Source organism: Bos indicus x Bos taurus, chromosome 8, assembly GCF_003369695.1.
Source record: "Bos indicus x Bos taurus breed Angus x Brahman F1 hybrid chromosome 8, Bos_hybrid_MaternalHap_v2.0, whole genome shotgun sequence".
Lineage (NCBI taxonomy): Eukaryota > Metazoa > Chordata > Mammalia > Artiodactyla > Bovidae > Bos > Bos indicus x Bos taurus.
Genome location: NC_040083.1, coordinates 11249521 through 11389597, shown reverse-complemented (window position 1 = coordinate 11389597; position 140077 = coordinate 11249521). Strand labels below are relative to the sequence as shown.

Genomic DNA, 140077 nt, shown 5'->3' with positions numbered 1-140077 from the left:
ATGGACAGAGGAGCCTCGCGGGCTGCAGTCCAAAGGGTCGCAGAGTCAGACACCTCTGAGTGACTGTTACTTTCATGAAATATTGTTTGCTAATTCTTATTTTTAAAAAAGCATATGGGGATTTTGATCAGAACTACATGAAACCTACAGATGAACTTGAGGAGAAATGATATTTTTAACAGTATTGAGCCTTCATGGAGTGGCCATCATGGTCAACAAAAGAGTCCGAAATGCAGTACTTGGATGCAATCTCAAAAACGACAGAATGATCTCTGTTCATTTCCAAGGCAAACCATTCAATATCACGGTAATCCAAGTCTATGCCCCAACCAGTAACGCTGAAGAAGCAGAAGTTGAATGGTTCTATGAAGACCTACAAGATCTTTTAGAACTAACACCCAAAAAGATTTCCTTTTCATTATAGGGGACTGGAATGCAAAAGTATGAAGTCAAGAAACACCTGGAGTAACAGGCAAATTTGGCCTTGGAATACGGAATGAAGCAGGGCAAAGACTAATAGAGTTTTGCCAAGAAAATGCACTGGTCATAACAAACACCCTCTTCCAACAACACAAGAGAAGACTCTATACATGGACATCACCAGATGGTCAACACCAAAATCAGATTGATTATATTCTTTGCAGCCAAAAATGGAGAAGCCCTACACAGTCAGCAAAAACAAGACCAGGAGCTGACTGGCTCAGATCATGAACTCCTTATTGCCAAATTCAGACTTAAATTGAAGAAAGTAGGGAAAACCACTAGACCATTCAGGTATGACCTAAATCAAATCCCTTATGATTATACAGTGGAAGTGAGAAATAGATTTAAGGGCCTAGATCTGATAGATAGAGTGCCTGATGAACTATGGAATGAGGTTCGTGACATTGTACAGGAGACAGGGATCGAGACCAACCCCGTGGAAAAGAAATGCAAAAAGGCAAAATGGCTGTCTGGGGAGGCCTTACAAATAGCTGTGAAAAGAAGAGAAGCAAAAAGCAAAGGAGAAAAGGAAGGATATAAACATCTGAATTCAGAGTTCCAAAGAATAGCAAGAAAAGATAAGAAAGCCTTCTTCAGCTGTCAATGCAAAGAAATAGAGGAAAACAAGAGAATAGGAAAGACTAGAGACCTCGTCAAGAAAATCAGAGATGCCAAGGGAACATTTCATGCAAAGATGGGCTCGATAAAGGACAGAAATGGTATGGACCTAACAGGAGCAGAGGATATTAAGAAGAGATGGCAAGAATACACAGAAGAACTGTACAAAAAATATCTTCACAACCCAGATAATCACAATGGTGTGATCACTGACCTAGAGCCAGACATCCTGGAATGTGAAGTCAAGTGGGCCTTAGAAAGCATCACTACGAACAAAGCTAGTGGAGGTGATAGAACTCCAGTGAAGCTATTTCAAATCCTGAAAGATGCTGCTGTGAAAGTGCTACACTCAATATGCCAGCAAATTTGGAAAACTTAGCAGTGGCCACAGGACTGGAAAAGGTCAGTTTTCATTCCAATCCCAAAGAAAGGCAATGCCAAAGAATGCTCAAACTACCACACAATTGCACTCCTCTCACACGCTAGTAAAGTAATGCTCAAAATTCTCCAAGCCAGGCTTCAGCTGAACTGTGAACTTTCTGATGTTCAAGCCGGTTTTAGAAAAGGCAGAGGAACCAGAGATCAAATTGCCAACATCCGCTGGATCATGGAAAAAGCAAGAGAGTTCCAGAAAAACATCTATTTCTGCTTTATTGACTATGCCAAAGCCTTTGACTGTGTGGATCACAATAAACTGTGGAAAATTCTGAAAGAGATGGGAATACCAGACCACCTGATCTGCCTCTTGAGAAATTTGTATGCAGGTCAGGAAGCAACAGTTAGAACTGGACATGGAACAACAGACTGGTTCCAAATAGGAAAAGGAATACATCAAGGCTATATATTGTCACCCTGTATATTTAACTTATATACAGAGTACATCATGAGAAACGCTGGACTGGAAGAAGCACAAGCTGGAATCAGGATTGCCGGGGGAAATATCAATAACCTCACATATGCAGATGACACCACCCTTATGGCAGAAAGTGAAGAGGAACTAAAAAGCCTCTTGATGAAAGTGAAAGTGGAGAGTGAAAAAGTGAGCTTAAAGCTCAACATTCAGAAAATGAAGATCATGGCATCTGGTCCCATCACTTCATGGGAAATAGATGGGGAAACAGTGGAAACAGTGTCAGACTGTATTTTTTTGGGCTCCAAAATCACTACAGATGGTGACTGCAGCCATGAAATTAAAAGACGCTTACTCCTTGGAAGGAAAGTTATGACCAACCTAGATAGCATATTGAAAAGCAGAGATATTACTTTGCCAACAAAGGTCCGTCTAGTCAAGGCTATGGTTTTTCCTGTGGTCATGTATGGATGTGAGAGTTGGACTGCGAAGAAGGCTGAGTGCCGAAGAGTTGATGCTTTTGAACTGTGGTGTTGGAGAAGACTCTTGAGAGTCCCTTGGACTGCAAGGAGATACAACTAGTCCATTCTGAAGGAGATCAGCCCTGGGATTTCTTTGGAAGGAATGATGCTAAAGCTGAAACTCCAGTACTTTGGCCACCTCATGTGAAGAGTTGACTCATTGGAAAAGACTCTGATGCTGGGAGGGATTGGGGGCAGGAGGAGAAGGGGACAGTAGAAGATGAGATGGCTGGATGGCATCACTGACTCGATGGACGTGAGTCTGGGTGAACTCCAGGAATTGGTGATGGACAGGGAGGCCTGGCGTGCTGCAATTCATGGGGTCGCAAAGAGCCGGACACAACTGAGCGACTGAACTGAACTGAATTGAGCCTTCAAATCCATGAACGTAAGTTTTCATTTATCTGGGTCTTTAATTGCCCTCAGCATTATTTTATAGTTTTACAAGTATAGATCTTCTAAATATCTATTAAACTTATTCTTAACTATTACATTCTTTGATGCTTCTGTAAATTGAATTGCTTTTCAAGTGTCATTTTAAATTTTTTGTTGCTGGTATATAGAATTTACTAATTCGCTTGTATTATGCAATTCACTAATTCACTTATTAGCTCTAGAGTTAATGTTCTGTAGAGTTCTTAAAAATTTCTATGTAAACAGTATGCCATTTGGGAATACAGGGTTTTATTTCTTTCCAATCTTTATACCTTTTATTTTGCTTCTTTCCCATATGGCACCTACTAAGACAATGGCACCCCACTCCAGTGTTCTTGCCTGGAGAATCCCAGGGACGGGGGAGCCTGGTGGGCTGCCGTCTATGGGGTCCCACAGAGTCGGACACAACTGAAGCGACTTAGCAGCAGCAGCAGCACGGCTTCAAAGGAAAGCTGAATAAAACTAGTGAGTTGACACCCTTGCTGCTGCTGCTGCTGCTAAGTCGCTTCAGTTGTGTCTGACTCTGTGCGACCCCATAGACGACAGCCCACCAGGCTCCCCCGTCCCTGGGATTCTCCAGGCAAGAACACTGGAGTGGGTTGCCATTTCCTTCTCCAATGCCTGAAAGGGAAAAGTGCAAGTGAAGTCGCTCAGTCGTGTCCGACTCTTAGCGACCCCAAGGACTGCAGCCTACCAGGTTCCTCCGTCCATGGGATTTTCCAGGCAAGAGTACTGGAATGGGGTGCCATTGCCTTCTCCTACCTTATTACTAATCTCAGCAGGGAAACAATCAATGTTCACTTTAATTACAAACTCTAACAGAGAAGAACAAACCTGATTCCATACTGAATCCATTCCTTTAGCTCTAACTTGTGTGGTCTGTCGCCTGTGCTTAGTCATACTGACTCTGCACCAAGGGCTCCTCAAACTCAAAAGAATGCTGCCTTGAGCCTGAAATATACAGGATAGTCCATTCTCAAGACTCCGATCTTTAGAGGTGTAACACCTTTCTATTCATAGAGAGATAAAAATTTGAAAGCAGAGCATAATATTTGTCTTGTCGGAGGTTTGTGGGAACATTATGCCAGACCTAGGTCAACAGCAGTAAGAACAAAGGATTCCAATGCCATGAAGTTTGCAACCACCAGCCACACCCCTTCCCCTTTTAATATAGAAGAAGTGAAGTGAAGTTGCTCAGTTGTGTCTGACTCTTTGCGACCCCATGGACTCTAGCCTACCATGCTCCTCTGTCCATGGGATTTTCCAGGCAAGAGTATTAGAGTGGGTTGCCATTTCCTTCTCCAGGGGATCTTCCTGACCCAGGGATCGAACCTGGGTCTCCTGCATTGTAGGCAGATGCTTTACCATCTGCACCACCAGGGAAGTCATAATATAAAAGAAGGCTTAGTTTTAACATTTGAAAGATGGTTCCCTAGGACACTAGTTCACCATCTTCTTGGTCTGTTGGCTTTCCAAACAAAGTCATTATTCCCTGCCCCAGCAACTTGTCTCTGAATTTATTGGCCAGTCATACAGAGAGTGGTACAAGCTTGGATTCAGTAAACAGGTTGGCTATTGGTTTTTCCTAGATGCCTTTTATCAGATTGATGTTTTCTTCATTTCTGCTTTGCTCAGTTATTTTTTTTAAGTCATGAATAGGTGTCAAATTTCTCAACTTTTTAATATCTATTGAGGTGATCATATATTGTTAATATGCTGAATTTCATTTATTGATTTTTTAATATTAAATCAACCTAGAACTCTCAGGATAAATCACATTTGATCATGAAGTAGCACCCTTTTAAAAATATATTTCTGGATTCAGTTTGCTAATATTTTGTATCTATGGTTATATATTTGTATCTATGGTCATACATTTTCTTATAATTTTAGGCTTATGCTGACCTTATAAAACAAGTTTGTATAAGACAGGTATTGTTCCTTCCTTAAATATTTAACAGAATACACCAGTGAAGCCACTTGGGGTTGGAGTTTTGTTTGAAGATTCTTTTATTATTAATTTATTTTCACTGAAGGATAATTGCTTTACAGAATTTTGTTGTTTTCTGTTAAACCTCAACATGAATCACCCATAGGTACACATATATTCCCTCCCTTTTGAACCTCTCTCCCATCTCCCACCCCTCTAGATTGATACATGAAGATTCTTCATAACAGTTCAATTTCTTTACTGGATATAAGGCCATTCTAATTTTTTGTTGTTGTTGTTGTTGTTTAGTTGTTAAGTTGTGTCTGACTCTTTTGTGACCCCACGGACAGAAGTCCCCCAGGCTCTTCTGTCTATGGGATTTTCCAGGCAAGAATACTATAGTGGGTTGCCATTTTCTTCTCCATGGGATCTTCCAGACCCAGGGATTGAAAACTCATCTCCTGCTTTGGCAGGCGGATTCTTAACCACTGAGCCACCTGAGAAGCCCTAATTTTTTACCTAACATCAAATCAGTTTTGGTTAAGTTGTGCTTATTAAGGAATTTGGCCATTTCCTCTAAATCATTAAATTTGTTGGTATAAAGCTATTCATGATATTCTTTATTATCTTTTTACCTTAAAAAAATCAGTCTTCTAGAATCTAAAATATGACACTAATGACTTATCTGCAAAACAGAAAGAGATTCACAGACATAGAGAACAGACTTGTGGTTGCCAAGGAGGAGCAGGGTGGCGGAGAGATGAACTGAGAGTTTGGGGGCAGCAGATGCAAACTATTATACATATGATGAATAAACAAGGTCCTACTGTATAGCACTGGGAATTATATTCAATATCCTGTAATAAACATAAAGGAAAGGAATGTAAAAAAGAATATATATATGTATAACTGAATCACTTTGCTGTATAGCAGAAATTAACACATTGTGAATCAAATATACATCATTTAAAAAAATCAGTCTTGCCAGGAATTTACCAACTCTGTTTTTTCAAAAACCAACTTTGGCTTTGATAGCTTCATTGTTATTCTATTTTCTGTTTCATTGATTTCTGCTCTAATCATTATTTTCTCCTACATCCACTGGGTTTAATTTGCTCTTCTTTTACTAGTTTGGTAAGTTAGAAGTTTAAATCACAATTTTATACATTTTTCTTTCCTAATAAAAGACATTTAAGGCTATAAATTTTCCTTTCCTCAGCTGAGAAGTTTTAAAATCCCATCAGTTTGATAGATTTTATTTTCAACATCATTCCATTTGAAACAGTTTCTAATATCCCTGTGATTTCTTCTTTAACCTATGAGTTAACTAGAAGTATGCTGTTTATTTTTCAAATATTGGGAATTTCCCAAATAGCTTGATGTTATTGACTTCCGATTTTAAACTGTTGTGATCCAAAAGCATATGTTGTACGATTTCAATCTTTTGGAATTTATTGGAATTTGCTTCATGACCCAGCATATAGACTATCTTGATATACCTTTCAGATATACTTAAGAAGAATGTGTATTCTATAGTTCTTGAGTATAAGATTTGACAAATTTCAATTATGTCAGGTTGGTTTATGAGTGTGGTCTAGTCTCCTGTATCCTTACTATTCATAGTTTTGTTGACTTGTTGTATCAAGTACTGAGAGGGGGTGTTAAAATCTCCAGTTATGATCACTAGTTTGTCCACGTGTCCCTTTTGTTCTATCAGTTTTTACTCCATAAATTTTGTAGCTCTGTTACTAGATGCATACACATTTAGGATTGTTGTTTTCCTGATAAATTTTGTCTTTATGAAATGTCTTTTTGTCTGTATTGATACTTGTTATATCAAAGTCTACTTCATGTGTTATTACAGAACCTGTAACAGCTTTCTTATGCTTACTGTTTGCATGGTATATCATTTTCCATCCTATTATTCTCAACTTCTCTGTTAATATATAGAGGGTACCTTTAGTATACAGTTTATAGTTAGGTGCTCCTTTTTTATCCAGTCTGACAATCTCTGCCTTTTAATTGGAACATTAAATCTATTTATATTTAGTCATTTTATGGGTTTAAAACTGCAATTTTGCTGTTGCATCTGATTTTGTTAGCTATGAATTGTTTTCTTTTTAGTTTTGTCCCTGTGTGTGTTTGTGTGTGTGTGTATATATATGTATGAGCAACCATATACAGTGGTTGCTCTTATTGATTACAATGTGCATATTTAACTGATATCAGTCTACTTATAATTAATATTATACCATATCAAGTAAAAATATAAGATCCTTGCAACCATCCATCCCAGCCCATCATTTTATTGTCCTAATTTTTACTTTTTTATGCATTATAAACCACATAATACAATGCTATAAGCTTTATTGTAAAAAGTCAGTTGTCTTTTAAATAAAATAAGAAAATTATTTTCTTTTCTATTTTCCCATTTACAATTTCTAGTGTTATGCATTCCCATTTGTAGATAATGGTTTTTTCCCATCTGATATCATTTCTTTTGGTTCCTCCAATATGTTGTTTAGACTTCCAATGAGTTTATCATTTTTAATATTGTTTTGAAGAGTTCTAAGATTTCCACTGTTTTTTTCTTCTTTCAGTTTCTCAGCTGAGAAACTCTATGTTCATCACTATAGCTGTCTTTTAAGTTCATGTATATATTTCTAATTATATCTTTAGAGTCTTTGCTAATTCCACCATGTGGATTATCTCACAGTATGTGGTTGGGTTTTTTCTTTCTTTTTACTTTTTTGGCTATGCTACACAGCATGCAGGATCTTAGTTCCTTGGTCAGGGGTCAAACCTGAACACCTGCATTGGAAGCACCGAGTCTTAACAACTGGACCATAGGGAGGTGCCACACTATGGTTTTGTAACTTTTTTCTCTTGACTCTGAATTCCCTCACACATTTAATAATCTTTTATTTCACACTGGACATCACAGATATGCTGTAGAATCTCTGGATTCTGTTATTTTACTTTGGGGAGTGTTGCTTTTTGTCTAATATACTAACTTACCAGCTATTAATTTTGAAATTATAGAGGCCTTGTTTCACAGTTCTGGTGGGTTTCACACATCTGTTAAAGGTTTGCCTTTATGCAAGGTGATTCCCTTATTTGAGGATACAGTCTTTTCTGTTAAGGTGCGGTCCTGAGGGGTTTCAGTGAAAAGCCCTACATGTTTCCACTGCCTTTCCAAGTTGGTGAAACTCAGACTCCAAATTCTGCCTTCCCTTTCCAGCTATCTTGTTGAGCTTTTCCAGCCTTCCAGCCGTTGCTTACCTGGGCCCTTGGATTCTCCCCTCCATGGAAGGATTTGAGTGAATGTTATATACAAATTCTAGGGGTACCTCTGTTTCCTTTCAGAAATTTCCCCCTCAGTATCATCACTGTGGCAGCCCCAGGGTTCAGCTTCTAATTCAATGACTGCTTGTCATTGAATTCAGTGACTCTCTGCTTGTGTTCAAACTGAAGATGGACTAGTGAGAACCCTCAGAAGAAAAGTCAAATGCAGTTCTCATGCAGTACAGTTCCTGTCTTTCAGTATTCTACTTCCCTCTAGTTTCTGCTTTTTTTCCAATGCCTTCAAGTACTTGTTCTTTATATTTTGTCCATTTTTATCAGTTTTCTCATACAAGCTATTCTGCCACTAATTGGGTTTAAATTTTTAACTGAGGAAGAAAAATCAGATCTAAAATTCCTTAAAAAAAGAAAGTCATGCCTCCTTTTATGCTACAGAGCTTTGAATAACAATGAATTAATTAAACATCAACAATTACAGTGTAGAATCTGAAAGAACTGAAGTTCCATAGACAGAGTCATTTGAGAGGTCAGAGAAGAAGCGGAAGAAGGAAAGCATCACAGAACGATGAGAAGAAAGGATTTGGATTCGGCAGAACTGCTAGCTCACCTGGGCATTAATTTTAACCAGAACATTTGCAGAGTATTTACTATATCAGGGGTATTGTGAAAAGAACTGGGTATGTGGAGATAAGTGAAAAAAGTTTCCCTCAGGTGGAAAATCATAAATAAGAAATTGATCAATGTGAAATAATGCAAAGAAAGCAAGTAAAGTCATGAGTCAGAAAATAATGGACATTGGGAAAAAACTTTTAATACAATTGTAAGGGTATATTTTTCTGAATAGGCCACATTTCATTCAGCTGGATCTTTAAGAATGAGAAGGAATCACTATTCACAAAAAGCTGGGGCAGTGGATTTCATGCAGGGGGACAGAAAACAGAAACAGGTCAACAAGTAAAAAACACTGGTAGCTGGAACTTCAAGAACAAGGGGTAAATAGTAGGCAGTGCTGCTAAAGAGGCAAGCAGGGCCTTGTAATGCAAGGAATGAAGGGCAGTGGTTAACACACCGCAAGGTTTTAAGCAAAACAACATAATCTGATAACATTTTTAAAAGAACTCTCTGGTTCCTATGCAGAACTAGTAGTTCAGTTGGGAGATGACTCAAGTAAGATATATGAAGGCTTAGATAAGGACTGTGGCAGTGGAGAGTAGAAGAAGAGATATATTTTAGAGACAGGATTGCGTCAATAGCAGAAAAGAAGAGAGAAAAGAATCCAGCCTACAGTTCAGGTATCTGGTCTGAATGACTGAAAATGGTTGCACTGTGACTAAAATGGAGAAGGTACATTTAGACCTTACGACATTCTAGTGTGGGAGGCGGACAAGCAACTAGATGTCAGGTAAGAGCAGTGAGCAGAATAAAGCAGGATAAGGGAATAAAGAGTAAATGGGGGCTGCTTATGCTACACGAATTGATCAGGGAAGATTCATATCAAGTGAGAACACGCCAGCTGGGTGAAGAGCATTCTACTCAAAAGGAAGAGAAACTGCAAAGTCTGGAAGGTGGTAATAAACTGAGTCTGCAGGAAAAAAAAAAAAAAAAGGTAAGCAGGGCTGTGGGAGTGGGATGGACTGGGAAAAGAGAGGGGAGAGAGAGGTGGCCAAGGCAGTTCACATAAGGCCTGAAAGAAGACAAGGACGATTTCAATCCTTAGTACACTAGGCAACTAATGCAGGATTTTGAGTGGGAGAACAGAAAACAAACTGCAAGGGGGAAGGTGGGAGCAGCGGCCTGGTAAGAAGCGACAGCACTGGTCCCAGTGAGAGAGAATGGAGTCTTGAACTAGGGTCAAAGCAGTAGCAGTGCTGAAGTTGCTGGATGTGTAACCTTAAAACCCCCATGACAATTTGCTGACGGACTGGATGAAGGATACGTGGAGTCAAGGAGAATGCCCGTTGGTTTCCCCTGAGCAGCTGCAAGAGTCGGGGTGCCATCTGCTAACATGGACGCTGGAAGAGAGGCGAGCTTGGAGGAGGAGATCAAGAACAGGCTCGCTCATTTGCTGACGAGGACAACCCACAGGTGGTGCTTCTCAAACATCAATGTGTGCACGAATCATCCTGACAAAAGTACAGATTCTAATCCAGTGTACCTGAGACTCTGCATTCCTAATAAGCTCCCGGGTGATGCTGACGTTGGTGGGCCACAGACCTCAGTCTAGATAGCAAAATCAGAGATAAGGGAAAAGGAGGAGAACTGCAAAATCAAAGTTGTTATTAAAGTGAACGGAAGTGAAACCCAGAGCACACAGGGAGGGATGAGCCTCAATTAGTGGTTCTCAAACTGGTGTGCAGGCCAGTAGCAGCGGAACCACCCAGAGACTCATGAGAAAAACACATTTCTTGGCATCCCAGACCTTCTGAATCATAAACTGTGTGGGTGGAGCCCAGCAATCTATGTTTTAACAAACTCTCCCAGTGATTCTGATGCATGTGAAAGTCTGAGAACAGAGGCCAAGAGAAAGAGGACTTACTTCACTGAGGGCAAAGATGAGTGCTGTCACAGGTTGATAGCAAAGATCCCAAGTCACTTTTCTCAGTATTTACAACCTGCACCCCAGTGTTCTTGCCAGGAGAATCCCAGGGACAGCGGAGCCTGGTGGGCTGCCATCTATGGGGTCGCACAGAGTCGGACACGACTGAAGCGACTTAACTGCAGCAGCAGCAGCAGCAGGTAACTGCAGTTCCCCTCATCAACAATAGAGTCACTTTTTCAGCCCCTTAAGTCTGCTTGGAATTACGACTTTGAATGAGGAAATGACAGTGTGTCAATACTGAGTCGGGTTTCAAGCTTCCGCTCTCTCTTGGAGCCCTGTGACCATGATATGAACAAGCTCAGGCTAATGTGCTACAAGATAAATGACCACCTGGAAAGTACCCTGTAATCCTAGCTGAGGCCAGCCTAGGTCAGCAGACCCACCAGTTAACTGGACACATGAGAAAGCCAGTCAAGACCAAGTAGGCAGGCAGTGTCTCTAATAATGTGCTAGAGGTTATCATTTTTAATACATTTTGATAATAATGTGCTAGAGGTTTTTGTTTTTTTTTTTTTTTTTTGGCCTGAGCTTAGCACTGACCAGAACTGCCCAGTCAATATGGAGTGTTGGGAGAGAAATAGAAGGTTTGAGGAGGAAAAGGTAAGAAATATCCATTGTATCAATGAGGAAGAATAATAAACTTGTCCACTAATGTGTATCATCTGGAAGTTCTTGGTTCATGTACTGTTGGAGCCTGGCTTGGAGAATTTGGAGCATTACTTTGCTAGTGTGTGAGACGAGTGCTACTGTGTGGTAGTTTGAAACTTCTTTGGCATTGCCGTTCTTTGGGAGGCATGCTAGGCTTTCAAATTCTCCGAGCTAGGTTTCAACAATATGTGAACCGAGAACTTTGAGATGTTCAAGATGGTTTTAGAAAAGGCAGAGGAACCGAGATCAAATTGCCATCTGTTGGATCATCAAAAAAGCAAGAGAGTTCCAGAAAAACATCTGCTTCATTGACTACACTAAAGCCTTTGACCATGTGGATAACAACAAACTGTGGTAAATTCTTCAAGAGATGGGAATATCAGACCACCTTACCTGCCTCTTGAGAAATCTGTATGCAGGTCAAGAAGCAACAGTTAGAACCAGACAAGGAATGGACTGGTTGCAAATTGGGAAAGGAGTAAGTCAAGGCTGTATACTGTCACCCTGCTTAAATCAAGATTGCCGGGAGAAGTATCCATAAGCTCAGATATGGAGATGACACCACCCTTATGGTAGAAAACAAAGAGGAACTACAGAGCCTCTTAGTGAAAGTGAAAGAGGAGAGTGAAAAAGCTGGTTTAAAACTCAACATTCAGAAAACTAAGATTATGGCATCCAGTCCCATCACTTCATGGCAAATAGATCGGGACACAATGGAAACAGTGACAGACTTTCTTTTCTTGGGTTGCAAAATCACTGCAGATGATGGTGATTGCAGCCATTAAATTAAAAGATGCTTGCTCCTTGGAAGAAAAGTTATGGCCAACCTAGACAGCATATTAAAAATCAGAAACATTACTTTGCCAACAAGTCTGTCTAGTCAAAGCTATGGTTTTTCCGGTAGTCATGTATGGATGTGAGAGTTGGACTATAAAGAAAGCTGAGTGCCAAAGAATTGATGTTTTCAAACTGTGGTGTTGGAGAAGGCTCTTGAGAGTCCCTTGGACTTCAAGGAGATCAAACCAGTCAATCCTAAAGGAAATCAGTCCTGAATATTCATTGGAAGGACTGACGCTGAAGCTGAAGCTCCAATACTTTGGCCACATGATACAAAGAACAGATTCACTGGAAAAAGACCCTGATGCTGGGAAAGACTGAAGGCGGGAGGAGAAGGAGACAATCAAAGGATGAGATGGTTGGATGGCATCACCAATTCAATGGAAATGAATTTCAGCAAGCTCCGGGAGTTGGTGATGGACAGGGAAGCCTGGCATGCTGCAGTCCATGGAGTAGCAAAGAGTTGGACACGACTGAACAACTGAACTGAACTGAATGTGTATCATACGAAGTTTGGGCTGGTGACTGGTTTTATGTTAACAATCTATAGGGTTATCGATTTCCTTCAGGAACACTTAGCAGGATGTATGTAGGGACAAGTCTAGAGATGGGTTCACCCAGATTGAGATCTTGCTAGATAACAGGTTAATAAGCTATTATTACTTGCAGGACAAATCTAGCATGTGGCTTGGTTTTTACAGGCTGCAAGCTAAAAAATGCTATAACATTTTTAAAGTGCTATAGGAAAAAACTATAGATCATACTATTAAAAACTATACAACAGAGACTACATGTGGCCCCTAAAGCTGAAAATATTTACTCTTTGACCCTTTACAGGAAACAACTGCCAACCCCTAAATGATATGAATGAGGACAGAAAGTTGGAGGGTATTGCAATGAATTGATTTAAGTATAATCCAGAAAATCATAGCTGGGTATGAAGGAAAGTGTAGCAAAGGGTGACTTAGTAAGGTCAAAAGATGGTCACTCCTAGTCCTGAATTCTGTCTAAGTCATATTAGATATCCTCAGAGGCATTCTAACTTGATCTACCCAGAGCAGTAGTATCTGATATAATGATCACATGAAGGTACAGTGAGGTACTCTCAAGAACTTGAAAATAAAAGACACTTCTTGTGTTGTACCGTGTGTAGGACACTGTATTTATTTGTCACAGGGGGTACCAGATAAAATTGGAAACAAAGAAACTATACGAAACTAGAGGAAACACTTCTTAGTCTCTTTGGAAAGCATCTCCTTTTATCAGCCTCCTTTCGGGTGTATTCTCCAATACTTTGGCCACATAATGCAAAGAACTGACTCATTTGAAAAGACCCTGATGCTGGGAAAGATTGAAGGCGGGAGGAGAAGGGGCCTACAGAGGATGAGATGGTTGGATGGCATCACTGACTCAATGGACATGTTTGAGTAAACTCAGGGAGTTGGTGGACAGGGAGGCCTGGTGTGCTTCAGTCCATGGGGTCGCCAAGAGTTGAACATGACTGAGCACCTGAACTGAACTTTAGGTTGTATTCTCTAGATTTCTCACTGATCTCTCTTCTTGCTCTGCCTCTCCTCTCTGGGAGGTCTCATCCATCCCCACAGCCTCATTACTACTCTATTACCAGTGACTCTTCAATCCTGTCTCTAGCCCCAGTTGTTCTTCCAAGATGCACACTCCTACTTCCAGCTACCCACTGGAAATCTTCATCTGCATCAGATCAGATCAGATCAGTCGCTCAGTCGTGTCCGACTCTTTGTGACCCCATGAATCGCAGCACGCCAGGCCTTCCTGTCCATCACCAACTCCCAGAGTTCACTGAGACTACATCCATCAAGTCAGTGATGGCCATCCAGCCATCTCATCCTCTGTCGTCCCCTTCTCCTCCTGCCCCCAATCCCTCCCAGCATCAGGGTCTTTTCCAATGAGTCAACTCTTCACATGAGGTGGCCAAAGTACTGGAGTTTCAGCTTTAGCATCATTCCTTCCAAAGAAATCCCAGGGCTGATCTCCTTCAGAATGGACTGGTTGGATCTTGCAGCCCAAGGGACTCTCAAGAGTCTTCTCCAACACCACAGTTCAAAAGCATCAATTCTTCAGCGCTCAGCCTTCTTCACAGTCCAACTCTCACATCCACACATGACCACAGGAAAAACCATAGCCTTGACTAGATGAACCTTTGTTGGCAAAGTAATATCTCTGCTTTTCAATATGCTATCTAGGTTGGTCATAACTTTCCTTCCAAGGAGTAAGCGTCTTTTAATTTCATGGCTGCAGTCACCATCTGTAGTGATTTTGGAGCCCAGAAAAATAAAGTCTGACACTGTTTACACTGTTTTCCCATCTATTTCCCATGAAGTGGTGGGACCGGATGCCATGATCTTCGTTTTCTGAATGTTGAGCTTTAAACCAACTTTTTCACTCTCCACTTTCACTTTCATCAAGAGGCTTTTGAGTTCCTCCTCACGTTCTGCCATAAGGGTGGTGTCATCTGCATATCTGAGGTTATTGATATTTCTCCCGGCAATCTTGATTCGTTTGTGTTTCTTCCAGTCCAGCGTTTCTCATGATGTACTCTGCATATAAGTTAAATAAACAGGGTAACAATATACAGCCTTGACGAACTCCTTTTCCTATTTGGAACCAGTCTGTTGTTCCATGTCCAGTTCTAACTGTTGCTTCCTGACCTGCATACAAATTTCTCAAGAGGCAGATCAGGTGGTCTGGTATTCCCATCTCTTTCAGAATTTTCCATAGTTTATTGTGATCCACACAGTCAAAGGCTTTGGCATAGTCAATAAAGCAGAAATAGATGTTTTTCTGGAACTCTCTTGCTTTCCCTATGATCCAGCGGATGTTGGTAATTTGATCTCTGGTTCCTCTGCCTTTTCTAAAACCAGCTTGAACATCAGGAAGTTCATGGTTCACATACTGCTGAAGCCTGGCTTGGAGAATTTTGAGCATTACTTTACTAGCGTGTGAGATGAGTGCAATTGTGTGGTAGTTTGAGCATTCTTGGGCATTGCCTTTCTTTGGGATTGGAATGAAAACTGACCTTTTCCAGTCCTGTGGCCACTGCTGTTTTCCAAATTTGCTGACATATTGAGTGCAGCACTTTCACAGCATCATCTTTCAGGATTTGGAATAGCTCCACTGGAATTCCATCACCTCCACTAGCTTTGTTCGTAGTGATGCTTCCTAAGGCCCACTTGACTTCACATTCCAGGATGTCTGGCTCTAGGTCAGTGATCACACCATCGTGATTATCTGGGTCGTGAAGATCTTTTTTGTACAGTTCTTCTGTGTATTCTTGCCATCTCTTCTTAATATCTTCTGCTTCTGTTAGGTCCATACCATTTCTATCCTTTATCAAGCTCATATTTGCATGAAATGTTCCCTTGGTATCTTGATTTTCTTGAAGAGATCTCTAGTCTTTCCCATTCTGTTGTTTTCTATTTCTTTGCATTGATCGCTGAAGAAGGCTTTCTTCATCTGCATAGGTAGCCTCTATTCCATGTTGTGCAAAGAATTTTTGTGGACATGCTTTCTACTTGTACTGGCCAATATGATAGCCTTAAGCCTTGTGTGACTACTAAAGAAAATTCAAAAGTTCTCTAGTTTTTTGACTTATTATTTATTTTTGGCTGCTCTGGGTCTTCGTTGCTGCTCCAGGGTCTTCAAGTGGGCCTTCTCTAGTTTCAGAGAGCGGGGGCCACTCTCTAGCTGTGGTGCCCGGGCTTCTCACTGCGGTGGCTTCTCTTGTTGCAGAGTGCCAAGCATGGGCTTTAGGCGCACGGGTTACAGTAGCTGCAGCACGCATGCCCAGTAGTTGTGGCACACAGGTTTAGTTGCCCTGTGGCATGTGAAATCTTTCTGGACCAGGGATCAAACCTATGTCCCCTCCCTGCACTGGACGACCACCAGGGAAATTCAAAAGTCCCTCAGTTTTACTAATCACATTTCAAGTGGTCAATACCCACATGTAGCCAGTGGTGAGTTTATTGGATAGCATAGCTCTAGGCAACTCAAACATCTCAAACTGAACTCGTTTTTCTCCCACAACTGTCGCTAATTCCTATTTCTTACCTTGAATATTGTCAGTATTCTCTCTCACATGGAAAAAAAAAAAAAAATACCTGGTCCTACCAGACTCTTCCCTATCCCTCACAGCCCAGCCTCATTGAAATGCTGCCCACATCTTGTCTGTTCTACCTCAGAAATCTATTGACTCCAGCCTCTCCTCTGGGTTACTGCTGTCCTACAGGTCCTTTTGATTGAACTGCTGCAAAGAGCTTCTCAAACATTTTTTTTTGGCCACCCCAAGAGACACTGACATTAGTGATGTCCTTGGAGATGGCAGCAGCCTTGATTGATAGCTCAGTTTGAAAAGAAGACATACTGGGCTGGTTTTCCAAATGAGAGGCATGAGGAATCTTAGTTCCCTGACCAAAGATCGAACCACACTCCTTGCATTGGAAGCACGGATTTCCAACCACTGGACCACCAGGGGAGTTCTCAAATTTTTTTTTACTGAGATTCTCCCTACTCTAAACCTTCTTCATTATTTCTAGTTTTTTTTTTTAACAACTTGATTGTTCCATTCCCACTTTCTTTAAAACTCTTGTCTTCCCAACCCAGAGATGGAACCCAGATCCCCCGCATTGCAGGTGGATTCTTTACTGTCTGAGCCACCAGGGAAGCCCGAAATTCTTCTCAGTACCATCTTTTTCATCCTTATTACCCTAGCACTTAGCATAATCTTGGACGAGAGGTACACAGTATCTGATGAAGAAACGAATTTTGCAGATAGGAAAGCAGAGACATAGCCTCCTGCCTAGGAGAGAACTGTTACCTATTTGAAGTACAGACAACCTTGCAGGGAAACAGAAGCCAGCCTACTCCAGGCAAATACTGGAGGCTTTAATTTTGTCCCATGTCCCTTTGAAAGCATACAACTAGCGTTCTAGCAAACATCACAGCCACAGTTTCTACTGGGGTGAATTTGGACTCAGACCTTGGTCTAAGTTGAATTCTCTTTCTCTTACCTCCTGCTTTTCTCAGGTACAGATCCAATGGTACTTCTCATCCCCCAAGTAAAGTAGGAAAAAATTTCCTAATTTCTGTGACGTTATAACACTGAACATTACTGTACTTTTTAAAACACCCATATACCACTTACTGCGACCAGCGCGCTAAGCGCAGGCTGGTGCAACCGGCACGCTAAGCGCAGCCGAGAGGACCTACCCCACGTCCGAGGTCAGGGGCAGAAGCCAGGAGGACCCCATGCCCGAAGGGCGGTGGCCAAGAGGAGTTACCCCACGTCCGAGGTCAGGGGCAGGGGCCGAGTGCCAGACTGCGACGGCGCAGGAACGGCTGAGAGGAGCTACCCCGCGTCCGAGGTTGGGGGGGTGGGGGGGGGGCGGCTAAGAGGAGCTACCCAGCGTCCAAGGTCAGGGGCGGCAACGAGAGGAGTTACCCCACATCCGAGGTCAGGGGCGGCAGCCGGGAGGAGCAACCCCATGTCCGAGGCCAGGGGCGGTGGCCAGGAGGACCAACCCCACGTCCAAGGACCCGTGGCTGCGTGGGCGCAGGAGGGCCTAGAGGAGCTATCCCACGTTGAAGGTCAGGAAGGGCAGCGGTGAGGAGATACCCCTCGTCCAAGGTAAGGAGCAATGGCTGCGCTTTGCTGGAGCAGCCATGAAGAGATACCCCACACCCAAGGTAAGAGAAACCCAAGTAAGACGGTAGGTGTTGCAAGAGGGCATCAGAGGGCAGACACACTGAAACCATACTCACAGAAAACTAGTCAATCTAATCACACTAGGACCACAGCCTTGTCTAACTCAATGAAACTAAGCCATGCCCTTGGGGCAACCCAAGATGGGCAAGTCATGGTGGAGAGATCTGACAGAATGTGGTCCATTGGAGAAGGGAATGGCAAAAAACTTCAGTATTCTTGCCTTGAGAACCCCATGAACAGTATGAAAAGGGAAAATGATAGGATACTGAAAGAGAAACTCCCCAGGTCAGTAGGTGCCCAATATGCTTCTGGAGATCAGTGGAGAAATAATTGCAGAAAGAATGAAGGGATGGAGCCAAAGCAAAAAGAATGCCCAGCTGTGGATGGGACTGGTGATAGAAGCAAGGTCCGATGCTGTAAAGAGCAATATTGCATAGGAACCTGGAATGTCAGGTCCATGAATCAAGGCAAATTGGAAGTGGTCAAACAAGAGATGGCAAGAGTGAATGTCGACATTCTAGGAATCAGTGAACTCAAATGGACTGGAATGGGTGAATTTAACTCAGATGACCATTATATCTACTACTGCGGGCAGGAATCCCTCAGAAGAAATGGAGTGGCCATCATGGTCAACAAAAGAGTCCGAAATGCAGTACTTGGATGCAATCTCAAAAACGACAGAATGATCTTTGTTTGTTTCCAAGGCAAACCATTCAATATCACAGTAATCCAAGTCTATGCCCCAACCAGTAACGCTGAAGAAGCTGAAGTTGAATGGTTCTATGAAGACCTACAAGACCTTTTAGAACTAACACCCAAAAAAGATGTCCTTTTCATTATAGGGGACTGGAATGCAAAAGTATGAAGTCAAGAAACACCTGGAGTAACAGGCAAATTTGGCCTTGGAATATGGAATGAAGCAGGGCAAAGACTAATCGAGTTTTGCCAAGAAAATGCACTGGTCATAACAAACACCCTCTTCCAACAACACAACAGAAGACTCTATACATAGATATCACCAGATGGTCAACACCAAAATCAGACTGATTATATTCTTTGCAGCCAAAGATGGAGAAGCTCTATACAGTCAGCAAAAACAAGACCAGGAGCTGACTGTGGCTCAGATCATGAACTCCTTATTGCCAAATTCAGACTTAAATTGAAGAAAGTAGGGAAAACCACTAGACCATTCAGGTATGACCTAAATCAAATCCCTTATGATTATACAGTGGAAGTGAGAAATAGATTTAAGGGCCTAGATCTGATAGAGTGCCTGATGAACTATGGAATGAGGTTCATGACATTGTACAGGAGACAGGGATCAAGACCATCCCCATGGAAAAGAAGTGCAAAAAAGCAAAATGGCCATCTGGGGAGGCCTTACAAATAGCTGTGAAAAGAAGAGAAGTGAAAAGCAAAGGAGAAAAGCAAAGATATAAACATCTGAATGCAGAGTTCCAAAGAATAGCAAGAAGAGATAAGAAAGCCTTCTTCAGCAATCAATGCAAAGAAATAGAGGAAAACAACAGAATGGGAAAGACTAGAGATCTCTTCAAGAAAATCAGATACCAAAGGAACATTTCATGCAAAGATGGGCTTGATAAAGGACAGAAATGGTATGGACCTAACAGAAGCAGAAGATTAAGAAGAGATGGCAAGAATACACAGAACTGTACAAAAAATATCTTCACGACGCAGATAATCATGATGGTGTGATCACTGACCTAGAGCCAGACATTCTGGAATGTGATGTCAAGTGGGCCTTAGAAAGCATCACTACGAACAAAGCTAGTGGAGGTGATGGAATTCCAGTGCAGCTATTTGAAATCCTGAAAGATGATGCTGTCAAAGTGCTGCACTCAATATGCCAGCACATTTGGAAAACTCAGCAGTGGCCACAGGACTGGAAAAGGGCAGTTTTTGTTCCAATCCCAACGAAAGGCAATGCCAAAGAATGCTCAAACTACCGCACAATTGCACTCATCTCACACGCTAGTAAAGTAATGCTCAAAATTCTCCAAGCCAGGCTTCAGCAGTATGTGAACCGTGAACTTCCTGATGTTCAAGCCGGTTTTAGAAAAGGCAGAGGAACCAGAGATCAAATTACCAACATCCGCTGGATCATAGGGAAAGCAAGAGAGTTCCAGAAAAACATCTATTTCTGCTTTATTGACTATGCCAAAGCCTTTGACTGTGTGGATCACAATAAACTGTGGAAAATTCTGAAAGAGATGGGAATACCAGACCACCTGATCTGCCTCTTGAGAAATTTGTATGCAGGTCAGGAAGCAACAGTTAGAACTGGACATGGAACAACAGACTGGTTCCAAATAGGAAAAGGAGTTCGTCAAGGCTGTATATTGTCACCCTGCTTATTTAACTTCTATGCAGAGTACATCATGAGAAACGCTGGACTGGAAGAAACACAAATTGGAATCAAGATTGCCGGGAGAAATATCAATAACCTCAGATATGCAGATGACACCACCTTTATGGCAGAAAGTGAAGAGGAACTAAAAAGCCTCTTGATGGAAGTGAAAGTGGAGAGTGAAAAAGTTGGCTTAAAGCTCAACATTCAGAAAACGAAGATCATGGCATCTGGTCCCATCACTTCATGGGAAATAGATGGGGAAACAGTGGAAACAGTGTCAGACTGTATTTTTCTGGGCTCCAAAATCACTACAGATGGTGACTGCAGCCATGAAAGTAAGACGCTTACTCCTTGGAAGGAAAGTTATGACCAACCTAGATAGCATATTCAAAAGCAGAGACATTACTTTGCCATCAAAGGTTCGTCTAGTCAAGGCTATGGTTTTTCCTGTGGTCATGTATGGATGTGAGAGTTGGACTGTGAAGAAGGCTGAGCGCCGAAGAATTGATGCTTTTGAACTGTGGTGTTGGAGAAGACTCTTGAGAGTCCCTTGGACTGCAAGGAGATCCAACCAGTCCATTCTGAAGGAGATCAGCCCTGGGATTTCTTTGGAAGGAATGATGCTAAAGCTGAAACTCCAATACTTTGGCCACCTCATGCGAAGAGTTGACTCATTGGAAAAGACTCTGATGCTGGGAGGGATTGGGGGCAGGAGGAGAAGGGGACGACCGAGGATGAGATGGCTGGATGGCATCACTGACTCGATGGACGTGAGTCTCAATAAACTCTGGGAGTTGGTGATGGACAGGGAGGCCTGGCGAGCTGCGATTCATGGGGTCGCAAAGAGTCGGACATGACTGAGCGACTGATCTGATGTGATCTGATACCACTTACTGTTTCCCAACACCTAAAAGATTCAGTTATTGACTGAAAACTCAAAATAAGGAAATTAATCATCTCCCAAGGTTTGGTTACCTCCGGTGCAAGAGTCAGCTGCTGCAGCAGAAATGAGTGTAGTTTAAAGGACAAGATGTAATTAATATCGTTTTCTTCTCCATCCGGTTATATCCCAGCATCACCCAGTGTTCCTCCATGTAGACAATAGCCTCACAGATCACTGTCCTCAAATCCAATCACCTTCACCTCCAGTCACGTTGGTTACTTTAAATCATGGCTAGAATTAGGCATTCTCTAAAACATTTTTCAGTCTTCTGAAAAAGGCATAACCCCACATATACATACTTGAACCTCACTGGAAAATGAATCCCTTGACAATCAATTCTCTAACAGTCATCTCATAGCTTCACTTCCTTCCCTACCCAGCCCAGATGCCAGAATACACAAATTTAACTACACTTATCTCACTCAGCCCCCTAGCCCACCCTTTCTTTTGCTACTTACATTCAGCGATACTTTAACTGTAGATAAATCCATTTGTTCATTTGCTGTATAAACACTGAATGCATACTCCATGTCCAACTTTAATTTCTGCTTCTATTTCCATACTGTTGAATGCTACCAGAGCAAAACCACAAGTTTCAGGGCCCCATAGACATTCCATTATCACCATGCCTCAACATTCACCAGCAATTTGTGGCTAATCCCTTCACACCCCTTAAAAAGCATTTTTCCACTCCTCTCCTGAAGCCCAATCCTATTGACCATCCATCTTTCTCAGAGGATGGCACTGCTTCCTACTTCATGGGGGAAGAGAGGCTTTAGGTAATGAACTACTTCATCATAACCATCTACCCACCAATGTCTCTGTGCATTTTTACTTCCTTCTGCTGCTGCTAGCTCATGTACCTCCGCTCTGCAACCACCCCTCTCCATTTTGCTTCGCCAGCTGTCCCTCTCCTTTATTCTCAACTCTTCCTATTCTAGGAGTATGTGTGCACGTCCCCAGTTGTGTCTTGCCTCTGCGACCCCATGGACTATAAACTGCCAGGCTCCTGTGTCCATAGAATTCTCCAGGCAAGAATACTGGAGTGGGCTGGCATTTCCTTCTGGGAGCTCCTTCCCCAAAATCTTGTCTCCCTCCCATTCAAAATTTTAAAAATTAAGCAAACTCTCCTTTGGTTTTATACCCTCACAAGCTTGCTTCTGAGCACAGAACCAAGAGTAGTTAACTGTGTATCTCAGGCAAGACCCTCATCCTCAACAGGTCTAGCCTTATAAACGGTCTAATGAGTTCTATTTTCCTGAAGAGAAAATGGCTTTAATAGTTAATTTCCTTTATCATTTTTGCCCCCTTTTGGAAAATATTCAAGGCTGTTAACTAATATATTCTCATATGCAGGCAGCCCTGAAGGCCTGGAGGCACTTTTGTTTTGAAATTACTTCATCCTTATATAAAAATTACCAAAAAAAAAGGTACAGAGAATTCCTGTATTTCACCCTCGTTCACCAATTTTTAAATTTTGCCACAATTTATCATTATTCCTCTCCAACTATATTTTTTTTCTGAACCATTTGAGGGTAGGTTACATAATGATTATGATTCAGATGCCCAAGTGGGTTTTCCTAAAGGCACCAATCACCAGACAGACCTATACAAATTCTGGTCTCTGTATTATCATAGTAATTAATCAGTCACCATTTCAGTAGTACAAAGGTCTATTTAGCTTAATGTTAGAAATGGATCCATGCTCTGAATACTGATGAAATCTGTTTTCTGTGAAGAACCCCTTCCCATTTCTCATCCCCTGACATCACTGGTAGGGACAATGGGTGGTGGTGGTTTCCAGCACCCAAAAGCACCTTCTGAAAAAAACTTTCCAAGTTCACAGACACATTACCAGCTAGCTCAAGTGTCCACAGCCTATGCTAGAGGGGACTGAAATTATTCTCCATGATGGAAGAATAATTCCCAATAAGCAGAGGCCATCAAATGGCCTTGTATAAACCCTCTCCCCTTTGTACACACCACCCTTTGTTATTACAGACTAGATGGGTTAGGAAAGCCCTTGGATTACCTTCCCCAAGAGCTAAGGCTGAATTTAACTACTTAGACTAAGAAGCAGTTAAGTTTTCCTGTTTATCAGAGGATAAGTACAAGCACAAATGCTTGCATTTCCTTTACACAAATAAGTCACAAAAACTAAAATCCTGAGGTAAAAGAAAATGACTCATTGACAATAGATTTGGATGAATAAGCTAAGTGAATGTAATGTTTGGTTGAAAGTTTATTATGTAGCTTCATGGAAGCAGGTCTCAGGCAATTTTTAAAATCTCTAGCACCTGTACCTCCACCCAGTAAGGGTTTTAAGCATATCTTATGTGAAAGAGAAGGAATACAGCAGAACACACAGAGTTGCCAAAGAACTTTCAGACTGGTGAGAGAGAAAAAAAGTCAAAGTCACTCAGTCGTGTCTGACTCTCGGCAACCCCATGGACTATACAGTCCGTGGAATTCTCCAAGCCAGAATACTGGAATGGGTAGCCTTTCCCTTCTCCAGGGGTTTTCCCAACCCAGGTATCGAACCCAGGTCTCCTGCACTGCAGGTGGATTCTTTACGAGCTGAGCCACAAGGGAAGCGGTGAGAAAGAGGACATTAGTAACCAATTGCAACCAGTGATGCATGCTCTAAAGGAATCCAGGGTTGTTAAAGAGCAAATGATTGACAGGAATGGAGTGGAAGGGCATATTAACACTAACCTAGTTTAGCTACAGAGTTTAGTTTCCAGTAGAAGAAAAATGCTATGCATGAAGGCTGTGAATTAGTGGGGAGCACCATGCACACAGACCCAAAGCATGTCAGTGAGGCCCAGGCACAAATGAAGTGAGAGAAAAGCTGAAGATGGACTAGAGTCTCTAATTAAGCAGGTGTTTGTAATTCATATTATTTTGGACTTTTGTTTCCTTTTAATAAATATCCTAAGAATAACAGGAAGCTACTGAAGGATTTTAAGTAGAATGAAAGGATAAAAAATGTTTGTAAAGGTCTTTTGAAAGCTATATCAAGAAACGATGGAGGCAAATAGTGGATGCAGGCAGACCCATTATGGTAGCACAAGTGAAGAGATCATGGCTGTCTAGACTGGATGATGGTACAGACACATTAGAAATATTAGAAAAATATCTAATAACCAGGATTTACTGATTGGATGAGAAGGCTGAAGGAGAAAAAAGAATCAAAGACTTGGAAATTTGGGGCTGGAACACTTAGAATGATGTAATGGAGCCATGTATGAAGATGGCTTTTCACTAGTGCTTTGAGCTTTTTCATTAAAATACTATGCCAAAGCAGAATGTGCAATAAAACAGCACTCTTACATTTTTCCGCACTCTTACATACTTCAGAAAAACTAGTCATTTCATAATTTCAAAGTATATTTCTTGATTAACTATAATCATCCCACAACTTCTCAATGTCTGAGCTTACCAAAATTGTCAATATCAACTTTAGATTTTCGTCACTTTAAACCAGTTTCCTACTGCCCGTAGGCTAAACACAGACTACAAAGCTTGGTCCCACACTCTTGTCCCTTAACGAAACCTGACTTTAGTTCCCGGAATATACCAGACTCCTTTTCACCCCTGGATTTCTGTACATCTCCTTTACTAACAACTCTGCTCCTGCTTAATAGCTACTTGTCTCAACCATCACTTCCACCTAAGATTAGGCCCCCACTGTACGCTCTTACAGAAAATTATACTCTCGAGAGAACTTATAGTCTGTAATATTCATAAATACATATACATAAATGTCCCATGAGGACAGGGAACATACCTGCTTTGTTCTGTCACCGAATCTCTAAAAACCTAAAACAGAACGTGCCACACAGCAGGCATTCTAATTTCTGTTGAACAATGAACGAACATTGCAGCCAAAGTGACACCTAAATTTAGACCTAATCCAAGTTCCACTGTTCATTGGCAATCAATCCTACATCAATCAGGCTACCAATATCGAGCAGTTTTTATCACCTCTGAAACAGAAGAACACAAACACAGCCCTCTTTTGTATAAAAGAACTATTTAAGTAAAAGAAGTCAGAGAAGGGTTTTGTTTTTAGTAAGCTGTAACTGCACTTTGCTGAAGACAGAAAACAAGAAAGATACTCTTCATAATCAGATTAAAAAACTAAAATAATCATTAAAACTGTTTGAGGTTAAATGCAGTTCACATTAAAACTGTGAAATTCAGTATTTATAACACAAGGATAGCCTTAACTATTTACAAGATTTTAGCTCCACTAAAATGATTTAAAAAAAATACTGCATAAAAAAATTTATGGATTGTTTTAAAGTGTTACTGTTTTATTTTTTTTCTTTTGTTGAATACACATTTGCTTTACTGGCAGTCCAGATAAACAAGTATATAAAGGAAATATTTAAATTTTTCTTTTGGCAGATGTCAAGATAAGCTGTGCAGATTAAAATGCCTCAATTTAACCTGAAGAAATGGTTTTGAATCATATAAATTTTTAAGAAGAAAAATAAAGACTGTCCAAAGGGATTCTTCTAGCTTATAACACATTTCCAGAATAACTCTCAAAAAGAAATTCAAAAATACTCATTGGCTACTTTAAAAATATGTCAATACCATATGGCTTTACGAAATAACTTCTAAAATTTTTATTTTTTATTTAAAAAGGATCCCAAGTTTTAAATAAACTGCTAGCAATATCATTTTCTTCACTTAAAAGTGCATATCTCTGAGGGTGGAACATACATACTTTTTGAACAAATAATGATTTTTACAAATTTTTAACACCAAAAAAAAAAAAAAATCACAAAATATTTTTAAGGGGGAAAAGAGTTTTCACCAAGTGTCATCTCTAAACAGACTGCAATAGATGACACTGATCTTTTTTCTTCTTTTTATACCATCAGAATTCTCAAAGAGATGCTTTGGCAGTTTTAAGACACATCATGGTCTCTACCAAGAGACACTGACATTAATGATGATGTCCTTGATGGCTCAGTCTGAAAAGAGACAGTACTGGGTTGGTTCTCCAAATCAGAGGCCAGAGTGCTCTCTTCTCTTACATCAAGAGTTTGTCCAATTGAAGCTGCCTGGGGTGATATATTATCCACAGTTTTATTGGCATTATTCAAGTTGTTATTAAGTATGGTAATATCACACTCCTTGCTCAGGACACCAAATTCATCTTCTATTGTAACTACATCTTTAGATTCAAATGGAGCCAAAACTTCACTTTGGAGAGGGCCTTGAGGACCACTAGGGTCACATTCTATATCCTCCTTTACTTCACAGTCTTTATCACTGTCACTGTCAATGGTAATCACAACTGGGGAATGTGAAGCATTATCACCATGGTGTCTCTTATGCTTCCTCTTATGTTTCTTCTTTTTCTTTTTATGGTGTCTGGTTGTATCGGTAGCTTTCCCTTCATAAACTATCTCTACACTCAGGCTGCGGGTCCTCCTTTTTCTCCTCTTGTGCTTTGTCTCTCTGTCTGATGACCGGCTATCTGAAAAGCTATCACTCTCATTTTTGTAGCCTCCATCCAATTTTGATGAAGATTTTGAATAATGACCTTCCTTTACTTTAGAAGCAAATTCATGACATGGTTGAGCAACATCATTAGTACCCTCCAAATGCCGTGTTTTGTATTTTCGTTTCCCACCAGGCTTTTCATTTCTCACCCGGTCAGGCCCTGTAGATGCAGTCTTTGATCTATTACTAGATAGGCTCCTTGATCTATGCCTTTCATAGTAGTAGTACTTCCTTTCACTGTGATTGTTTTTCTTCCGAGCATTTGTTCTTTCAGAAAAGGACTGAATTCTAAGTTCTGGACTTGATGATTGTCTGGAATAGTGAGCTCTGGACAGAGTCCTCCTCCTGTAAGATGACTCGTAGCCATCCCTGTCCTTATTTCTACTATAGTAAGTATATTCCCACTTATACCTGCTGCCATAATTATTTCTCAAGTAGTAACGATCTCGATTTCTGCTCCGTGATCTTCTTTTACCATGATCACTGCTACGAGATCTTGATCTGCTAGAGCTTTCACTACTTAGAGACAGAGTTTGGCTTCTTCTTGACCAACTGCTATCTCTGGTTCTTGATCTCTTTTTATCTCTTCTACCTCTAGGTCTACTACTCTCCCTGCTTCTGGATCGCTTGCCTTTCATTCTTTTCTTCCCATGATGCTTTCTACGATTCTTCTGATCATGCCCACTTCTACTCTGGGAATATGAATCTGAACTTCTCGATCTTCCCCTCTTTCTGTGTCTGCGGGTATATGGCGAATATACTCTGTCTCCTCTGAGGGATGAGCTCAGGTCTCTGAGAGAGGACAATGATATAGATCGTTTCTCTTCCTTCTTTGAGTTGATTTTTGTACCAGAATCACAACGACCTTTATTTATTTGTTCATCTTTTCCAACGACAGAGCGGGGAGACGAACATCTACTAACATCACTATCACCAGAACTGTAAGACTGCTCTTGTTCTTGTGTCTTCATGGTCTCCATTTTCTCATAAGAACCTAACTCTACCTCAGAATCAGAGGACAGTTCAACAAGTTCTGGGGTCCTCTCAGCTAGTGGTTTAACAAATCCAACAATGACACAGTTATCTGAAGAAGAATCACTGTCATTATTTAGGTCCTCATTGGTCTGTACTCCTTGTATCTGAGATGTAGCTCTTGCTGTTACAAGTTCTTCATCTGAACTGTCAGAAGTATTTAAAAGGGAAGACATGGCAGCATGCACCTGCTCTGAGCTTGAGTAAGAAGGTCCTGGAGTCTCATCATCCCATGGTGCTTGACTAACAGTGGCTACATTAACATCCAGCTCTTGGGTCTCAGCTTCATCGGGAGATATTGTTATGACTGAAGAATCAGAATGGCTACCTTCTTCATATGAAGGAGCAGGGCAATCATAATTAGCATGCTGATCAAAGGCTGCCATATTAAATGGAGAGCGAGCAAAACTGATAAATTCATGTATAAAATGCTCAGTCCGATTAAGCAAAAATGGCCTCAAATCAGACACAAATGCCTGACTCTCCAAGTCATAGCGAGTAACATTACTCATGATGATGTGCTGGACGATATTTACTAAAGATCCGTGAGCTCCAAAGAGAACTGTCAGTTCACGTTTTAACCAGGGGACTAATCTGTGAAGGCAAGCTGGATTTCTACGGAAAAATTCAGCTGAAATGTCCCTGTAGCGACCACCATCTTCAATATTTCTAACTCGAGCACCAGCACGATAGAGAGTTCGCCTAAAATTAATGATATCCTGTTCTTGAATTTTCCGCAAAGATCTCTCATCTGTAGTAGTTGGCCTTCTTATTGAAATCTGTCTCATAAATGGAGGAATTTCACCATCTCTAGGTCTTGCCGAAATGCTTAACCCTTCAAATAATACTCCACTGTCTGGTGGAGTTGTTGTTCTTCTATTCACGGTACTACTAGGTGAATGAACAGAAGCACTTCGTTCCCTTGTCATAGTTGTGCGATAGCGGAATCGTCGGACCTCAGGAGTAGCAAAAGAGCCATTGTACGAAGGTCTTAGGACATATTCCTTGAAGTCATCTTCTGCCCTCACAGAATGAAAAATAGAATCAAAGGGCTGCTTACACAGTGGGCATTCAGCTTTGTTTTTTGACCACTCCTGTACACAGCGAAAACAGAACTTATGTAAACAGCGATCTAAGTAAGACACATTATCAAATCTATCCAAGCATATAGGACACTTAGAATCGGGAGATGCATCAGCTGGTACTGTCTGTTGCAATTTGCTAGTGCCAGCTTTAGGTGAAAAGTTGTCCATTTTAAATTCCTTAGCGGCTGATGCCATTATCTGTAAAAGGGAAAAAAATACATCAGTAACCTGATAAAAGTGAAATGACTAAATCTGAAAAAAATGCAAATGACTGAAACATACTTCAGTGAAAAGTAGTACATGTCTGTAACATAAAGGGACAGCGTAGCACAGTAATATAGTACTTAAAGCACAAGCTCTAAAGTCAGATTTCCTGGTTCATATCCTGGTTCCACACTACCAGTGTGATTATAGACTAGTTATTATCCTTATGCTTCAATTTCATCTGATGAGCACTAATACTAGAACCTACCTCACAGGATTTGTGAAGCTGTTTAAAAAAGGAAAAGGTCTTAGAAAAAGTGCCTGGTACATAGTAAGCTCTCAAATATTCTATACTATGCATCATTCCTTTTTAAAAGATAATTTGAGGAAAATTTGATATATACAAAAAAGTGCAAAAGAAAATATACCAAGTAGCCAAATATCCACCACTCAGATTTAGCAACTTACATTTTCTCATGGTTATTTGAGATTTTTTAAACCGTCCCTTTATGTGCCCCTCCCCCAAGCCCATCCTTCTCCAGAAAACAAAAACCCAAAATATCACAATTCTCAGTTATTTCTATGTATGGTTTTATATCTTTCATACATACACCCCAGACAATATGGACTACTTGTTTTGTTTGTGGTATTATGTATGTACCTTTAAAAATAGCTTTAGTGAGAAAATTTGTATACCATAAAGTTCCCCTATTTCAAACAGTTCTGTGGATGATTCTTTTCAAACACAAAAAAGGATATTAGTGAAGATTATTAAATGTAATAACTGTAAAAGCATTCAAGGCCAGTCCCTGGCTTACAGCAACTGCTAAGTAAATGTTAACTAGTTACTCTTATTATTGTTACTATTCAGTTCATCACTGACTCCTTCCAATATCCCTAAGAAGCTTTTCTTCGCCTTCCTGTTTAATCTAGTCACTCACAAAGTATCTTGAAATCATGCTTTCAGCCTCCTCCCCTTATCTATTCTCACTAGGATCACTAGAATCTTAAAAATTCGTTGTTTTCTTGAAATTTATCAGTTTACATTGGCCCATAACTTACTAAATGAATTTTCAAGAGCTGAAATCTAGTTGCATTACATCTGGGCCTTGTTCCCTGTTTAGTTGCTTTCTATCCTAATCATTTTATAAATATTAAATGTTAGTTTCTTCTTCTATGTTTTCCTGGGCCTATTATCCATCTTTCTCCACCTCCTCTATCACAGGAAGTCTCATGACCAGTCAACTGCTATCTAGTCAAATAATAAAACTAATTTTCTAAACAAGAGACTCACTGGCCATATCTAGCTCTAACAAAATACAAATAAAACCCACAACAAAAATCTGTGATTGCAGAATGTAAGTATTTCACCACAGACTTCAAATTAACTTGCTCATCTAGTGCATCTTAGCTTTCTCAGAGCTGTATCTTAATAGGAAATCAGTTAATGCTGAACAAGTTTCTTCAAGGGGGTCCAAATACCTCCAGTCCTCTGTCTTCTACAGTGGGATGCAAAAATTACCACTGTTCTTAACTAGAAGAGAATTATAAATATATTAATACTAGCTGCATTTTTGCAAACGTATTTAAACTCTGAAAACAATATGACATAAATTTCTCAGCATTTCCCCCTACTTCTCATATTTTTAAATTCTCCGACTCAGGGGGGGAAATCTTTTAAAAATAAAAACTGTTAAGAGACTCTGTGGGCATTAGGGAAAACAGTGGAGAGGGCATCAGATCTGGACTAATGACCAGGTTTCACCAAAAACTAACTGTCAACTGGAGAAATCCACATTAACTCTGGACTTTAGTTTGCCTCTCTATTTAAGAAATCACTAGACTTTTAAAACGACTGGAGAATTTCTAGGTAATACAGTTTACCTTAATTTGTTTTTCTGGAATACAGAATTTTGGTGTTTACTAAACATTTCCAGGTCACACACAGATTTATAACCCTGAATGAATTTATTAAAGAGAATTACTAGATAATTTCAAGTTCAAATAAAACAAAATTTCACTAATTATAAATTTTTAAGATGGAATTCTAGTCCTCCTTTCAGCACAAGTGTATAAAGAATGATGAGTAACATTAATGTATAGTAGGTAAAAAGAAAAAATTCTTAGTTCTGTTTCATATTTCCACACAGGAGTTTCTTTAGCTATAAAGAATGGTATTCATGAGAAACATCATACAATGGCAATGAATGTAAATCATAAGGGATTTACTCTTTTGAAATCACCACTAAATACTAAAAATATGTGCTAATTCAAATAAAGTAGAATTACCACATGACCCAGCAATCCACATCTATTTATCCAAAAGAAACAAAACCACATGCCCACACAAAAACTTATAAAAGAATAGCCGTTGTTGCTAAGTTGCTTAAGTTCTGTCTGACTCTCTGTGACCCAAGGGACTGTAGCCTGCCAGGTTCCTCTATCCATGGGATTCTCCAAGCAAGAATACTAGAGTGGGTTGCCGTGCCCTCCTCCAGGGGATCTTCCTGACCCAGGGAAAGAACCCACATCCCTTAAATCTCCAACATTTACCACTAATGCCACTTAGGAAGCTAAAAAGTGTTTTAATAGCTAAAAAGTGTTAAATGCTCATCAACAGATGAATTCTAAAATTTATCATATTTAGAATTGGGGGTGGAAGGGAGGGTGGTAGTGCTGGCAGGTGGAGGCTGCCTCTACCTGTGGTATACTCATACAATGTGGTATATCCATGTAATGGAATATTTGACAATAAAAAGGAACAAAGTTCTGATGTATGCTGCAACATGGACAAATCTTTTCATTATCAATCACAAAATATCACATTATATGCTATTTTATATGAAATGTACAGAACAGGAGAATTGACAGAAATTAGACTAGTGATTCGGAGAAGGCAATGGCACCCCACTCCAGTACTCTTGCCTGGAAAATCCCATGGACGGAGGAGCCTGGTGGGCTGCAGTCCATGGGGTCACTAAGATTCAGACACGACTGGGCACTTTCACTTTCACGCACTGGAGAAGGAAATGGCAACGCACTCCAGTGTTCTTGCCTGGAGAATCTCAGGGACGGTGGAGCCTTGGTGGACTACCGTCTATGGGGTCGCACAGAGTCGGACACGACTGAAGCGACTTAGCAGCAGCAACAGCAGACTAGTGATTGCTGGGTGTGTGTAGGGGAAGCCTGGGTAGGGATTATCAAGGTTTCTTTCTAGGATGATGAAAATGTTCAATTATAACTGCAGAAATATACTCCATAAACACATTAAAAACCACTGTATTATAAATTTTAAAGAAGTGAACTTTATCGATGAAATACAAATTATATCTCAACAAAGCTGTTTCAAAAATACAAATTAAGGCATAAAACAGAGACAGCAAGATGACAGATTTGAAGGTCTGGGGGACTTCTCTGGTGGTCCAGGGGCTAAGACTCTGCGCTCCCAATGAGTCAGGGGCCTGGGTTCAATACCAAACCAGCCAACTATATCCCAAATGCAACTAAGATCCAGCACAGCCAAACAAATATATATTAAAAAAAAAAAAAAAAAAAAGATTTGTTTTGCTGGAAGAATTCTGGGTTAGGCAGCAAAGGCAGACCTGATGACAGATTTAGTGCTTCAGATTCTAGAAGCACCCTATGATAAAAGTTTCTCTATCCTAGTACTCTAGGAATTAGGACTTCAAATTAATTTCCCCATGAAGAGAAGATTAATCAGTTCTTCTGAACCCTTCCCCTTAACTGCCTCCCAAATTCTAAATAAAATGTATCATCTTCAGAATTGAGGGGAGGGGGTGACAGGTGGAGGCTGATAAAAAGAGTCGGGAGGCTGGAAATCTAAATTAGACCTTAGACTGGACATTAAAAAACACCTCACATTTAAAAAATTTGACAGAGTGATGTTTTCATGGAGTGATGTTAATTCTAACGCAAAGTCAGGGCTGAGAATCAAAACACTTATTAGGGGTGTGATCTGCAGAAAAGTCAATTTCTCAAAACCTTACATTTTTCTCAATTCTAAAATGTGTTAAGTAACAGTATCCACCTGAAAAGTGGTTGTGTGAAGAGAGAGATTCCACATAAACCCTTGGCATAGTGCTTGGTGGGGAGTAAGAATTTAATAGGTATCTCATGTTATGTGAAGATAAAATTAATTTCTGTAATTTCCATCACCCATAACTGATTATAAATGCCCAGGAGGATGACAAGCGAATGATCCTCATATTAGTATCATTATCGTATTTATTATATCTAAGAAAAATGGCTAAAAAGGGTTCACAGGTGGATCAACTAAACAGTCCCAACTATTATAAACAATCTGGGCCCTTATCTCTTGTGACCTTAAAGAAACCGTGTCCCTCTCTGCACTGCAATCTAATCAATACCAAGAAATCAAACAGAATTTAAACGATCAATTAACCAGACCCTAAAAAATTTAAACACTGACCAGACCCAGTGAAATTTAATTCCAGTTCCAGCAATAAAAGGAACTGCTTGGGAACCATTACCCTCTAAAGCCGCTCTTTCCAGGTAAGCATGACTGCTTTGGCTGACTGTATAGCTTTCAAAGCCAGAGACTAAAAGCAAACAAAACCCCCAACTCTCACCGTTATTAACTTAAATCTTCGGTAACGCTTTCTGCATTTATCTTCAATTAACTTCAAAATTACCTACCAAAAATTCTATTCACTTTTCCTCGCAAAGCACTATTTGCCTCCTCTCAGTACTGCCCCCTTCCAGTCTAACAAAGTAGCCCGTGAAGAGAGATGCACTGAGTCGACGGATGAAGTCACAGGCTCAAGGGGTGTAACAGACAACTACAAGAGTTACAGAGACAGTCGCTTCCTTTGGTTGAGAACTGCCACCTGCCAGGATCTAAGGTAGGCACCCCGTGCATTACATAATCACAACGAACTCCAACACTGTTACTCCCATTTTACAGACATGCTCAGAGATTAGGGGGCCATCCAAGGTCACAACTCTGGCAGCAGCGATGCCACGACTCAAGACTCGAACGTTTCGTGCTTTGTGTCAGGTTCCCCCCACCAACCCCCCCACCCAGAGACCGAGCGCCTTCCAGTACGCGGCTGGGCTCGCGCTTTCGGGAGCGCCTCTCGGAAAGCAGCTCTCCCCCGCCCACCGGCACGGATCCACAGGTGCTCCGCAGAAGCCGCTCGCCCGGAGCCTGGCCCGCCGGCTGACCGCGGCGCCTCAGGCCCGGACCGCAGCTCTCTCGCCCTTGGGCCTCGCTGCAGGCTGGAGCTCCTGCTCTCCCGGCCCCCTGCCGACCCCCGCGCCCCATTGTTCCCGACCTCACTCACCTCAGAGGATGCCGGCGCAGGCCGGACTGGAGCGCTCGTGGCCAGTTCGCGGCGGCCCAGAAGGCTGGGTCGGTGACGGCAGGATCCACGAAGGCGAACTCTACGACTTCTCCGCCGGCCCTCCGGAGCGGGAGTAGGCCGGGGCGCTTCACCCTCCTCGCGAGACAGCGGAGACCCCGGCGGTTGCTGCGACCCCTGTGACGTAAAGCGCTCATCACCAATGGCAGACAGGGGGCGGGGGCAGAAACCAAAACCCACTTCCCGGCCCCCAGCGCGTCAAAACACAGCACCCGTCCGCGTGACGCATGCGCGGTACAGGACGCCGGCGCTGAGGGCGGGCCTTAGCGCTCTCGGCCTGAGCCCAGCCCTTCCCCCACTTGCCTCCGCTCCCGGAAGCAGAGCGACGTGACCCCCTGAGGACGAAATCGCTAACGTACCGTCAACTCGAATAAATACCAGGGGATTACAAACTATCTTAAAGTTCGCTTCTAACTTACCCGGAAGACACAATAACTAGCTTGGTCTCATTTGAAAGTTAAAGTCACTCAGTCGTGTCGGACTCTGCGAGACCCCATGGACTATACAGTCCAGGGAATTCCTCAGGCCAGAATACTGGAGTGGGCAGCCTTCCCCTTCTCCAGCGGATCTTCCCAACCCAAGGATCGAACCCAGGTCTCCCGCATTGCAGGCGGATTCTTTACCAGCCGAGCCACAAGGGTTGTGGTCTCATTTAAACCTTGCCAAATTCTGCGAGAAGTTCCTCAAACTATCTATGGTGTTCGATAAAGGAACCAAGTTATCCGGAAGGAAATGGACTTCGGCTGATAAGTTAAGAACCACCACCAGGATTCCAATGGAATCCCAAATCAATCTTGAGAGATCAACTCCAGTCCGGATGAACTATCATCTGACGTAAAATCAGTGGGAATTGAAATCTTCCCGAAACAGATAACGTCTTTTCCTTACCCGCTCTCCGAAATATGCATTAAAACCCTGTTTAGGTGATAGCTGAGATTACAGAAACAAAACGTCTGGAGCCTAACGCGGTCCCGTTGTCCCATTCTTCACTTCAAATGTAAGCATCCCGAACATTCTAGAGCTGAACTTGATACAACGGCCCGCGTGCCAAACCCCATCCTTTGGCTTGGTATTTGATCGTGCTACAGTTCTAAGCATACAAATGCTCGATGAGCACTTGCTAATTGGCAGCTACATTATGCCGGGTAATTCGTGCCACGTTATTTCTTCTTAAAAGTAGCTGATATCAAGCCACTGCATTCTCAAAAACTTTTAAGAAAAGCTCCAGTAACAGGGAGTCCCACAACTACTCATCAGTTATAAAAAGCAGGTTGTACTCTAAAAGGTGAATACACGAACTACCTATACCGTGGTAACAGATCCGGTTAGAAACATTCTTTCAGTGCTAGACGTCGGCGTAATACTTAAACCGTGGATTATTTTTCCAAATAAACTTTTAAATGCACATGACGGTACCTTATCTCGCATTAATACTGCTCTACAACTGAAAGACCGGTTGACGAGTCAAGCCTGTCCCTCACAGCGGCAAAATAAACCCATTTCCAACGTTATTTTCTCGTTTCTCTCACTTCCTCCCCTAAAGGCGGGATAGGCCCCCGGACACGTGACACCGCCCCCGCCCCCAACTCCGGGCGGAAGAGGCCGGCCAGGCTGATGGGAAACGCCCGTGGAGGCGAGTGGGCGGGCGCTGGCGCCCGGCTGAAAGATGGCTGCCGCCGCCCGGCAGCCACCGCCCCGGAGGTTACTGTAGGGCCTGCGGCTTCCGCCCGTGCTCGCGGACCACCGCCACCGCCTTACCATGAAGCCAGTGAGTCGCCGCACCCTAGACCGGATTTATTCCGCGGTAGGTCCTGGGCTCGGCGGGCCTCCACGGGCTCTACGCTCGAGGCCCGCGGGTGGAAGATCCCCTATATCTTCAGCGCCCAGAAACTCTAAAATCCATTCTTGAATTAAGCCTTTCACTCCCTAACCTCGACTCCGCCTCTTCCTGGAGGACACGGTCTTCCGCTTCTTACGTAAGGGCTACTGGGTGAACTCGCTTCCGGAACTACATGTATTCGAGTTTGTCACTAAAATCCCCACCTTAGCAACGTGCACGGCAACCTGATGGGGGCCGGGAGGACGTGCCACTCACAGGTTGTTTTTACGCCTACTCTTGCATTTCCTAGTTGCTCCTCGCGGTCGTATTGCTCTCCTGGGGATACGTCATCTATGCATCAACTGTAGCTGCACGACGACAACTAAGCAAGGAATACCCAGACAAAATCTTCGGGATGAACGAAAATTTGTAATTCCTCTGGATTTGACTTCATGCATATACAGTTCTTTACCTCTGTCTGGTACATGTCTCGATTTGAAGTAAAATCTTTAATACAATGATTCCAAATTCACTTTTGTATACCGTCCGTTATAGTAACCATTAATTCTCGATTTTTCATATACCAAGAGGTTTGTCTTTTTTAGGTTTTCATATAACAAAGCACAAGGATCTTAGGTGATGCAGTTGTAAAGAATCTGTCTGCTAATGCATGAGACACCAGTTCCATCCTTGATGATGGAGCAGGAAACGGCAACTCGGTCCAATATAACTTGCCTGGAGAATTCCAGGGACAGAGGAGCCTGGCGAGCTACAGTTCAAAAAGAGTTGAAGGAAAAGAACACGGGGAAGGATAACAAAGCAAAGTAAATCTGACAGTCTTTTGCTCTAGAGTTTCTAAAATACTTCTGAAATGTCTCCAGAAAGCCTTTAAAGCAAAGTGTGCTGTAATTTCTGTACTTATTTTTATTGCAGCATTTCATTCCGTTGTATACTTTCACATCAACTAAAGTACAGTGTAAGAAAAAACTATCATGTGACTAAACAATTTTCTACGTTCTGTTTTCCAGATTAAAAATGGCCAGAAAAAGTAGGTGACTGACCATATTATTATTTAGCCTGTCCAGTTTTTACTTATTGTTAGATAATTCAGTCTCAAATTGTACAGAGAGAATGGCACAGGTTGGGAAGAAACAGACAACACATATGTGAGTAAACTTTATTACTTTTCCAGAAAATACTTTAAATAAGTTGGTAATGTAGCAACAAACTTAGGCCCATACACCTTTGAAATTTTAAAGTAATCTTCAATGATGTTGATCGGGAAATTCTTTCATGGGTGGGATTACTTCTCCAGTCTCCAGAATTGTATCACCCTAGAAAAACAAAGGTGCATTAGTGATAAATCTTGTCAGCAGAGGTAACAGTTCCCCTTCGAGCTCATCTGGAAAACCTAGCTCAGTTCTGGCATTCAAACTTTAAAAATGACATAGGTAAAATAGAAGCTGTCTAAAGATAAGAAACCAGTATCCAAAATCTTAAGGAATAAGGAACAAATAGGGGAAGTTTTACTCGAACCAAACAACCACAAAGAACATGAAAGTTGTGTTTACAAAGTGACAGAAGGATGATCTTTATTTGCTTGGCCCCCCAAAATAGGAGAAGCCCTAGAAAGAAGTTGTGGGAAACAGCTTCACTTCAATACAAGGTGGTATATATTCCCAGCAACTAAATATGGTAGGCAGCTGCCAGTTACTGTTTGGCTCGGAACAGATATTAGAGACAGACCTGCAGACTTTGCCCAGGCAGCTGGTCCAGCTGTCTTTCCAGCTTTCCAAACCTAGATACAGCGTGTGTTGCAGAACAGGAGGGGACTTTAAAGCTAGAACCAAGTAGTGTGAATCTTGGAACCCTCCACTGACAAGCTGTATAATTTTAGGCAAAGTACTTAGTTTTCACTTCAGCTCTCTCTTTAAGACCGCAGATTCCATAAGCCTCACAGTCCATGAATTGACTGAGTAGGGCAGAATTATCCCATCACCACCTGCCATTCCCTGTCCTGGTTGCTCAGGACTATAAACTTGTATTAGTGTAAGCCAGTAAACATTTTGGGGAAAACCTGTTTCCACAGCTAGCTTTACCCTGACACAGAAATTAATAACCTGAACTGGTATGAATGCTGCTGTAATAAAAATTGAACTATATGGCACTGGCTTAGCAAATCTGGCTTCAAGCCACTGGCACTGGAGGCTAAGAGATGGAAACAAAAGGCACTAATCACTTAGAAGCACCAATAACTTAGAGGTTCTAGGAGAAGTACCTGGAAAAAAGTTAGAGTGTGGGTTTAACTACTACACTAATGGCCACCTTAGGAATGTACTTTAAGAAACGTAAGCCCAGGTTAAGAAGTGGCTGATTTGAGAAGAGAAATAAAAATAAGAATCTAAAAATTCAGGACCATGCAATATTAGAAAATCAGATGAATTGTTTCTGAATCTCTAAAGAGTAGGAGCTAACACTGAGAAGATTCTGAGAAGCCCATAAAGCTGAGTAAACACAGGGACCCAGCACCATGCAAAGATCAGACTGAAGCCAAGGTAGCCCTTGAGCCAGAGTATGTCTCAGTGGCTTCCACACAGCTGCCACTGAGTAGACAGCAGCAGGGTGAGGACAATGGAATGAAAGAACTTGGTAACTATGTACAAACCACAGATACTGGCAGGTGGGGCTGACTAGAAGCACAAAGATTAGATTCCTACCAAGTTTTTCTTTCCATGCCTGCCAAATGTGAGAACTAGATGGTCCAAGAACCCAAACATACAGAAACAAAAGCCTGTGATTGTTTTCTCTGGCCCTCAACCTTCTGTGAACCTGAGGTGGACTTTAAAGGCTATACAACCCTAAGAAGGGCATGTTTCACAGTCCTCATTTTAGATGTGGTCTAGATCGATAAAGAAAAACAAAGGATGCGCCCCCGTGATGCTCCCCCCCAGGAGTCAGGAAGAACAATGAACAAAGGTGTTTCCTCCAGAAGCAAAATCAGTCCCATTCAAATAACCTTTGACCAGTGGGGTTTCAGAACCAAGTGACTGCTATGCTGTCCACAGCATAGCATAATAATGGCCGTGGTTGGGGGGACAAGGGATACAGTTCACTTGTCATTGATCCTCAAATCTCTAAGAGAAGAATCTCCAAAATTAACCCTGACAGATATTACTGTGCATCATCTGGCAGTCTAAGGTTGCATTGATGGAATGGGATCTTGGGGTTTCTCCCAAGGAAAAGGTCTTGTGTTACATGTGTGGGAAGAAGGAAGCAGAGAGCCATTTGTTGACTAGAAAGATAGACTGTGGCAGAGACTCCAGGTATGGGAGGCTGGGAAATATAAAAAAGCACAAAGATATCTGGGTCCATAAGAATAAGTCCTGGCCAATAGGACTTGAAGTGATGTAAGCTACATCCAAGCTTAGACCTTAAAATCATCCTCTGAGATATTCAACCCTGTGATCTTGGAGCTGCATATTCTCAATGGCCTAACTATAATTGTCTGATCTATACTAGTCTGTGATATCAACAGGAAATAAACTTTTGGTAAGCCATTGAGATTTGGGGGTTTATTTCTTACTGTCTATCCTATTCCAAGGTATGTACAGATGAGCACTCTTCAGGTCCTCAAAGGAGCAACTTCTCAAATGGGTCAATGGTACAGAAACAGGAAAGAACCACAGTAGCAAAAAATACTGGTCTTCTAAAGAGATCCTCCTCCTTTTCCTTCAAACAGTAATGGCAAAATAAATAACAAACATATAAATGGAAGAATAAATAAATTACCTAACTGGTTGAAACCAGCAAGATAAATGAGGCTAACTGGGCCCTGACAAACACCAATTATACACAAATACAGAAGAAATCTCCTTTTTCCTAAAGCAGAATTCCAACTGGAAGAGTTAGCCAATTTTGGTGGTTCTCCCTAAAATTCCCTTCTGCTGCAGTTGTCAATGGATTATTGTGACTATGTCATTTGATGGAAGCAAGAATCTACAGTTTTGTCTTCTAGAAGTACATAAGTTAGAAATTGATGGTAATTCATTATCTGTGACTAGAAATGGGAAAAGAACATAACATGTATTTGACTCTGCTAAACAATAACCTCATGAACAGCCAGCAAAATACCAACTGACTAATAAGTAACCTTTTAATGGTAAAAAAAAAAAATCATTTTAAATTAGGTTAATAGCCTACATATCCATAGTGTACAATTTAAAGCACACAATAACATTTTAAATTCACATATGGAGAGATTATGGTCAAACTGTCACAGGAAATGATAATAAGTCTGAAAATAATAAAAGAATTCAGTTGCTCTTGTAATGCCCAGGTGTCTGCTCAGGACAGTGCCCTAAATCCTTAACCCACATGAAACAGGGCACCAGTGAAAAACTATTGGGACTTTCAATTCACTTTAGGACTACAAAAGTCACACAAGTTTTACAGCCAGGGTGAAAAGAATGTGCCCATGTCCTAAGTTTAACTCCAGTTGCTACATCACACTATTTCCTCCCTTTTTTTTTTTTTTTAAAGAGTATGCAATAGGTACTTAAAACTTTCAGCAAGAAGAATTTTAGTCTAATGATCATTTGGGAAGGGAGAGAGAAATATAAGCAAAAGAAAAAGTAGATGTTTTAAGACTTACTGGAAATATTCTGGGCTTCTTTTCAACGATGGTATATGGTTTTGTCTGCAATAAAAGTAATTCTGTTAATTATGGTTTTAGAGTTTTTTCTAAAATACATTGATCATATCCCAAATTTTTACTAAGCTTCAGGCTCATATATTCAATTATTTACTCAAGACTACTTGATCAAACAGGCATTGCAAACTTAGCCAGGCCCAACACTTAACATCCCTCAGCCCCAAACTATTCCCAATCTCTGCAACAGCACTTTCATTCTCCTAGTTACAAAGGCCGAAACCCCGGGCTTGGTAGATCCTGCTGACTCCACCTTGAGGATTTATCCTGAATCTCAGTGCTTCTCACCACTTCTAATATACTACTACCCTTGTCCAAGCTGCTCCCATTTTTTCACCTACTAGTCTCTTGACTTCTGCATGTGCCCTCCTACAGTCTATTCTCCACACTGCAGAAAGAGTGATTTTTTTTTTTTTTTATATTTATTTACTTGGCTGCACTGGGTCTTAGTTGCAGCATGCAGGATCTTTAGTTGTGGCATGCGGGCTCTTAGCTGCAGCATATGGGATCTAGCTCCCTGACCAAGGATCGAACCTAGGCCCTCTGAATCGGGAGCTCAGAGTCTTAACCACTGGACCACCACGGAAGTTCCTACAGTGATTAAGATGCATCACTCCTCTGCTCAAAGTTGCATAATTCTTAAGAAAAAATAAAAAAAGCCAACGTCCTTGGCCAACTCTCCGATCTCATACTACCTCCCCCCACCCCACCGCCTGCACTGTAGTCGCAGTGGCTCCTCTGCGTTAGTACAACCTGTAAGGCCTGCCTGTGCCTCAGAACCCTCCCACCTCATGATTCTTCTGCCTGAAGTGCTTTTCTCCATATCCTCAGTTCATTAACGTTTTTCAAAGAGCATTTCCTCAAAGAAGCTTAATTAGAATAGCAGTGCCTGTCATTCTCTAGTCTTTTACCCTTAAGTTTTTCTTCTAGAGACTTAACCACCTCCGGTAACATTATCTTGCAACATTTGCTTATCTATTTACTGCCAGTCTCCAAGACTAGAACAAACATTTCATGAAGACAGGGACTCAATCTGCCTTGTTCAGTGCTGTATCCCTACAGTGTTTAGAACAGTGCCTTGTACACAGGAAGTGCTAAATAAAGGTACTTATTAAGCACACACATCTGTACAAGATACCACACCAGAAATTTAAAAGATTATTGGCATGATGTAAGACTTAGGCAAATTGGAATCAAAAGCAGGAGAGAAGCTCATAAAACAATGTGAGGACATTCAAATGTCTCTAAAAACTGCCACCAGAGGCAAGAAGATAGTGAAATATCTTCACAGAGAATGTTCAATTTAATGCAGCATAAAGGTATTAGCTGAAGTGAACTGGCTATAACAGTACTGAGGATGCAGGCCTACCCAAACCAAGAGAAAGAGTAAGGTAAAGGAGAGGCCTGTGGACATCTACTGACCCCAAACCTGTACTTATGTCCATCTGTCCAGGAAAAATCATCTAGAAGTATGAATTCCTCAGATAAGCCACCATATCAATGGCTCAAATTGTCAACCCAGCAACTGCAGGTAGTTAAAATCTTTTTCTCTGAGGAGATAAGTATTTTTTCCATCCTAGAAATATTCAGTTAAATATAGCTATGACAAGGTAAATTAAGCCAGGGTATAAACAGGTGAATGTCAAATTTAATAAGGATTCTAGTTAAAATGCATTTAAATGTGTGAATTTTAAATTTAAAAAGATTTTCCTTTGAGTCTCAGTGAACTCCGGAAGTTAGTGATGGACAGGGAGGCCTGGCGTGCTGCGATTCATGGGGTCGCAAAGAGTCAGACACGACTGAGCGACTGATCTGATCTGAACTGTTTTTCGCGATTCATGGGGTCGCAAAGAGTCGGACACGACTGAGTGACTGATCTGATCTGATCTGAATGTGTCCTGTAAAATTCAGCAGTCCCCAACATTTTTGGCACCAGGGGTCAGTTTCCTGGAAGATAATCCTTCCATGGGGGTGAGGCAGGGAGTGGTTTCAGGATAATTCAAGCACATTACATTTACTGTCACTTTATTTCTATTATTATTACATCAGCTCCATCTCAGATCATTATTTCTATTATTATTACATCAGCTCCATCTCAGATCATTAGGCATTAGAACCTGGAGGTTGGTCCTGAGGTTGGGACCCCTGTCATAAATACTTAAAGATAAAACTGAATATATAAAATATATAAATGCAGCTTAAAACATTTAAGAGAATTTGATGATGTTTGTAAGTAGAATTGTTTTATGGAAATTCAATTTGAATTATCCAAAGATAATAAGAACAAAGAAAAAAGACTGTTCATATTTTACTAGATGTATTATCTAGTTAACAGAATTTTAAAATTGAATTAAAAAAATCAAAAGTTTTTAAATTTGAAACTAAGAAATTGAATATTAATTTATACTTCAGGTAACTGGAACAGTTATTCCTGCACATAAAAACCACTCTTAGATGTTTAAAACAAATTTCACAGACAGTAACATTTTTTCTTCTCTAGGGTCCTGCATGTTAAGACATTGAAAAAAATAAGAGGTATAACGATACAAGGCTACCCTCATAGCCCAGTCAGTAAAGAATCTGCCTGCAGTGCAGAAGACCCAGGTTTGATTCTTGGGTTGGGAAGATCCCCTGGAGAAGGAAATGGCAACCCACCCCAGTAATCTTGCCTGGAGAATCCCATGGACAGAGGAGCCTGGCGGGCTGCAGTCCATAGTGTCGCAAGAGTTGGACACAACTTAGTGACTAAACCACCACCACCAGGATTCAAAGCCGGCTGTGGACGTGTAGGTGAACATGGATACAAAACTTTGTTTAAGCTTGTCAACGACAGAAATGTAAACCACACTCTGACCCTTAGCCATGCACTGTTCGCCCCCTTTCCATGGCTGAAGAACGATTTTCTGTTGGTTTATAAAATGAAACACTAACCCCCAGTTCTTCATCCCCCTGGCCTCCACTAATCTCATGTTTCTACCATGTGAGACAGCCCACGTCCACTCAGACTTCCACAGAAACTGACCGGGCAGCACACGCGCCTAAGCACATTTACCTCCTCCCCATCTCCAGAAAGCCTTCCTTCACAAAGTCCTACTTATAACTTAAGTTGTGGAGGAAGAAATTTTCCTCTACCTTTCTAGGCTCTTCTGGTTGGTCTAAGAATTAAGTTGACATGAGACAGATTAATAGGAGAAAAGCAAACAAAATTCAGTAACATGTACACATGGGAGAGACCCAGGAGAACCAAGTAACTCCCCAAATGAGTTAAATACCATCTTAGGCTAAAGACAAAAAAGGACGCTGGGAGTAAGTGTTTGGGACTTCATTGGAGAGGGAGGCAATTCACATGGAGATGGAAAAGCAAAAGTTCGGGAAACAAACGTCTGCTGGACCATGAGAGACGATGGAACACAGTAGGGAATTTCAACAGCCTTTGCTAGGTTCCTTCCTGTCTACTACATCTAGAGTTCATATTATAGTTATCTATGGTGATAGTTCCCTTCTTAGAACAGGTCTTCTAATCTACATTATTTTAAGAAGTTAGTGAAAGTGTTAGCGGCTCAGTCTTAACCAATTCTTGTGACCTAATAGACTGTAGCCCGCCAGGCTTCTCTGTCCATGGAATTTCTCCAGACAAGAATACTGGAGTGGGTAGCCATTCCCTTCTCCAGGGGATGGTCCTGACCCAGGGACTAAATCCGGGTCTCTTGCATTGCAGGCAGATTCTTCACCATCTGAACCACCAGGGAAGCTCTATCTCTTGTCTAACACTGACCAATAGAAACATAATGGGAGTGGCTTATGTCATTTTAATCTGCATGCCAAAGAGACATTGTGGAGTGGCAAATTTTGCTACCCTGAACTTTCAAGGCTAAAAATTTTAGAGTCAAAATGACTGTGAAATTTTATTTCATCCCCACCTTGCGTTATTTCTTTAAAAAGTATCTTCTGGCTCACTACTACCTAATCAGATTCTCATCAACTAACATCCAGTAAACTGAAACAGCCTCTGCTGATTTGCTTGACATCAGTACTTTCCTCCCTCCAACTCGCCCTACAGTTCTATGTTTTTATGTTTTCCTAAATAGATGACTTCAGTTCAGTAGCTCAGTTGTGTCCGACTCTTGGCGACCCCATGGACTGCAGCATGCCAGGCTTCCCTGTCCATTACCAACTCCCAAGCTTGCTCAAACTCTTGTCCATTGAGTTGGTGATGCCATCCAACCATCTGATCCTCTGTTATCCCCTTCTCCTCCTGTCTTCAATCTTTCCCAGCATCAGGGTCTTTTCAAATGAATCAGTTCTTTGCATCAGGTGGCCAAAGTACTGGAGCTCAAGATCCAACCAGTCCAGGGGACTCTCAAGAGTCTTCTCCAACACCACAGTTCAGAAGCATCAATTCTTCAGTGCTCAGCTTTCTTTATGGTCCAACTCTCACATCCATACGTGACTACTGAAAAAACCATAGCCTTGACTAGACGGACCTTTGTTGGCAAAGTAATGTCTCTGCTTTTTAATATGCTGTCTAGGTTGGTCACAGCTTTTCTTCCAAGGAGTGTCTTTGACTGCAGCATGGCTGCAGTCAAAATCTGCAGTGATTTTTGATCCCAAGAAAATAAAGTCACTGTTTCCAAAATAGATCAAGCCCCCTAAACACAAACCTTCAAGTTACAAACTTTCAAAGATGTAAATGTGTCTGCATACCCAATCATGTAAGGCCTGAGTGAAATTGCAGCTTGCCCTCCATCTCCTATTGCTGATAATCCTTCAGCTCTATCATCTTCCACCCCCTCTCCCTCCTCCAGTTAGTAACTCTTTTTACTCATTCACCTGATGCCAGCCCCTGTATGTCAGCTGTTGTACTGTACTCCTGTACTTTTCAAGGTACTGTTGTTGTTCACTGTCACTTTTATGTATTATTTGTGTGAAAAATACTATACTGTACTGTTGTACTGTATATTACAGTAGCTCTTTCAAATCCTGAAAGATGATGCTGTGAAAGTGCTGCACTCAATATGCCAGCAAATTTGGAAAACTCAGCAGTGGCCACAGGACTGGAAAAGGTCAGTTTTCATTCCAATCCCAAAGAAAGGCAATGCCAAAGAATGTTCAAACTACCGCACAATTGCACTCATCTCACACGCTAGTAAAGTAATGCTCAAAATTCTCCAAGCCAGGCTTCAGCAATATGTGAACCATGAACTTCCTGATGTTCAAGCTGGTTTTAGAAAAGGCAGAGGAACCAGAGATCAAATTGCCAACATCCGCTGGATCATGGAAAAAGCAAGAGAGTTCCAGAAAAACATCTATTTCTGCTTTATTGACTATGCCAAAGCCTTTGACTGTGTGGATCACAATAAACTGTGGGAAATTCTGACCACCTGACCTGCCTCTTGAGAAATCCATATGCAGGTCAGGAAGCAACAGTTAGAACTGGACATGGAACAATAGACTGGTTCCAAATAGGAAAAGGAGTATGTCAAGGCTGTATATTGTCACCCTGCTTATTTAACTTCTATGCAGAGTACATCATGAGAAATGCTGGGCTGGAAGAAGCACAAGCTGGAATCAAGATTGCCAGGAGAAATATCAATAACCTCAGATATGCAGATGACACCACCCTTATGGCAGAAAATGAGGAGGAACTCAAAAGCCTCTTGATGAAAGTGAAAGAGGAGAGTGAAAAAGTTGGCTTAAAGCTCAACATTCAGAAAATGAAGATCATGGCATCTGGTCCCATCACTTCATGGGAAATAGATGGGGAAACAGTGGAAACAGTGTCAGACTTTATTTTTCTGGGCTCCAAAATCACTACAGATGGTGACTGCAGCCATGAAATTAAAAGACGCTTACTCCTTGGAAGGAAAGTTATGACCAACCTAGATACCATATTCAAAAGCAGAGACATTACTTTGCCAACAAAGGTTCGTCTAGTCAAGGCTATGGTTTTTCCAGTGGTCATGTATGGATGTGAGAGTTGGACTGTGAAGAAGGCTGAGCGCCGAAGAATCGATGCTTTTGAACTGTGGTGTTGGAGAAGACTCTTGAGAGTCCCTTGGACTGCAAGGAGATCCAACCAGTCCATTCTGAAGGAGATCAGCCCTGGGATTTCTTTGGAAGGAATGATGCTAGAGCTGAAACTCCAGTACTTTGGCCACCTCATGTGAAGAGTTGACTCATTGGAAAAGACTCTGATGCTGGGAGGGATTGGGGGCAGGAAGAAAAGGGGATGACAGAGGATGAGATGGCTGGATGGCATCACCGACTCGATGGACGTGAGTTTGAGTGAATTCCGGGAGTTGGTGATGGACAGGGAGGCCTGGCATGCTGTGATTCATGGGGTTGCAAAGAGTCGGACACGACTGAGCAATTGAACTGAACTGAACTGTATATACAGTATTATACAGTATATATAAAACAGTATATAAAACTGCCTATACAGTATTATACTGTATGATACTGTACTATTATGCAGTATATATACTGTATAATACTGTGCTGTTACAGTACAGTACTTCATAGACCACTGTGTTAGTTGGGTACCTAGGCTAACTTGGTTGGACTTAAAAAAACTGGATTTAATGAACGTGCTCTCAGAATGGAATTCATTCATATGTAGGAGACTTACTGTATATCACTTTATCAACTCACTCCCCTATTTAAAAATGGAAAGCTTCTCACTGCCTGCCACACAGAATTCAACATGCATAAAACCAACCTCCTATCATCATCACCACCACACTCCAGTATAAATAACCTCCTCACCTCATTCAGGTTCTGACACTTTACTCTGGCTGGCTTGCTGCAGCTCTCCAAACAGGTACACTCATCAACCCGCCACCCCCCAACCCATTCAGGACTTAACACTCATCACTGGGTACGAGAATATCCTCCTCAGTCTTTGGGTTATAAAACTCCACGCTGGGCAGGCAACTATCACCACTCTTCTTCCATTCCACTCCCTGAAATGTGCTCTTTCCTCACCGTGCCTGGGATCTAACACCCTACACCAAGGTATGCTGGGCTAAGTCGCTTCAGTCGTGTCTGACTCTTTGCAACCCTATGGACTGTAGCCCACACCAGGCTCCTCTGTCCATGGGATTCTCCAGGCAAGAATATTGGAGTGGGCTGCCGTGCCCTCCTCCAGGGGATCCTCCCGACCCAGGGATCAAACCCGTGTCTCATGTCTCCAGCATTGGCAGGCAGGTTCTTTACCACTAGTGCCACCGGGAGAGCCCCCACCAAGGTATCCCAAGCCTTTAAAATAAGGCAACAGGCTGAGTTCCATCATCACATGCAGATGTTCTGGACACACTGAATTCTAAAGAAAGTAAGTTGTGAAAAACCAGATAGAACAAAGGAAAAGGAAATGATGACAAAGACCTTTATCCATTTTGAATTCTATCTTATATCAGATCTGTGCTCAATAAAAAAGGAGCAGAAATTCTGTTCTCTTTTCCAGACTCAGGACCCCAATTCTGCACCAGTATTATTAGATCAACTACATTCCTGATCATTAAAACATCATTTCTACAAGGAAATACGATTCAAGTTGTAACCAACTAATATAAAGATTAAATTTTCTGGGACATTCCTGGTGGCTCTGTGTTAAGTGCATCAGGCTGCCAGTGCAGGAGACATGGCTTCGATCCCAGATCTGCGAAGACCCTACATGCTGCGGGGATGCCCGTGCATCACAAATACTGAAGCATGCGCACCCTCAAGGCTGTGCTCTGCAACAAGAGAAGTCACTGCAGTGAGAAGCCTGCATGCTGCAACTAGAAAAAGCCCCCGCGAGAAAAGTCCGTGTAGCAATGAAGACCCAGCACAGCCAAAAATAATACATAAATAAACTTATTTTTAAAAATTAACTTTCTGAAAAACCATGCATTAGTTAAGTTTCATTAAACCATCTACTGAAAAGGATTCAAAGTAATTCAAGATCAGTTATAAGGTCTTGAACTTATAACTTATAAGTTATAAGATCAGAGGAGGGTAAGGCAAACCCATAGAGGAAATAATTTTGTACAATATTAACAATATATTCTGGGATTTCCCTGGTGGTCCAGTAGTTAAGAATTTGCCTGTCAATGCCGGGGACACAAGTTCCAACCCTGGTCGGGGAAGATCCCACATGCCATGGGGCAACTTAGCCTATGTGCCACAACTACTGAGCCCACTGCCCTAGAGCCTGTCCTTCGCAACAAGAGAAGCCACCACAATGAGAAGCCAGTGCCCTGCAACGTAGAGCGGCTCCCACTCGCTGCACCTAGAGAAAGCCTGCCCACAGCAACAAAGACCCAGCACAGTCAAGTATACTCAAATAAATAAATATTTTTAAAATAAATAAATTCTGGAAAACACATACTTAAAGCATACTTACAGTCACGTGATACTTGAGATAATAATGAATAATCCAGACAGGAATAAGTACATGAGTAAAAGCAAAGATACTGTGTCGATATGTCTTATAGATCTGGAGGAGAAAAAAAATACATGAGATAAATAGATTTCTCACTTTTTTTTTGCCAAACTACAGTAATATATGCATAGATGCATGCCTTTAAAAAGACTTCTAAAAATATCCTTAATATAAATTTATGATAAAATATGGCATTAAAAAATGAGAGTAAGTTTCACTGATTTAACCAGAGTAACCAAAACTATAGAATTTTCAGGTAAACTCATTTCCCTGATTTATCAACGTCAGATACGCACGATCAACACCATTTATCAACGTCAGATACGCACGATCAACACAACACATTCCACATGTAGGGTGGACAACCTTGAGTACACTAATGCTAGAAAAAGAATGTTTTACCTACTGGGATAAGGGTGGCCCAAGCTCACTTTGAGGTGCCTTTACACATGCTGTTTTTAAAAAGAAAGGCAAAGGACAGCTAAAAATGGAGTTTTTCCATGGCAGCCAATTTCAGTGAAAGAGACCTATCCTTTCAGGGAATGGATAACCTAGATTATAAGTGCTATAATAGATATGATTATGGAAGAGAACGTTAACTCTTAAGTAAGGCAAGACAGATTTCAACAAATGATTATTTCCTTAAATCACTGGCTGTCAATTTTCAATCAGTGGCTGCCAGTGAGTAATATCAGAGATACAAACTGGGAGAGGGGAGGAGAGTTGAATTTTACCACCATAAATTAGCATTGAATACGTTCTTTGACAGACTTTGTAGCACAGTAAGAAAGTAGATACACATGGATTTCAAAGTGAACTCCTTCTATTACTAGCCCTGTGACCATGGGTAAATCACTGAATTTTTGTAGGTCTCCATTCCCACACACTTACAATAAGGATGAGGAAAGTTTCTACATTACAGCAGTAAAAACTTAAGTTTTTTATTTATTTTTTAATTTAATTTAATTTTACTTTTTAACTTACAATATTGTATTGGTTTTGGCATATATCAAAATGAACCCGCCACAGGTATACATGTGTTCCCCATCCTGAACACACATAAAAGTGCCAGGCACAAAGTAAGCACCCAAGTGTTATTTATTACCACTATTATTAGCCAAAGTCCCAAGGAATTCTGAGATACAGTATTCATCACCCATAACTGATGTGACTTAACAACGGCTTTAAGAAAATGTGAAGAGACCCCGAAAATAAAGACAACACTTGAATGATCTTCTGCAGAGTAAAGCCCAGGAATGACACCCTTAAACAAAAGAATGCGTTAAATGTACATGGTGGTTAAGGAAGTTCAGTTCAGTTCAGCTCAGTCGTGTCTGACTCTTTGCAACCCTATGGACTGCAGCATGCCAGGCCTCCCTGTCCATCACCGACTCCCAGAGTTTACTCAAACTCATGTCCATCGAATCGGTGATGCCATCCAACCATCTCATCCTCTGTCGTCCCCTTCTCCTCCCGCCTTCAATCTTTCCCAGCATCAGGGTCTCTTCAAATGAGTCAGATCTTCGAATCAGGTGGCCAAAGTATTGGAGTTTCAGCTTCAACATCAGTCCTTCCAATAAACACTCAGGACTGATCTCTTTTAGGATGGACTGGTTGGATCTCCTTGCAGTCCAAGGGACTCTCAAGAGTCTTCTCCAACACCACAGTTTAAAAACATCAATTCTTTGGCACTCAGCTTTCTTTATAGTCCAACTCTCACATCCATACATCACTACCAGAAAAACCGTAGCCTTGACTAGACGGACCTTTGTTGGCAAAGTAATGTCTCTGCTTTTGAATATGTCTGCTGCTGCTGCTGCTGCTGAGTCGCCTCAGTTGTATCCGACTCTATGCGACCCCAGAGACGGCAGCCCACCAGGCTCCCCGGTCCTTCGGATTCTCCAGGCAAGAACACTGGAGTAGGTTGCCATTTCCTTCTCCAATGCATGAAAATGAAAAGTGAAAGTGAAGTCGCTCAGTTGTGTTCGACTCCTAGCGACTCCATGGACTGCAGCCTACCAGGCTCCTCCGTCCATGGGATTCTCCAGGCAAGAATACTGGAGTGCGGTGCCATTGCCCTCTCCATTGAGTATGTCTAGGTTGGTCCTAACTTTCCTTCCAAGGAGTAAGTGTCTTTTAATTTCATGGCTGCAGTCACCATCTGCAGTGATTTTGGAGCCCCAAAAAATAAAGTCTGACACTGTTTCCACTGTTTCCCCATTTATTTCCCATGAAGTGACGGGACCGGATGCCATGATCTTAGTTTTCTGAATGTTGAGCTTTAAGCCAACGTTTTCACTCTCCTCTTTCACTTTCATCAAGAGGCTCTTTAGTTCTTCTTCACTTTCTGCCACATAGGTGGTGTCATCTGCATATCTGAGGTTACTGATATTTCTCCCAGCAATCTCGAATACAGCTTGTGCTTCATCCAGCCCAGCATTTCTCATGATGTACTCTGCATAGAAGTTAAATAAGCAGGGTGACAATATACAGCCTTGATGTACTACTTTCCCGATTTGGAACCAGTCTGTTGTTCCACGCCCAGTTCTAACTGTTGCTTCCTGACCTGCATACAGATTTCTCAAGAAGCAGGTCGGGTGGTCTGGTATTCCCATCTCTTTCAGAATTTCCCACAGTTTATTGTGATCCACACAGTCAAAGGCTTTGGCATAGTCAATAAAGCAGAAGTAGATGATTCTCTGGAACTCTCTTGCTTTTTCGATGATCCAGCGGATGTTGGCAATTTGATCTCTGGTTCTTCTGCCTTTTCTAAAACCAGCTTGAACATCTGGAAGTTCATGGTTCCCGTATTGTTGAAGCCTGGCTTGGAGAATTTTGAGCATTACTTTACTAGCGAGTGAGATGAGTGCAATTGTGCAGTAGTTTGAGTATTCTTTGACATTGCCTTTCTTAGGGACTGGAATGAAAACTGACCTTTTCCAGTCCTGTGGCCACTGCTGAGTTTTCCAAATTTGCTGGCACAGCATCATCTTTTAGGATTCGAAATAGTTCAAATGGAATTCCATCACCTCCACTAGCTTTGTTTGTAGTGATGCTTCCTAAGGCCCACTTGACTTCACATTCTAGGATGTCTGGCTCTAGGTGAATGATCACACCATCGTGATCATCTGGGTCGTGAAGATCCCTTTTGTACAGTTCCTCTGTGTATTCTTGACACCTTTTCTTAATATTTTCTGCTTTTGTTAGGTCTATACTATTTCCGTAGTTTATTGAGCCCATCTTTGCATGAAATGTTCCCTTGGTATCTCTAATTTTCTTGAAGAGCTCTCTAGTCTTTCCCATTCTATTGTTTTCCTCTATTTCTTTGCACAGACCACTGAGGAAGGCTTTCTTATCTCTCCTTGCTATTCTTTGGAACTCTGCATTCAAATGAGTATATCTTTCCTTTTCTACTTTGCTTTTCGCTTCTCTTCTTTTCACAGCTATCAACAGCATATCAACAGAACCTTTTCTTTTACAGTAATTAACATGGAGCTGCATTACCAGCTAGAGGATTATCCTGCTTTCGGGTAGTCGAGTGTAGTGTTGGTCTGTGTAATCTCAACCTCAAAAATCACACAAGTGTCCTTGGATACTAAAATCATTGAATTTTAACTCTAGTGAATCCTTGGCCATCCTTCTGAGGAAAGGTTTCCTCAGTCAAAAGAAAGGCAAACCTGTACGTCCTGTATGACCTAGGCAGAGATTCGCCTCCTTCTTATCACACTTGAGAGCCAAAGGGCAAGACAATCCCAAAGCCATACAAGCTCCGAACTCCTGACTTCCAGTGCATGACTCTTGGGACCAGACGGAGTCCCAGACAAGCCGCAGTCTCGACTGAACCTGACTCTCCCTTGGGGAACTTCCGGGGGCAACGCGGCTATAGCGAACAGGTTGTCTCAGCAGCCAGGCCGTGGACTGCGATGGGACGAGAGTGGGTTGGGGTTGGGAAGGGCGGTCACTCACCACGTTCTTCCAGAGAGCTCCGTCTTGCAAAAATTTATTCCAGAATCGCTCCACAGGCGACACCCTCTGCGGAGGCAGCACGGGTTCCCGGGGGCTCAGCTCCTGATCTTTCAGCCATCGCCTTCTTAGCTCTCGCAGCTGCTGCAGCCGCAGTTTCTCCTCGGGCGTATACCCCGACATGTCGCTGCTGATACCAAGGCAGCAAGAGACGGCGCGCACCCGAACCAGGGTCTTGTCACTTACGCGCGCTCCCGCTCTGCAAAGCGACCTTGCGAGGACGCCTGGGAGCGGCGCGCCGTTATAACGTCACTCTGCTCCTGCCTCCGAGCGACTCCAACCTGCACGTAGTGGCTGGGCATGCGCAAAGCCCCGCACACCTCGCCGGCTGTACTGGTCTAAATTACCAGAAGGGGCGGCGGCGGGGATTCTCATTCTTCCAGTATCCAGCACACCAGTTCTTCCTTAACAGAACCTCTAGTCTTTCGACCTCTCATACTCTTCAGGTAACTAAGCGGCCCCCGCCCCCGCCCTACGGACCTACAGAGTCTGTGGAGACGTTAAGTCTTTTGTCAGTGACTGGAAAAGTGACCCTGAGCAGCTGTCTCAGTCTGTTCCTTCATCTGTTGCTGTTATTGTTTAGTTGCTAAGTCGTGTCTGACTCTTTTGCGACCCCTTGGACTGTAGCCGGCCAGGCTCCTCTGTCCATGGGATTTCCCAGGCAAGAATACTGGAATGAGTTGCCATACCCTTATCCAGGGGAATCTTCCTGACCCAGGGGTCTGCATTGCAGGCGGATTCTTTACAGCTGAGCTACTGGGGGAAGCCCTTCCTTCATCTGTACTGTAGAAGTAAAAAGAATCTCAATATATAGCAGAGTTGTACACATTCACCCTTTGATCCGGTATTCTCACTTCTAGAATTCTATCCTAAAGATATAGTAGTAAAAGTACATGCCATTGTTCACTGAAGCACCATATATATAATAAAATATGGAAATTCCTCAACAAATGGCTAGTTGAATAAATTGTAAACAAACGTAATGAAGTGAGTGCCTGAAAACATAATATTGTTCAGTGAAAAAAAGCTACGTGGAGAGAAGTGTACATACTACCTTTTATCCATAAAAGGGAGGACAGTAGTAATGTTATATATAAATTTGCCTATGAAACGCCCTACGGACTATGGCCAACCCAGTAACCATGAATATCTCTAGCTCCTAGATTGTGATCTCTAAATACCATCTTCAATTAAAAGGAGCCAAGACTCCTTAGAGTAGTTAGTTGTTCTCGAAACATTTTGTTCCCTAAATCTCTTTAAATTCTTAAAATTGTGAGAGGGTCCCAAAGAGTTTGTTGATGTGGGTTATATCTATTGATGTTTAGTGCATTAGAAATTAAAACATGTAAAAACAAAAAAAATCTGTTAACAAAAACTACTTAGAAGAGTGCCATTGTAAATTTTTCTAATGTCTGGCTTAATAAATGACAGCAGAATTCTTAAAACTGCTTCTACATTCAATCATAATATCATACATCATGTAACCTTGGGGAACTCTGTATATATTTATGAGACAAAAAGAGTTTAAAAGAGCAAATAGCATCTTAGTATTTTTATGAAAATAATTGTGACCACGCAAACCCCATGATAGGATTACAGGGATGCCCAGGGGCTCCCCAATCACACTTTGAAAACCATCACTTTGGAGAAACAACTAATTTCACATTGGGGTTGGAAATGTAAAATAAGCCTGGAACATCTTATCTTAGCTGAAGGCAGGGAGGTTTTTAAAGACTAGTAGGGTGGTGTCAAAATGATTGAGGAGACAACTTGAATAGACTTACACTGGTCAAAGATGGAATGATTTGAGCATCAGTGAGTATTGTGACTTCAGTGGGTGAATGAAAAATATCAGATACATTTACATACATGATTTTTAAAATGATTTATGATTTTTAAAAATCATGATTTTTTTTCACTATGATTTAAAAAAAAAAAAAACCTTATTGGTCACTTTTTGATGGTGTTAGGGAAAGTGAAAGTGAAAGTGAAGTCGCTCAGTCGTGTAGGACTCTTTGTGACCCCAGTCCATGGGGTGTTAGGGAACCAACTCATTATTTTGAAAACTAAAAAGCAGAGGGAAAAATCAAGCGTTTTTCTGGCCTCATTATATAAATCATAAAGTAACAAAATAGTTGATAAGGAGAAATTTATTCAAAAAATCTAAAAACCTAATAAGAATAGATGGCATATTTAGAATACTACTATTTCGCAAACATTAGTTTGTTAATGAATCAATGCCCAGATCACGAGGTTGAGATCCTTGACAGAGAGCAACTGCGCCCCCTGGTGGAAGACTACCTCACTGCCTGTGAATAAGCCTTGCTAAACAAAAAACTGAACCTGAATCTGATCAAGTTTCTAGATCTAACCACTCATTTACAGGAAACATAGGAATAACATCAGAATGATATTAATACATTATGAAAAATCTAACTTGTAGAAACTTCAGACAAGCATCTCAGATTCTTTAAAAGAATATATGGAGGCGAGAGAGAGAACCTATAGATTAAGAGAAACAACAATAAGAAAACAAACAACCCAATTTAAAAACTGGCCAAAGATCTTAGCAGACACCTCACCAAAGAAGATATACAGATGGAAAGTAGGCATACGAAAAGATGCTCCACATCATATGTCATCAGGGAAATGCAAATTTAAACAATGCCACTACACACCCATTAGAAGTGCAAAAATTTGGAACACTGACAACATGAAATGCTGTGGGAGAGGGTTGTGGAGTAACAGGAACTCTCATCCAATGCTGGCAGAAATGCAAAATGGTATCACCACTCTGGAAGGCTGGAGGTTTCTTACAAAATGAAAATTTCTCTTACCTTAAAATCCTACAATTTTGTTCTTTGGTATTTACCAAAGGAGTCAGAAACTTACATCCACACAAAAACCTACCCACAAATGTTTACAGTACCTTTATTTATACCTGCCCAAACTTGGAAGCAACCAAGATGTCCTTCAGTAGGTGAATGTTTAAATAAACTGTGGTGCATCCAGACAGGGCTTCCCTAGCGGCTCAGATGGAGAGAATCTGCCTGCAACGTGGGAGACCTGGGATTCAGTTCCTGAGTTGGGAATATCTCCAGGGAGATACTCCTGGAGAAGGAAATGACAACTAACTCCAGTATTATTGCCTGGAGGATTCCATGAACTGAGGGATCTGGTGGGCTACAACCCATGGGGTCACAAAGAAAGAGTCAAACACAACTGAGAGAATTAAGTGTGCAATAGCATTATATCTTTAAAAACAAAAAAGGAAATACGTTAGCTTTAAAATACTTTATTGGGCTTTCCTGGTAGCTCAGCTGCTAAAGAATCCACCTGTAATGCAGGAGACCCTGGTCTGATTCCTAGGTTAGGAAGATGCCCTGGAGAAGGGACAGGCTACCCACTCCAGTATTCTTGGGCTTCCCTGGTGACTCAGACGGTAAAGAATCCACCTGTAATGCAGGAGATCTGGATTGGGAAGGTCCTCTGGAGGAGGGCATGGCAACCCGCTCTAGTATTCTTGCCTGGAGAATCCCCATGGACAGAGGAGCCTGCCGGGCTACAGTCCATGGGATCGCCAAGAGTCGGACACGACTAAGCAACTAAGCACAGTACAGCACATCCAGAAAATGGCATATTATTCTGTGCTGAAAAGAACTGAGCTATCAAGCCGATGAAAATACATGGAGGAATCTTACTGGCATATAGCTAAGGGAAAGAAGCCAAACTGAGAAAGTTACATGCTGTATGATTCCAACTACATGATGTTCTCTAAAAGACAAAACTATGGAGACAATAAAAGATGAGTGGTTGCTGGAGGGGTTGGGGGAGATAAACAGGAAGAGCACAGAGGATTTTAGGGGAGTAAAAATATTCTGCATGATACTATTATAATGATGGATGTGTTATCATACATTTGTCCAAACCCACTGAACTCACACCACCAAGAGAAAACACCATGGACTTTGTGTGATGTGATGTATCCATGTAGGTTCCATGTAGGTTCGTCGTTGGTTTAAAATAAAAGCACTATTCTGGTGAGACATGTTGATAATGGGGGAGGCTACACATGTGTGAGAATAGGCCATATACCTCCGTACTTTTCTCTCAATTTTATTATAAACCTAAAACTTGTCTAAATATTTTTTTAAAAGAGAGATAGTGAGGGAAATTTGGACCCTTTCTCAATCTTTTATGATAATAAGAAATTACTTTTCATTCTATATGTTATGATTTTGTGGTTGTATTTTTAAAGGGGCATTCTTATCTTTTAAATTTAACTTCTGAAATACTTATGAATGAAAGGACAGTAGCCTTCCAGGCCCCTCTGTCCATGGGATTCTCCAAGCAAGAATACTGGAGCGGATTGCCATGCTCTCCTCCAGGGGACCTTCCAGACCCAGGGACCAAATCCAACTCTCTTATGTCCTGCATTGGCAGGCGGGTTCTTTCCCACTAGTGCCCCTGGAAAACCTGCAATTTACTTCTAAATAATGAAAAATTAGTAATGAGTTGGTAATGCTTGAAGCTGACTAATAGGTAAGTGGGGGTTAATTATACTCCTCTCATATACTATTTTGTATATGAAATATTTTAAAAGATTTATGCCTTGAAGTAGTAAGCAAATTGTGTCTTTAAGCTCTTATTAACCCTCATTCTGTCTTATAACAGCTTAGGTGAGAGCTCTCATCTCTCTTATGATGAGATACAATCATTTGATAGTCATATTTGTGTAAGTCCCTGAGTGTTTAACTACCCCCAGAGAGGTTGTATAAAGCATTGATAGCCTAAATAAGTGTTTTCTTTGTGAGTAAAGACAGGGCTTCCCTGGTGATTCAGTGGTAAGGAATCCACCTGCCAAGCAGGAGCTGCAGGAGATGTGGGTTCGATCCCTGGTTTGGGAAGATCCCCTGGAAAATAAAATGGCAACCCACTCCAGTATTCTTGCCTGGGAAATCCCTTGGACAGAGAACCCTGGCTTGTTACAGTCCATGGGGGTCACAAAAGATTTGGACACAACTTAGCAACTAAACAACCAACCAAGAATTAAAGACATCTAGGAGAAGGCAATGGCACCCCACTCCACTACTCTTGCCTGTAAAATCCCATGGGTGGAGGAGCCTGGTGGGCTGCAGTCCATGGGGTCGCAAAGAGTCGAACACGACTAAGCGACTTCACTTTCACCTTTCACTTTCATGCATTGGAGAAGGAAATGGCAATCCACTCCAGTGTTCTTGCCTAGAGAATCCCAGGGACGGGGGAGCCTGGTGGGCTGCCGTCTATGGGGTCGCACAGAGTCGGACACGATTGCAGTGACTTAGCAGCAGCAGTCGTTTCTTGAATAGAGGGTCCTTATTCTGACTTGCTCTGGAAATTTACCACACTTTTCCCCACTTCCCACCACCACCACATTTAAAAAGGGGGGAGAAAAAAGAAATCAGTATTGTTTTGGAAAATATGATCTTATTCCACTGGTTAATGCCTAGCACATTTCCACCCCTTTCCATTTACCTATAGCTGTGAAATCCATCGAGATTAGTTAAATAAAAACAAAGCACAATTAAGGAGCCTGTCCCTCTCAACACACCTGGGAAAGAGATGGTTGAAATTGAGATGGTTGGCCGCACTTGGATAACTACCTGATATTCCCACAAGAGGGCACTCTAAGCTTCTGAAAAATCATAAAATCTAACAAATGGCGTTTTATATAAGGTCTCATTAACAAGCCCATAAGGCTGGGAAAGAGCTAAGGAACAGTGAGCAGGGAAAATAAGGGGTCAGGAGATAAAGTAAGAAGTTGTCTTCTGTTAACAAACTTACCTCTTCAACTTTGAATCCATCTAATAAGGGTCTGTGGGCATCCCAGGTGGTTCTAGTGGTAAAGAACCCATCGGGCTGTGAAGGAGACATAAGAGATGTGGGTTCGATCCCTGGGTTGGGACTATCCCTTGGAGGAGGGCATGGCAACCTGCTCCAGTATTCTTGCCTGGAGAATCCCGTGGCGGGCTACAGTTCATGGGGTTGCCAAGAGCCAGACAGAACTGAAGCAACTTAGCACACAATTATAAGGGTCTGTATTTCCAGCTATGGTTTTAAAACCCAGTTCAGTTTGGCTGCTGCAAGTGCACTAGCTGGGACAGACATGAAATGGAGGCTGTGGATTTTAGATGGTGGGGGACAGAGGCTGAAATGCATGCAGCAAACCACCTCCCCCACAACACCCCTGTGCCTGTCTGAGTCTGCCAGCAGGAACTGAGATGAGAGTTCCCCATCAACGTTCCCTTTCCTTCCTTCAATCAAAATTTTAAAACCTTTGTGTTGTCTTCATTTTAGGTACTGCTTAAGACTACTGTTGAAAAAAATATTTATTTTCCCTGTAAATTCCTTTATATCCTAGTAAGATTCATTCATCTTGTGCTTCCGCTTTAAAGAACATTGTATCATCCTACTATACCAGACATCATTATTTCTAAAAGGGGGAAGGGGAAAATGATGCTTGCTTATGTTGATCAGAAAAATCTGTGAAGGTGCTTAAAAGGGCACAGTTCAGTTCAGTCACTTAGTCGTGTCCAACTCTTTGTGACACCATGGACTTCAGCACACCAGGCTTCCCTGTCCATCACCAACTCCTAGAGCCTACTCAAACTCATGTCCATCGAGGTGGTGATGCCATCCAACCATCTCATCCTCTGTCATCCCCTTCTTCTCCCACCTTCAATCTTTCCTAGCATCAGTGTCTTTTCCAATGAGTCAGTTCTTTGCATCAGGTGGCCAAAGTATTGGAGTTTCAGCTTCAGCGTCAGTCCTCCCAATGAATACTCGGGACTGATTTCCTTTAGGATGAATTGGTTGGATCTCCTTGCAGTTCAAGGGACTCTCAAGAGTCTTCTCCAACACCACAGTTCAAAAGCATCAATTCTTCAGCACTCAGCTTTCTTTACATTTGCCTAAAAATTTCTAACTACTGTTTCAGAGGTGTACAGAAACTAATACAGTGAGCAACTTCATGGGGAAGTTCATTACTAACAGAGGGAGAGGGAGAAGGGTGTGCCAGAAACAGAGCATTGAGCTGAACCATCTATGGAGCCTAGTTGGCATGACTACAGGTGTCTTAATTTCCTTCTGAGATGAGTAGAGCAGACTAAGTTGTATGACATATTAGGCATTTAGTGGTCCTGGACAACAATGTCCAGTAGTAGTAGACAGCAGGGTCCATTGATCAAGTTTTTACATCTGTTTGGATGCCTGCACTTTCAGTGGCAAGTGATGCCAATCAGAAATCAGCCTAGAAAGAGTGATTGATAAAAAACATTATCTCCGTAACACAGAAGGTATCCTCCAAGTCCCTGTAAGAGTTTCTAAATTTTATGTTTTCATTTCAATGATCATTTTAAAAATATAATGTGAGCATACTCTCCATCGCCTCAATGACTACCTTATAACCATATACCCAAATGTGCACGTGTGTTTACAATTGTATGGGAGCCACGTGAAGGCCATGTGATGTTACAGACACTCTTTGTAAACAAGGCTTCACAGTCAGGAGGGGTAGCAAAGTAGAAAATAAAGCCACCTAACAGCATATGGCACCTCATGGTAAAGATCCTATCTTTGTATATTTTGACTAGCAACAGTTTATTCAGTAGATGAGGTAATAGACTAAAGAAAAGGTTGTCATTATGCCTTCTTGTTGTTAGAATATTATGTTATTATTGCAATTTGGTGGATGCTATTGAGCAGATCAGCCCAACAAAACAACAAATTGGTTAAAATTAGTATCATTGTTTAAAAGGAAAAATAAAAAGCAATGCTCAATGATGCAATATTCCAGCATGTTCAAAACCAAGGCAATATGCAATGAAGCAGAAAACGCCAAATACATCTCTCCATTATTCAACCCAGTATCACTGGGTTTTTTTTTTAATTACAACATATCCATTATTTGAATTTTATTAATTTTTGTTATTGTTTAATTTGTAAGTTAATTTATGTTTTATAGTTGAAACACAATATAGACAGGTTTATGTAATTCTTGGTTGTGAATATTTAAGGAAAGTTGTCATGAAAATTACTTTAATCTAGGAATAGGAAATAATGTGCTTTCCCTTCTTTAAAAGGGATTATTACATTACTCACATTTGAAAAACACTATTGTAATACCATATAGGTTTATTTCTTAAAATAATAACTGTGTTATAGGCATATATGAATTAGAAATAACTATATGCTATTAATATATGTAAACTATAAAGTTAATAATGACCAACAGGAAATAAAGTAAGGAGAAAAACACAGTAAGCTTGTAGTCATAAGAGCAGTTGTGTGCTTTTGGGGGACTAGAGTGAAAACTAACTTCTTTTTCCTTTGGCTGTACCTCGTAGGCTGTGGGATCTTAGTTCCCCAACCCGGGATGGAAGCCGGGCCCCCTGCAATGGAAACATGGAGTCTCACCCGCTGGACAGCCAGGGAAGTCCCTGTCTTCACTTTTTACTTAAATAGATCTGATATAGGTCTTTACGTCCCATTAGTAATAAAAAAGGGAAATACTGTTTAAAATTTTAATTAACATTAAAATTCTTCATCATTATACAGCTATATTGTGTTTGAGGTTTTGAAATAACATTTTATTTCTTGGTTTTGCCTGAGTTATCTTTGATCTCCCACACCTGCTCTGGTGTATTCATGGGTTTCTGTAATGAGATGAGTGGTGGGAATAGTCAGATGGCTTCTTTGTTCTCTTTTCTGTACTTGTGCATTTCATAAGCATGAAGATGCAGTGGTCATAATCCCAAAGAGTTATTGCTATTCTCCACACTTTCTCATTCACGCAGCATGGCCCATCAAGCATTTGCTTACTAAACTTTTGCTTTTCCATCTCCGTGTGGACAGCTCTCCTTCCCTTTGAAGTCTCAAATCTTTTTTGTCTTCAGGTAAACATGGTATTTAAGGTGGGCTTCCCTAGTGGTTCAGATGGTAAAGAATCTGCCAGTAAAGAATCTGCCTGCAATGCAAGAGACCCGGGTTCAATCCCTGGGTCAGTATTTAAGGTGAGGTCTTCACTTACATTGGGAGTTATTCAATTTTCCTGGGTCTCTGGCATGCATGCATGTGTGCTAAGTCACTTCAGTCATGTCCAGCTCTGTGTGACACTATGGACTGTAGCCTGCCAGGCTCCTCTGTCCATGGGATTCTCCAGGCAAGAATACTAGAGTGGGTTGCCATGCCCTCCTCCAGGGGATCATCTCGACCCAGGGATCGAACCTGCATCTCTTATGTCTCCTCCATTGGCAGGAGGCACTAACACCACCTGGGAAACCCCTCTCCATGTACACATGTTATTAAATTTTGTTTGCTTTTCTCCTGTTAATCTACTTCATGTCAATTTAATTCTTAGACCAGCCAGAAGAACCTAGAAGAATAGAGAACAATTTCTTCCTTCCCAAAATATGCCAGATACTGAAATGTGCTGAGAATAAATTTGTGAATAAGGAGCCTTACAATCTAATACAGGAAGACAGTTGTGTAGACAAATAAGTGTATGTAATGGCTGCATGTGTGAGTGAAGTCTCCAACCTTGAGGAAACAAATCTTCATACTTTTCATTCATCCATCCATCTGTGCATTTATCATATATTCATCTTGAGCACCCAAGAAATGGCAGGGCTTGCTCTCAGAGTCAGGAATAGAGAGTGAAATGAGACACAGATCCTGCCTTCAAGGAATCCACAGTTAGTTCGGGAGCCAGGTAAGTAATAAAAACATGCAATAAGCAAGAGATAGAATTGATATGGGTTTCCCAGGTGGCTCATTGGTAAAGAACCTGCCTACAATGCAAGAAATATAAGGAACACAGATTGGATCCCTGGGTTAGGAATATCCCCTGGAGGAAGAAATGGCAACCCACTCCAGTATTCTTGCCTGGTAAATCCCATGGACAGAGGAGCCTGGCGGGCTACAGCCTATGGGGTCACAGAGTCAGACATAACTGGGCATGCATGCAGCTAAATAAATAAGAATAAATATTTTAAAAAATGAAGTACTTTACATGCATTTAATCCTCCTCAGAGGTGATTTATATCTGGTACTGTGGCTGCACAAGGGAAGGAGTGATCAGCTTCCTGGACAAAGCTTCAGGCAGGCTTTGCAGGGCAGAAGGTGATAGAATAGGATCTAGAAGGCTGACATGGCATCATCAGGCAGTCGGGGAGAGAGGGTACTCAAGGAAGAAGCACAGTCTAGGACTTCTCATTATCTCTGAGTGTTTAGATTTAGGAGCAGGGTATCTTGTCAGACCCTCTCTCAGTCTGAAATGCTCATGAGTGTGCCTTGGGGAAAACATGAATGATGGCAGACACCAGAACAAATGACTGGGCAAGGACAGTATTTGATTGGCCTGGGACCTCGGGCTCATCCAATCTGGCTTCAAATACAAAACTCAGTGATCGTTTTCAAGGCTCTTAGTCACCTGCCTTCATCTTCTCTTTGCTGCTTAGTTTCACCCTCTTCCTCTACCTCAATCCCATAAGACCCATTGCCTTTCTATTTATTCCTCCGTATTTATTCCTCTCTCTTTTCTGCCACCACGCATGCTTCTCTCCTTCTCTGCCAGCCCACGGTTCAGTTCAGTCCCAGCTCCTCTGCAAAACTTTGACCTCTGGGACTCAGTGGTTTCTATTTCTTTTGCTCACTTAAAAGACTTTTTATGTGTTAAAACTTGTGCCCAGTATTGCTTCCATCAGTGGCTCAGGTGAAGGATTTGGGGGATAACCCACTCTACTTAGCCTGAATGTACCTGGAACGCCGATTACTATATGGAGGCAGGCATAGAACCAAATCTTGCAGGACATCTTGAAAAGAGTTAATTGAAAAGTTTAATTAGCCTGATATGATGCATAATCCCGTAAGAGTCTGGGGGCTAAAGCTGATAAATCTTGCTCCTGCATTTCCCATATTGTAAACACTTCACACTGCAGTCACCGTGTCTCAAGCTGTGGGAAGCATCTTGAGCCCACCTTCATCATTTCCACCCACAGCCTGCCTTCCTGACCTCATCAGCTCTAACCCTACCTGGAGGCATTCTGTGATTCTACGTCCAGCTGATCTGCTAAGTGTTTGCAGAACTCATTGACCATGTGCTTACTCTGAAACCTGGAGAAAAGAGAACGCTCCTCAATGTATCTGAGGGAAATTTGGACCTTATTGTCCTTCCCTCAGTTCATATTCTTTTTTTCCCCTCCATTGTTTTTTTCTCTCCAGTATTTATCAGGGTAAATAATCATCAAGTCTCATTGGCTTAAAATAATGAAAGCATATCCCATGCCCTTGTCTCTGTCGTTATAGGTTGTGGGGATCAGGGGGCAGGGGCAGGCTCCACTGAAAAGGCAGAGGTTGAAAGACTCAACATGATAAAAGCACTCACGTTCTGTGTGGGCAATGACACCCGCCAGATGACGGTGGTGAGGGTGGGGCAGGGGAGACTAAAAGAAAATGGAGGGTGGTGCAAAGTATTTTAAGAGTCAGGCCAGGAAGGGAGGGGTAGGGGTATATGTCTCATGTATCCACATTTAATTTGCCAGAACTATATCAAAGGACTCCACCTGAAGGAAAGCTGCAAAATGTAATTTAGCTAAGTTTCCAGGAAGAGGATAAAATGCATTTGGTGAACAAGCCCTCCATCTCATTTAGAGGGGAGGCCTGTTCTCTTCAAACAGTCCAAGGAAACACTCTCTGACACCTTCTGCAATTTCAACATTGTGTTTGATGGTTCATTTCCAGTCCCACTTGTAGCAAATATTTCTTAATTCTATATCATACCCTGTCTTGTTTAATTCTCAGATTGTCCAACATATACATTTCTTCATTCTTCAGTGACGTTTCATGGTGGAAGGTGTGGCGGTATGAGAGAAGGCAGGCTAGAAGGGACTATTTTTCACAGGAAGGGAAAAAAGTAAACAAATTAGAACTGTCAGAAACTTAACTGAATGTGTTTCCATAGATTATAAGAAATTAATTAGAACAGGGATTTGAGTGGACAGATATTTATTTCTGTCAGATTATTTATATAAAGAACAGTTAATTGGGGTTTAAAGGGACTAAAAGGATTTTTAAATTTTTAAGAGAAAATTTTATTTTTATTTAAAAAACGTGAACGTAAGGTTTTAGAGGATGCATTCACAGTTTCATAGTTCCGCTAGATGGCCCTCTTTCAAAATATTACAAAACTGGAGATGAACGGCTTTCTAATGCATTACAACTCTCATGTCTTTTCAAGCATTTAGGGTGCTTCATTATTGATTGTAGCTGATTTTCCTAAAATACTATTGATGTAGCAAATCTCATCTTGTAGTATGATATAGAAACAGTTTTGGTAAAAGAGTTTAGCCCAGAGTTTTCTTAACAGGGCATATTTTGTTCTGAACAGACCATTTAAAACAAACAACCTGACAACACTGAGATGACAACCTGTCCCCCAAAGTGCAAAATCAGCAACGATGCTGGAGAGTCCAGAAAGCGGCCTGCTCTGTAAGTTTCCCCTGCTCCAAGTAGATTTTAAAACCAACACAGATTCTACTCCTCCTTTTTTCCCAGCTCTATTTTGAGACACAGATTTCAAAATCCCTAAGGTTATTCTGCAAGGTTATGTGGATTCTGACAACCCCAAATAAGTCAAAGCCAACCAATTAAAATATGCTCTGAAACTAAAAATTGGATGGTTATAGTAAAAAGCTGCAAGGCCAGTGTTTAGCAACCAGAAGCTGGTCGTTGCCATTATAAGGCATCTCTGGAATTGCTGACAAGACACAACTAGTGTCTCTCTTTTCTATCTGAGCATCTATTAAACCCAGCATCATTTGTATTAGGAGCCACCTCTCAATGCAAGAAGCGAGTGCATCTGATTAAAAATAAAAAGTCAGGGAAATGGATAGTGGCTTTTGACTTTTTCCTTCCTTCCCCTCCCCAACCTTCAGTCTTGCTCAAAGGACACCATTGATGGGGTCTCCTACCACTTCAGCTCTCATAATCCCTCTAGCGAATCTGGTAATAGCAACATTAGTGTGTTCCCAGAAACAAAGGAAGTGAAGATCAGAGCCTTCTTACTCCACTCCCACCGTTCTTCAGGGTGCTTCTTATACTTTAATGGAGCCATCACACTATGTTCAACATTTCTAAACCATTCTAATATATATTCACAGTTGTAGACAAGAAATCAGAGCAGTAAACTCAGGCTAGAATAATTTCCCACCGGCAGTGTGGTCATCCGAGTTATCTTAAATATTATGTTGAAATCATTTCTGATCCTGGTTCTTCCAAATTTATGGTACCCGTATATATCCTTAATCATTAAATTCTAGACCACAAAAATTACACATTTGTGTGTACAGAGAGTTGAAGGATTAAATTTGGCCAAAATAATGTGTATGTAACCCTACCTGTGGCCATGATGAAGTAACAGGGACTGGATTTACTTTTCTGCCTTAAAAAATTAGAAAATCAGATAACATGTATCAAGTAGCAGTGTCAGACATTGGATGCTAAGCAACCCAAGAGGAAGGAAATAAATGAGACGAGCCCTACAATTGTCCCATTTCCCATTTTTCTGCCTGGAAGTTTCTAGGTTGTAGTATATGCGTGTGTGCTAAGTTGCTTCAGTCATGTCCAACTCTGTGTGACCCTAAGGACCTGACTGTCGCCTGCAAGGGTCCTCTGTCCATGAAATTCTCCAGGCAAGAATACTGGAGCAGTTTGCTCTGCCCTCCTCCAGGGGATCTTCCCGACCCAGGGATGGAACCTGTGTCTCTTATGTCTTCTGCATCGGCAGGTGGGTTCTTTACCACTAGCGCCACCTGGGAAGCCCCAGGTTGTAGTATAGGAAGTGATAACCCAGAGAGCAGCAGTCTCACTGAGCTGAGGACACCGAGGTTAAAGTCTGAGGAGGCCGAGGTAGCTAGTCTCCTCTCCAAGAGGAGGAGACTAACCGAGAGAGAGCTCTGGAGTAATGGAATAATGATCTATGCATGTGTGAGGGAAAACCATCTGAGTCCAGATAAAGAAGTCCAAGGAAGTCATATACCGAGCACTGCCTGCAGTTTACACAGAGTTGGGAATGGTTCATGTTCCTACCAGCGATGGTGAAAACATCTCAAAACACAAAAGACATCAGATGGTGACCTGAGGAGGGTATTGACTTCTTGGTAGTGGGCTACTCTGGATCCTGGCTAATGAGGCTCTTTTTTTAAAAAAAAATTATTTATTTTAATAGAAGGGTGATTGTTTTACAGTATGGTCAGCCTGACAAAGTTTTAAAGCAAGCCTTGAAACAATCAGGAAGAAAGCCAACATTATGTAAGGCATACAACAAAATGCATCATCTAAGAAGGTAAACAACATGATATCCAGGATTCAATTTAAAAAAATACCAAGTATATGAAGGAGAAGAAAAAATAAGATCCATAACCAAAGGGGAAAATTACCTCAAATGACAGAGATAGTGGAATTAGCAGACAAGCATGTTTTTAAAAGCTGTTATAAAAACGCTTCGTATATTAAAGAAGATAGAAGAAATGTAAGAATGAACAGGGGAAAACTGAATGATATATTAAAAAAGAGAACCATGGAACTTCTAGAAAATAAGACTACAATCTCTGAAGTGAAAAATTCAGCAGATGACACTGGCAACAGCTTAAGCATGGTAGAGTAAGAGATCAGTAAACCTGAAACATAGTAATAGAAACTACCATAAATGAGTAACACAGAAAAATATTGAGAGAAATAAACAGAGCACCAGTGTCCTGGGAGACAGTACCAGTGTGTGAAAGTGGAGCCCCGCATATGCTGTAATGGTAGGAACACAAATGCACAGATTAAAAGTAAAAGGGTGGAAAAGACATGCCACGCAAACACCAATATTTTCAGACAAAGCACATTTCAGAACAAGGAGTGTTATCTGGGACAAAGAGAGACACTTGATACTGACATATGTGTATGTATCTAATAACAAAGCTTCAAGTATATGTAGAAAATATTCAGAGAAACAGAAGAAAGACTGCAGCATGCCAGGCCTCCCTGTCCATCACCAGCTCCTGGAGTCTGCTCAAACTGATGTCCATCAAGTCGATGATGCCATCCAACCATCTCATCCCTTCTCCTCTTGCCTTCAATCTTTTCCAGCATCAGGGTCTTTTCCAATGAGTCAGTTCCTTGCATCAGGTGTCTAGCTTGGTCATAGCTTTTCTTCCAAGGAGCAAGCGTCTTTTAATTTCATGGCTGCAGTCTCCATCTGCAATGATTTTGGAACCCCTCAAAATAAAATCTGTCACTGTTTCCACTGTTTCCTCATCTATTTGCCATGAAGTGATGGGACCAAATGCCATGATCTTAGTTTTTTGAATGTTGAGCTTTAAGCCAACTTTTTCACTCTCCTCTTTCACTTTCATCAAGAGGCTCTTTAGTTCTTCTTCACTTTCTGCCATAAGTGTGGTGTCATCTGAATGTTTGAGGTTATTGATATTTCTCCTGGCAATCTTGATTCCAGCTTGTGCTTCATCCAGCCCAGTATTTCTCATGTTGTACTCTGCATGTACTCTGAGAAAAATTACAGAGAGGTCCCAATTCACCAACATGAAATAGAGGACATCACTACAGATCCTGTACACATTAAAATGAAAATAACAGAGTGTTAAATAAGAACTAAAGATACACAATGGAGTGTTACTTAGCCATTAAAAAGAATACATTTGAATCAGTTCTAATGAGGTGGATGAAACTGGAGCCTATTATACAGAGTGAAATAAGCCAGAAAGAAAAACACCAATACAGTATACTAATGCATATATATGGAATTTAGAAAGATGGTAACGATAACCCTGTATGCGAGACAGCAAAAGAGACACAGATGTATAGAACAGTCTTTTGGACTGTGTGGGAGAGGGAGAGGAGGGGATGATTTGGGAGAATGGCATTGAAACATGTATAATATCATATGTGAAATGAATCGCCAGTCCAGGTTCGATGCATGATACTGGTTACTTGGGGCTGGTGCACTGGGGCGAGCCAGTGGGATGGTACAGGAGGGTGGAGGGAGGGGGGGTTCGGGATGCGGAACACGTATATACCTGTGGCGGATTCCTGTTGATGTATGGCAAAACCAGTACAATATTGTAAAGTAATTAACCTCCAATTAAAATAAATAAATTTATATTAAAAAAAAAAGAGGAACTAAAGAGCCTCTTGATGAAGGTGAAAGAGGAGAGTGAAAAAGCAAATAGATGGGGAAACAATGGAAACAGTGACAGACTTTTTTTTCTTGGGCTCCAAAATCACTGCGAATGGTGACTGTGGCCATGAAATTAAAAGATGCTTGCTCCTTGGAAGTAAAGCTCTGACAAACCTCGAGAGCATATTAAGAAGCAGAGATATTACTTTGCCAATAAAAGTCCATGTAATCAAAGCCATGGTTTTTCCAGTAGTCATGTATGAATGTGAGAGTTGGACCATAAGGAAGGCTAAGTGCCGAAGAATTGATGCTTTCAAACTGTGGTGTTGGAGAAGACTCTTGAGGGTCCCTTGGACTGCAACCCTGAACATTCACTGGAAGGACTGATGCTAAAGCTGAAGCTCCAGTACTTTGGCTCCCTGATGTGAAGAGCTGACACATTGGAAAAGACCCTAATGCTGTGAAAAAATTGAAGGAAGGAGAAGAGGACAACAGAGAATGAAATGGTTGGATGGCATCACTGACTCAATGGACATGAGTTTGAGCAAGCTCTGGGAGATGGTGAAGGACAGGGAAGCCTGGTGTGCTGCAATCCATGGGGTTGCAAAGAGTCGGACATGACTGAGCAACAGAGCAACAACAATAAATGCAAAGTCATAGATAGCATGTTTACAGATAAGAAAACTAAATATTTTTTTGATGACAATTCTCTGCTAATTGATCTATGGAGCCAACACAATTCCAGTCCAAATACCAGCAGGTTTTTTTTTAACACACATGGCAACATTTATAACTCAATAATAACAAAAAAAATCTGATTTTAAAACTGAGTAAAATATTTGAAACAGACACTTCACCAAAGAAGACAAATGACAAAATGCTCAACATCATTAGGCATGAGGGAAATGCAAACCAACAAACAACCCAATGACAACTAAACACAGCACAATGCAACTGAAATGAATGACAACGTGGAATGTTGCAAGGATGCCAATCAATCACAACTGTCATATGCTGGGGGTGGAAATGCCTACTGGGATAGCCACTTTGGAAAACAGTTTGGCAGTTTTTTAGAAAGTTAAACTGGCAATCCCACTCCTAGATTTACCCGAAAGAAATCAACATGTGTCCACACAAATATGTATAGCAGCTACATTCATAATAGTCCAGCCTTGAAAACAACCCCAATGAATCAGTTGGTAAATGGATAAGCAAATGGTCCTATGTCCAGTGATGGAATACGACTCAGCATTAAATGAGCAACCTACTGATACAAGCATCAACCAGGATGGCTCTCAGAAGCATTATGCTACGTGAAAGAAGCCAGCCACAAAAAGACCACACGCTGCAGAAGTCCCTTGTCTGAATTTTGACAAAGGTAGAATTACAGGGATAGATAGGAAATCAGTGATTGTCAGGGGCTAAGAGGGGGAGGTGAGGACTGACTGCAGAGATGCATGATGAAATGTTCTGTATCACGACTGTGGTAGCAATTGCAGAGCAGCATGCCTCTGTTAGTACTCAGTAAAGTATACACTTTAAATTGCTGGATTTTACTGTGTATAAGTTATACCTCAATGAAGTTCTTTTTTTTTTAATGTAGAGGTGAGAAATCCACAAGGTCCATTGAGTAAGGACAGTGACAAAAATACACATACATTCTTTGGAATTCCAATGCTGAGCTCCCTAGACAATTGGAATCTTTAATCTGATCTATGCTGTAGCTACCTTTTAATCAAGAAAAGTTAAAGTCAACTAAATAAGTACAAAGGGTACCCTGGTATATGACCTACTTCCAATGCTTGGGATAGGGTGGGGAGGGGAAGAAAGGGATGTGAATTTGGCATGTGACACTAAGATAATCATCTCCCAGCCGTCTGTTCAAAACAGTTAACCTGTGGTTCCCATTTAATCAACACACACACCTGGAACACCTATGTGTCAGGCAGAATCAGTCCCCGGGCAAAACGCGAAGATGAGTAAGACAAAGCCTGTGTCCTTGAAGGCAAAACCAGGATTACAACATAGTCAGTCAGTGCAAAGTGTTCCTGAAATATCGAGAGGAATCTGTTCATGTGAAAATCATTGGCTGAGTCCTAATTATATTCCAGGCATGTGCTGTCGGTCTTTGAATACAATGATGGGCAAAAGAACCAGAGAACACCCTCTTCTGCAGATAAGTCAGTCAGGCATTAATAAAGGAATCACACTGTTACTACTCATCAGGATTCTTGATTATAAAAATGATGCTGACTCTAGTTAAGTAGAAAAAAATAACCTACAAGGGGATCAGATGGCTCATAGAATTGACAGAAATGAGGAAATTCCCTGGCAGTCCAGGGAGCAAGCCCAGGCGTCCAGCAGTGGCCCAAGCCAGCCACACAGTGGCCAAAAACAAAGCAAAGCAAAATAAAACAAACAAAAAAACAATGAAATAGAATTGATAGAAATGTTAAAGAACCAGACTAAGGCAGGAACCATGGGAGTCAAGACTCTGCTACAGAAGCTGGTACCTGACCCCCTAATGACTGTCATCCCTGTCCTCATGACACTGAACTCTCCCTCTGCACAGCCAAGAATAATGTCTAATCAGCCCCGTGCTTTTTGCAACTTTCCCATAAGACTGATGTGCTTGTCCAGGCTTAGATCATGTGCCTGCCTAGAAGTGGGAAAAATGGTTTTTTCTCCTTTGAGTTTTTGTATTAGGAGGCCGTCTTAGTTAATTGAGTGAAAAGGATAGGAAAGAGTGTGTTAACCAAAAAAAAAGAAGTACAACCTAAAAGTTGAAAATTATGTTTCATTTTGTGAACTCTCTGAGGGCTTCAAGCCCAGCAGGCAGCCTCTTAGGAGTCTCTCTGAAGAGGTAAGGGAGGACTCAGAATATATAAGAGTTTTTCAACAAAGACCAGGAATTAATAGTTGGAACATCAAAAGATGGTTGTTTAGTCGTTAGGTTGTGTCCAACACTTTTATGACCCTGTGTACTGCAGCCTGCCAGGCTCCTCTGTCCATGGGATTTCCCAGGCAAGAGTACTGGAGTGGGTTGCCATTTCCTTCTCCAGGGGATCTTTCTGATCCAGGGATTGAACCCACATCTCCTGTGTCTTCTGCAGTGGCCGGCAGATTCTTTACCACTGAGCCACCAGGGAAGCCCATCAAAAGATTACTGTTAATTGAAGAAAACCAGACATCTAAAGTTAATGAATTTAGTGCTTCTCTATGTATGGGAACATGCAAGATTCTGGATTCACTGAAATAGTTCTTTGATGGGCACCTTAGCTATCTAGGACCAGCATCCTTTTCTTTCCCATCCTCAGCCTCCACAGGGTGCACCCCTGGGGGCAGCGGTAGCGGCTGACAGCTGAAATATACTTTGTTTATTGACATGGCAGGGAACATTTCTCATTTGCCAGTGTCTGGAGCGTGTACTGAGGAAACTGTGTGTACTGAGGTCCCACCGTAGGAGGGAGAATGATGCGTATCAAGCACTGAAAGGGTGAGGGACCATGCAGCACTTTGGGGCAGTGTTCAAAGGATTTGACCTTTCCACGAGCAATGAGAAGCCACTGTGGGATGTTAAGCAAGGAAGGAGATCACTGAATTCCTGTGTCTAAAAGGTTACTTTGCACTCTGGAGAACAAAATGGAAGGAACAAAAATGAAAGCAGAGCCACCAGTTACTTGGCTACTCCAACAATGCAGTCCAGAGGCTGACCCACGCAGTGCCAGTAGAAGTGGAGAGATAAGGATAGGCAAGAGCTCTGTAGAAGGTAGAATATAGGACTGGCTGTGATGGTAGCAAGGTGTGGGAAGTGAAAGAGGGGCGAAGCCAGGATGACTCCTGAGTTTCTGACTGGCATAACCAGACTAATGGGGGTACAAATCATTGGAAAAGGGAACACCAGGAGAGGGCCTGCTTGGCAGAGCAAATGATGAATTTTAGTATTCAACCTGTTTACTATGCAATGGCTTGAGACACCTAAAATGCAGTATCAACTAAGTGAGAGAACCTCAATCCAAATGAATTTTAAAAAGGGGGAGAAACCAACAGAGGGTTCATAATGCACAAATTACAAGGTAAAAAAAAATCATGGATGCAGGTCATCAGACAGAACTGGAATCAGAAGTTGAAATAATATTAAGGTGGTTTACTTTCTCTCCTCATTGCTCAGAAAAAGCAGTATTAGTCCCTTTAAATGAAAAACATTTCTTAAAAAAATATACTATGACCTCAAAAATGTCCCAGAATCAAGTAAGAAAGAAAGATGGATGGACCAAATGACCTTCAAAATCCCATCCAACCCTAAGATTCTACTGTATTGTCTAAGTTTTGAATTGTCTAGAGTGTTGCTGTACTGTGTGGAGTCTCTCAGCTGTGTCTGACTCTTTGTGACCCTATGAACTGTAGCCCACCGGGCTCCTCTGCCCATGGGATTCTCCAGGCAAGAATACTGGAGTGGGTCACCATGCCCTCCTCCAGGGGATCTTTCCAACCCAGGGACTGAACCCAGGTCTCCCACATTGCAGGTGGATTCTCTACTGTCTGAGCCACAAGGGAAGCCCAAGAATACTGGACTGGGTAGCCTATTCCTTCTCCAGGGGAACTTCCCGACCCAGGAATTGAACCAAGGTCTCCTGCATTGCAGGCAGATTCTTTACCTGCTGAGCTACCAGGGAAGCCTCTAGAATGCTGATTTATTCCTATTCAAATACGCTGGTTCCATTTCTTAACAGTAATAACTATCATCATCATTATTATTATTTCAAGCAAGCTACCTCCATTCCTCTGATGTAAATTTTAAGAGGCAATAATATGATATATTGAGTAAAAGCATGAAATTTGAGGACAGAGAGTTCTGGGTTTCAATTCCATCAAACATAAATCAGTTATGCAAATATACAGAATGTATTTCACTTTTCTAGTTTTCAAAATGAGAGTAATAATAGTGCTTATGTCATGGTTTTTATGATGATTAAAAGGGTTCTTGAATATTAAAAAAGGCAATGTCACGTAGGTGGTTGGACATATGAGTCTGGAATGCAGAAGAAAATTTGTGTGAGAGATATACTATTAATCTATATTTATATTTAAAGTAGGTTTCTTTTCATGACAAGCCCACAGCTAACATCATACTCAATGGTGAAAAGCTGAAAGCATTCCCTCTAAGATTAGGAACAAGACAAGGATGCCTCACCACTTTTATTCAACATAGTATTGGAAATCCTAACCACAGCAATCAGACAAGACAAAGAAATAAAAAGAATTCAAATTGGAAAGAAAGAAGTGAAACTGTTTGCAGATGAAGTGATACTATACATGGAAAATACTAAAGATGTCACCAGAAAACTACTAGAGTTCATCAATGAATTTGATAAAGTTTCAGGATATAAAATTAATACACAGAAATCTGTTGCATTTCTATACACTTAAGCTATCAGAAAGAGAGATTAAGGAAATAATCCCATTTACTATCATATCAAGAAGGATAAAATACCTAGGAATAAACTTACCTAAAAAGGTAAAAGACCTATACTAGGAAATCTATAAGGCTCTGTTGAAATCAATTGAAGATGGCATGAAGAGACAGACAAGATATACTGTGTTTTTGGACTGAAAGAATTAATATTGTTAAAATGACCATACTACTCAAGGCAATCTATAAATATAATGTGATCCTATTAAAAAAACCTATTTTTCACATTACTAGAACAAATAATTTTAAAATTGGTACAGAAACACAAAAGATCCCAAATAGTCAATACAATCTTAAGAAAGAAGAACAGAGCTGGTGGAATCATTCTCCCTCTTCAGACTATACTACACAGCAACAGTCATCAAAACAGCCACACACAGATCAATGCAACTGAATAGAGAGTCCAGCAATAGAACCATGAACTTAAACAGGCAATCAATGCATGGCGAAGAAAGCAGGAATATACAATGGAGAAAAGACAGTCTCTTTGATAAGTGGTATGGGGAACACCAAACAGCTACATGTAAAAGAATGAAATTAGAACATCTCCTAATGCAAATAAATAAACTCAAAATGGATTAAAGACCTAAATGTAAGGATGGAAACCACAACACTCCTAGAGGAAAACATGGGCAGAACAGTGTTTGACCTAAATCATAGCAATATTTTTTTGGATCTGTCTCCTAAAGCAAAGGAAATAAAAGCAAAAATAAACAAATGGGACCTAATTGAACTTAAAAGCTTTTGAACAGCAAAGAAACCATCAACAAAATAAAAAGCAACTTATTGAATGGGAGAAAATACTTGCAAATATTAAAACTGATAAGGGATTAATATCCAAAATATATAAACAGTTCATACAACTCAACATCAAAAAAAAAACCACACACACAAACACAAACAACAGTTAAAAAGTGAGCAGAAGACCTGAATAGATATTTTTCCACAGAGGACATGCAAATGTCCAACAGGCGCATGAAAAGACACCCAATATAGCTAGTCATCAAGGAAATGCAAATCAAAACCAAAATGAGATGTCACTCCACACTTGTCAGAATGCTGCTGCTAAGTCACTTCAGTCGTGTCCAACTCTGTGGGACCCCATATACGGCAGCCCACCAGGCTCCCCCATCCCTGGGATTCTCCAAGCAAGAACACTGGAGTGGGTTGCCATTTCCTTCTCCAATGCATGAAAGTGAAAAGTGAAAGTGAAGTCGCTCAGTCGTGTCCGACTCTTAGCAACCCCATGGACTGCAGCCCACCAGGCTCCATCCATGGGACTCTCCAGGCAAGAGTACTGGAGTGGGGTGCCATTGCTTGTCAGAATGGCTATCATCAAAAAGAACAAAAATAAATGCCGGTGATAGTGTTCAGAAAAGTGAACCCTTGTACACTGTTGGTGAGAATGTAATTCGGTGCAGCCACTGTGGAAGCAGTATGGAGCTTTCTCAAAAAACTAAAAATAGAACTACCACACAACCCAGCAATTCCACTCCTGGGTATATATCTGGGAAAAAACAAAAACAATAATTCAAAACAACATATGAACCCCAGTGTTCACAGCAGCATTATTTACAATTGCCAAGATTATAACAACAATTGCCAAGATGGAAGTAACCTAAGTGTCCATCAACAGATGAATGGATGAAGAAGATGTGGTATATATACTTATATGCATGTATAAGTATATAAGTATATATACATACACATATATACAATGGAATACTTTTGTTCATGCTCAGTATTCAACTCGTGTCCAACGCTTTGTGACCTTATGGACTGTAGCCCACCAGGATTCTCTGTCTATGGGATTTTCCAGGCAAGAGCACTGGAGTGGATTGCCATTTCCTACTCCAGGGGATCTTCCTGACCCAGGTATTGAACCCACTTCTCCTGTGGCTCTTGCATTGTCAGGCAGATTCTTTACCACTTGAGCCCTAGAATTTGCAATATACATTGACAACTAATCCAAGTCTACTTTCAAGTAACACCATATCTCTTCGTGGGTAGTACAAATACCTACAGTAACACAATATTCTCAATTCTTCCCTCCCACCCCTTATATCATTGCTGTTATTCATTTCACTTATATATAAACTTTAATCACTGAATACATTGCTATTATTTTCCCAAACTGTTATCTACTAGATAAATTAAGGATTAAAAAAATGGAAGCTTTTATTTTACCTTCACTTATTCTTTCTCTAATGCTCTTTCCTTCTTTTTGTAGACACCAGTTTCTGACCTGTTTCATTTTGCTTCTCTCTGAAGAACTTCTTGTAACATTTCTTGCAAGGCAGGTCTACTGGCAGCAAATTATCTCAATTTTTATTCATCTAAGAAAATACTTCTCCATTTTTCAAGGGTAATTTCACAGGATACAGATTTCTAGGTTGGTGTTTGTTTCTTGTTTTTTCTCTTTCTCTCAAAACACTAAATATTTCACTCTATTCTTGATTGCCTGGTTTCTGAGAAGTCAGATGTTCCTCTATGGGAAAGTTGTTTTTTTTTTTTTTCCCCTGTAGATTGATTTGCTGCAGTTTGAAAAAGATATGTTTAGGTGTTGCTTGTGGAGTGGGGCAGCAGGGTGGGGGGGCGGGCATTCATCCTGTTTAATACATTCTGAGTTTCCTGGATCTGTGGTTTTCTGTTGGATGTTAATTTGGGGGAAATTCTTAGTCATTATGGTTTCAAGTATTGCTTCTGTTCTTTTCTCTCTTATCCTCGAGATTTTCTCATTATATATATGAGAGAGGCAAACCAGGACTGAAATCTAGCTCTAATGCCAAAGCCCATGATTTTCTCCAGGCTGATTTGTGAAGAGTTTGCTACCAAATATTTACATTAAGCCATAAATTACTCAACCTGAAAAACTACAGTGGCATAATGGAAAGTGAGCCTGAATGAACAAACACACACCAGCTTTTAGTGCTCTAGAAACAGATCAGGGTGGGAAAGAGACTTCAAGTACTGAGCACTTAGAACAGAGAGGTCCTGTTGGTCTTTATATACCTTTTTTCTCTTACTCCTCTCATTAACCTTGCAAAGCAGAGCTAATTATTTTCATGTTACCCTATGAGGCTTTGAAGCACAGGCAGGGTTAGACTGATGCAAGACCTTAATAAAGACTGACTTTTTATGCTTTCGTTCCTTTTCACCCACTTCCCACTCCCCTATCCCCAACATTCCGATCCTCCTCCTCCTTGATGCCCTGAAATAGGTGAGGTTCCCTTTGAAAACTTAATCCGTGACAACTTCAGAAAAAAGTTGAAAGAAAAATTAGATGATTTGACCTTACCTCTTGACTGGCTTGATTTTATTGTCAAAGAAATGTGTGTGTGTGTGTGTGTGTGTGTGTGTGTGTGCGTGTATTTAAAATGGGCTCTATTTTCCTCATTCTTTCCTTTTTCTTCCCCCGCCCCTTCCTTTAGTTATTTTATTTTATATTTAGAAATGCCTGCCTTTTGGCTTAGTATAACATCACTGGCTCTTACACTGTTTCCTGCAGAAATTGTAGATACTGCTTACCCATCTTCTGTGGAAAAGTAGGGAGCCAGTTTGATCTTTGTGGGCAACTAGCCTTTTCTGCTTGGATGCCTCAGGAAACCTCTCTTATCCCTGAAGTTAAATATCTTAATCAATGTCTATTGTTATACATCAAATAGTCTCTGGGTATATGGTGTACCATTATGATAGCAGATTTCATTCTTTCATTTCAGGGAAATTTTCCTTCATTGTATTTCTGAATAATTTTTATCTCCTATTGTTGAGTATGCTATTTCAGGGACAATAATTATCTTTGTTTTGTATCATCTAGAACTGAACACCTTATTTTGTCCCTAATTGTTTTAGCTTCTTGGTAGTCTTCTGTGTTCATAGTGATGGTTTTAAGGTGTTCTTCAGCACCAGTAACTCTTCTTTGATTTCTAATTTATTTGTTAGATAGTATTATTTTGGTTCTGATGGGTTTCCTTAGCCTTGCAAGTCTCTTTCATTTCTTCATGTTGTTTCAGCACTTCATCTTTGAGTTCTTATTTATTGATAGCATTATTTTAAAGTTTTTCTTTAGCACAAGACAATCTGGTGAGTTTTCTTCTGTTCTTTGGGTTTTGTTTTCTTCCAGGCTGTCTCCTTCATGTTTGGTTTTCTCTCTCTCTCCCCCTCTTTCTAGCGGATTAACACAGTTGACATGACTTTTTTTTTTCTTTACATGCCATTTATTTTTATTTGCTCAAGCTATAATTGGGCAGTTCTGCTTCTCCTCAGTTCCTCTGACCTACTGTAGTTCTCCTTGACCTCCTTTGTACCTTCCCTGGAAACTATCAGACCAGTGGACGGCAACTTGGGGGCTGGATGTCATTTTCTATTTACTTTTCAGCGGCTCGAGTCTTGAGAGAGGAAGAACTCCCCTGGATCTGCCTGCAGCTCTTGCTGGGATCCTAAACCACATTCTCTGAGTTGCAGTGAATGTTTTTTCCCCGGGCAGTCTTCCCAGTGAGGGCCAGGGGTCTCCTAACCCCTGGGCTCTGGTTGGCTCCTCCAACTCAGCGATGACCTTGGAGAACAGCCAGGCCTGTCAGCCCCTCTAGCCTCAGCTGGGATCCACAGTGGTGCGGAGAGCAGCTCCTGTGCTCAGAGCTTCCACACTCACCTTTTTTGGCCACTTCTCTTCAAATCAAGGTGAATTCAGAGTATCAGAATTTTTTTTTGACTCACCTGTTCTCACTTCTCTTTCTGGGGAGTGGGTGTCGTGGTAAGCAAGGTTAAGAGCTACTTTTCAAACTTTATTACATGATGTTTTATCATTTTTCTATTTTGATTGCTGCTGATGAATTTTTGGCCTCCTGAAAAGCAATAATTTTGTTCATTTCCTTAGGTGCTGGGGGACAAACATTCTCTGATCTGATTTCCTTTACTCCAAAGTCTCAGAACAACTTTGCAATAAGCATTCTTGGTGATTCCAAGCAGATGGTTTGAATCAAATTCAGAAAAAAAGCCAAAGCATGAAATTCAGAGTCAAGGTAAAAATAAAACTAAGGATGGGGTGAAAAGCAGAGAGCCTTATTTTGTAATGGCTTTAAACAGTGAGATAGTTCCTAATTTCATATTTACTTTAAAAATATACTTGGGCTTCCCTGGTGGCTCAGATGGTAAAGAATTGCCTGCAATGCAGGAGACCCGGCTTCTATCCCTGGGTTGGGAAGATCCTCTGGAAAAGGGAATAGCAACCCTCTCCAGCATTCTTACCTGGAGAATTCCACAGATAGCAGAGGAGCCTGACAGGCCAGAGTCCATGGGGTCGCAAAGAGTCGGACACAATAGCAACTTTCACTAAAAAATATACTTATACTTCTAAGAGCTTAAAAAAAAAAAAAAAAACAGCCAAGATACTTTGCTTTTCCTTTCCCAATGTTAAAAAGAATGGAAGGTGAATAGGGGCAAGTTAAAAAACCTCACATATTAAATACATGTAAAGAAAAAGAAACCCCAAGCATTTTTGCAATCATAGAAGGTACCAGAGTGGCATTAAAAATATGACCCAAGAATATCCTTCCCCAAGATGTCTCCTTCTAAAAGCAGCTGCGCTGAACACCTCTGACTTTACCATACTCTGCATTTATTTATCTTACAGAGTGTAATGAATTCTTTCGTTACTTTCAGAGATTAATTCTGTGTGCTGACTCCAACAAGACTTGATGCTTCCTTCCATTGTGCTCAGCCGCATTTTAAGCAGCTCCCTGGGAGGTAGTCAGTGCTGTGTACGGGGATTTCACTGCATGGTTCACATTGAGATCAGCAAAAGGGTGGATAAATCCCTAGGTGCGGTTTTAATTTTGTTGCCAGGAAAAAAAAAAAAAAAAACCGCAACCAGTGTTCAGAGTCCATCAGGCTTAGCTTCTCTGATGTACCTCTGCGAAGTGCATCGGGCAAGAAACAGCCCATCCTGGAGCCAGGCCCTCCTTGAATTACAGCTGCCAGCCAGACCCAGGAGGCTGTGTCCTTGGAGCCCAAGGCCCGTGCCGCCCAGTGCTGCCGGTCATCGGCTCTTGAGAGCTGCTTATCCTCTTTTCAGCGTTTGGCAAATGTGCTTCACCATTAGCTCAAGTTCTCAATGTGTTCCTCAAATGATTCACAGTGACTCCTCCACATGTCACCTTAACCCAGTAGGCACATTTTTAAGAGCGGTTTATTCATTTTAAAGTATTCAAATGCCTCCCAGTCACAATGACTGAAGAGGCCAAGCTCTTCAGTGAATACCACTGATTTCCTGAAATGCTTCACAAGTACTAGTTAGGTATAGTGACGGGGCAGGGTGGCAGTGGCTGAGCTCCTGCACTCTGATCCCAGGAGCCTAACTCCTGTCTCCAGCACTTCACTACCTGCATGACAGAGCTAGGTACTTACCCTCATGGGGCTCTTTATATGTGAAATGGGAATAATAATGGAAAGATTTTTAAAAAGCTCATCTACAGGGAATTCAGAGGTAAAGAATCCGCCTGTCAAAGCAGGAGACGCGGGTTCAATCTCTAGGTTGGGAAGACACCCTGGAGAAGGAAATGACAACCCTCTCCAGTATTCTTGCCTGGAAAATCCCATGGACAGAGGAGACTGGCAGGCTACAATCCTTGGGATCACTAAGAGTTGGACACACTAAGCATGCAGGTTTGCAGAGTTTCTATATGGAATTCTTAGCCCTGTGCAAACGACATAGCCACTAAAGATGACTAGCATCTTATTTTATCAGAGAAAGCTAGCACCAAAGATTCAGTTTTATACATCTTAAAGTATTATTGAGTTGCTTTACCAATGGAAATGAATAGAGTGAAATACTCTTGTAACCGGACACTTTTCACTTGCAAGTTTTAATAATTTCTTTTTAACTGTATAAAAATCACCTGATTTTATGGACGAGGACACACACAAAAATATAGAGACCTTCTTGGGGTCACAAAGCTGACTAGAAGTAAAGTCAAGGCTAAACCTCTAGCAACATCATTTTTAAAAATTATCAATTTATTTATCCAGCTATGTCAGGTTTTAGTTGTAGCACACAGGCTCTCTTTTTCAGGTGTGCAGGCTCAGTAGTTGTGGCAGGAGAACTTAGTTGCCCTGCAGCACATGGCATCTTGGTTCTCTGACCAGAGATGGAACCCGCGTCTCCTGCGTTGGAAGGTGGATTCATAATCAATGAACCACCAGGGTCATCCCTAGTCTCACTTTGAGTCCACTGCTCTTTTCCCTACATTACCTTGCCTTTCTTTGTGTGATCATCTTCATCAGCGAAGATGCTCATGTCAGTGACTTCACATTTTAGCTGTTATAACAGAGAGCCTCAAAATAACCCCGGATTAAAGAAGGCATTTAGCTCTCTTGTTAAAGTTTGACTACGTAATCTGGGACTGCTATGGTGGCCCTGTGATGGTCAGAGACCTGGCTTCTGTTCTGATACTCTGCCTGCTTCAGCACATGGTGTCCAAGACGGCACCTCCAGCCTTTGCCATCATTCCTACTTTCCAGTGAAGATGTGGAAAAGGGTGAAAGGCTCACTTCTTTGGTCTCAGAATACACGATATTTTCGCTCACATCCCGTTCACCTAGACTTAGTTATGTTTCTACATCCAGAGCTGCAAAGGAGGAAGGGAAATGTACTTTTTGGTTCTGTCTATCCAATAATTATATTTCTATGTAAAAAGGGAAGAATGGGTGTTGGGGTATAATTAACAGTCTCTGATACACACACACAATAAACTTTAAGTAGAACACTATTATTTACAAAAGTACTAAAATTTCTAGAGTTAAATACAACAGCTGTCAGATACACACAGGTCCTAAGCTCCCACGAAGGGTTCAGTTCAATTCAGTTCAGTCACACAGTCATGTCCGACTTTTTGCAACCCCATGGACTGCAACATGCCAGGCTCCCCTGTCCATCATAAACTCCCAAAGCTTGCTCAAACTCATGCCCATTGAGTCAGTGATGTCATCCAACCATCTCATACTCTGTCATCCCCTTCTCTTCCTGACTTCAATCTTTCCCAGCATCAGGGTAGTTTCAAATTAGTCAGTTCTTCTCATCAAGTGGCCAAAGTATTGGAGTTTCAGCTTCAGCATCAGTCCTTCCAATGAATATTTAGAACTGATTTCCTTTAGGATGAACTGGTTGGATCTCCTTGCTGTCCAAAGGACTCTCAAGAGTCTTCTCCAACACCACAGTTCAAAAGCTTCAATTTTTTGGAGCTCAGCTTTCTTTACAGTCCAACTCTCACATCCATACATGACTACTGGAAAAACCATAGCTTTGACTAGATGGACCTTTGTTTGCAAAGTAATGTCTCTGTTATTTAATATGCTGTCTAGCTTGGTCATAGCTTTTCTTCAAAGGAGTAAGCATTTTTTAATTTCATGGCTACAATCACCATCTGCAGTGATTTTGGAGCCCCAAAAAATAAAGTCTGTCACTGTTTCCATTGTTTCCCCATCTATTTGCCATGAAGTGATGGGACCAGATGCCATTCTCTTAGTTTTCTGAATATTGAGTTTTAAGCTAGCTTTTTCACTCTCTCATTTTCATCAAGAGGCTCTTTAGTTCCTCACTTTCTGCCATAAGTGTGGTGTCATCTGCATATCTGAGGTTATTAATATTTATCCTGGAAATCTTGATTCCAGCTTCATCCAGCCCTGCATCTCACATGATGTACTCTGCATATAAGTATATGTGTATATATAAGTATATAATAGGTAATTAACCTATTTCTAAAAATGTAGTTCAGGACAGCAGCACCCACCTAAGGATCTAGGAAGGTGGTATGGGGTTTCCCCAATGTATTTAAAATATCTAACAAAGCCAATGAATAAAAAGATAAATAATAAGCACTGGTGAGAGTATAAAGAAACTGTAACTCTTGTCCTTTGCTGGTAGGAGTGTAAAATGGTGTAGCCATTCTGTAAAACATTTGGCAGTTTCTTAAAATGTTAAACATAGAGTTACTGGATGAGCCAAGAATTCCACTCCTAGTCAACTGCGCAAGAGAAATGAAAAGCTACGTCCACACAAAGATTTGTATGTGAATGTTCATAGGAGCATTAACATAGGCAGGAATATCCCCAGGTGGAAAAACCCAAATGTCCATGAACTTGCAAATGGACAAACAGAATGTGGTTTATCCATGCAGTGGAGTACTATTCCAGCAATAAATAGCAATCCAGTACTGATATATGCTCCTATACGGATCAATCTCAAAAATGTGGTGTTAAATGAAAGAGGTTATATGAAACACCACATATTGTATGATTCTGTTTACATGAAATACCCAGAATAGGAACATCTGGAAGGACAGGAAGTAGATTAGTGGTTGCCTAGGGCTGGGGGTGGGAGAAGGCAATGGCACCCCACTCCAGTACTCTTGCCTGGAAAATCCCATGGATGGAGGAGCCTGGTAGGCTGCAGTCCATGGGGTCGCTAAGAGTCAGACACGACTGAGCGACTTCACTTTCACTTTCCACTTTCATGCATTGGAGAAGGAAATGGCAACCCACTCCAGTGTTCTTGCTGGAGAATCCCATGGACGGAGAAGCCTGGAAGGCTGCAGTCCATGGGGTCGCACAGAGTCAGACACGACTGAAGCGACTTAGCAGCAGCAGCAGGGCTGGGGGTAGGAAGGGGAGTGGAGGTAGTGCGGTGAGATTGGAGAGTTTTGACTGCAAAGAGGCATGAGGGCTTCTGTACATGTGTGTGATTCTAAAATTTTGATTGCGGTTAACAGTTACACAACTCAGTAAATTTACTTAAAATTATTAAATTGTACAATTTTTAAAGGCCAGTGGAAGCAGCACATGGATCCTTAGCTGGCAGGCAGATGTACAATGCATGTTTACTAGGCCACAAAATGGGCTGTTCTAGTTAGCATAAAGTTTAAGCCAAATCATGTATAAGCCAAAATGATGTCCCCATATCTCAATATATGAACATTTCTTCCTCAGCTTTTTTTCTCATTTACTGTATTTGTAGAAATAATATTTCCGCCTTTTCCTAGTTTCTTTGCTTCTTGTTCTACTGTATTTAACAACATACTGAGAATCACTTCTTTTTTTGGTTTCCTTTAGGAAAATAATAATATGTGTTAATCAAATGACTATGGATCACTTAATCATCTCTAGGCAATAGTTAGTCTTGGAAATAGCTCTTTCAACAAAGTAGTTATTTAGTTTAGTTATTTTAAGGTAATTAGTACACATATACCGTGCAAATAGGAATTCATGGGGAATTCTTTCTGGGAATCTTCTGTTATTTCCACAATCTTGTTTCTCACAATTTTTCTTAATTGCCAAATTCCATTTAAAAATATAAATATCATCCATTAAAGTGGTGTTGCTGCTGCTGCTGCTGCTAAGTCACTTCAGTCTGTGCGACCCCATAGACGGCAGCCCACCAGGCTCCCCCATCCCTGGGATTCTCCAGGCAAGAACACTGGAGTGGGTTGCCATTTCCTTCTCCAATGCATGAAAGTGAAAAGTGAAAGTGAAGTCGCTCAAGTCGTGTCCGACCCTCAGTGACCCCATGGACTGCAGCCTACCAGGCTCCCCCATCCCTGGGATTCTCCAGGCAAGAACACTGAAGTGGGTTGCCATTTCCTTCTCCAATGCATGAAAGTGAAAAGTGAAAGTGAAGTCGCTCAAGTCGTGTCCGACCCTCAGTGACCCCATGGACTGCAGCCTACCAGGGTCCTCCATCCATGGGATTTTCCAGGCAGGAGTACTGGAGTGGGGTGTCATTGCCTTCTCCGAAAGTGGTGTTAATAATCCATAAATAGAATCTATTCTTTCTAAATAGCTCGTGATTTACAAATATGCACATGTAAATTGACTATACATTTGTAAATCATGTTTTATTTCTATGCGTGGGGAATATTGATTTTTAAAATTATATAATTCAGTTAAAAAGTATGTTAGTTCCTAATCTGTAAATTGGAGCACTTCCAGATTCAGTTACGTCATCTTCTAAAGCATGTATATGCATTATTAACGATTATTTGCATGTATCCCACATATAAATATTTTGGGATGGCTAACAATATACGTCGGAGAAAGCAATGGCACCCCACTCCAGTACTTTTGCCTGAAAAATCCCATGGACGGAGGAGCCTGGTAGGCTGCAGTCCATGGGATTGCTAGAGTCGGACACGACTGAGCGACTTCACTTTCACTTTTCACTCTCATGCATTGGAGAAGGAAATGGCAACCCACTCCAGTGTTCTTGCCTGGAGAATCCCAGGGATGGCGGAGCCTGGTGGGCTGGCGTCTCTGGGGTCGCACAGAGTCGGACACGACTGAATCGACTTAGAAGAAGAAGAATATACGTAGAATGAAAGCAATTTCTATTTTAGACTGATAAGCAAGAACTTCTATCTAACTTTATACGTAGTATTCCTCACTTTGTGTATACATTAAAAATGTATTGTTAATAACAGCAAAAATAAGACAAAAAGGTGAATTACATTAAGATTAAAAACTCAGAAGAAGCTTGCCTGGGCTAGGGGACATGCAGTTTGCAGAAAGATGAAACCCAGGGATATGATTAGTGAGGCATGCTGCTTTGTTTTAAAGTGGCATTCTTTTTCTAAAGATAATAAGAACGAACAATTAATAGCAATTGACTGTAGGCTGTTAAAGAGTTTTTAGAATTAATGCCTATTTTTTTTTCCCAGTCACTTAGAATCTAAAATTTTCTTCTGGAATCGCAGAACAATTTGCATATATGGAACCGATCACTGAATGCAAACCAATTTAAAGTATTAGAGAAAGAATAATAGAGACAAAAATTCAGAGAAAGCTCAAACTCCCAAAATAGTTCAAATGATCATACATGAGGCATACAAGACAAGCAACCTCCAAGTCTGAGGAAGCAGGTAAATCAGTGCCCCCTCCCTGACCGGAAGAAGTCTTAGGGGCAGAATGGCAAAATTTCTTTTTTCACTTAATAAAAGAAAATCCTATGCATTTCCAAATGTAATTTTAATCATTTTTTTCAATAACAAAGTGCTTCAGTTCAGTTCAGTTCAGTTGCTCAGTCATGTCCGACTCTGTGACCCCATGAATCACAGCATGCCAGGCCTCTCTGTCCATCACCAACTCCCGGAGTCCACCCAAACTCACATGCATCGAGTCAGTGATGCCATCCACCCATCTCATCCTCTGTAATCCCCTTCTCCTGACCCCAATCCCTCCCAGCATCAGGGTCTTTTCCAATGAGTCAATTATTCACATGAGGTGGCCAAAGTATTGGAGTTTCAGCCTCAGCATCAGTCCTTCCAATGAACACCCAGGACTGGTCTCCTTTCGAATGGACTGGTTGGATCTCCTTGCAGTCCAAGGGACTCTCAAGAGTCTTCTCCAACACCACAGTTCAAAAGCATCAATTCTTCAGTGCTCAGCTTTCTTCACAGTCCAACTCTCACATCCATACATGACCACTGGAAAAATCATAGCCTTGACTAGACGGACTTTTGTTGGCAAAGTAATGTCTCTGTTTTTTAATATGCTATCTAGATTGGTCATAACTTTCCTTCCAAGGAGTAAGCGTCTTTTAATTTCATGGCTGCAATCACCATCTACAGTGATTTTGGAGCCCCAAAAAATAAAGTTTGACACCGTTTCCACTGTTTCCCTATCTATTTCCCATGAAGTGATGGGACCAGATGCCATGATCTTCGTTTTGAGCTTTAAGCCAACTTTTTCACTCTCCTCTTTCATTTTCATCAAGAGGCTTTTTAGTGCCTCTTCACTTTCTGCCATAAGGGTAGTAACATCTGCATAACTGAGGTTATTGATATTTCTCCAGGCAATCTTGATTCCAGCTTGTGCTTCTTCCAGCCCTGTGTTTCTCATGATGTACTCTGCATATAAGTTAAATAAACAGGGTGACAATATACAGCCTTGACGTACTCCTTTTCCTATTTGGAACCAGTCTATTGTTCCATGTCCGGTTCTAACTGTTGCTTCCTGACCTGCATATAGGTTTCTCAAGAGGCAGGTCAGGTGATCTGGTATTCCCATCTCTTTCAGAATTTCCCACAGTTTATTGTGATCCACACAGTCAAAGGCTTTGTCATAGTCAATAAAGCAGAAATAGATGTTTTTCTGGAAATCTCTTGCTTTTTCGATGAACCAGCGGATGTTGGCAATTTGATCTCTGGTTCCTCTGCCTTTTCTAAAACCATGTTGAACATCATTTATCTAGTTGTATGCAGCCTCTTTCTCTCCCACACACTAACATTTTTATTAGCACTGAGATTTCTGCAGGGTCAGATGCATGTGTTGGTTATCTGAGGGCTTGCATTCTTTTCTGGATCATATAAAAAAGTAATTGACCCTGCACGTGGCTCCTTATTGATTGAACTTCTGATACGTTAGTTTCAAACCCAAAAATGTAACCAGTAATAGGGTCACATTTCTTTACTATTCCAAATCTAGATAAATGGAGGGCTTCCCTGGTGGCTCAGTAGTGAAGATGGATGATGGAAGAACCTCTGGCTTACCAGGACCCAATAAAATAAGGAGGACTCAGGCTTGGTCCTTGCAAAGGCCTTGGTGATCATCTGTGCAGTGTTAAGAAAGAGAAATGCAGAGTACTGTGAGGGCAGATAATATGACTGGTGAGCCACTTGAGGGGGACAAGGAAGGCAACCCCAGATAAGTGACGTTTAACCAGCGACACGAACAGGAGTAAGATTTGGCTCTTTGCTCCTCAACCAAAGTTGGATCCCTTTACCCACTTTCAGTAAAGCCAAACTATTCACACCAGGTTGTGGTGAAGAAAAGTGTAGTGTTTACTGTAGAGTGCCAAGCAAGAAGTTCAGGCCTTTTAAACATTAGCTGCCTGAACTCTCTGCTTGGTCTCCTGCAATAAGTGCTACATTTTTCTTCATCGTAACCCAGGGTCCATAGGCTGGCTTTACTGCCAGTGGGTGAAGGGAACCAAGTCTGGTTTGTTAACATAATCACACTGAGGGGGTTGGAGATCTGATTCCTCCTGGGAATGCTTGAGCAGCAGCAGATGGCCAGTAGAAGGCTGGATCCCAGTGACCAAAGGCTTCACTAACAGGAGATCCTCAGAAGACTCACCTCATCTCTGACCCCTGTGGCCTTTTTACTGGCCAAGCCTGTTGCTGGTTTTGCCCTTTCTTTTAGGACTTTTTCCTTCAGGAGGTCCCTAGTGCACCATGTTAACAATCCTCCAGATGGACGTATCAGATGTACCTGAATCCCAGCAATGGACATCTCTTGGGCTCTATCTGGAGCATTTGCTCCATCCCCCTTTTTTCCTACTGTGCCCTCCACAACCACCAGGATCATAGTTGCGATGTATTAATGAACATGCGCTTGTGGAAACTAGAAAATCTGGGGGAGATTTATAACAGAAATGTACAAATGTTTGCTTTCTGTCCTATGACATTGTCTACTCTTTTTTTTTTTTTCAAGTTACAGCAAAATTTATCAAGTCCAAAACATTCTGAAGTGATTCAATCACCACTTAGCATCAATAGAAATGGTTCGTGATTCTATTGTCCATGTGCAAGTCTCTAAACATTATTAGATGTGTCATTTCTGTGGAATCCCAACAATAATTTGATTTTTAAAAAATCAATGTCAGTACCCTAGACTAAACAAAACCACATGATAATCATCAAAACACAAGAAGAAAGAAGTACTTGTGTTCCGGGGAGAGAGAGAGTAGGAGGGTGCAGACAATTTACAGTTAATAATAGACAAGTCACCTGTGTATCTTTAATCTCCTGAATTCAGTTACTGTTTCAGTGAAAACTTGAGATAGCAAAAAACAGGAGAGTCAAACAATAGAATCTTTCCTACTGAGAAAAAGAAATTAAGTGTGGGAAACTTTCTCCCCTCAGGGCAAAGCAGACGCTAAAGAAGCTGATGGTCACAGGCACGGAGGGGAGCGTAGATAAACGATTTGAAGCTATCAGTACACAGGCTCCCCAGGCCCTCCTGGTGCTTCACTCGCACCCTTAACAACCTGCCCGTATTTAGATGCCCCACCATGGAGAGTTACTGTTACTCACAAAAATGAACCAATTCCTTTAAGCTTCCTAGGACAGGAAAGTGAGCCACCAATCACTGTTCCAGGGTATCTGTGCCTAAAAACATCTTCTTCCCTTACAGGAACAAGAAAATGAGAAGAAAAATTAAATTCACTAGGAAACAAAATATGCAAAGGTCAATCTATATTGTTGATACTTTCAATTAATGATTGATTTTTGTTCTTGGATATGTATCCCTTTAACCTAAATAATTCGGCATAGAATCTAGGACATAGTAGGTGTTCAGTAAATATTTGTTGAATTCATAAATAAATGAATATATATTACATAGTTGATATTCTTAAACTGAGGACATCATTTCCAGGTAGCTCAGTGGTAAAGAATGCGCCTACAGTGCAGGAGATGCAAGAGACATGGGTTCAGTCCCTGGATTGGGAAGATCCCCTGGAGAAGGTGATGGCCACCTACTCCAGTATTCTTGCTTAGAGAATCCTCATGGACAGAGGAGCCTGGTGGGCTACAGCCCATGGGTCACAGAGAATCAGACATGACTGAGCAACTAAACACACACCCCTGCCAGAGTAATTTCAACTTGCATTCACTACACTTGAGGATGCTAGGAACCAGTCAGTATCTTTAAAGAAACCAAATCTGGACACAAAGCAAACATATATTGAGCATTCAGCATGTCTAAGACTCTGTGCTTGGCCATGATGGGTCACTACAAATGCACAAACCAAGGTCTTGCCCTCAAGTTACAAGTTTCTTTCTCCTTCCTGCTCCAGGGGATGTGAAATATTGGCCAAATTGTTGAGGCAGCTGAGCCCACAGAAAATGGCCTTGCTGTGAAAACATCCTTGGCTGTTTGGTGGTGTCAGAGGGGACCATGAGCCCAACCCCAGGTGACAGTGGGAAGGACTGAAGGAGCACCGCGTCAGAGGAGAAGGAAGAGAGTCAAGTGGAAGGAAAAACGGGAAGTGAAAGGGCTGCTGCCCTCCCTGAATTAAAGGTTCACCATCCTCCTGCTCTCAAGAGCATCCATATGTTCTGTCACCCGCCCACAGAGGCGACCAAAACATCAGACCAGTGTTGAAAGGGTCAATGTGGCTTTCTACCAAGAAATATTTTAAAAATAATATATAATATTATTTTTAAATAATAGATATTACTAAATATTTTTGAAAAAATATATAGTATTATTAAAATATTTTAAAAATAATATATAATATCACAGGTTAAATATTATGCTTATTTAATAATTTAAAAGTATTAAATAATATATTCAGTAAATATTACTGAGTAACATTCCATTGTATGGTTTTTTTTTTTTTTTTTTTTTCAGTTTATTTTTGGCTGTGTGGGCTTTTCTCTAGGTGCAGCGAGCGGGGGCTTCTCTCTAATTGCGGTGCTCGGGCTTCTCATGTGGCTGCCTCTCCTGTTTCAGATCATGGGCTTTCGGGTGCAAGGCCTTCAGTAGTTGTGGCTCCCGGGCTCTAGAGCACAGGCTCAGCAGTTGTGGTGCATAGGCTTAGCCAAATGGGATCTTCCGGAACCAGGGACTGAACCCATGTCTCCTGCACTGGTATATGGATTCTTAACCTGGAATCAGCTGCAGTCACCCTGGAAGCCCTGTTTTTTGTTTTTTTTAATTAATCTTTATTGGTGTATGGTTTTTATGTTTATAGTTGTTTACTTATCCATTTACCACTGGATAAGCATTTACATATCTTATTTTCTCTTGGGTAAATACCTGCAAGTGGGATGGCTGGGTCATAGGGGAAGTGTACACTGAATTTTTAAATAACCGCCAAATTGTCTTCCAAAGTGGTGGTGCCATTTCATGTTCCTGCCAGGGATGCATGGGAGTTCCAGTTGCTCTGTATCCTCGCCAGCATTCAGTGTTATCAGTGACTTCTTTTTGTCTTATTTGGTGGGTATTGGTATGTTGTTGTGGTTTTAATTTGCATCTCTCTCGTGACTAACGATGCTGAGCATCTTTTCATATGCTGAGTGGCTAGTTGGTTTAGAACTATATTAGTTGCCATTTGTCTTGAACTTTCATTTGCTTTATAGCCTTTAATAGTTTGCTGGACAAATTAAAATAACATTTGGTAATAATTTGAGACCTAGAATGATGTTATTTTCCTCCACAAAATATTTTCCTTTTTTCCCCTACAAAACACCCAAGTAGATGAGCAGTCTAGGACCAAGATATGAGGGTTTTGTGCAGGCTAGACTAAAATCCAGATCCCGTGCCTCCAGGATGTAGCCTTTGAGTGTTTCAAGTCAGAAAAAGGGATATTATATTAAGGCCTCACTGTTTTTGAAGGAGATGGATACAGTCCCCAAATCTTCATGTATCTGAATTCTCAAATGCTTAGCTCTGTGTCTCAAATGCTTCCAGCAAGTGGCCTCAGAGCCAAATTTCAGCCCGTGGGCTCTGGAGCACAGAGTGGGTCATTTCCTAACGTCTCAGTCAAGCTCTGCCTTTCACTTTTCTTTTCATCATTAGTAAATCATCCTGTCCAAAAGGGCTCTGATTATTTCCTTGTTCTCTCTAAATATCTCGTTAGGTCTCTGATGCTTATGAGAATGTGTGTGTGTTTCAGTTTTTAAAATTGTCTTCAAGTGGGAGGCTTGGTTGGAATCATCTAGCATGCCATTCCTGAAATCTGGAATATAGGCTAATATTCTAATGGAGAAAATAAACAAATGAATATATATTGTGTCAGGTGGTAAAAAGTGCTACAGAGATAAATAACACAGAATAAAGGATACAGGAAGACCAGGGAGGAGGGGAAGAATACTCAGGAAAGATATTTCCTAAATGATAACACATGAACAAATAACCTTGAAAAGTGAGAAAGGTATTTGTTCTAGGAAATCTCTTCTAGGGGTATGTCTGGAACAGAGTATGTACAAAGAGGCAAGAACTCAGGGAACAAGAAATAAAAGTATGAGATGAGAGAGGTAGCTGAGGGAAAGGTTATGTTGTTGCTGTCGTTCAGTTGCTCAGTCATGTCCAACTCTGAGATACCAAACGTGGCCAACTGGAGAAGGGAATGGCACTTCAGTATTTTTGCCTTGCGAACCCAATGAACATACTAAGAGGCAAAAAGGTTATAGCCCAAAAAGGTTATATAGGGCAGGTCATATTGTCTTTGGATTTTACTGTGAATGAGATGAGGAGCCTTTAAAAGTTTTGAGCGAAAGAGTAACTTGATTTTACCTGCAATTTAAATAGATTATTCTCACCTCTAAGTGGAGAACAGAGTGTAGTGCGGGAGGAAGAAAAGAGTCCAACTAGGAGTTTTTGAAATAATTCAGGTGAGGGATTAAATTACAGTAGAAGCCTAGACCAGGTAAAGAGCAATGGAAGTGGTGAAAAGAGCTCAGATTTTTGATAAATAGAATATCGGAGGCAAAATTACTAAATCAGTTTCATTAAAATGTTTAATTTAGCAGTTTTAACTAATTGCAATGATACAGCCAGTTGTGCGTGAGGACACAGACAGTGAGTATATCTGTTTTGTGTGTATGTGATGCTTTGTTTTTCCTTAAGAATTCTGTAGATTGAAGTGCTCTTTGAAAACAAAGAACAAAAATACATTTAGGATTCCCTGGTAGCTCAGCTGGTAAAGAATCTGCCTGCAATGCAGGAGACCTGGGTTCGATCCCTGGGTTGGGAAGATCCCCTGGAGGAGGGCATGGCAACCCACCCCAGTATTCTTGCCTGGAGAATCCCCATGGACAGAGGAGCCTGGCAGGCTACAGTCCATGGGGTTGCAAAGAGTCGGACACTGAGCAACTAAGCACATATTGGAGGTAAAACCAATAGGATTTACTGATGAATGTAGAGTGTCAGAGGAAGACAGAAAATGTAGTTTTGGCTGGGCAACTAGAAAGGCAGAGCTAACATCTTTTGAGATGTAGAAAATGGTACAAAGAGGATTGTCAGTGGAGAGATGGGGCATGGCAGTGGAGAATTGGGAGTTTGATTCAGGACAGGTTAAGTTTGAGATCCTGACTAATATTTAAGTGTAGGTTTGAGTAGATGGTTGATCATGAGTCCTCTTTAGAAAAGAGGGCTAGAAATGCACATTTGGGAATCACTGACATATAGATGCTTTCAAAGCTAAGAGCCTGGGGATGGTATTACAGAGGGAATAAATAAAGAGAAAGAAAATGAAAGGTTTTTAGGGCTCAACACTTAGGAGTCAGAAGATAAAGAGGACTTGAATGATCAGTGGAATAGGAGAACTAGGACAAAGTGATGTCTCAAGCCAAATGAAGACAGCATTTCAAGAAGGAAGCATGCTCATCGGTTCTTGGAGATACAAGCAAAGTCATGAAGTAAGTAACGTCCAGGTCATTGGGACATTTCAGTAGAATAACGAGATGAATAAAGTCAAAATGGTAAATGGTTCCTCTTTTTCTTTAAAAATAGCCTTTATCAAATGTAACAGAGAAGATGCTATATATTATAGCAACATGAGATTTACAAGTTTTCCTCTGAGGTAGTTAATGTGAATTATATTGATAAGCCAGTTGTTCAAACATGCTATACTTATTCTGAATAATCTCATCATTAGTAAAATTAGGGCTTTTAGTATAAAAAAGAATGAAATAATTCCATTAACACCAACATGTATAGACCTAAAGATTATCATACTAAGCAAATAAGTCAGAGAAAGACAAATACCATATGATATCACTTATATGTAGGATCTAAAATTTAACAAAAATAACTTATTTATGAAACAAAAATAGACTAGCAGACATAGAAAACAAGCTTATGGTTAACAAAGGGAAAAGGGGGTAGGGATAAATTAGGAGTTTGGGATTAGCAGGAACAGACTATCATATGTAAAATAAACAACAAGGTCCTACTGTATAGCACAGGGAACTACATTTAATATCCTGTAATTTATCATTAATATTCTGTAATTTATTAACTTATTAAACCATATGAAAAACAATATGTATATATATATATATATATAACTGAATCATTTTTCTATATTCCAGAAACTAACACAAGAATATAAATCAAGTATACTTCAATTAAAAAAAAAAATTAGAGCTTTTAGTATCCTAGAGAGAGATGTACCTTTATTCAAGAAAGAGAGGGCAGGGACTTCTCTGGTGATCCAGTGGCTAAGACTCTGTGCTCCCAATACAGAGGGCCTGGGTTCAGTCCCTGGTCAGGGAACTAGATCCCACATGCTGCAACAAAGATCAAAGATCCTAGATCCTGTGTGCTGCAACTAAGACCCAGTGCAGCCAAATAAATAAATATTAAAAAAAAAAAAGAGAGAGAGAGAGGGCAAATTTTAGAAAAGTAAATCCAAGCAATAAATGCATTTGACAATATTGGCCTTAGAATGACATTTGTTCTTTGGGGAAAAACCGAAGAAAAAGAATTCTAATAAAAAATAAAACTCTCTTGGCAATAGCAAATAACAGCCTTGAATGGTGTCAACTCAACAGATAGAATTTCCTCCCCAACCCCACCATGAAAAATGCTCAGTGGTTTATCCCTTTAGTTATATGAAATATTTCTTTGGCCTCAGAAATAGAATTGTTTACTTTAATTTCTCAATTTTTTTCATATTCTCAATTTTCTCATATTTATTTAACATTCTCATATCCTTTAATATGATAGCAAGTGAGTATTATATAATTTTTGCACTCATACAAAAGTAACATTTGGAGTTTAAAAGAACACAATCTTCTATGTCTATAAATTTTTGAACATTTTCATAAATCTTAAGTACTGCAATTATTTATAAATTGCATATAGCTCTATAATTGGTTCTTTTAGACTTTGGTTTGAAGATAATTTATTTTCTTTTCTCCACGGAATTACATTTATTCGCTTAATTTCCCTGTATAATAAGAAATTCAATTTTCTTTCATCAAAATGATTTCCTGATTGTCTTTCAATTACAATTTTAGTTTCAATATGATATCAAGTAAGTTCAAACTATAAAAGATATTTAAAGTTGGGAATGGTTCCTTTTTCAAGCACATTTTGATAACTTTTATGGGCACAGAAAATCTTTTGGTTTGAGGAAAAATAAGGTGAACTAACAGATAGAATGGATACAACGTAACGTAGTGGTTAAGCATGATAGTGTTGGAGACACGCCTGGGTTTAAATCCCAGGTGTTCTGTACCTAATTTTATAATCTTGAATAAATCACTTATTCTCTCTTAACCTCATTCCTCATCTATAAATGTTGATAATAGTACCTGCCTCATGGGGTTAAGATGATTATATGAGATAACATATAAAAAGCACTTAATACAGACTTCGGTCATGTCTGACTCTTTGAGACCCAATGGACTGTAGCCCACTAGGCTCCTCTGTCCATGGCATTGCCATAACACAGGTTAGGTGCTGAATAAATGATATGCTTTCATTAAGGAATTCCCTGGTGGTCCAGTGGTTAGGACTGGACAATTTCACTGCCATGGTCCAGGTTCAATCCCTGGTTGGGGAACTAAGATTCCACAGGCTGAGCAGTATGGTCAAAAAAAAAAAAAAAGATAAGTATCCGTCATCATCATCAGCATCATCAAAATTGGACAATTTCCAAAGTCAAGTAGTTAAAAAAATTCTAGACTAAGCATGATCAATTCCAAAGGTTGGAATTCGATTTCACAAGAAAGGTATTTATTTATACTAAAGCATATATTATACGCTTTAATAATAAAACACATTGAAGGGGGAAAGTTAGCATGACTTGTTGCATTACTCGTGCTGGAGGCCACAGGCACGTGTCAATTAACTCTGACATCAACCCCAGAAGGGAATGTGTATATGCCCATTTTACAGATGAGGAAACTGAAGCTCAGAAGGATAAAAGTGATTTGGCCAAAATCACGCAGCCGTTAACTTGAAGGGTCATGGCTCAACTTCAACTCATTTGTCTACAAAGCCCTGCTTCAACTGAACTTTCAAATGAGAGTTACTTTGGGGACTATTTAAACTGGACCCCTCATCTTCATCCAGACTATACCTGAATCGAAAGCATAAGCCTGTGGGTAGCACAGGCTTTATCAACCCTCAGCTCTTATTCTCTTTTTCATTCACAATCTAATCACACCAAAGGAACCCCAGAATTCAGAGGGCTAGTACCATACCTGCTGCCTGCATAGCCTGACTGCCGGCTCTTCTCTACGTGGACCTGGGTCTGGGCTGAGTGAACCTAATACAGTCTCATGAATCCCACCACAATTACCAGTCAGCTTTGGGTTGAAAAAGTTGCTTGACTCAGCAAGGCTGGCATTTCCCCCTGCACAATTCTTCCCAGCTCATTGGCAGTGGTATTCAGGAGTGGCTGGACAATTCTGATAAGAGCTTGCTGGTTGGATTCCAGGAGAAGAGCCCAGATTCTGCTGAAGACTCATCAGAAGGTGAAGAAATACTGACAAAAAGAAGTTAATGATGACTACTCTAGAAGCTCTGACTACCTCCGTGATGCCTTCACAACTATTTAAAGCATCACCTTGGAGCTAACTGAGACACCAGAAAATGAAGCAAATTCCATGAATGGAAATTAACAGTCAGGCTGTGACCCACTTAAGTAAGTGTTATGCTTCTTGCCAAAGGCCTGCTAAAGAGTGCACCCTGGATTAATGGCTCAGCGCCTTGGTTTTCATCACTTTTAGATGGAAGCAATGCAGTTGTCTCCTAATCCCCTTGCAGAACTGTGCCTCTTGCTTCCTTACCTTTGTTCCTGATAGCTTTTTCCAACTATTTAACTACTTCGTAAAACACAATAAGCAAAGAATTGGGAAAGGTGACTGCTCAAACAATTGTGGATATTGACCTTTAAAAAAATATTTGGCTATGTCGAGCCTCAGTCGTGGCATGCAAGGTCTTCGTTGACATGCACAGGCTACCCTCTGGTTGTGGCATGGGCTTTGTTGCCCCGCTGCATGTGGGGCCTTAGTTTCCCAACCAGGAATCAAACCCACATCCTCTGCATTGGAAGATGGGTTCTTAAAAACTGGACCATCAGGGAAGTCCCTGGATGTGGTAATGTTAAAAGTTACCCTTACCAGGCAATACAAAAGCCGTGAACCTTGAGCGAAGACATTATTAATATATTCTTATAAGCTGTAGGCAATATTGGCACACTATGGGTAATTCATAAATTGTTCCTCAAGGCCTTCCAAGCTCGGAAGCCAATCAACTTTCCCAGTTGCATCTCCTGGGGATATGAAACATCTGTAGTCTCACACTGTCCAATAGAAACATAATGGGAGTGGCTTACATCATTTTAAAGTTTCTAGTAGCCTTCTTAAAAAAAATAACAGAAACAGGTAAAATCAATTTTAATAATATACTTTAACCCAATGCATCCCAAATATTTCAACATGTAATCAATATAAAAAGTTCAAACTTATAAGCAGGTAATTTGCATAGTAGGCTAAAACGCAGGTTTTGGATTTTGAGAGATATGGGTTCTAGTTTAGCTTTCCTAGTTACAGGAATTTCTACTTTGAACAATCTCTTAGACTCTCTACATATCATCTCTATGATGGAGATAATATCTATCACTCAAGGTTGGTGAAAGGATTTAAATAATGTGCAAAGCTCCTGCAAAATTCTCCAGAAATGTTAGCGATTATACATGCTGCTTTGCGGTTTTCATCATTCTGGTGCAGCCATTCCCATCTAGTAAAATCTTTACAATAGATTCTTCACGTCAGTGGAAATTTTCCTTATTGCAACAGCCAAATAAATGGCTACAGAAAATAGCATTTCTTCCAACTCCAAAAGGCCCCTCCCAAAACAGCCCATTAGAAACAAGAGCTGCTGAATTGATGCCCTTCCTTCTCAGCCCATAGCAGAAACTAGCTTGAGTTGCAACATCAGCATGAGCTAAGAAGAGCCAGGGGCCAGGGACAGCCTTTGCTAGGGGGCTCCCTGTGAAAGTTCCTACAAACTGTTCTACAATGTGCTGTGGGTTGAACTCAATTCTAAGCTTTAGTGTGTGACTAACAGCCTAAAGGAGCCCACACACACACACACACACACCCCAAACAGAACAAAATAACAAACAAAAAAACTGCCTCAGAGTCCTGTCTGCTTTTCTTATTTTTATTTGGCTGCCTAGAGTCTTAGTTGTGGAACGTGGAATCTTTCACTGCAGAGTGCAGACTAGTTGTGGCAAGCACAGACTCAGTAGCTGTGGTGTGTGGGCTCTCCAGTTGTGGCGTACAGGCTCTGGAGTGCACAGGCTCTGCAGCTGTAGTAGCTGTGAGCTCTCTAGCTGTGCCACGTGGTCTCTGAGCAGGTGGACTCAGTAGTAGGGGTGCACAGGCTTAGTTGCTCCACAGTATGCGGAATCTTAGTTCCCCAACCAGGGACCCAACCCACATCCCCTGTAGTGCAAGGCAGATCCTTGACCACTGGACCATCAGGGAAGTCCCATCCTGTCTACCTTGAAAGACCTTCTGGCAACAAGGTTATGTCTCCAAGAGGGCCAAAGGGGTCAAGAGAGGCATTTCCACTTTGTAACTCTCTTACTAGCCAAACATAGAGGAGATATTTTCAAATAAAAGTACATTCATGAAGAATAAGAAATCACAGTAGGGAAAAAAAAAAGCACACACTTTATTTCCATCTCTCCTCAGCAACACACATTTAGGGGTCTTGTCAGAAAATGATATGTGCTCATAAGACTCACCTTCCTCAAAGTCTGAACCTTACATGAAAAGCTTATTCTGGAAGAATACTGCTCATTCCCATGGGGTGCTTAGCATTTCTAAGCTATTGCACTGGCCAGAGCACTTTGATTAGCTTCATTGCTCAGGATCCCAGATCCTTGACTGATAGGCATTACCCAAGGAACTGGTGCACAGAAGAGATAACTTAGAGGTCAAGGGCCTGGCTTTAGCCAGCCAGATTGACCCTTAGAATTCTTGCCCCACCAACAGGCGCATGTAAAGATGCTCAACATCACTAATCATCAGGAAAATGCACATCAAAACCACTAATGAGATTTCCCCTCACATCTGCCAGAATGACTGTCATCCAAAAAACAAGAAATAATAGATGTTCGAAAGTATATAGAGAAAATAGAACCATCTTCTGCTATCAATGGGAATGTCAATGGATAACAGCCACTGTGGAAAACAGAATGGCGATCCATCACCAAAAGAAAACATAGAATCATACAATCCAGCACTTCAACTTCTGGGTATTTACCCAAAGAAAACAAAAACACTACTTCAAAAAGCTATATGCACCCTAGTGTTAATTGCAGCACTATTTAGCCACGGAATGGAAGCAACTTGCATCTATCAATAGATAAATGAGTAAAGAAGATATGGTACTGTCTATACGCACATAAAAAAGAATTGAAATCTTGACATTTGCAACTACATGGTTGGACCTACAGGGTATTATGCTAAATGGTAATAAGTGAGATAAAAACACACACCATTTGATATCATTGATACGAGGAATCTGAAAAACAAAACAAATGAACAAACAGTAACAGACTCATAGACACAGAGAACAAAATAGTGGTTAGCAGAGAGGAAAAGAGAGGCGGAACTGGCAAAACTGGTGAAGAGGGTTAAGAGGTCCAGTTATAAAATAAGTTATAAAAACCCAGTTATAAAATAAGTAAGTCATGGGGCTGTAATGAATAACATAGAAAATAAGTCAATAATATCGTAAGAACTTAGTATGGTGACAGATGATAACTAGATTTATCATGGTGATCATTCCCCACTGTATAAAAATATTGAATCATTACGTTGTACATGTGAAACTAATCTTTTAAGTCAATTATACTTCAATTTTTAAAAAAAAACTAAAATATGAAAAAAAGAGAATTCTGGCTCCTGTCATAATTAGCTTGTGATCTTGACAAATTATTCTCTAAGTCTCAGTTTCTTCTTACATCAACTATGGAACAAAAGATATCTACTTCATAGGATTGTTGTAAGAATGCCTATCGAGTGCTTAGCAAAGTGCCTGGTACATGGTAAGATTTCAATAAATGTTCAATGTTTTCCCATACAAGATTGGCGGGAGTATGTCTTAGTAGTTTATAGAAAGTGAAAATAGAAAATTGCCAAGTGATAACAATCTCTCCAGTTCCAACAAATAACACAACCAGCAGCAAGACAGCATCCCTGGTTCCACATAAACCTCCTGAAGAAGAAAAACCATGCTGAAGAGGCACAGTCTGGTAGAGCTGCAAGAGCCCTTAGAGACCATTTAGCCCAAGCTTTCATTTTCCAGATAAAGAAAAGAGACCCTCTGAGAGGTAAAGTAACTTACCCCACGTCAAGAGCTAGAGGCAAGTTTGGAGTTCAAATCCAGGTTTCTTGATTCTTAATTCTGTGATAAGTTCAAGTGCATTTGTGGTTAAAACAGCTCCTAAAATGTCAGTACATGAATCATCATTGGAAACACTCCCTGTATTTCTAATTCATCCCATTAACTGTTCATCTGAGATTGTATAACTGTATCCCAAAATGCTCTCTCAATAGCAAAGAGCAAGTGCTTATAAGAAGTAAGTGAGTGACTGTTTGTGACCCCAGGGACTGTAGCCTACGAGGTTCCTCCATCCATGGAATTTTCCAGGCAAGAGTACAGGAGTGGGTTGCCATTTCCTTCTCCAGAAGATCTTCCTGACCCAGGGATGGAACCTGAGTCTCCTGCATTGCAAACAGACACTTTTACCATCTGAGCCACCAGCGAAGTTTATAAGAAGACACCTTACAAAAAAAGAAAAGTAATGAATGGAAAAACATGCAATTTTAACAGTTTACCTAGAATGACCAAAATCTGCATTTATCTTGAATAAATATTTTTAAACAAACAAAAATAAGAAGGCACCTTAGAAGAAAGTGTCTTTTCTACTGGTTCTGCAGGCAATCAGCATCATGGATCGCCTGGATTGCCTGAACTAATTTGAGACTAACGCATAATGTAGTACCCACTCCAGTGTTCTTGCCTGGAGAATCCCAGGGATGACAGGGCCTGGTGGGCTGCCGTCTTTGGGGTCACACAGAGTCGGACACGACTGAAGTGACTTAGCAGCAGCAGCATAATGTAGTAAACAGTTCATTAAATGCCTGTGATCATTTATGCCAAAGAATTAGGGAAAATTATAGAAATCTATACTGTGATCTGTAACCTAAAACACATTCATAGCAGGTAAAAAAAAAAAAAATTACGCCAGACAGTCTGTCCAAAATGGTGCCCAATAATCCCTACTTACTGATACTCACACACTGGGGTATCTTCCTCCCCCTAGAATATGGGCTGGATCTATTAACTTGCTCCTAACAAACAGAATACTTCAGAAGTTCTGGGATGTCAGTTATGATATTGGTTATAAAAGACTGTGGTTTCCGTCTTGGACACTCTCTTTTGCTCTCACTCTGGGGGAGTCACCTGCCACGTGATAAGGTTGCCTGGCTGGCAGAGGGGGCCACATGAGTGAACTTGGAAGCAGATCTTCTGAGGCCTGACAAGAACCATCTGAGTGAATCTGGAAGCAGGTTTTCAGCCACAGCCAAGCCTTGTAGGTGACTGCAGCCATGGCTGACAGCTTGATGGCAAATGTATGAGATACCTTGGCCCAATGGCACCTGACTAAGCTGCTCCCAAATGCCTGACCCAAGGTGAAATATTCAGTACCTGCTGTTTTAATCTGCTAAGTTTGGGGTAAATTATTACACAAAAATAAATAACCAATACAAAATGCAGCCAGGGTTGGGAAATAGCACCTCTGAACAGAGGGCATGATGCAATGGTTCCTCAAAAAGCAAGCGTCTTTATTCTCATTAGAGATAGTCCAGAAAAACACCAACTCATTTTCTCCAAGGCTTCTCCAAGGTTCTATGAAAATTGATTATATTTGTGGTTGACCTCAATGCTATTGTCTGGACTTTGAAAAGTGAGAAAGTGGTTTATTGCCATCATTGATGCCTGGCCTCTGTTGGCTCTCTCTAAATATTCCCAAATGAATGAATGAAAGATCCACCCTAATGGCATAACTATGGATCTTAACCAGTGTCTTTTGGATAATGTATTGTAAGTATCTGATCATTTCTTTAGTAACTTCTGAGTAATTAAGGTGTTATTTTTTCCCCCTAAAGATAGGCCAAGAGTCACTGTCCTAGGAAAGGAGAAGGTCAGTACCACATCATCAAATGTCTTTTTAAAAATTTAATAGCCAGAAAGACTTGAAAGCCAAATGTTGCAGAGAAAAAAAAATTATAAATTCTAAAATCTCCCTTTGAATTAAGAAATGATGCTTATATGTCTGATAATGCATAGTTTTTTTTTCTCTACACCATGGTTAGAGTGGACTCAGAGGTAATCTAAGGAAAGTTCCTATAAGACGGGAACAGAAAATAGAAGAAGAAAACATCAGCGAGAGGTCAGATGCTAAAGCCCTGACTTCCCCTGCCCAGCTTTGCTTCACATTGGCACCTTAAGGGCATGAAGAAAAAAAAAAACCTCCAGAATGTTTGGGAGGAGGAAAACCAGAGACATTTGTACCCCAGTCTGAATTTGAGATTTGAAAGGAGGTTGCCTACCAGAGTATGCCGTGTCAAAGAGCAGTCTGACAGCAGCACAGAGGAAGACAAGAGGGAAGTTACACAAAATAAAGGAGCTGTACTCAGTGCACTGCGTGGTGTGTATTTTTTTTTTTCAGTTTTAACCCCAGTTCACAACTAGGCCTGATGAGGTTCGTCTGGTTTCAGGAGTGCCACTGAGGCCCAGGTTTAGTCTTTCTATAACCTGTGGGAAGAAAGGTGGGAAGGACTGCTGTATTATGCTGCTGCTGCTAAGTCACTTTAGTCGTGTCCAACTCTGTGTGACCCCACAGATGACAGCCCACCAGGCTCCCCGGTCCCTGGGATTCTCCAGGCAAGAATACTGGAGTGGGTTGCCACCTCCTTCTCCAATGCATGAAAGGGAAAAGTGAAAGTGAAGTCGCTCAGTCGTGTCCGACCCTCAGCGACCCCGTGGACTGCAGCCTTCCAGGCTCCTCCATCTGTGGGATTTTCCAGGCAAGAGTACTGGAGTGGAGTGCCATTGCCTTCTCCGCTGCTGTATTATACATGTGACTGATTCTCACTTCCTTCTGTTCCTGATGGACAAGGTTCTGCCCAGGATTGACTGCTCCACAGTAGTGTTAGTCCGTCAGTTCTGCCTCTGCTGTTGGTGATCTCGGCGTCCCCACACTCATCTCTCCTTTGCACCAAGTGTGGTAGAACCACACGCAGACACACTTGAGTGCTCAGCTTGGCCTGACCAGTTAGCTGTTAGCTGTCTGACCTTGGGAAGCTCTCTCTGAGCCCCCAAATTTTATTATCATAACAGTAACAAAATAATCATGAATAATTATAACAATTCAGGGTTTACTCAGAGAAGGCAATGGCACCCCACTCCAGTACTCTTGCCTGGAAAATCCCATGGACGGAGGAGCCTGGAAGGCTGGAGTCCACAGGGTTGCTGAGGGGCGGACACGACTGAGCGACTTCACTTTCACTTTTCCCTTTCATGCATTGGAGAAGGAAAGGGCAACCCACTCCAGTGTTCTTACCTGGAGGATCCCAGGGACAGGGGCGCCTGGTGGGCTGCCGTCTATGGGGTCGCACAGAGTCGGACATGACTGAAGTGACTTAGCAGCAGCAGCAGCATCAGGGTTTACTAGGTGAAAAGCCCTTTACAAAGCATATAATATGCATTATCTCATTTAATTCTCATATTCACCATGTGTGAGATGGGTACAATTTTTAGCCTCTTGTTATAGAAAAGAATACCTTCCCAAAGCCGCACTGCTAATAAGTAGCAGTAGGACTTGAAACTGGGTCTGAGATCGGCGGCTTAGAGGAAGACCGCATGATAGGGACCCCAAGCACCTCAAAGCATAGGCGTAATTTCCCTGCTAGTCTGCATCAGTAATTGGTCCTCAACAAGGTCAGCATTGATTCTTATGTGATCAAGGTAACTCTTTTCCTGTGTGTGTACACAACATTTAAACAAGTCCTATATTTATTCTAACAAAAATATTTGGATGCGCAGCTATGACTTATTGCTTTCCATTAGGCTCCGTACTGGGGCTGGGGTCACATCACTCCAAGCTCCCCTAGATCTGGAGACAGATGCCTGCTGGTGACTCCCTGCGGCAGCATACCTTAAAGCCCATGACAGCCTGGGCACACTCCCAGCTGCTGAAATTAGCCTGCAGGATCCTTGCAGGCAAAGGTGTATTTTAGGACCACAGTACCAAGCAGCATCACAGAAAGGCAAGTGCTCAGAACACAGCCCCTCCTACATCCCCTAACATCCAAACAGCCCATGCTCCTGTTTGACACAATCGCATAGATGGCTGATATAGAAGGCAAGCATCTATTTACTTGTTAAATCAACAAATGTTCATGCAACAGAATTCAGGAACTGAATGATAATGGCCTTTTTTAATTTGGTTGCTGCTGCTGCTAAGTTGCTTCAGTCGTGTCCGACTCTGCGCGACCCCATAGACAGCAGCCCACCAGGCTCCTCCGTCCATAGGATTCTCTAGGCAAGAATACTGGAGTAGGATGCCATTAATATGTTTAAATGATAATAAAAAACAAATTGTCTTCTTCATAGGACTGTATTGCATTTTAGTTAACAAATTCATTTATTGTCATTGTATTTCCTAAGCTGCTATATTCTTCCATGGGAATAATTTAGAGTTCCTGGCAATAATGCTTCTTAATGAATTACTATGCGCAAAAGTATGACTCAGTAGCCCACTATAGAAAGAACTTTCTTATCTACACTGGGAATATTCAAGACAGAAGAAAACTCAGAATGTATTTGTTCCACACCAGCAACTGCCCTGTGGTGCAATTTACAAACCAGAAAGTAGGCTTAGAGAGTCAATATCATTTTCAAGGTCACCCAGGGGGATTTTTTTAGAGGTGCAGCCAGGAGTCGTGCCTTCCTGGGCAGCAAAATTACATCACTTCACCACACTGCCCCATGCATGTTCTGCCACACAGCAGCAGCAGAAACTGAACAGGGAACTCATTACTTCATATTTGGGGTATGGATCTTAGAAGTTGTTACTCAGGTTATATTCACAGAAAGAATTCAATTTACTGAATAGAAAGTAGAGATGTGCTATAAATCCAAATTCAGGTGGAATCTATTGAAACTTCAACGTGCCCGACACACAAAATCTCATTCATCTGTACAACTGTTCATGAGATTGATTTAACTGCCTGATTTCACAGAAGAAGAAATGGGCTTAGGGTATGAAGTGACCTAGTTTACACAGTAAGCAATGGATCTAGGATTTGATACTGGGCTCTGGGACTCCAGTTCAGAGCCTTTCCTACTGCCTCACAGTAACAGCTTGCTAAAGCTTCCATAAGTTCCCCCCACGGGGAGAACTAAGGCGACTCTTTAGCTCTATAAATGTCCGGTACTGCATCATATAATATTTCCAGCATCCCTTAAGGTAAAGGCACAGCATTCAGCTCATGGCCCTTATCACTGAAGAACTATTCTTCCCTCTGGCTGATGAACTGAAATTTTCAGAAAGCTCTTGGGTAAAGTGTGACTGCTGGCACAAAATACAATGCTAGGTGGAATAATAATAAATGACAAACTCAAGCATCTTCCCCACTGTTCCAGCTTGGAGAGCTTATTACCACATAGATAAATCCTCTAACTAGCTCAGAAAAGAATATAAACATCAGCGCCTCCATTTTACCCATACTAATAGCTGGTCACATGCCAAATGGGTTTGCAACTGAGTGTGCAATATTAAAATCTCTAAATCTACCATCCTTGGCTTGCATTCGATTTCCCTCAAACGTTCAAAGTCTCCACCATTCATTTTCATGCCAGCTGGGAATTTGTAACCTCTGCTAATCTCCCCTGCCTCTTACAGATCAGTTTCTTTTTTTGCATTTATTGCATCAGCTTGTTGTGTATGCGGGAAACCTTTAAATATTTAAAGTTGTAATTTAGCAAACTACAGAGAAGCCAGAAATAGAAGTTTGGATTTTAAAATTTTTTTTATAAGAAAGGGTTAGAAATATATTAACCTAAAGAGGAAAAGTCAAACCTCCTGCACAGGTGTGGGGACTTGCTGGATATTCTTGCCTTGTGAGGTGAACTCTGTCACCCACTGCACACAGAGGCAAAGGGCATATCATGGATATGGCCTCATGGTCCCTCCTTCACAACTCCTCCTGCCCTTCTCATCTGCTTTTCCATCTTAACTTCCCATTCTCTGCACATCCTATGCATTACAGTTACGGTCACACCCCCATTCACTGGTACAGCTCTACCGTGACCATCAGTGACCTTCCAGTTGCTGCGTCTCTTGGGCATCCTTCAGTCCTTGTCATACCTGGCCTCTACACCATACTGTTCATTGCTTCCTCCTTCTTTAAACTCTCCTTTGGATCAATAATACTTATTATTATTGTCATTATTGTCATTATAAGTTTGCATCAAGAGTGCTTATAATACATAAAGCAGTGTGTTAAACACTTGCTACGCATTCTGTTCTTGAATACTCATAACCCCACAATGTAGCTATTATTATTATGCCTATGCTAACATGAAGAGAGTTGGACTGTGAAGAAAGCTGAGCGCCGAAGAATTAATGCTTTTGAACTGTGGTTTGGAAAAGACTCTTGGGAGTCCCTTGGACTGCAAGGAGATCCAACCAGTCCATTCTGAAGGAGATCAGCCCTGGGTGTTCTTTGGAGGGAATGATGCTGAAGCTGATATTCCAGTACTTTGGCCACATCATGCGAAGAGTTGACTCATTGGAAAAGACCCTGATGCTGGGAGGGATTGGGGGCAGGAGGAGAAGGGGACGACAGAGGATGAGATGGCTGGATGGCATCACCGACTCGATGTATGTGAGTCTGAGTGAACTCCGGGAGTTGGTGATGGACAGGGAGGCCTGGCGTGCTGCAATTCATGGGGTCACAAAGAGTCGGACACAACCGAGCGACTGAACTGAACTGAACTGAAGATAAAGAAATTGAGTCCCTTGTCTTAGGTGACATAGCAACCCAAGTTTTCCTAACTCCAGAACCCACATTCATAAGCATTATGCTACATCGTCTCATAAAGTTTTCAGGAGAGTGACTCTATGGAGACATCAGAGCCATTAAAGCTAGCTCTAGATTGCAGTTCGTTTTTCCATTTTTGAGCTGAGGCAAGGTTCAGAAAATAAAATCTTTTTTTTTTGTGTGTGTGTGTGGAAAGAAAGTTAGACAGTGCTGTATCAAAACTGATAAAACATGAGAGTAAAAGTAGACAGTAAAAGTACCATCCAATGAATTCTAGCCTTTTAGAAACAAGGTAAAATGAAAAAAGAGTTTGACTCTGTACAAGATTTTCCTCCACATCCTGTTGAAAATGGTATTCAGTCTGCAATCTGTGGCAGACTCTGGAGATGTCGGCTTCCCTCCCATGATCACTGTCTCTTGGTGCTCACATGTCTGGGTAGTCCTCTCCCACCGAGTGTGGGTAGGACCTGTGGCCTGCTTCTAACCCGTGGAATATGGCAAAGGGGTGGGATGGCGGTTCCCTGACTCGGTCACATTTTATGAGGCTGCATCTGGCTGGCACACTCGTTCTAGAGTTTCTGCCTGCTTGCTTGGAGAAGTAAGTGGTCATGGTGGGGAAGCCCATGACCCATTGAGGGCGGCCATTTGGAAGTGTGGGCACCCTCCAGGCAGTAGCTGACAAGAAGCTGGAACCCTTCATCCTACAACTGCAAAGAAATTAATTCTGCCCCAAATCTGAGTGAACTTGGGCAGATTCTTCCCTAAACAAGCCCCCCCAGATGATGCCTTGACTGTAGCCTGGTGAGACCATGAACAGAAGACACATCTCAGTCAAGTTCTGACTCACAGAAGCTGTGAGATAATACATGTGCATGGTTTTAAGCTGCCACGTTTGTGGTAATTTGTCATGTAGCAATAGATAACTAATACGTGGCCTCACTCACGGCTTTTCTTATACTTTAACAAATGTTCTTATAAAATAACAAACAAAAAGCTGGAAAAAAATTTAACAAGACTGAATGTCAATCTATTCAGAATCGTGAAGGGACTGTCACTGGTTTTTAAGTACAAAACCAATGAAATTAGATTGAAAAGAATCTGTTCCATGTCAGTTGTTCTATGCACTGAAAGAACAGTAGCTGTTATCTATTCCTGCATAATAAATCACCCCAAGTATTGTCTGATTCCATTTGTGTGAAATGTCCAGAATAGACAAATCCATAAACACAGAAAGTGGATTAGTGACGTTCAGGGGATGGCAGTCAGGAATAATCAGGAGGCACAGGATTTATTTTAGGGTAAATGATTCATTTTAGGAGTGATGGAAGGATTACAGAATTAGGTAGTGGTGAAAGGTGCACATCATTAATATACTAAAAACTACTGGATTTTATCCTTTAAAATGGTGAATAGTAAATTGTATGTATTATTAATTTTATCCCAATACAAATTTAACTAAAAATTAAAAAATAAATACTTATTGTTTCTCACAGATTCTTTGGGTCAAGAATTTGAGAGTGAATCAGCTGTAAGGGTCTGACTGGGGGTCTCTCATAAGTGGTCAAGATGTCAGTTGGGGCTACAGTTATCTGGAGAAGCCTGGACTCGACTAGACTGGAGCTGGAGAATTTACTTCAAAAGTAGTTCACTCATGTGGCTATCAAATCAGTGCTGGTTGTTGGGGAGAGGCCTCAGTTCCTCTCAGTTCTTCTATACAGGACTTCATGAGTTTCCTCACAGCTCACCGGCTGTCTTTGCCTGGAACAAGTGATCAAAAAGACAGCAATACAGAGAGGCCCATATCTCTCATTTCCTGCCTCAGAGCCCACGTCCTTCACTTTTGCAGAAAAGAGGAGGTTTTGCTTAGCTTCTTACCACTTTCTTTCCCTATTAGAAAAACCAAGGTCTCCACCAACTAGAAAACTGAGAATACATCCGTCTATTGTAGGAATACCATTGTATACGTATGATATTCCTACATACATATACCTCCAGACTATTATACTCTACCTCCTATTTATTCTATTTTTCCTACATTATCAGCAGCTCTAACTGCCACAAACCATGTATGCATGAAGCAGGGAGTGGAGGAGAATAATGGCTCCTCTTATGAATAAGATTTCCACATACATTACTCAAAATGCTCTGAGTAACCCAAAACCCAAACCAAAAACTAATGTGTGAAAAAGGAGACATTTTGGCCAACTTCTGCAAGCTTCTGATGGTTTCAGCCTCCTCCAGGAAAACAATGCTCTGCTTCTAGCTGGTGACTGCCTCTATTCTTGGAATTATTGGGAAATTTTCATGAGAAATAATATCTATGATCATATCAGTCTGCTTTAACTTGTGTTAGTGTAAAGATTGGAAGGGTGAACCACGTTCCCGACAAGCCTAATAACAATAATAATACCACTTGCTATGGGTCAGGTACCGTGCTATTTCACCTCCATGATTTCAATGAATCCCAGCAACAAACCTAAGTAGTGAAATGCTATCATCATTCCACTTTATGTGGAGGAAACGGAGACTAGAGAAGGTCAGTTGACAAAGGTCTCAACTCTAAGAGCAGAGTTGAGATTCAATGTATGTTATTTGATTTCCATGCTTGAGTTCTTTTTTTTTTTTTTTTTTGGATTATAATGGTTCTTAGTTTACTTTTTTTATTTTTTTAAATTAATTAATTTATTTTAATTGGAGTCTAATTACTTTACAATATTGTGGTGGTTTTTGCCATACATTGACATGAATCGGCCATGGGTGTACATGTGTTCCCCATCCTGAACCCCCCTCCCACCTCCCTCCCCATCCCATCTTTCAGGGTCATCCCAGTGCACCAGCCCTGAGCTTGAGTTCTTAACCTGTATTGCCTCCCAAAGCAATCAGCTCTTGCCTCCCTTTGGAAAAAAGAGGCATACATAGATATATTCTGAAAAAAAGTTTAGAATTGTATGGATACAGAAAAGGCATGTAGTAAAACAAACATGTTGTACATAGTGGAACCACAACCAGGCTGGTGCCCCCTCCACTTTTGCCAGACTAAGTGCAGAACACAATGTGGTAACATCTTCAGAGTTTTTAGGAGAAAAATTCTCCTACCCAGATTTTAAAAATTCATTCAGATAGATGTAAAGGCAACCGAGAGACAAATTCATGTCTATGGGGGACTAAATGATTTTACTTACCTATTCTCCTAAAAAGTAAGAAGCAAGCAATAACCCTTTAAGATTGAGGTGAATGGAGATTTAAGGGAAAAATAGAAAGATGATAAAAGAATTAGCAAGAGCATTAGAGACATTTTGAGATAAATCCAAAGAATTGTAAACTTTGCTACAAAATGGAATATTTTTGTAATCCTGGAAGAAAAAAGGATACATAATATAAAAACAATTGTGTTAAATTCCAAATTACCTTCAGTTCAGTTCAGTCGCTCAGTTGTGTCTGACTCTTTGCGACCCCATGAATCGCAGCACGCCAGGCCTCCCTGTCCATCACCAACTCCCAGAGTTCACTCAGACTCACGTCCATCGAGTCAGTGATGCCATCCATCCATCTCATCCTCTGTCCTCCCCTTCTCCTCCTGCACACGATCCCTCCCAGCATCAGGGTCTTTTCTAATGAGTCAACTCTTCGCATGAGGTGGCCAAAGTACTGGAGTTTCAGCTTTAGCATCATTCCTTCCAAAGAAATCCCAGGGCTGATCTCCTTCAGAATGGACTGGTCAGATCTCCTTGCAGTCCAAGGGACTCTCAAGAGTCTTCTCCAATACCACAGTTCAAAAGCATCAATTCTTCGGCACTCAGCTTTCTTCACAGTCCAACTTTCACATCCATACATGACCACTGGAAAAACCATAGCCTTGACTAGACGGACCTTTGTTGGCAAAGTAAATATCTCTGCTTTTCAATATGCTATCTAGGTTGGTCATAACTTTTCTTATATCTACTCCTGCGGGCAGGAATCCCTCAGAAGAAATGGAGTAGCCATTATGGTCAACAAGAGAGTACTTGGATGCAATCTCAAAAACAACAGAATGATCTCTGTTCGTTTCCAAGGCAAATCATTCAATATCACAGTAAACCAAGTCTATGCCCCAACCAGTAATGCTGAAGAAGCTGAAGTTGAACGATTCTATGAAGACTTACAAGACCTTTTAGGACTAATACCCAAAAAAGATGTCCTTTTAATTATAGGGGACTGGAATGCAAAAGTAGGAAGTCAAGAAACACCTGGAGTAACAGGCAAATTTGGCCTTGGAATACGGAATGAAGCAGGGCAAAGACTAATAGAATTTTGCCAAGAAAATGCACTGGTCATAGCAAACACCCTCGTCCAACAACACAAGAGAAGACTCTACACATGGACATCACCAGATGGTCAACACCGAAATCAGATTGATTATATTCTTTGCAGTCAACAATGGAGAAGCCCTATACAGTCAGCAAAAACAAGACCAGGAGCTGACTGTGGCTCAGATCATGAACTCCTTATTGCCAAATTCAGACTTAAATTGAAGAAAGTAGGGAAAACCACTAGACCATTCAGGTATGACCTAAATCAAATTACCTTAACAAAGACTAGAAAGGGAGATGAGAAGAGGAAGTGAATGTCAATTTCTCATTCACATATAGAAGAAAGTATGACGGTGTCATTTCGTTTCTTATTTTGATGATTAGAAAAAATATGAGTTAACTGTTTTTGAAAAAGTTAAAGGCGAACTATTAGTGATCCTCAAAAGCAGAAAATAATAAAAGGAAATTATAAAAGAAAAAAGACCATAAATACTTACATTTCTCTATGACTCACTTCCCCCATCTATGAATGGGACTAATAAAACCTATCTGAGGAGTTGTTAAAATTCAAATCATTGGGATTTCCCTGGTGGTCCAGTGACTAAGACTCCAAGGTCCCAATGCAAGGGCCCTGGGTTCAGTCCTTGGTAAGGGAATTAAGTCACACATGCTGCAACCACACACCTGGTGCAGCCAAAGAATAAATATTTTCTAAAAATCCAAATGCTTAATGCATATCAAGTGTTTAGAATGATGTCTGCCATATTATAATTAATATAGCTATAATATTATTTTAAATTTTAAAAAATTTTTATGTAAAAAATTTCTGTAGTAATACAGTGCTATCATTTGAAAAGTCCTCTACAGTAAGCAGATATTAATTTTCAAATTGAAAGCAAAAAAAAAAGTTACTTTAAAAACATAGACAAAAAATAAATAAAATAAAAATGTAGACAGTAGTTTAGGGCAAAGTTTCCTTTCCTTCTTCTCTTTTACTATACAAAAATAGTCAACTTTATACAGTATATATATTAATGGAGTGGCTAAAATTTGGGTTTGAACTTGTAGGAGAATCCTTTCCCACTGAAATTGCAAAACCTCGATTTATTTACCTCTGCAGCACGCTTCTTCATTGCCCATGGCGAGATTCCATTTTTCTTCTTCAAATTGCACCCCAGGGATTACAGGTACCAAATATGAGTTCTTAACTCCTAGAATTATAAAATATGCATTAGTAATACTGACACGTTGGCATTTATGTTAAGGTTCCACAAATTTTGCAGTGTCCTAATATCAACATTATTCAAAGAGGAATATAATCTTCAGAAACTCATCTTGTAGGGTAACTATAAATGCTTGGAGAATCTATAAATGCTTGAACTATAAATGCTTGATAGCAATAATAGTGACATAATCAGTGTACTTTCCACACTTTTCTTTTCCAGATTAGGTCCACAGAAATAAAGTAGTGGAACTTTCAGAGAGTATGAATGCAAATACTTGTGCACTTACACCCCACCCTACTCAGTTTAGGGCCCTTGGATGGAGACAAACATGTCATCTGCTTCTGGCTGTGCTGCACACTTGGAGTTTTAGTTTCCAAAGTATATAAAAGGAGAAATGATGGGGCAGGTATGGGGCAGATTCCACAATTCCACTTAGCACACAAAACAGCCCCCTTACAGAGATGGGCAGCTACCCGTTTTCCTGGTAGAGACATCACAGATTTATGGAGAGCGAGAGAATAAGAGGTAGCTAAAGTCCTTTTCTTTTTTTTTTTGAAAAAGTACTGCTTTTATTTATTGGTAAACATGACAACGAACTCTGAGCATCTGTCTAACTCTTCAGCGAAGGCTGTCACGCCTGCACGCATGTATACACACACTCACACTTAGAGACATGAACCACTTGGGCTCACAAGCACCAAGAAAAAACATGCAACACAGGAAGAAGGCAAAGTGGCTGGGAGTAAGATGTTTGCAGATTCAAACTTTGGGATTGAAGTAGCTGGTAAACAGAAAAGCACCCAGTCGGGGTTTGAAGACCTGGCGGCTGGAGCTGTGTGGTTAGTCCAGAACAGGGGTGCCCTGAAGGCATGAAGGGGAGAGCCGCTGCTGGCCTGGCTCTGCAGCCTCTAAGGCAGCACAACTTGAAGGTTATGAGCTCCTCTGATGGGGAGGCAGCCCAAGAGTCCCTTTAGTCACACCCAGGGGCATCCGGGGACAGGAATGAGGCTGGTGCCAGGGGCCCAGTGTGCTGACACCCCTTTCTTCCAGACAGGGCAGTGCACTGGCATCTCTCCATCTCCTGCTGGGGTAGTGGAGGGGGCATTCTTCCCCTTTATGGCCCACTTTCCAGTTTTAGCCTGGCTGTCTGGGACCCCCAGCCCTTGGGTCTGCCCAAGTGGACACCATTCCAATTGCAGATAGCATGGCTATCACACACGAGTCGGAAACTGCATCTGGACACCCCTCAACCAGGTCTTGGATGTGGATCCGTCCCCAAAGGCACACTGTTGAAATTGATCTGGCTACACAAAAGCCGTATCTTCCTATTTGGCGTGGAGGGTAAGGGACTGGGGGGGCTGGAGTTCTGGGAGGCCTACCCTCAGACACTAGAGCCTACTGACTCCCCTGCCCTCAGGGTTATGGGGACAACAGAAGACTCTACACCTGCTGGCTGATGTTAACCGGTAACTGAAGCAGAAATAAAGTTCCCTGCATTGCTAAAGTCCTTTTCTAACTTTATCATTGGGTTGAGGGGGCACATTCATCAGTGTTTCTGTTCACGGAAATTCTCTCTAGTAGAAATTCCCCTCTAGACCACAGCATATGGTCTTCTCTTTACCTTCTGGTGTTGTCTTTTTTGTGCCTTTTCTTAGGCATTTCATTGGAAAGCTTTGAGAGGGTATATAAAGTTCAACTCATATGAGATCATGGATACTCATGACTTCATTTAAAAGCCTTTTTTCATGAGGTTCAAACCTTAAATGATGCAGACCAACTATAAAATTGCTGTTTGGAATTATACCTCCTTTTTGAGTTCTAAGCTTCAGCTTAGCTCTAATATCCAGGAATTGGGGAACTATGCCAACATTCTTGTATTCTCCATGCCTTTAATGATTTTATTGATTTAAAAAAAATTGTCTCTCAGTCATCATTTTTCACATTGAATCCCAAGCTTTTCAACCTTGTTCTCTGTCACCAATGCCCTACTGTCTTTGATCACAAACACACTTCTTCCCAAGACCTTCTTACGTGGATGCACTCAGGGGGTTAATCATTGGGTGCTCAAAGAGATAGTCTAAAATATTAGTTCAGAGTTTATTTCATGGCTGCAGGAAGAAAGTGGCTTCTATTAATAAAACCACTTGCTTTATATTAACAAACCACTCACTTCATATTGAAAATGTAACACCATCCAAAAATATAGAAGTGCAGCAGCTGACAAAATATTAATGTCTGAGTAGTCACAGCCTCTCCCACTTCTTCTTCTAAGGAGGGTGACTCTGACTTGCTGGATTGGATCCCAGGCTCTCCTTTGCTCTGCAGCACATGAGAAACAGGCAGTCATGGGGAAGAATCAAAAGGAACCAGAGAGACTTGGTTATTCTCTATAATAAAGGGCTCAAGAAGAAAGGGAAGGAGAGAGAGGAAGACCAAGCACATGGTTGGTGTTAAAAATAGTCGGAGGGAAAAAATTGAGAGGAATCATTCACTTCAGAAGGAGAAGGAAAAATGGCAACCCACTCCAGTACTCTTGCCTAGAGAATCCCATGGACAGAGGAGCCTGGTGGGTTGCTGTCCATAGGGTCACACAGAGTCGGACACGACTGAAGCGACTTAGCATGCTTGCATGCGAAATGGCAACCCAGTCCAGTATTCTTGCCTGGAGAATCCCAGGGCCAAAGGAGCCTGGTGGGCTGCCGTCTGGGGCACAGAGCCAGACATGACTGAAGCAACTCAGCAGCAGCAGCAGCATTCACTTCAGAAGTCACTGACAGGAGTGTGTGTGTGCCTGTGTCTACATTAGGAGACAGAGAGATAATGAGAATGTTTTCTCTTGGGGCTTTTACTATTTATTAAGGATATTCTCCTACCTTAGCATTTCACCAAAAGAAACTGAAAAAAAGTTGGTTTAAAACTCAACATTCAGAAAACTAAGTCATGGCATCTGGTCCCATCACTTCATGGCAAATAAATGGTGCAACAATGGAAACAGTGGCAGACTTTATTTTTCTGGGCTCCAAAATCCCTGCAGATGGTGACTGCAGTGATGAAATGAAAAGACACGTGCTCCTTGGAAGAAAAGCTATGACCAACCTAGACAGCATATTCAAAAGCAGAGACATTACTTTGTCAGCAAAGGTCCGTCTAGTCAAGGTTATGGTTTTTCCAGTGGTCATGTATGGATGTGAGAGTTGGACCATAAAGAAGGCTGAGCGCCCAAGGAATTGATGCTTTTGAACTGTGGTGCTAGAGAAGACTCTTGAGAGTCCCTTGGACAGCAAGGAGATCCAACCAGTCCATCCTAAAGGAAATCAGTCCTGAATATTCATTGGAAGGACTGATGTTGAAGCTGAAGCTCCAGTACTTTGGCCACCTGATGCAAAGACCTGACTCTTTGGAAAAGACCCTGATGTTGGGCAAGATTGAAAGCGGGAAGAGAAGGGGATGACAGAGGATGAGATGGTTGGATGGCATCACTAACTCAATGGATGTGATTTTGAACAAGCTCTTGGAGATGGTGATAGACAGGGAAGCCTGGCATGCTGCAGTCCATGGGGTCGCAAAGACTTGGACACGACACAGCAACTGAGCTGAACTGAAGGATATTTTTCCATCTTAGAATTTCATCAAAGGAAACTGGAAAAAGTGCTTCCAATTATATTTTTTGTCCTAACCCTGTGATACTTTTTTTCACTCAATAGCACCACAGGGTGATGGGTCCAGGTAGGGCCCCAGATACACGTGGGTTACAAAGACAAGGCCCTTAGTAGATACACTGACTACAGAAAACAATTAAATATATTTGTAATAACCCTCATTTACATCTCTTATGATTAGACAGCCATCTGCCTGGTGATCTTCACTAATAAATCAACCCTGAATATTCATTGGAAAGACAGATGCTAAAGCTCCAATACTTTGACCACCTGATGTGAAGAGCTGACACTGGAAAAGACCCTCATGTTGGGAAAGATTGAGGACAAGAGGAGAAGGGGCTGACAGAGGATGAGATGGTTAGATTGCATCACTGACTCAGTGGACATGAGTTTGAGCAAAGTCTGGGAGACAGAGAAGGGAAGCCTGGCGTGCTGCAGTCTGTGGGGTCACAAAGAGTTGGACACAACTGAGCAGCTAAACAACAACAAGAAGCAGTTACAAATATGTTTAAAAACTTGTTTTTTCAGTTTTCTGATGGTAAAATATTTCCTATTTTTTGGTAAATCTTTTTTTTTTTTAGACTTCCTTTGTGACCTTTTGAAACTAGACAGCTTTTTGAGAGGTATATTTTAAACATATATTTTCAAGGCAAGTTTACAAATTTTAGGTAATAAAATGAATTCTTTATTCCAAATAAACAGCACCATGCCATGTGTCATGGGTTTAATTGTGTTCCCCCCAAAAGATATGCTGCTGTTAACTTCCAAGACCTCAGAATGTGACCTTATTTGGAAAGAGGGTCTTTTCAGAAGTAATCAAGTTAAAATAGGTCATTAGACTGGGCCCTAATCCAGTGTGACTGGTGTCCTTATTTTAAAGGCAAATTTGGATACAGAGACAGACACGCACAGAGGGAACTGTGTGAACAGGCATGAAGGACAGAGGATTGGAGTTCTGCAGCCGGATACAAAGGTGCATTTGGGGCTACCTGAAGCTGAAGAGGAAAGGAGAATCCCTACCCTACAGCTTTCAGAGGGAGTCAGGCCTTGCTGACACCTCAGTTTCAGATTTGTAGTGTCCAGAACTGTGAGACAACAAATTTCTGTTGTTCTAACTCACCTATTTGTGGTACTTTGTTAAGGCAGACCTAGGAAATAAATACATTATGTATGAAACAGTTCTGGCGTTTAGGCTGATGACAAGGCCTGTCATGAGGACTACGGGCTGGATGCTTCCTAGGACTGTTGTGATCCCTCGCTGCACCAGGTAATTTGCAGTCACTCACTGTGAAGGGATTAGGCTGGCCAAAAAGTGCATTTGGCAGAGGGGAGGATGGGGGAAGGGATAGTTAGGGCGTTTGGGATAGACATGTACACACTGCTATATTTAAAATGAATAACCAACAAGGACCCCCTGTGTAGCCCAGGGAACTCTGCTCAATGTTATGTGGCAGCCTGGATGGGACGGGAGTTTGGAGGAGAGTGGATACATGTGTATGTATGGCTGAATCCCTTTGCTGTCCACCTAAAACTATCAAACATTGTTAATCAGCTACACTCCAATACAAAATAAAGTCTTTTAAAAACTCTATAATGCCTTATGGGTAGTGTAAACACCTTTAATAACAAAATAATTCTAATTCCTTTCTCCTCTCCCTTGTATTGCTGTCATTTCATTTATATATACATTATATATGTATGCACATAAGATATATATACATATATATGTATATAAGCATACATAATTGAAAAAAAAAAGGTTCATTCAGGCTTTTCTATAAGATGTTATGGAAAAACCTGAATAAATTTTTTGGTCAACCCAATACTTGACAGGGGCTTCCCTGCTGACTCAGACAGTAAAGAATCTGCCTGCAATGTGGGAGACTCAGGTTCGATCCCTGGGTCAGAAAGATCCCCTGGAGAAGGGAATGGCAACCCACTCCAGTATTCTTGCCTGGAGAATTCCATGGAGCCTGGAATTCCAGAGGAGCCTGGCTGGCTATGGTCCATAGGGTCACAAAGAGTTGGACAGGACTGAGCAACTAACACATACATAACACTTGAAAAGTCAGTGTCTTCTCTATGAGTTCATTTCCTCTTCCTTCCTTCCTTCATTTTTAGGTTCAAGTTGATTACATTGTCTCTCTCAGCAAGAGCTGATCAATTACATTTTCTAGTTATGTAATAAAGAGTTGCTTATGGAAATCTAGGTTAATAGGAAGTATATTTTCAATGTATTATAACTTCATTTTAGCATTTCATCCTGAAGCCCAGGATGCTTCCCCCTCACCTGCTCATCTCACTTCTGAGGCAGAACTCAGTAATAGGGTGGAAATATCCATTCTTACATTACCAATTTTTTCTTAAACTGAAATTTTAATTGTTGTAGTACCCAAGAAAAATGTTCCTGGCTTCAATGTGGATAGATCACAGTGGCTAAATAAGAATAACTTGATCTTTATGTTAAATACCTGCCCCAAACTAGAGCAGTATAATTGCAAGATAGAAACACTGGTGTCCAGACACACAGGGATGATCCAGCTTCCACCCTGCTATGTGTGCTTCCTGAAGGTCGTGGAGGAAAACATTTCGTGAGATGCCCTTTGGGATCTTCCTCTACCCCAACATACCAACATACCTCACATACCTCACCCCCAGACAACTCCAATCCTGAGATCTGAAGGGAAGACTTATATGGGGCTAGAATTCTGGAAGTCCAAGTTGAAAAGATCAAGACATAGGTAATGCCCTATTCTAACAGCACTCCAAATTAGCGCTACTGGGTGGTCCCACCAGAATAGTTACAAGGCGATAGTGATTAAGTGTCAGATGGATTGCATTTTTGATCTTTGTTCAGCCATTTGGGTAACAACTTCACAGTCTTTACCAGAGTCTTCTACAACCTGCACTTTTTCTCTCTTTTAAAAATATTCATCCTTGGAGAAGGAAATGGCAACCCACTCCAGTATACTTGCCTGGGAAATCCCATGGACAGAGGAACTTGGCAGGCCACAGTCCATGGGGTCAGAGAAAAAAAAAAGAAAAAAAATATTCATCTTATTTTTGGCTGCATCGGGTCTTACTTGTGGCACATGGAAACTTCATTGCACCACGCAGGCTTCCCTCTAGCGGTGGCGCTGGGGCTCAGGAGTTGCCGCACACAGGCTTAGTTGCTGTGGGATCTTAGTTCCCCTCAGTTCAGTTTAGTTCAGTTGCTCAGTCGTCTCCGACTCTTTTCGACCCCATGAATTGCAGCACACCAGGCCTCCCGGTCCATCACCAACTCCCGGAGTTCACCCAAACTCTTGTCCATTGAGTCGGTGATGCCATCCCTGCTGCTGCTGCTGCTAAGTCGATTCAGTTGTGTCCGACTCTGTGCGACCCCATAGATGGCAGCCCACCAGGCTCCCCCATCCCTTGCAGCCTACCAGGCTCCTCTGTCCATGGGATTTTCCAGGCAAGAGTACTGGAGTGGGGTGCCATAGGGATCAAACCCGTGTCACCTGCATTGAGAGGTGGATTTTTTGGGGGGGCTGGATTTTTTTTCTTTTTATTTTTTTATTGAAGGATAATTGTTTACAGAATTTTGTTGTTTTCTGTCAAACCTCAAGAGAGGTGGATTCTTAACCACTGGACCACCAGGGAAGTCTCTGCACTTTTCTTTAAATCAACTTTCATAGTAGATCAACTGCAGCATGTCCATAGCTGTTTTCCCCTCTCCGCATCCATGCCCCTTGCAATGTGACTTTGTAGCCCCTCCCATTTGGAGGGCTGGCCTCAGGAGTTGCTCCAACCAATAGAATGCAGAAGTGATGGTGTGTCAGTTCCCAAAGGCCTCAAGAGACTCTACATGTTTCTGCTATATTCTTAGACCCCTGGCTCTGCCATACAAAGAGCCTGGCAAGCATAATGGGGGATGATGGACTATGTGGAGGGAAAGGAAAGGCCTCCAGCTGACAGCCAGCAAGCCCCAACCAGTTAGCAAATCTGCAGCTGACTACACACACATGAAGGAACCCAGCTGACTTCAGTCCAGCTGAACCCAGACCTAATTACCAGTCGTAAGTTCAACAAAACATCCTTCTTTTAAACTATTGTGTTGGACTGGTTTGTTTTGCAGCAGTAATGAACTGATACAATTTTCAATTAAATCACCTTTAAAAAAAATCCACTATGGAATCATGAGTCTAAAATATTAGTAATATATTTTTCCTAATATACAATAAAATTAATATATAATTATTAGAATCTCTGACAAATATTAAAGAAGTTATGAAAAAGGAGAAATTGTTTCAGGCAAGGCATGCAGTCCAGAGGACACTTAGAGAGGAGAAAAATTTAACTAGATTTGGAAAAATATAGAGATATGAATAGAGGTCAGCCAGGACCAAAAGTGTGAAGCAGGCTGGTGAGGATATTCTACAAATATGAAGTGTATCTCTGAGACAGTGAATAAATCAGTTTGGTTGAGACATTGTTTTGGTTTTGTTTCTTTGTAAGTTGTAAATCTTGGGGAAAAAATTATGCTTTGAGAAAAACTTTAACAGAGGCTAAATGCTTTTAGTTGAAGAGCAAAAAAATTTCACCATGTTCTTTCAAGCTGAGACCAATGCATTTCAACACATCCTAACCGCACTTTTAATCTAAAAGGATTTTTTTAAGGATCATAACTCTCTTTTAAAGTCCTTTTTTTGTCATAAGGAACAGAAAATGACTTGCCATTCCTAAATGTGGTGCTTTAAGATCCAGCATAAGGCATATTCTAGAGCTGGTAATAAGATAAATAGAAAATGCAGGTGACCAGAGTTGGACCATAAAGAAGGCTGAGCGCCCAAGGAATTGATGTTTTTGAACTGTGGTGCTAGAGAAGACTCTTGAGAGTCCCTTGGACAGCAAGGAGATCAAACCAGCCAATCATAAAGGAAATCAATCCTGAATATTCATTGGAAGGACAGATGCTGAAGCTGAAGCTCCAATACTTTGGCCACCTGATGCAAAGAGTCTGCTCACTGGAAGAGGCCCAGAAGCTGGGAAAGATTGAAGGCAGGAAGAGAGGGGAGTGATAGAGAATAAGATGGTTGGATGGTATCACCAACTCAACGGACATGAGTTTGAGTAAACTCCGGGAGTTGGTGATGGACAGGGAAGCCTGGCGTGCTGCCGTCCATGGGGTGTCAAAGATCTGGACATGACTGAGCAACTGAACAACAACAACTAGAACTCAGGACACCAACTAATGCTCTTATTCAGCAACAAATGAGCTGTGTTACTTTAGGCAAGTGACATGTCTCTGGACCTCAGCCTCCTCAATCCATCAAACACGTGAGGTTAAACCAAATGATCTCCAAGATCCCTTCCAGTTCTAAAATTCTGTCATTCTCTTGTCAGTGATTCGGCAAAACAAGCTGTCATCAAGAAATGGTCAAATTCACTGCTGATTCAGCCCACAGGGCAGTAAATACTTCTGAGTTCTTAAGGGCAGAGCACAGTGTGCAGACCTGGTGTGCCACTGATGCTCAATGTACAACAGCTCGGTATAACTTGAGCTCTTCCCTTGGGCATGTGTGTGTTCCTGTGAACACTGGGGTGAGGGTGAATAATGAAGAAGTTAGGGTCTTACAACTATATGATATTCAGTCGTTCCAAAAGATTACCATGTCTCTAAGAAGCACGTAGGATATTACCAGAGGTTGATTCACACTTTGCCTGCAAAAACAATGGTTGGAGTCAGCAAATTTCCAAAGCGAGAGCATCTTGGGCGGGGCTCATGGTAATCTTGACTTGGGATAAGCTACAGCATTCAAAACAGAGCTTAGAGTCCCTGGTGTGAATGATCCATGGGAAAGGAGAAGGAGGAAAGCAAGCTGCCTTGCAGTAACCACTTGTTCAACATCCATTCCATGTAGTTCTTCCCAGGCATGGGGGATAGAGTAAGGAACAAAACCAACAAACTTCCTGCCCTTACAACCTGTTCCCAACTATTCCTTCTGAGGCAAACAAGACATGTATATTATGCACATATCTGTTCTGGGGTGTTTGTTGTTTCACACTTTTGCTTTCTTTTGTTTTCTTTTGGTGGACAGTAAAGTTTTGGCAGGGTTGTAGGTGTTTCCAGAGGGACTGAGAACATCTGAAGGATACTTACTTGATTCTCAAAGCTTGACTCAACTCATCTGAGTTTAATCACTGACAGAAACAGAGAACCAGGTACAAAGAACCAACTATAACAAAGCTAGGCGACTCATTGGAAGAGATCCTGAGGCTAGGAAAGACTGAAGGCAGGAGGAGAAGGGGACAACAGAAGATGAGACAGTTGGATGGCATCACCAACTCAATGGACATGAGTTTGAGCAAGCTCTGGGAGATGGTGATGGACAATGAAGCCTGGCGTGTTGCAGTCCGTGAGGCTGCAAACAGTTGGATACGACTGAGCAACTGAACAAAAACAGTTTGAAAAAACGCAAATGAACCAGATTCCTTGCCCCAAAGATTTTCACAACATAGTTTTCTCTGGTGAGAGAAAGAGATATGAAAATACATGATTATTATAAACAGTGCTGCGATGAACATTGGGGTTCACGTGTCTCTTTCCCTTCTGGTTTCCTCAGTGTGTATGCCCAGCAGTGGGATTTCTGGATCATAAGGCAGTTCTATTTCCAGTTTTTTAAGGAATCTCCACACTGTTCTCCATAGTGGCTGTACTAGTTTGCATTCCCACCAACAGTGTAAGAGAGTTCCCTTTTCTTCACACCCTCTCCAGCATTTATTGCTTGTAGACTTTTGGATCACAGCCATTCTGACTGGCATGAAATGGTACCTCATAGTGGTTTTGATTTGCATTTCTCTGATAATGAGTGATGTTGAGCATCTTTTCATGTGTTTGTTAGCCATCTGTATGTCTTCTTCGGAGAAATGTCTATTTAGTTCTTTGGCCCATTTTTTGATTGGGTCATTTATTTTTCTGGAATTGAGCTGTAGGAGTTGCTTGTATATTTTTGAGATTAGTTGTTTGTCAGTTGCTTCATTTGCTATTATTTTCTCCCATTCTGAAGGCTGCCTTTTCACCTTGCTAATAGTTTCCTTTGATGTGCAGAAGCTTTTAAGTTTAATTAGGTCCCATTTGTTTATTTTTGCTTTTATTTCCAATATTCTGGGAGGTGGGTCATAGAGGATCCTGCTGTGATGTATGTCGGAGAGTGTTTTGCCTATGTTCTCCTCTAGGAGTTTTATAGTTTCTGGTCTTACATTGAGATCTTTAATCCATTTTGAGTTTATTTTTGTGTATGGTGTTAGAAAGTGTTCTAGTTTCATTCTTTTACAAGTGGTTGACCAGTTTTCCCAGCACCACTTGTTAAAGAGATTGTCTTTAATCCATTGTATATTCTTGCCTCCTTTGTCAAAGATAAGGTGTCCATATGTGCGTGGATTTATCTCTGGGCTTTCTACTTTGTTCCATTGATCATCAGCAGATGAATGGATAAGAAAGCTGTGGTACATATACACAATGGAGTATTACTCAGCCATTAAAAAGAATACATTTGAATCAGTTCTAATGAGATGGATGAAACTGGAGCCTATTATACAGAGTGAAGTAAGCCAGAAAGAAAAACACCAATACAGTATACTAATGCATATATATGGAATTTAGAAAGATGGTAACAATAACCCTGTGTACAAGACAGCAAAAGAGACACTGATGTATAGATCAGTCTTATGGACTCTGTGGGAGAGGGAGAGGGTGGGGAGATTTGGAAGAATGGCACTGGAACATATGTAATATGACGTATGAAACGAGTTACCAGTCCAGGTTCGATGCACGATACTGGATGCTTGGGGCTGGTGCACTGGGACGACCCAGAGGGAGGGTATGGGAAGGGAGGAGGGAGGAGAGTTCAGGATGGGAAACACATGTATACCTGTGATGGATTCATTTTGATATTTGGCAAAACTAATACAATATTGTAAAGTTTAAAAATAAAATAAAATTTAAAAAAATAAAATAAAAAAAGAAAAAAGAAAATACATGATTACAATTTGATATGCTGTACCTCTAATGGCGTGCACAAAGACTGGACTCCTAAAAGAGGAGCAGAGAACTCTGCTGGGGAAAAGTCCAGGGACCTCTTCACAGAAGAGGTTTGGTAGCGTGGGTTTTGAAGGATGAGAAGTGTTGCTGCAGGCTGAGGGGAGAGCAGTGCAGAGTAACAACAGGGAGGGCGGCAGCATGACGTCTGGAAGGCGGTGGTGATTCCGTGAGGCCAGGGCGGTCGTTCTCCACCTTGCTGTGTGTTCACCTAATCACAAGATTGTTTTCATAAAAGTCACCTGGGGAGCTTTTAAAACGACAGGTACCTTGTCCCTTTCAACATTTTGATGAAATCAGAATCTTTAGGGGTGGAGCACGGGCCTCCATGAAATTTTAAAATTAAGATTGTGAAGCTGTCCAGGTGATTCTAAGGTGTAGCCAGAGTACAGAACTATTAGGCCAGAACAGTACATCTCAGATTTTAATGTCAGATGAATCACAGGAGGCTCTTTTTCATGCAGACTCTGATTCTGTAGGTCTGGTGTGGGTCAGACTACCTGCATTTCTAAGTATTAAGAGCTCCCAGGCGACGCTGCTGCTGCTGCTGGCTCAGGGAACAATCAAGCGCGTGGCTGGAACAGAAGTGTTCAAAATATAGTGCCCAGACCATCAGGCTCCCCTGGGAACAAGGGAGAAATACAGAATTTCAGGTCCCACCCCAGATGTACTGAATTAAGACTCTGAGAATGGACATTGACATATATATATACACTATCATGTGCAAAATAAATAGCTGGTGAGAAGTTGTGTAACACAGGGAGCCCAGCCAGGTGCTCTGTGATGGTCTAGAGATGACGGATGGGGGAAGGGGAGGGAGGCTCAACAGGGAGGGGATATGTGTATAATTATGGCTGATTCACATTGTTGTGAGGCAGAAACCAACACAACATTGTAAAGTAAGTTTCCTCCAATTAAAAAATTAAAGAAAAAAAAGAAACTCTGAGGATGGGGATCTAGAAATCTGTTTTTTCAAGCCCTCTAGACAACTGTAATACACATTCATTCAAGTTACAATACTGTTGGAAAACCGCTGGGCTAGAGTATGAAAAAGTTGGGTAATGGTGTTGAAAAATACTAGAAATGCACAGGGGGCACAGTTACAAAGAAGGGTTAGGGGGCTTCCCTGGTGGGCCAGTGGCTAATACTCCAAGACCCCAACGCACGGGGACCAGGTTCAACCCCTGATCGGGGAACTAGATCCGGCAGGCCACAGCTAAAGACCGTGCATGCCACAATTAAGACCTGGTGCAGCCAAATAAATCCATATTTTAATAAACAAAGAGTTAGAACTTTGTCCCATAGGCAACAGGAAGCCCTTGGACAGTTTTAAGGGATTAATATAATTTGAAACCGTGTCTTAAGAAAGATCTCTCAGGTAAAAAGTGTCCCAATTACAGTACAAAATGTCCCAGTTGCCTTGATGTCCCTGACACCTTGATGTCACTGGTGGGTCTTTCCACCCACCCACCCACGGTCTCAAGCCCCTCCAGAAAGCCCAGCCCAAACTCCTGGTTTTTGACCTGCTGCTTGTCCATGGATTCTCCCTCTCTCCCAAGTCCCTTTTGATGATCACGGCCTCTGGTTTCCACCCACCTTAACTTGACTTCTCCTGGGGGCCGGACCTCCTGGGTCTTCCCTCCTTGAGTTGAGCACTCCATTTCAGCACCCACACCCTCCTCCCACCCCAAGCAGAGCACAATGCCCACCAGGGCCCTGGTTTGTCTGGCAGGAGGTGCTAAACAGAAAGAGCTGAGAGTCAGCGACTGTGAGTCCGGCTGGCTGTGACTTGCTAGGTGGCCAAGGCGAAGTCACTTATTTCTAGGCTTCAGGTGTCACTTTTATTTAATCCAGTCTCAGGAACTAAAATTAAATGATCACTAAGGACACCCAATAGAAAGCTGTGTAATTCCACTCAAAGTATTTTCTGGGTGGGATCACATTACCAAAAATATATTGTGCAATGATGAGCCTTTTTTCCTGGACATAAAAGAAGTTTACCTTTATGAAATAGAGACCCGATGATAAAAGCTCAGTATCAAGGTAAAGAAGGATAATACTTTAGAAATATAATGTTTTGCCCCCAAATTTCTCCCTTTTGCCCTTCTTTCCTGTTCTAGTAGGTAGGCAATCAATCCTGTGTTTATTGCTCTGGGGAGAGCAGTGACATATCCAAGAACAGAAGGAAAAAAAGAGGCAGGGGTGTTACCCTTGCTTTGGTTTGCATAAGTCTAAGCCTTCTTGATGAAAATGAAAGAGGAGAGTGAAAAAGTTGGCTTAAAGCTCAACATTCAGAAAACGAAGATCATGGCATCTGGTCCCATCACTTCATGGGAAATAGATGGGGAAACAGTGGAAACACTGTCAGACTTTATTTTTTGGGGTTCCAAAATCACTGCAGATGGTGACTGCAGCCATGAAATTAAAAGACATTTACTCCTTGGAAGGAAAGTTATGACCAACCTAGATAGCATATTGAAAAGCAGAGATATTACTTTGCCAACAAAGGTCCGTCTAGTCAAGGCTATGGTTTTTCTAGTGGTCATGTATGGATGTGAGAGTTGGACTGTGAAGAAAGCTGAGCACCGGAGAATTGATGCTTTTGAACTGCGGTGTTGGAGAAGACTCCTGAGAGTCCCATGGACTGCAAGGAGATCCAACCAGTCCATTCTGAAGGAGATCAGCCCTGGGTGTTCTTTGGAGGGAATGATGCTAAAGCTGAGGCTCCAGTACTTTGGCCACCTCATGCGAAGAGTTGACTCATTGGAAAAGACTCTGATGCTGGGAGGGATTGGGGGCAGGAGGAGAAGGGGACGACAGAGGATGAGATGGCTGGATGGCAGCACTGACTCGATGGACATGAGTCTGAGTGAACTCTGGGAGTTGGTGATGGACAGGGAGGCCTGGCGTGCTGAGATTCATGGGGTCGCAAAGAATTGGACACGACTGAGCCACTGAACTGAACTGAAGCTTTAGGGTGGAGGTGCAAAGTGGCAGCCCTGGGGATGAAGCTGGGCTACATATGTTTTTTCATTTGACCTGGAGTGATCTTTTTCCAAAGCACATTTAATTTTCACCATTTAAAAATCAGAACAGTTTACATAAAGTGAAAATTTCCAGTTTCTTCTGGAAAAACAAATTGGAAAATTTGGTAACTTTGGACCTCAAAGAGAGATCCAAAGCACCCTCTTTCCTGGACCAGTGAACCCTGGAGAGAAGCCAGACCACAGAGCCTCAGCTTGAGGAGGGCAGAGCCATGAGCAGCTCCAAGGATTCATCATAAAGACAGCAGGGAAGGGGGCTTCCCTAGTGGTCCAGTGGTTAAGAGTCTGCCTGCCAGGGCAGGGCACATGGGTTCAGTTCCTGGTCTGGGAACAAGATCCCACATGCAGTGGGCAACTGAAGCCCATGCATGCCCTAGAGCCCATGCTCCATAACAAGAGAAGCACCGCAAAGAGAAACCCAGGCACTAAATCTAAAAGAGTAGACCCTTCTTGCTGCAACTAGAGAAAGCCCTCTTGCAGCAACGAAGAGTCCCATGAACCCCAATGAAGACCTAGCACAGCCAAAAAACAAAAAAGATAGCAGGGAGGTCTGCCGAGGCCAGGACTAGAAGATGGACAGCTCAGGGTCGGCACATGTGGTCCCATGGCCGAGGATTCAATGGGACAAGAGGTGGATCTCAGCAGATGCCTTTGTGGACAGATGACATGGAGGATAGATGCCTCCTGCTGCGCTCCATGCCTTGGTCCTATCTGGGCACCTCATACTAGGTGAGCACCCAGAATTGAGACATAATCCCCTGGGGCAGAGAAACAGAAAATCTCAAACATACAGATTAAGTCTCTGACACAAGGACGGAATGAGGGCTCATGACAGAAGTTAATTTCCATTTTAGAAAAGTGAAAGAAATGTATATTTTCTGCCTGCCTCAGTTTGGGACTTGGATATGTACCCATTGTAAAAGAATGAAAGATTTCACTTACAGACTTGTTTTTGATGTGTACACATCCTTTTAAAAATGACAGCAGGTCTGAGTGAGAGGGGTGGTAAGAGAAAGCAACACTCGTGGTTGAATCTTCCAGAATGGGATGAAAAATTGGATCATTCTGAAGAGTTTGGAGATGGATTTGATATTTACACCAGGGGTTCTTGACATGTTTGGGTCATGAACTCCTCTGAGGAGCTGATAAAAGAGAGAAACTCTTTGTCCCAGAAAACATACACAGACACAAAATCTGTGTGTGTAATTCTAGAGGCTTCGGAACGCATCCCACTTGGAAGCCCTCTGGGGAACCCCAGGATAAGAAACCTTCGCTATGGGGGCTGCCTCTGCCTGCCACTCTTCCTGTCCCCATTTTCTCCCAGGGGATTTCAGCGAGAAAAAGAAAGTCCTCAGCTTATTTGGAGTACACAGAAAAAAAAAAAAAAACTGCCACCCACAGTCTGCCACCCTGGCACCCTCGCCGTCTGCAGCCTTCCAAGCCTTTGCCCACTCCCACCCCCCATGGAGCTGTTCGGCCCAGGCCTCATCCTGCGGGTCTGCTGTGCTCTGCACTCTGCCCTAAGCACCCTCTTTGGGACTGCCTGAAGCAGACACCCGTTATAAATAGACGGGGATGAGGTCCGAGCAGTCACCTTACTTCTGGAAGCAGATGCTTAGATTTGCTGTCTGTCCGGAAGCTCACTCTGAACACAAAAGAGTCCTGGAAAAGAGACGCTCAACCAGAAGGGATGCAGAAGTGTGCAGGAGGAGGGGCAGCCAGCTCACCCCGCCAACCGCAAGCCAAGCACACCGTTCAGTGGGTTCGACTAAAGCAGGCGCTTGTCCTGCCACCGACCACATTGATGGAGCCTCTATGTGTGGAGAAGTGCTTTGGCTTGATGGCACTGTGGGGAAAAACAATGGAGGCTGGTGACACGAGTATGCAGGAACCACTCATCCATGACACACGCACAGAGTGCAGTGTGTCAGGCACACGGCCAGACTTTCTGGAGTCTCAGGTGAGCGCAACACCTCCCCTTCCCCCAGAAGTCCTTGCCCTTCTGCAAGAGGGTATGCTAAGTCACTTTAGCTGTGTCCAACCCTTTTCGACCCCATGGACTCTAGCCTGCCAGGCCTCTTTGTCCATGGGATTTCCTAGGCAAGAATACTTGAGTGGGTTGCCATTTCCTCCCCTAGGAGATCTTCCTGACCCAGGGACTGAACCTCATCTTTTCTATCTCCTGCACTGGCAGGCAGGTCCTTTCCCGGTAGCGCCACCTGGGAAGCTCTGCAAGAGGGTGGGACCAGACAAAGCTCACGTTGTCGACTTTTTCCATGTGATTCCACTAACCTGTGAGGCCTTCAGCAAGTTGCTTCCTTCTCTGCTGCCTCGCTTTTCTCATCCAACGTGTGGATCCAGCAGGTTCTCTTCCAGGTGGTAAAAATTCTTTGGTTCCACTGGCCTACCTACAGAGCTTCTACAGGAAGTTTTCTTTCAAAGTTCTTTATTTATTCATTTGGCTGTGTTAGGGTCTTAGTTGCAGCACACAGGATCTTTAATTGTGTGATTTTTTTCTTTGCGGCGTATGAGCGTAGTTGCTCTAAGGCATGTGGGAACTTGTTCCCTGACCAGGGATCGAACTCATGTGCCCTGCATTGCAAGGCAGATTCTTAACCACTGGATCACCAGGGAAGTCCCAACAGGAAACTTTACTGTGATCCTCAAGCCGCTAGGTGGCGACTACACTTAGTTTAGGAGGAATGCTGACTTAGATGACTGGTTTTAAAAAAAAAAAAAAGATGACCCAAAAAAGTGAGTTGCTTAAAGTAGCAGGGAATTATGTAGACTCAGACGGAGGAAGTCGAAATGCAAAGCATCTGGTAGTGTCTGCTTCCTGTATGATAAAATACGCTTAAACGGCTACAGGGCCAGTCTATCGCTAGCTCATCTGTGCTGACTCAGCAGGAACCTTTCTGTTAGCTGGTTCTGGAGCAGGCAGCAGGGTGTTCTGCAACAAGGTCAGGAGACCTACTTCTAGTTCCACTTCTTCCTCCATGAGGCCCTGGGACTTGGTGAATCGTCTGTCTTCCCTCTGTCTTGGTTTCACCATCATTTAAATAGGGAGGGGCTCCACCATACTCTCTGAATTAGCCTCTGCTGGAAAAGGCAATGGCACCCCATTCCAGTACTCTTGCCTGGAAAATCCCATGGGTGGAGGACCCTGTTAGGCTGCAGTCCATGGGGTCCCTACGAGTCAGACACGACTGAGCGACTTCACTTTCACGCATTGGAGAAGGAAATGGCAACCCACTCCAGTGTTCTTGCCTGGAGAATCCCAGGGACAGGGGAGCCTGGTGGGCTGCCGTCTATGGGGTCACACAACTGAAGTGACTTAGCAGCAGCAGCAGCTAGCATCCTATGGGGCTTCACTGGTGGTTCAGACAGTGAAGAATCTGCCTACAGTGCAGAAGACCAGGATTCGATCCCCGGGTTGGGAAGATCTCCTGGAGATGGGATGGCTACCCACTCCTGTATTCTTGCCCGGAGAATTCCATGGAAAGAAGAGCCTGGTGGACTATGGCCTATAGAGTTGCAAAGAGTCAGACATGACTGAGCAACTAACACTAGCATCCTGTGGTTCTCTGGCTGAGACTGCCAAATGCCAATAAATAAAGATTTCCAGCACTAAATTTGGAGGAGAGTTCCAGTGCTGTTGACCTCTAGAACAAAGAGAAAGAAGCTTCTTAGAGTGCCAATTACACACTTACAACACAGCATGCTGCCACCATTATTATCTGCCCTTTGCCAAATTAAAGGAAACATCCCTTTAAACCTGAAATATGCTTCTGAGTGAGGGGGTGTGGCAACAGGACCAATCTGTCAGGCAGACAAATTGTCTCACTCCATGATGGGGACTGGGCTCAGGCAAACAGCTTGAGTTCCAGTAGAAAGTCTCCCAGCTCCTTTGCCAGGCTGCCACCATTTCTTTCTCCCTGTTGTTACTCTACACTGGCTTCTTTTCCCCCCACTTCCCTTCCTCTGGGTGCATCAAGCTTCACTCTGTGGGGGAAGAGCTCATGGCACTCGGAACAGAAAATACCCTTGCTATGGTGCATAGTCACAAATGAGCTAGAACTGTGACCTAAAGCCATTTGTTTCAAAGTGTAGTCCATTGACTATGTGTATCAGACTCAGTTGTGCTTAAAAATGCAGACTCTGTTTCTACCTGTATCTACAGAGGTAGGATCTCTATGGGGAGAGCCAGGAATATGAATTTTTACAAGCATTCAGCTAAGACTGGAGTTTGAGCCCCATGGCCTCACCACAAGGCTCCTCATCATGGTCAAGATTAACTGAGTTACAGGCAATTTATTGGAATTCTAGGCACTGAAACCTATCAGTGTATGATTTGAGAAGGCATGCATAGCATTTGTTGAAACAGAAAAAATGTCAGAGAGAGAAGTTCACAGTAGATCACCTGGGGTTTCTGAGTGCCAGTGCTTTGTAGAATCTGGGCCTGTTTATCATCTTTAAAGGTGGAGAATTTTACATTTTTTTCCCCCAAATTCATTGGAACCAGGGGCAGCAACTCATTCTAATTAGCCATCTCACAAGAGACTAGTAAATACAACTAGAATATTATTCCATTAATTACAAGGAAAGACAAAACTGCTAAGCAAACTAGAATATTCATGTCAGCATTCCAGGCAGTTGATCTTTTTCAGAAAAGTCTACGTAGGAAGGCAAATTACCATTAGCAGGTGGTTTGATGAGCACAGACTAAAAGCATGGGAATTAGATGGTGTTAACGCCTTGAGATGGAGAAGGCAATGGCACCCCATTCCAGTACTTTTGCCTAGACAATCCCATGGACGGAGGAGCCTGGTGGGCTGCAGACACGACTGAGTGACTTCACTTTCACTTTTCACTTTCCTGCATTGGGGAAGGAAATGGCAACCCACTCCAGTGTTCTTGCCTGGAGAATCCCAGGGACGGGGAAGCCTGGTGGGCTGCCATCTATGGGGTCGCACAGAGTCGCACAGACACGACTGAAGCAACTTAGCAGCAGCAGCAGCAGCAGCAACGCCTTGAGACGTAGGGACCAGCAACACCACCTCTACCGAAGACAGGGGGGTGAGAACAGGAAGTGAAAGTGTTAGTCGCTCAGTCGTGTCTGACTCTTTGCAACCCCATGGACTGTAGCCCATCAGGCTCCTCTGTCCAATGGATTTCCCAGGCAAGAATACTGGAGTGGGTTGCCATTTCTTTCTCCAGGGGATCTTCCTGACTCAGGGATCGAACCTGGGTCTCCCTCATGGAAGGCAAATTCTTTACTGTCTGAACCACCTGCCATCTAACTAAGCGCCTATTATGGACCAGACACTGTCCCTATTTTTAAACTCGCAGGGATAAGCTTGGCAAAGGAACCAGAACCGTACTGCTAGCTGTCCGAGCACCCTGAGTGTGGTGACCCAAAGATAAATCCTTGCTTGCCTGTTTACTTTTGCTATCTTTTTCATAGACCCTGGTGGCCCTTACATGTGTCAACTCCACCTTTATTCTGTCCAGCTATAAAGCAACCGAACAGGATTCTTTTTTAAAATTGAGATATAATTCACATATACCATTATCTTCTGCCAATAATATTAGTTTCAGGTGTTCAACATAATAATTTGATTTGTATATATTGTGAAATGACCACTACAATAAATCTAGTTAGCATCCACCACCACAATTAATTACAATTTTTTTCCTTGTGATGAGAACCTTTAAGGTCTATTTTCTTGGCAACTTTCAGATTTTCGATATAGTGTTAAGTATAGTCACCACGCTATATATTACATCCACATGACCTTGACTCAATAATAAGAAAATCATTGCAACACAAAACTATATAGTGCTTATGATTTCAATTATCTGTTTATATACATTTTGATATGCCTTCGTAAGCCTTTTTAAATTAATTTTTATTGCAGTATAGTTGCTTTACAAGGGTGTGCTGGCTTCTTGCTATATGGCAAAGTGAATCAGTTCTATACATATATATATATCTCCACTATTTTATGGATTTCCTTCCCATTTAGGTCACCACAGAGCACTGAGTAGAGTTCCTTGTCCTATGCAGTAGGCTCTTATTAGTTATCCATTTTACATATAGTTGTGTGGAACAGGATTCTTGAAACGTACCTTAGTCCTACTAACTAACACAATTAGGTTAATTTGCTCTGCAAATGGAAGTCTAATTCATTACCCGAAATTCTGTTTGCTTTTTCAACCTAATCTGCATACTTGCTACGTACATATTTTAGCAAAATGAGGCATAACAAAGGAAATATTTATGTTCCTATTGAACTTGTTTAAATTATGTACACACTTAATTCTAAACATCTCTTCCAGAAGCATAAAGGAAGCAACCTTAATGGAACGGAGGCAACCTGTACCTTATCAACCTGAGATGCCCAGCTAGCCTGTGTATATCCAACTAGGTTTCTGGCTCAGCTCCAGAATAGGTCACAATGATGTGCACAGCCTTTCTGACATTTTCCGTCATCCCATGGGTCCAGTTTGTTACCATCAGTCACTTGTCATGTGGCCTCTATTGATGTGATCTGTCCTCTTGAGATCTGTAAGTTAAAATTTTCTTATAATCAACTTAAATTTAGGGAAATGACAAAGCCAGAGATAGCAGATGTATTGAAGTCTTGCTTATCCTTATAACAGCTGCTGGGTGAAATGGAAAACACTGGCTTCTTTCCCAAGATTATACATTTAAAATACAAATATAATAATGATATAAAATGGTCAAAGCATCAGAGAAATAAGACTTGGTCCACATTTTTCTCCATCAATGAAAAGAGAACTGAATTATCACGTGGAAGAGAGCCAAAGGCACATGATACAAAATAACAATTTATCAGACATTTATCTTTTCATTTGTGACACACTTTTAGATTTCACAGTACAATGTGGAAATAGAGGTAGAGTGTTTTGGAAAACATATTTTAGTGTAGGCATTCTCTGATCACACTTCCCTATCTTTCCCGACCTGCTTTCCAGCTGTCCTCTGAAGAACCTGTTCTTTGTCTTCACAAGCTCTTCATCAACTTGAGTGCTCCCTTTTGTCTCAGTCCTTCACTTTGCATCAGTTCTTCCCTGTTTCATCTTTTCCCTCTCTTGCCCAGATCCCATGATCCATCACTTCAACAACTTTCTGCCCAGAAAAACCCAGATTCCCCATCCCTTTGTTCTGCTGTTTCTCCTGTCTTATAAATCTTCAACCCTGAACTAACCCAGATGGATCTGCCTTCTCCAGCTCTACACACTGGTAGCCAAGCATTAGAGACACACACACAGCTGGGTAGGATGGTGCATACATTAGGATATACACTTAGGATATCCCGTCTCAACTGGATGCCCAGTGCCTCAAGCCAATCTTGTCTATTTCACTGGTCAGTTTTCCTTTTCCTCTCTTCTCCATGGTAGGGTCAAAGTTTTGCCACTTTCCTTATGCTGCCTAGCTCACCTCAAGTATCCCACTCTCTTTAACTGATAAAATGAGATGACCCAGCATGGACTCCCTCAGAACCCTGCCCCCGACTCACAAGTTTATCTGCACCCGTATCCTTCCCTCCCTGAGGTCTTTGAGGATGGTTGCTTCATGGCCAGTATCACCATAATGCTCCTGAATTGACTCTGTTGCCATCCAGAAATGTGTTTGATCAATGATTCATTTGTTCTCCTTCTGGTTCAAGTTTTCCCTCCTTCTGGATTCTTTTCATTATCACTTGGTTCAAGTTTCCTCAAACCTAAAAACTAATAAAACTTCCACCATCCTCCATGCCTCCTCCATCTATCACTGTATGTTTTTTCTTTTTTTATGCGGACTTCTGGAGTCACCTCCATTCCATTTTGACACTTTTTGCTGTCCATCCAGTCTTCCAACAGATACAACTTGGCTTCTGTCATACAAATCCACAGAAACTGCTTATCCTAAAGCCGTCAATGACTTCCTCACTGTTAAAGCCAGTGGACAGTTGGTTCTTTCTTACTTGACTTCTCTAAGATATTTGACATCATTGTCTGCTTTCCTTTTTTGAGATCCTCTTCTCTAACTTGCTGTAGGTGTGTAGGCTACCGGTATCCTAATGCCTTTCAAATCGTATCTCCAGCCTAATGCTCTCCTTAGAGCTTCAGATCCTCATATCAAGCTGCACACCAAATTCTCCACCTGGATCCAAAGCAACATATCCAACATAGGTCTCATTTATTTCTCCCCTCCACTCTCCTTTCTGTGTGCCCCAATTGCCAAGTCAGAAGCCTGGGAGTCATCCTTAACTTCTCCCCTACCCCTGCCCTAACAGCCAGTGGTGGCCAAGTTCTTTCTACTCTACTTCTTAACAGGAAGGCTTCCTTTCTGACCTATCTACTAAAAGAATCAGCTGACTGTTCTCCTGCTTTCCGTCTCACCTTAGAGGAATCTTATGTAAAAATTAGAGTCCTGAGGTTTCCTTACCCTGCTCTTCATAAAGAATGTCCAGGACTTCCTGGAGGCGCAGTGGATAAGAATTCACCTGCCAACATAGGGGACATGGGTTCAATCCCTGGTCCAGGAAGATTCCACATGCTGCAGAGCAACGAAGCCCATGGTCCACAACGGTTGAGCCTGAGTTCTAGAGCCTGCGGACTGCCAACTACTGAGCCCGTGAACCCTAGAGCCTGTGCTCCACAAGAGGAGCCACCACACTGAGAAGCCCACACACTGCAATGAAGAGCAGCCCCTTCTTGCTGCAACTAGAGAAAGCCCTGGCAAAGCAACGAAGACCCAGTGCAGCCAAAAATAAATGAAATGTTAAAATAACTTCCATTTACCAGATGAAAACCCTGGACTTGGGAAGAGTGAACCCAGCTGCAGTGAAGGGTGCCAAGTGTCAAGGTGATTTCTCTCTTCAATATTTGTGTTGGACAAATGGAACTTTTTTCAAATGATGATCATCTTAAATTATGTATCTTTGAGCTGCTTTAACCAGAAAAGTAAAAGAAATAAATGTGTGAGTGTTCTGGAGAGGACTGGGACATGAAAATCGTGAAGTCTTTTGGTGGGACTATGCCTGGTAATTCTAGTAAGAATGAATCTTATCAGTTCCTTCGGAAATGGAGGAGCTTGGGGTTCTAAACCATGAAGTCCCATCTTTGTGCTCCAAGTAGGATGTGAAAATAAACCAGAAGACAGGACAGGAATGTTCCTGCCACCCCCTCATCCATCCTTCTGGCACATATGGGTGAACGATCGTTCCGCTACTCACAGCTCTGCTGTAGGTCACCATGACGCAGTTCCCTAGACCCATTTGGAAGGTGTTTTGGAAGAGAAAGGCCAACAGGACTTCCATATTTATGAAACATTTCATGTTAATCAGACAAGTTTTTATACAGAAAAAAATTCAAAGCAACAAAAATGAACTAAGTATCACCCTCAAGATTCCTTTCAGCTCAAAATTCTGTTAATATAAGTCAATTACATATATATACCACCCTGTGTAAGATAGCCAGCTAGCAGGAAGCTGCTGAATAGCACAGGGAGCCCAGCTCAGTGTTCTGTGATGACCTCGAGGGGTAAGGGTGGGGGTCCAAGAGGGAGGGGATATACGTGTATATATCATTGATTCACTTTGTTGTACAGTAGAAACTAGCACATTGTAAGTGTGCTTGGTCGCTCAGTTGTGTCTGACTCTTAGCAACTTCATGGACTGCAGCACTCCAGGCTCTTCTGTCCATGGAATTCTCCAGGCAAGTATACTGAAGTGTGTTCCCATTCCCTTCTCCAGGGGATCTTCCCAACCCAGGGATTGAACCTGGGTCTTCTGCATTGCAGGCAGATTCTTTACCAACTGAGCCACCAGGGAAGCCCCCAAATTATAAAGCAACTATATTGCTTTGATAGTAATTTAATATTTATTTAATATAGTTCTTCGCTTTGCAATATTATAAAGTAACTATATTAAATGAATGTTAAATTACTATCAAAGCAACTATATTAATTAATATTAAAATATGCCAATTACACAGTAAGTTTAAAAATCTGTAAGATTAAACTTGAGAAAAAAAAATTCTATGGTCTCTAAGTCACTGAACCAGAAGGGATGCAGAAGTCACTGGTTTTTAACTTTGGTGACAGTGGGCATGGGGGAGCAGACTCCTTTGAGAATACAATGGAAGATACTGTTTCTCTTTTCTGGAAAACGCTTACACACACACATGCACAACTTTATGTACAATTTTAGAGGTTTCATGTATCCCAGTTTAAGACTGTCTGTCTGTATCTGGGCACTGATTAGGCATGGATTTGAATGTGATTGAAACTTTTTTATAATCAGACAAAAGATTCCCATGAGATGGGCACTGATTAGGCATGGATTTGAATGTGCCTGAAACTTTTTTATAATCAGACAAAAGATTCCCATTGAGAACCTCCTCAGTTATCACCCAGCTTCTCAAACCTGTTCTCTTTCCATTTCTTGAGGATTTTGCAGTGGACTTTCCTGGGGTGCTTAGTTCTCAGCTAGACAAGAAGATGGTTCCTTCATTAAACCAATGGGTCTTGGACAAAAGCCTTGGCAGGACTTGATTCTCCTCCTGTTGCTATGCCCACGGCTGCGGAATCAGCCTCACCAGGAAGGACCAGCCAGATCCCAGCTCTCTGGAGGAATCTTCCTCTCCATCTGGATCCTGAGGGTATTGTTAAAGTGAGCCCAGGTTTAGAAGCTGGGTGAGAAATGGGATGGAGGAGGATAGGAAAGTTCCAGCTGCTCCTTTTATGAAGAGACAAGAAAAAAATAGGTCTGGCTTAGCCACTGGGATGGGGCCCTAGAGAAGGAGATAAGTGATGCTGTTAAGACAAAGCTTTTAAGGGTTTTGAAGGTGCTGGCAGTTGGGCTGAGCAGGACATGCAGAACTGGAGTTTGCACTAGGGGGTCAGCACTCTGGTTAATGTGCTTTTCACACTTACATGTTCTCTGCTCAGATCATCCCTCTCTGAAAACTTGGGAGAATGTTTGGGGTGCATTACTCCTGCTGCCTTATTACTACCGTTGCCATGTGGGCTTCAATCTCTTTGTTAATAATATCCCCTCCAGTTCCCTGAATCCTTCAGTTTCTGGGAACTTCCCACTGCAGGATTTCCTAGTGGCTGTTCATGTACTACTTGTATTTCCCTACCATTCAAGGGCTTTTTCAAGAATTCCAATAAGTAGGCAAAAGTTCAGATTCCCTTCTAATTCCAAGCCATGAGAAAATATTTTGTATGTGATAACAACTAGATAAACAGAAGTTGCAGTTTCTCCAGCTGATGAGAAAGTTCAATTTTGTTTCATGTTATTTCTGCAGAATCATAGAAAACAAAATGTTGGCTGAATTCCATGGGGAAAAATAAGAATTTCAGCAGTTTCACCTAATTCCATTACATCATCATTTTCCAAATTCACCAGTTGTCATACCATATTGCAAAATGTCACC

At 41.6% G+C, this 140077-nt stretch overlaps 3 protein-coding genes, 1 long non-coding RNA gene and 1 other non-coding gene across 6 annotated transcripts; 2 read left to right on the top strand and 3 right to left on the bottom strand.

Annotated features, from left to right (window-relative positions):
* Positions 1–25574: 25574 nt before the first annotated feature.
* Positions 25575–36480, bottom strand: TOPORS (TOP1 binding arginine/serine rich protein). Of its 2 annotated transcripts, none has more exons than XM_027549060.1 (3): positions 36283–36480; positions 34447–34641; positions 25575–29116 (listed from the first exon to the last, which is right to left on the bottom strand). In XM_027549060.1, the coding sequence occupies exons 1-3, from the start codon at positions 36283–36285 to the stop codon at positions 26201–26203; spliced, it is 3114 nt and encodes a 1037-aa protein (XP_027404861.1). In that variant the 5' UTR covers positions 36286–36480; the 3' UTR covers positions 25575–26200. The 2 variants fall into 2 exon arrangements, with proteins under 2 accessions (XP_027404861.1, XP_027404859.1); XM_027549058.1 differs by lacking the exon at positions 36283–36480 and adding an exon at positions 35941–36085.
* Positions 36187–36875, top strand: SMIM27 (small integral membrane protein 27). Its single transcript, XM_027549063.1, has 2 exons — positions 36187–36328; positions 36654–36875. The coding sequence occupies exons 1-2, from the start codon at positions 36284–36286 to the stop codon at positions 36774–36776; spliced, it is 168 nt and encodes a 55-aa protein (XP_027404864.1). The 5' UTR covers positions 36187–36283; the 3' UTR covers positions 36777–36875.
* A 631-nt stretch (positions 36876–37506) lies between these two features.
* NDUFB6 (NADH:ubiquinone oxidoreductase subunit B6) lies at positions 37507–53742 on the bottom strand. Its single transcript, XM_027549062.1, has 4 exons — positions 53440–53742; positions 49435–49527; positions 40995–41039; positions 37507–37677 (listed from the first exon to the last, which is right to left on the bottom strand). The coding sequence occupies exons 1-4, from the start codon at positions 53617–53619 to the stop codon at positions 37609–37611; spliced, it is 387 nt and encodes a 128-aa protein (XP_027404863.1). The 5' UTR covers positions 53620–53742; the 3' UTR covers positions 37507–37608.
* Positions 53743–53841: 99 nt separating this feature from the next.
* LOC113896931 lies at positions 53842–91417 on the top strand. The gene is made up of 4 exons (XR_003512185.1): positions 53842–53942; positions 61881–62546; positions 65921–66021; positions 91030–91417. It is a non-coding gene; the product is annotated as an uncharacterized LOC113896931 (long non-coding RNA).
* A 46979-nt stretch (positions 91418–138396) lies between these two features.
* On the bottom strand, positions 138397–138468 carry TRNAC-GCA. Its single transcript has one exon. It is a non-coding gene; the product is annotated as a tRNA-Cys (tRNA).
* Between the last annotated feature and the right edge of the window lie 1609 nt (positions 138469–140077).

Bases quoted from the DNA above. Each gene is read 5' to 3' on its own strand.
- SMIM27 (XM_027549063.1), top strand. From the start codon at position 36,284: ATGAAGCCAGTGAGTCGCCGCACCCTAGACCGGATTTATTCCGCG. The intron at 36,329-36,653 runs GTAGGTCCTGGG...TGCATTTCCTAG, and splicing joins TAGACCGGATTTATTCCGCG to TTGCTCCTCGCGGTCGTATT.
- TOPORS (XM_027549058.1), bottom strand. The intron at 29,117-34,446 runs GTGAGTGAGGTC...TCCCTTTTACAG, and splicing joins CTGCGCCGGCATCCTCTGAG to ATAATGGCATCAGCCGCTAA.
- NDUFB6 (XM_027549062.1), bottom strand. From the start codon at position 53,619: ATGTCGGGGTATACGCCCGAGGAGAAACTGCGGCTGCAGCAGCTGCGA. The intron at 49,528-53,439 runs GTGAGTGACCGC...TTTCTCCTCCAG, and splicing joins GAGCTCTCTGGAAGAACGTG to ATCTATAAGACATATCGACA. The intron at 37,678-40,994 runs GTAAGTCTTAAA...TTGTTTTTCTAG, and splicing joins AGAAGCCCAGAATATTTCCA to GGTGATACAATTCTGGAGAC.